The 140538-nt window shown below is 47.9% G+C and overlaps 5 protein-coding genes across 9 annotated transcripts; 4 read left to right on the top strand and 1 right to left on the bottom strand.

Moving 5' to 3' along the window:
- Positions 1 to 2993: 2993 nt before the first annotated feature.
- LOC308591326 (trypsin-like) lies at positions 2994 to 13706 on the top strand. The gene is made up of 6 exons (XM_081202061.1): positions 2994 to 3033; positions 5663 to 5759; positions 6922 to 7075; positions 10451 to 10704; positions 12200 to 12336; positions 13330 to 13706. Exons 2-6 carry the CDS (start codon positions 5711 to 5713, stop codon positions 13480 to 13482), a joined length of 747 nt encoding a protein of 248 aa, XP_081058187.1. The 5' UTR covers positions 2994 to 3033; positions 5663 to 5710; the 3' UTR covers positions 13483 to 13706.
- Positions 13707 to 16929: 3223 nt separating this feature from the next.
- On the bottom strand, positions 16930 to 43661 carry LOC308591341 (synaptophysin-like protein 1). Its single transcript, XM_081202090.1, has 5 exons — positions 43451 to 43661; positions 27820 to 27938; positions 26350 to 26557; positions 23950 to 24135; positions 16930 to 22477 (listed from the first exon to the last, which is right to left on the bottom strand). The coding sequence occupies exons 1-5, from the start codon at positions 43517 to 43519 to the stop codon at positions 22346 to 22348; spliced, it is 714 nt and encodes a 237-aa protein (XP_081058216.1). The 5' UTR covers positions 43520 to 43661; the 3' UTR covers positions 16930 to 22345.
- Positions 43662 to 49914: 6253 nt separating this feature from the next.
- On the top strand, positions 49915 to 112567 carry KMT2B (lysine methyltransferase 2B). Of its 3 annotated transcripts, none has more exons than XM_081201846.1 (37): positions 49915 to 50370; positions 62914 to 62986; positions 64600 to 66854; positions 70851 to 70964; positions 71248 to 71410; positions 73075 to 73330; positions 75733 to 75788; positions 84816 to 85061; positions 85900 to 85994; positions 86886 to 86984; positions 87556 to 87669; positions 88003 to 88149; positions 88909 to 89004; positions 89107 to 89224; positions 90135 to 90248; positions 90616 to 90800; positions 92226 to 92318; positions 92400 to 92489; positions 92688 to 92761; positions 93836 to 93960; positions 94834 to 94937; positions 95657 to 95794; positions 97381 to 97539; positions 97698 to 97818; positions 98675 to 98753; positions 102480 to 102640; positions 103669 to 103884; positions 104808 to 106332; positions 106508 to 106603; positions 106683 to 106789; positions 107807 to 107944; positions 108249 to 108323; positions 108809 to 108986; positions 109753 to 109860; positions 110817 to 110900; positions 111098 to 111227; positions 111665 to 112567. In XM_081201846.1, the coding sequence occupies exons 1-37, from the start codon at positions 50047 to 50049 to the stop codon at positions 111938 to 111940; spliced, it is 8532 nt and encodes a 2843-aa protein (XP_081057972.1). In that variant the 5' UTR covers positions 49915 to 50046; the 3' UTR covers positions 111941 to 112567. The 3 variants fall into 3 exon arrangements, with proteins under 3 accessions (XP_081057972.1, XP_081057971.1, XP_081057973.1); XM_081201845.1 differs by having other exon boundaries at positions 62911 to 62986; XM_081201847.1 differs by having other exon boundaries at positions 49917 to 50370; positions 62911 to 62986; positions 64600 to 65843.
- A 5691-nt stretch (positions 112568 to 118258) lies between these two features.
- On the top strand, positions 118259 to 120624 carry PSENEN (presenilin enhancer, gamma-secretase subunit). Of its 2 annotated transcripts, none has more exons than XM_081202628.1 (4): positions 118259 to 118373; positions 118540 to 118614; positions 119465 to 119569; positions 120262 to 120624. In XM_081202628.1, exons 2-4 carry the CDS (start codon positions 118554 to 118556, stop codon positions 120399 to 120401), a joined length of 306 nt encoding a protein of 101 aa, XP_081058754.1. In that variant the 5' UTR covers positions 118259 to 118373; positions 118540 to 118553; the 3' UTR covers positions 120402 to 120624. The 2 variants fall into 2 exon arrangements, with proteins under 2 accessions (XP_081058754.1, XP_081058755.1); XM_081202629.1 differs by having other exon boundaries at positions 118298 to 118377; positions 118547 to 118614.
- An 11745-nt stretch (positions 120625 to 132369) lies between these two features.
- On the top strand, positions 132370 to 137148 carry HSPB6 (heat shock protein family B (small) member 6). 2 transcript variants are annotated; one of them, XM_081202084.1, is made up of 3 exons: positions 132370 to 132689; positions 135346 to 135468; positions 136534 to 137148. In XM_081202084.1, the coding sequence occupies exons 1-3, from the start codon at positions 132465 to 132467 to the stop codon at positions 136729 to 136731; spliced, it is 546 nt and encodes a 181-aa protein (XP_081058210.1). In that variant the 5' UTR covers positions 132370 to 132464; the 3' UTR covers positions 136732 to 137148. The 2 variants fall into 2 exon arrangements, with proteins under 2 accessions (XP_081058210.1, XP_081058211.1); XM_081202085.1 differs by lacking the exon at positions 132370 to 132689 and adding an exon at positions 134045 to 134693.
- The last annotated feature ends 3390 nt before the right edge of the window (positions 137149 to 140538 follow it).

The following is a 140538-nucleotide window of genomic DNA, read 5'->3' as shown; positions in this document are numbered from 1 at the left end:
AACCAGAGCAGCGCACGGAAACACCGTTTACCTTCCCGCCGGAGCGGTACCTATTTATCTACTTGCACTTTGACGTGCTTTCGAACTGCTAGGTTGGCAGGAGCAGGGACCGAGCAACGGGAGCTCACCCCGTCGCGGGGATTTGAACCGCCAACCTTCTGATCAGCAAGTCCTAGGCTCTGTGGTTTAACCCACAGCGCCACCCGCGTCCCAGATACACTAGATACACTTTGATAAATGTGTAGCACACACATAAGCTCTCCCTTGACAGATTTCCCCTCAAATGGAGACCCCTCTATGTGAATACAATCCTTCCATGTGTCTTGTGGCACATCATGTATCCCTTAACATGTTAAAGGATGGTTCTACATTTGAATGAGTCCCCTATTTGCAGAGCTGCCCAGCCAAAGCCTGATCAAAGTCTCTTTGTTTTTGCTCCTGATCTGTGTGTCACAGTTTTGCTCATGAGGGGGGAGGGGTCCTGATCCATGGATCATATTCTTGCTCTCTCTTTTTTGGAGTCCCAAAGTCCCCAAAATGAGAGAAAACGTGGCCTGTGTGTCAGCGCAAAAAAAGTGAGAGAAATCACAAGAGTGAAATCATTCTTCCTAGTCCAGATCTGTTGTATCAGGCCCATGGCATCCTTTTCTCCCCACACAGTGACCAAGCAGGATCTGACACAAGAACACGCTCCCGTTCTGTGGGTTCCAACAACTGGTATTCAGAAGCATTTGTGCCTCTTACTGACCATGGAGGCAAAAAAATAGTTATCTTGGCTAGCAGCCATTATGTCTGCATTTCTTAGTACAGAAAGTATTGATCTGATGTGTAGAGATCTTTCCTGTTCTGCTTAGTTAAAGAGGGTTCTGGAAAGTTTTCTTTCTATGTGAAAGAAACAGGCAGAAGGTTCTTGTTTGGGTTATTTCTTCCGGGAAGCTAAGTACAGCTGGTTTAAACAGGTTCTGTTATCTTCCTGTCAAGGGCGTGCTGACTATAATATTAAGACCAGGAGGAGCCTGGGTCTCATGCACTTTTCTCTTTCTGTCTCTCTGCTCTAGATTTTCGATGGACTGTGCCAATCCTGAATGTACTGGACTTGTGACCATGATGCTCATTTGCCTTCAGTACCAGCAAAGCTCAGATGAACAACAGATAGCTCTATTGTCCATAAATTTGTCCAATCACCTTATAAGCCACCTGGTTTGGTGACCCTCACTGGCCCCTGGGGGAGAAAATGCCAGAGTTTAAGTTTGTGCTGCATGAATTATTATTATTAAAATAAAATTTAATATTTAATTTAAAATTAAAATTTTAAAATTATTATTAAAATCCACCCATTCATTCATACAATGAAAAACACAAAAATACATAACACAGTACAAACAATAACAATACCCTCTCCCCTACACACTTACAGCTTAAAAGGCCACAGATTGTTTAATTAGCCAAAGTACTTTCTTTCCTCTGTCTTGAATCTTCCAACATTCAGCCTCCTTGGCTGTCTAAGGAAGTTCTAAGTGTTATGAGAGAGGGAGAAAAGCTTCATCTATCTATTTTCTCTATTTTATAAAATTCGATCGTGTCCCCACTTACTCACCTCTCCCCTAAATTAAAAGCTCTCAAACGCTGCAAATGGGATGCCCTTATATTTTGGGTGTTCTCCTGCTCAGAAGTAAGTCCTCCTGAGTTCAGTGGGATTTAGTCCCAGGTAAATGTGCAGGCAAATGTCCTGGCAAATAGAAGGGGAAGAAATGGAGGCAGTGAGAGATTTTACTTTCTTGGGCTCCGTGATCACTGCAGATGGTGACAGCAGTCACAAAATTAAAAGCCGCCTGCTCCTTGGGAGAAAGGCGATGACAAACCTAGACAGCATCTTAAAAAGCAGAGACAGCACCTTGCCAACAAAGGTCCATATAGTTAAAGCTATGGTTTTCCCAGTAGTGATGTATGGAAGTGAGAGCTGGGCCATAAAGAAGGCTGATCACCGAAGAATGGATGCTTTTGAATTATGGTGCTGGAGGAGACTCTTGAGAGTCTCATGGACTGCAAGAAGATCAAACCTATCCATTCTGAAGGAAATCAGCCCTGAGTGCTCACTGGAAGGACAGATCGTGAAGCTGAGGCTCCAATACTTTAGCCACCTCATGAGAAGAGAAGACTCCCTGGAAAAGACCCTGATGTTGGGAAAGATGGAGGGCACAAGGAGAAGGGGACGGCAGAGGACGAGATGGTTGGATAATGTTCTCGAAGCTACTAACATGAGTTTGACCAAACTGTGGGAGGCAGTGGAGGACAGGAGTGCCTGGCGTGCTCTGGTCCATGGGGTCACGAAGAGTCGGACACGACTAAACGACTAAACACAACAACAAATGTGCAAGATTGCAGCTTTATTACCTCTGATTTTGACCCATTGCTTCTGCTGACTTTAAAATTATTTAACGACTTTAAAATTATTTATAGACTGCTCCAATTGCTTGCATCCTTATTAAAGAGCCAAACTGCACGTTTAACGTGGCGTCTGCTGAGTCATGATCAGTCGACTGATGTCTCGAGAATGCAGCTGTTCCATAGGTTCCCTGTAGGCTTAATGGCTGGACCATTCCAATCCTAAATTAGAGCACGCAAAGGGAATTCCGCACAGCGATGATGCACAGGAAAATAAGTGTCAATTATACGGTAGAGTGCTTAGTGAAGCCAGAGGGCCGCGGTGTGCCAAGAATCCTGCCCAGTCCTCTGCTATTGGGTGCATCTGCCCATGAGGCTATTTCATTTCCAACTGGGATGGGAAGGTGCCAGCCTGAGAGATGGCACAAATGATAATGACAGATCAGGAGGCGTCCCCCCAGCCAGTAAATGCCACCTGCCACCTGAGGGCACCTGCTGCGGGGCCCAGGGCGGGTTAAAAGCTTGTGGCATAGGGAAAGGCCAGTCGTGAGTCAGAGGCTACCGGAGCCTGGCCATCGGCAAGGAGACAGGCTGCTGGGAGGTCCTGCCAACAGAGGGTTGCATCCCGGGGATTCTGCTTTTAAGCTGGTAAGCGCAAGGGGAGGTGTTACTAGCGATAGGGGAGAAATTCAGCTTTGTTTGCATTTCGGTGAGAACCTAATTTGAACTTCCAGAAGCAATAGGCAAACCAAAACCTTTGAAATTTGCACTTCTCCAAATTCTGTGACATGGCTCTGCAACCAAAGAGCGTGTGTACAATTGCACGTGCTAATGAAAATAACTTACCAAAATGCATTATATTGGGGGGGGGGGGGATGCTTGCAAAAATGTGCTTTATATGGAGTACAGTGGTGCCCCGCAAGACAAATGCCTCGCAAGACGGAAAACCCGCTAGACGAAAGGGTTTTCCGTTTTGGAGGTGCTTTGCAAAACGAATTTCCTATGGGCTTGCTTCGCAAGACGAAAATGTCTTGCGAGTTCCTGCGGGGTTTTTTTCCTCCCCCCCTTTTTTCCAAGCCGCTAAGCCGCTTATCAGCTGATCCTAAGCCGCTAAGCCGCTTAACAGCTGATCCGCTAAGCCGCTTAACAGCTGATCCGCTAAGCCGCTTAACAGCTGATCCGCTAAGCCGCTAAACCGCTTATCAGCTGATCCGCTGAGCCCGCTAAGCCACTAATAGCGCTAATAGCGCTAATCTGCTAAGCCGCTAATGGTCTTGCTTCGCAAGACGAAAAAACCGCAAGACGAAGAGACTCGCGGAACGGATTCTTTTCGTCTTGCGAGGCACCACTGTAATTCCCACTAAAATGCTGACAATTTTCCTGGCAGATAATAATCCAGTGGTACCTCGGGTTACAGACACTTGAGGTTACAGATGCTTCAGGTTACAGACCCCGCTAACCCAGAAATAGTACCTCGGGTTAAGAACTTTGCTTCAGGTTGAGAACAGAAATCACACAGCCGCGCGGCTAAAGTGGTACCTCAGGTTAAGAACAGTTTCAGGTTAAGTACGGACCTCCGGAACGAATGAAGTATTTAACCCGAGGTACCACTGTATATTGAGGGACGCGGGTGGCGCTGTGGGTAAAACCTCAGTGCCTAGGACGTGCCGATCACATGGTCGGCAGTTCGAATCCCCGCGGCGGGGTGCGCTCCCGTCGTTCGGTCCCAGCGCCTGCCAACCTAGCACTTCGAAAGCACCTCCGGGTGCAAGTAGATAAATAGGGACCGCTTACCAGCGGGAAGGTAAATGGCGTTCTGTGTGCTGCGCTGGCTCACCAGATGCAGCTTGTCACGCTGGCCACGTGACCCGGAAGTGTCTGCGGACAGCGCTGGCTCCCGGCCTATAGAGTGAGATGAGCACACAACCCTAGAGTCTGTCAAGACTGGCCCGTACGGGCAGGGGTACCTTTACCTTTACCTTTTTACCACTGTATATACTATGTCAAGAATGAAACTTGAATGTCTCCCTCACCCCACTTTTTCTGTTCCTGTTTTTCTATTTCTCCATTTCTCTTCTCTCTCTCTCTCCCTCTCTCCCCACCTCTCTTTCCCCGTCAACCCCATATTACCTACAACAAAAAAATTGTTTCAAACTGACTGCAGTTGGCTTCTATGAAGGACTCTACAATTTGAAACAGAGACAATGAATGTACCTTTGTTACTTATGGAAAACCTTTCATTAAAAACATATGGGGGGGAGGGAGATATGACACGGATTGGCAGTGTTTCTCCAGGGATTCAGGCAAGGAATCTCTCTTGGCCCTAACTGGAGATGCTGGGAACTGAACCTGGGACTTTCTGAACGCAAAGTTGGTTCTCTAGCACTGAGCTACAGCTCTCCCCCTGCATATCATTGTGCCAGGAATTTTTTTTTCTCTTGCTCAGCTTCTGCACATCAGGATGCTGTTTCAAGGTGTGCAGGAGCAAGATGGAGAGCAAATTTGGCAACACATCCGCTCTGCCTCTGAGCTTCAGCCCTTCCCGCATGCTTTTCCACTGAGTCACGGCACCTCGTGATCTTAGGAACTGCCGCCTTACAAACTCCCACAAAGCTGCCACAAGCGGCGCTCTCTACAGACAGTTTTCAAAGCCCTCCCTTGACTTGGTGCCCAAGCTATGCCAAAGTTTTTATTGGTGTGGTTTTTTTTGGGGGGGGGGACTCCTAGGAGTGTTTTGGGGGGGAAAGACTCCTAGGAGTGTTTGATTTGTAATAATAATAATAATTTTTATTTATTTATTTATTTATTTATATCCCACCCTCCCCAGCCGAAGCCGGGCTCAGAGCGGCTAACAACAGTAAAATAATACAGCATTCTAAAATCAATTCATTATAAAATCAGTTCAGCTCAACTTGATGGCAACCATTGGGCTAGAGTTCTGTGAAGAATTACCAAAGGAGAGAGTCAGGCACAACACAGAGCACAACTACTTTATAACATGGTCACAGGACATCCAGAAACAATTATTCTGATATGAAACTGTGCCACACTGAAATGTTCAAATGTTTATTTGATTGTCCTTGAATCTTCCTGCCGCACTTGCCGTCCTCCCCGCCACACCCTTTGAGAACCGCTGCCTTAGACCATGCAAAGGATGCAGCTGTGGCTCAAGAAGGGAAAATGTCTGGAGCCTCCTGAGCTATCCAGTCCAATGCAAGTCAAGAAAGTCCTCCTGATGATTCTGGATAACAAATGTTTGGTTCTCCGCCCTCCGCAGGACGGATCCTCGAGAGGTCTCCAGCCACACTCCACTCTGCTTGTGACAATGGCAGGCGTGAGGCAGCTGGCTGTTGCATTGCTCCTTGTCTCTGCTGGTAAGTGCAAAGTGCAGGCACAGCGAGGGGTGGGGTGGAACCAGTGGCCTCGGGGTGGTGCTGGACCACAGCTCCCATCAGCCCCAGGCAGCCTGGCCAGTGATCAGGAATGATGGAAGTTTCTAATCAGAGGTTGGGTGGCCATCTGCCATGGATGCTTTAGCTGAGATTCCTGCATTGCAGGGGGTTGAACTAGATGACCCTTGGGGTCCCTTCCAACTCTACGATTCTGTGATGGGGTTGTGGCCCAGCAACATCTGGAGGGTTACAGGTTCCTCACCCTGGATTGGAGCAGATAAGGAGCCCCCCCCTCCGCAAAGTGTAAGGACTGAGGAGCAAAACCCTGGCTAGATATATATCTATATAAGTTCTGGAAATGCTCTGCAAAAAGCAATTGTAAAGCTCACAATGGAAAAATATCATTGAGTTGCGATTTCAGCTCTGCAGCGCCATCTGGTGTCAAAATGTTATAACACATTTTGACTAATGTACATCTGAGTCCCCTCTTTTCTCCAGCTCTTTCTCTCTCGATCCCCTACAGCAGGGGTGACCAACTCCCAAGAGACTGCAATCTACTCACAGAGTTAAAAACTGGCAGTGATCGACCCCATTTTGTGGGGTTCAGGTCAAAGATCTTGAGCTTTTTTTAGGGAAGCCAAAGTTGTTGAGGTTCTTTGGGGGGAGCCACTGATCTGCCAGTGATCTACCACAAATGTCCACTGATCTACTGGTAGATCACAATCTACCTGTTGGACATGCCTGCCCTACAGCAAAAAGCATCCTGGAACCACCTGATCCAGTAAAGATTCCATAAAAATGGCTAAAAAGAAGGTAGGGCCTGAAGCCTGATTGTTCCCTCCCTGTTCCTCAGAGTCTCCAACCCTACTTTAAATAATTTACTGATTGGAATAGAGGGACAGTGTCACATAGTGGTTAGGGCGTTGGGCCTAGGACATGGGAGATCAGGCTTCAAATCCCCACTCAGCTCAGAAGCTCATTAGGTGAGCTTGGGCAAGACAACTCTCAACCTAACCTACCTCACAGGGTTGTTGTTGTTGTCGTGCAGAGAATACAGAGATGCAGAGAACCATGTATGCCCCTTGGAGCTGCTTGGAGGAAAAGTAGGATATAATGCAATAATAATGTTGATGTGTTTTTGCAGTGTGCACCCAAGATGACGAGGGAAGGATCATTGGAGGCTATCCCTGCCTCCCCCATTCTCAGCCCTGGCAAGCATACCTGACTGGCACATACACTTGCGGGGGGACTTTGATCGCTGACTCCTGGGTAGTCACTGCTGCGCACTGCTATGGTGGGTGAGTCTGACCATGCACCGGAAATAGTCTTCTGCTGAGTCCGATTGGCCCATCTAGACCTGCCCAGATGACTGGGTGCAGACAGGGGCGAATGAAGGCGTTGTGACACCCGGGGCAGGGCATCACTACATAGGGCGCATGTGCGGTGTCGCTACGTACGACGCATGCACTGTACGTAGCGACGCCACACATGCGCTGTACATAGCAGTTTGCCAGCAGCGGCGCTCCAGCGCCATACGGACGGAGCTGGGATCCCTCCATTGCCACTACAGCCACAAACAGAGGGATCCCACCACCATCTGTACGCCGCTTGAGCGGCGCTGGCAGCAAACCGCTATGTACAGCGCATGTGAGCCATTGTTACATACAGCACATATGTGTGACACCGCACATACGCTGTACATAGCGGTTTGCTGCTGGCACCGGGATCCTCTGCTTGCGGTTGCAGCCGCGAACGGAGGATCCACCACATGCAGCTGTGGCGGCGCAATGGCTGCTTGCACCGCCGTGAACCCACGCTGGGTGCCTTCTTGTCACCCTCCCATACATGGCACCTGGGGCGCACCGCATGCCCCCGTGTTGTGACGCCACTGGGTGCAGATCTCCAGGTACTCAGGGCAGATGTCTTACCCTGCCTTGCCACAACCCTGAAATTTCTTTAATGGAAGATGCTGGGGGATTGAACCTAGATCTCCTGTATGACAAGTAGCATGTGCTCTGTCACCAAGCTTTAATCCCAATCAAAGTGAGAAGAGGAAAGGGCAGCCATGTGCCCAGCTTGATAAGAGGACAGCCCTCAATTTGAAGGGCTGTCAGATAAGGGTGGGTGGCTCTGTCCGTTTCGGTTCTTTCTGTTTCTCTCCCCACCCCCACCCTCATCTTAAATTCAGTCCTCCACCTTTATGCAGCAATTTGCAGAAGGAAGGAAGGAAGGAAGGAAGGAAGGAAGGAAGGAAGGAAGGAAGGAAGGAAGGAAATAATGCTGCTGCCCTGGTCAGTGGTCAGGGATGATGGGAGTTGTAGTCCAGCAACATCTGGAAGGCCACAGGTTCCCCATCCCTGCCGCAAGGCTTCTTGCCATTCAAATCCTGCTGAATCAACCATGTGATGAAAAAGACATTGCTGAGAGCAAATGCAAAGCTTTTGCAAATAGGTCAGGCAAAGGGTTGTATTATACACAGATGAGCAATGCCATCTGGTGGAGTGATTTTTACATTGCAAATCGCTACATTATTATCAAAAGGCTTGCAATCCGCTGGGTTTGGAATATTTCATAGAAACATTGTGTACTGCAACTTGCTACGTATTTGAGTGATTTTCAGAAAGAAACCATTTTCCCACAAAGATGTTCAAAAGCAGCAATTTTTAAAAGTTCCTATATTTTATGATTTGGCTTCAGGATTTAGGGTGGTGACTTTTCCTTCCCTCTTTCTGCAATTTTCACTGGGACAGGAAGCAGTTGATGGTGGAAAAGAAGTCTCTCAAAGCCGGTTTTGAACTGGAAATAAAGCCCCAGTTGCTTTGCAGGCACAGATCTAATTTTTGTGGGTGAAGCTGTAGTGAACTATCTCCTGTATCAGTCTGCCTTGGCTTTATGAACAGCCTCAGCGGTTAGGACCAGCCCTACTGTTAGGCAGAGTGAGACGGCTGCCTTAGGCAGCAGATGCTTGGAGCACTGAGCAGTTGTGAGATGTGGGAAAGGCTGCATTTCCTAAGCAAGCATGCTGCCCTCAGGTGCACTCAGTTGCACCATTATGCAGTGGCAGCTCCCCGTCTTACTGCAACTAGGTGCAATGGAAGACACTGTCCTGGCACTAGATTTGAATGGCAGTCCTTCCACTTCTGTAGGTGGACTGGAGTGTGTGGGTGCCCCTTTGTCCTTTGTGTCAGGCAGCAAAGAGTCTTGGGCCCTGCCATCATCCTGAGCCACCTGGAGAGTGAGCATGAAACACGGGGCCTCTTCGGTGGTGGCACCATAATTCTGGAATAACCTGCCAACAGAATTCTTGCCATCATTTAAAATCTTCTTACCAACAGGCTTTTCATGCTCAATTGTAGTGCAATCTGGCTTGCAGTGTTTCAGACTTCTGCTTTTCATTTAATCTTTGCAATTTTATTTTATTTTTAATTGTTACATGCAACCTCCGTCTCTGAACAGTAATAAATCTCTGGGTTTGGTTTCCTTGGAAGGAAGGTCACTGAAGGTGGGTGGCATTAATAAGGGTTATTTACACACATATGAAGGATGGGGGCAAGATGGAAGGTTCCCAGCATTAGCACCCCATCAGATCCTGCTCCCATTTTAGGTATTGGGGGAGAGCACTGGGTTCTCGCAGAAAGCAAATCTGGCTTCTTAGTCTCCTTCTAGCCCAGTTCCAGGACAAGACTGCCAGGTTATTGTTGCTTCACATCCACACACCTTGGTGACCATATGTGGAAACAAAATCCATATCCAGAAATGGCTTTCTCCTTCCAGAAGAGCCCATCCATCTTCTCAGCAGGCCACTCTGCTACAGCCACCAAGGTACACATGCCATATATTTAAAGCACATTTAAAGAACTCCCCCTTCCCACAAATCCTGGGAACTGCAGTTTGTTAAGGGTGTTGGCACTTGTAGCTCTGCAAGGGGTAAACTACAGTTCCCAGAATTCTTTGGGGGGAATTAATGTGCTTTAACAAGAGACGCAGGTGGCGCTGTGGGTTAAACCACAGAGCCTAGGTCTTGCCGATCAGAAGGTCGGCAGTTCGAATCCCCGCGACGGGGTGAGCTCCCGTTGCTCGGTCCCTGCTCCTGCCAACCTAGCAGTTCGAAAGCACGTCAAAGTGCAAGTAGATAAATAGGTACCGCTCCGGCGGGAAGGTAAACGCCGTTTCCATGCGCTGCTCTGGTTCACCAGAAGCGGCTTAGTCATACTGCCCACATGACCCGGAAGCTGTACACCGGCTCCCTTGGCCAATAAAGCGAGATGAGCGCCGCAACCCCAGAGTCAGTCACGACTGGACCTAACGGTCAGGGGTCCCTTTACCTTTACCTAATGTGCTTTAAATGTACGGTTCGTGCACAGCCATAATCTCCAGCAGCCCTGCTGGCTCTGTTAAGTCTATTCAATCTTAAAATCAAGAATTACAGAGCTGTAAGGGATGCTTCAGACATTGCACGGACTGCACCCTATCCCATTCCCCTCCCAACGCACTTTAACACATATTGAGCCTATTGTGAAGCTACTCTGGGAGCTTTATGCTGCGAGCAGAAAAGCAGAGAGATAAATACGTTGAATGATTTACTGATGGCATACTCTGGTTATGAGCCAGGGACAGCATGTGCAGTGGTGCTCTCTGTACAAACCAGCTTCTCTTCTCTCCTTGTTGCCTAGCAATATAATCGTGCGGCTGGGGAAACACAACCTGGCGATCCGGGAAGAAGGGGAGCAGACCCGGAGGGTGGTCAGGTACTTCCGCCACCCACGTTTTGACCCCCGCACCCTCAACAATGACGTCATGATGCTGAAGCTGGAGAGGCCAGTCCCCTTCACGCAGAATCTACATCCTCTGGAGTTACCGAGAGGCTGCTCTGCCCCTGGGACGGAGTGCCTTGTTTCTGGCTGGGGCACCCTCACTACGCCACAAGGTACACGCACAAAAGAACCAACTCTTTTTGCTCACCTTTATTGCACAGCTGGGGAACCTCTGGGCCACCAGATGTAGCTGGACTACAGCTCCCCATCATCCCTAACCATTGGCTATTCTGGGCTAATGTAAGGTTGCCATTTGTCCTCATTTTCTAGGACACGTCCTCTTTTTCAGGTGTAAAATTTCAGTCCAGGTGGATTTTTTAAATTTTCCAAAACACGTCTGGCTATACTTTCTGGATGACACATAAGACACATAGCTGGTGCTTTCCTCTTCTCTTCTCCTGCTCCCCTAGGCAACATATCACAGCTTCTATAGCCTACATATAGTAGGGGTATTTAAAATGAGAGTCGTCATAGTCATCCTCTTTGTTGCTCTTCAGAATATGGCAACCCTAGCTGATGGGAATGGGATCCAGCAACATCTGGAGGGACAAAGGTTCTTCAGCCCTGCCTTAATGCGCAGGTTGCCAATGCGCTGCTCACAGGCCCATATGCAACTGCAGAGGCCTTCCCTGGTGCACAAAGTGGGGTGGGGGGATTAAATGTTGCACTATGCTGATCATTCAATCATTGCAAGCATCTCATGGAACAATCTCCCCTCCCTCTACATCCCGTTCTGTGGGTTCTCCCCCACCCCCAAAAAAACCTAGAGCCAATTTCCAGGGGCACATTGAGCAAGTGGTCTTCCTTGTGGGGGCTTCGACTGGTGGGACTCATTAGCTGAATCTTGCCCAGGGTCCCGACTTCCTGCTGAAATTAATTTTGAAAGAGGCCCCAAGCCTAATTGTTGTGTCTCTGTGTTGGAGGTCCTGGGAAATGCAGCTGGGGAGAGAAGATTCATTTTGCAGGAAGATGGCCCTTCATTAACCACACAAAACTACAAAAAACCACACACACTTTTCTACAGCCTAATTATTGGCAGGAAGAAGAGAAGGGGTGTGATGTGCATGTGTGTAGTATAATGGCAGTTTCTCCCATTTGCAAAAGTTTCCATGGCCCTGTAAAGGTTGGAGACCCCTTAGAGCTCCTCCAGACCATCTGCTTATACATCCCAATTTTCTTGCATAGTGTTTCCCGATTGGTAAGATCTCCTCATTCTTGAGAATTCATTCTGGTTTGTTTACAGGGTGGGTTATGCGTCAACAAGCATTCACCTCAATTTGCTGGCCAAGTGTTTACACATCTTCCCATTAACCATTTGTCCACCCCGTGCTTTTCAGTACATTGCCTGTCACTTTCCTAAATGCGAAAAGCATGGCTTTTTAAAGATAAGCGGATTTGTGTGTGCTAAAGCAACAGAAAGCTTTGATCCACTTTCACCGCGCAGACCTAAATTTTGGGCATGCGCTTGAACTAGTAGTGCAAAATAGTGATGGTCCACAGGCACCCTTTGTGCACAATCAGAAAATCACTCCGCCATTAAGCGTTGCAGATAATTTGGAAATTGAGCAGCTATTAAATGGGGAGCGGGTGGTGTTGTCTTTTCTACAGCCACTTTCCCAAACATCCTGCAATGTGGAAACGTCAGGATTATCAGCTCAGAGAGATGTTCAGCTTCTTATCCTAACAGCATCACGAATGGGATGGTTTGTGCTGGTGTACCAGAAGGTGGAGTGGACTCCTGTCAGGTAGGATGGAGACATGGCATTGCTACCAAAGGCCATCTAAAGAGAATTTTCTCCCACCTTCCATTCTTGCATGTTCTTATCCTCAGTGCCCATTCTTCTGTGTCATGCCTTGTCCTTGCCGATTGGGCTTGCTGATCGGAAGGTTGGCAGTTCGAATCCCCACGACAGGGTGAGCTCCCGTTGCTCTGTCCCAGCTCCTGCCAACCTAGCAGTTCGAAAGCACAACAGTGCAAGTTGATAAATAGGTACCGCTCCGGCGGGAAGGTAAACGGCATTTCCGTGCACTCTGGTTTCCGTCACGATGTTCCGTTGCACCAGAAGTGGTTTAGTCATGCTGGCCACATGACCCAGAAAGCTGTCTGTGGACGAACACTGGCTCCCTCGGTCTGAAAGCAAGATGAGCGCCGCAACCCTATAATCGCCTATGACTGGACTTAACCATCCAGGGGTCCTTTACCTTTTACCTTTTTACATTGTCCCCCCACCCTGGCCCTCCTGCTGATGCCATCCTTTTTTCTCTCTCTCCCATCCATTGTTGTGCAATTATCTATCCGGCTTGCTTTCCCCTGCATTTTATTCGCTGTGCATGCTTTCATGTCTTGTCAATGATGCCAACCAGGGCAGGACTTTGGGGCAGACACCTGGGCTCACATCTGAAGGGCAGCATGCTGGCCACTCATAGACTATGCTTATATTTAGTACCAGTAGTTTGCTGGCGCCCAGTGGGACTTGTGGGGTGGACCAGCAGTAGGTGGAGCCAGAGTCAATAACTGGCAGGACCACCACACACACATACCCCAACTGGATGCAAAGTAAGATGGCAGGCAGATGGGGGCCAGCTGAGGGTACCCTGGTGTTGGTGGGTGATGCTTCATTTGCCAGCCTGCCATAGCAATACCACGTTGTAACCAAGTGCCCTGCTCTGCTGCAATGCTGCCCCCTGTAGGCCAGATGGCTGCAATGCAATGTCAGGAACTGTGCTGCCTTTCACAGGGCGACTCTGGAGGGCCTCTCGTCTGCAATCAGCAGCTGGAGGGGATCGTCTCCTGGGGCTTGGAGAAATGTGCCCAGCCCAACCGGCCAGGGGTTTACAGCAGAGTATGCAAGTATGTCAACTGGATCCAACAAATCATGTGGAACAACTGATCCTGAGGAAAGAGCTCATCTTATCCACATTGGTGTTCCGGCAATAATAAACAATTACCTTTTTTGGTGCGGGGGTTTAAAGTCTCTCCGTGAATTCTGCAAATATATATATTCTGCAAGTATTACAGCCAGTGGTGGGTAGAACAGGATAGCTTCCCCTCTTTGAAATAAATGTATATATTGGCTCTGCTTGTTTCTCTCCTCTCCAGTGCAATGCTTTTAAAGCCCCCCACCAGCAACTTCTGGAACTAATTGCAGAATACTCAAGAGACCGCCATGGCTGGTTGGAAGTGTGTTACAAATGCATGAGAATGTAGGGTGTTCTTTCAGAAGCTATCACCAGTGGGAGGTATCATTTTACTGTGCTGCGAAGAACACACTGGTTAAAGCAAGTGTCTCCAACGTTTCCAAACCCAGGACCCACTTTTAGTCCAAGGATGCATTAGGGAACCCATTTCCCAACCTTTTCCAATACATTTGCATGGTGGTAGGGCTCCTGTGGGGACCCACCTCGGATCAGGCTGTGACCCACAAGTGCAGAGCTTTCCAAACTTTGCATGTTGGTGATGCACCTTTTTAGACAGGAATCATTCCACGACACAGTAATTCACTAGCAAACCGAAGGTTAAACTTAACTTTTTTTCCAAACCACGGGAGGAGCACAGGGAGCGTTTGCGCGACACATCTACACACTGCAGCCGACACACTATTGTGTAAAACACAAAGTTTGGAAAGCTCTGCACAAGTGGCTCCCACCCATCAGCTGAACCAGTGGGTTAAGGGACCAACAGAGAAAAGGTGACTCTTACGTACGGGTGTCAGAGGATTTTGACCCAGGCTAGATTTGCTGTGACTCCCCCAACTCACCATTCATATATTTAAAAAATATTAAATTTGTATTCCGTGATTCATCCAAACAGCTCCGGGTGGTTCACAGCATAAAAATACTAACAAAAGCACAAAATACATAAGAACAAAAACAAAACAAAACAATGCCACTCCCAACTGCCGTCCTCAGAATGAACCAAAAATCTGCCATCTAGTCCATTGAACTTAACAAGGTTAATTGTCCCCCCACCCCACCCCCCGGTGTTTTAAACAGTGCAAAGCTGCTTGGAGCAGCTTCAAAGTGCGGTACCTCTGCAGTGCAGGGTAAAAATACTTTTTAAGATGCTGTGGGAAGAAACTGCACTTCCTGTGTTATTCTATACACAAAGATCTCATAGAATCATAGAGTTGGAAGAGACCACAAGGGCCATCGAGTCCAACCCCCTGCCTCCACTCCTTATTTGCATGTGTGTGTTTATGACTGTTTAGATGTGTGAATTTTTAAAAAAGGATTTCCCTGGAATTCTCTTTTATAAATCCACAGATCTAGGACAAGTCGTAAGTCCACCTGCATTTCCAGGACAAGGAGGAATCATTCATCCCTCAGCTTATGAGGGTGACGTAGACATGTTGGTCCTGTATATTTGCCTAAACACACTCTTGTGTTTAAACCCTCACTTCATGCAATACCAGCAGTTCATTTCCTTTTAATATCTCAATTAATAGCCCTTCCTACACTAGGGCTTAGGTTCACCAAGATTTTAATTTTTGTTTTGTTTTTTAGGCCTGTGGGCATATTTGTATTTTTGTGCAAGTGTTGTGGGTACCACCTTCCCAACAGGGACCAAAAAAAAAAAAAAAAAAGGTGCACCAACTTCATGGGTAAAAGCTGTAATTAATCTGAGCCACGAAAAGCACACAGAGCTGGAAGAGGAAATGAGAAAGAGTGCCACTCTTCCAACTTCCTGCTTTCAGCTCTATGTACTTTTCAAGGGAGGAAAAGGTCGGCACCATCTCATGGACAAGGAGGCAATGAGAGGTGGTAACTCAAGAGGCTTCACAGAGGTGCCAGAAGACCTCAAGGGCACCATTGACGACCCTGGCTTAGAGCACATTTCAGAATATTTTGGAATATTAGACAACTCCTCTTTTAGACAGTTGTCTCCCAGAAATATCTCGTACCAGAAATATCGTGTGGTTGCCTTGGGTGGCTGCCACTAGGAAGAAAAAGCAACCATTATTTAATTCTAACTCCCAAGGGGTCGTTTTTTTCTTGGCGTTCTATCAATTGTCACCAGTAGTAGGCAGATTGTGGTGCACAAAGAAGCTTGTTCAACCTCAGAATTCCTCCCAGTGTGCTACTCCATTTGCTGGGTTCCAGACTTACGTGGGTGGAGCTGTGGTCTAAACCACAGAGCCTAGGGCTTGCTGATCAGGTCGGCAGTTCTAATCCCCGCGACGGGGTGAGCTCCCGTTGCTCGGTCCCTGCTCCTGCCAACCTAGCAGTTCGAAAGCACCTCAGAGTGCAAGTAGATAAATAGGTACCGCTCCGGCGGGAAGGTAAATGGCGTTTCTGTGCGCTGCTCTGGTTCGCCAGAAGCGGCTTAGTCATGCTAGCCACATGACCTGGAAGCTGTACGCCGGCTCCCTTGGCCAGTAAAGCGAGATGAGCGCCACAACCCCAGAGTAGTTCGCGACTGGACCTAACGGTGAGGGGTCCTTTTACCTTTACCTTTTAGACTTACCACACAAAACACACACTGCTAGCCCCATATGATGACAAGGCTTTGGGGCCCACTTTGCAACTGGGAAGACCAGTCAGCCAACTGGTGTTCTCCCTTTCTCCACAACTGTCCTTGAACAGAGAAAGCTGATGCAAACAAATTGCACACTCCTGAGGGGCGGCAACTGCGATTAGTTTTGTTGCGGTGGGTGGGTAAGTGGGAGAAAGAGTGCCCACACGGCTAAGAAGTGTGTATAATATGTAAGTTTGTGTGTGCCAAGTACAGCCTACTTTGTCAGATGCATCTAACAACGTGCATTCTAGTCTACAAAGCTTAATAAATCTGTTAAGTCTTTAGATCACCCCCCAAAAAGACAGACAAAAAGTCACACACACCCAAAGTCACCTCAAATGTAAAGGATGTTGTGTTGGCCCACAAGAAACATTCCTAAATCCATTAGGGCAAAACCCTTATTAAGCACCAAAAACATCACAAACTAGACCCAGGCCAATTCCCCATTACCCCCACCCCCAACACAGAGGATGCACTGCTGCAGCCAGTCAGTGAAATTTACTTCTTTTTAATCAGTGTAAATTCATTTGACTGACTTATGATACTGCCAGTTTACTGGCAATCAGCAGAGCAATCTGCTTTCAAGTTGAACCTGCTCTATACGCCTAAAGATTATGACAGCTGCCTCATTTCCACTTTCAGCTAACTACTGCCCTGATTTCTAAGATTGTGTTTACCAGAATGAGAGCAAGAAACATGCTTCCCGCCCCCCCCTTTAAATAAAACCTGAGATTTATAAGGACATCACAAAAGCTCAGAACAATACACAAACTCAAGCCCAGCCGGACACTTGACACACTGGATGAAAGAGAGCATTTGCAACTTTAATACAGTCACTGAGCAATTTGTTTTATTACATTTGTTGTGTGTGCAGAACACATACAGGGATCTCAAAACAATTCTTGTAAGAGACAGGCAAAAAAAAAATCTATATAAAGTAAAAAGGTGTGTGTTTAAATAATAAATGCATTTAGCCTCCATATTCTGCCATCGCAGGGGGAGGAAACATGCATATAAAAAGCAAATGATGGAATCAACTGCAATTCCACATGAGCTCAATTGATCAGCAATAGTCACACTGCACTTCCATAGTCATGTAACAAACACACACAGCTCACTGCTAGTGGATTTTTTTAAAAGGCACAGCCATATTTCTTTACAAGAGAAAATAATGTGAATTTATTTGTGCTATCTACATCTGGGGTGATTTAGGAAAGATCTAGTATCAAGGGGTAAAAAACTGTGGGGTGTTATGCTATGTAATGTGTCCCCAAGTTAAAGTGTGGGGGGGGGTATTGTTAGCTATATTTCATTCCAGCATTCGTCCCTCCAAATGTGCTTGTTTACAGCATTACTAGAAAGCAGCAAGCATTATTTGCATACATTTGCATATATTTGCATAGTGAAGTACATCCAGTGTTTTAACAGTTTTATAAGCATTCGAGACAGTGTGAGGGGCTATCTAACACAATCACTTTATGAATTTCTCCCCCTTAATACAGCTGTTGTGGGGGGTGCCACCACAGGTTGAGTAGACTAGCGGCAAACTGATTAGAGGAATAATTTTACTGTATCAACCCCACCATTTTCATCACCCTATTTGATGGTAGCAAAAGTGTGTGGGGTGTGTGCGTTTTGGTTATTGGGAAAGGTTCAAGGGGTGCCCAACTCACTGGTGCTCCTTCTGCTTCCCTGTGCTGCCGGCTGCCATTTTGAATTTCCCACAATGGCCCTGAAAGATGCCATGTCAGCGCAATGCCATGGGGGGGGGCAGGGAGCTCACGTTGGCATCCCACAGCACGGGAGCCAGAGAAGCACCAGTGACTTTTGTATAAAGGGCTTCCCAATTTGTTCCTCCCCATGAAAGGGGATGCGGTTTTGTGCACCCTCTTTTGTCGTGCCCTCAACCTCCTGCTCCCAATTCAAGCCCAAAGTTCTCTTTTGAGATCTTGTAGGCCAACGTAGAAAAGGCTTCCATTGATACACCTGAATGGTTCTTAGGCCAGGTGTTTGATGGGAAAATCCACCCGGCTGGTTGGAGGCGAGCGATCTGTGCGGCTGGGGTCAGTTTCAACCAACAGTATTGCCCCACACGGCAGGCCCTGAACCCAGAACCTGGCCAAAGAAAGAAACAGCAAGGTGATAGGCCACAAACAGGGTGTGTGATGAGGCCCAATTCCTATCAAAGTTTGCAGGTCAGGGTTATCTGCTTGTCTGAGCTTGGGGGTGGGAGGAATCTTTGGAAAAACAACTTATTCTAAGACCCTTTGGTTCATCTATCTCTATACTGTCTACACTGACCGGCAGCATCTCTCCGGGAGTCTTTTCCCAGCCCTACCCAGGGGATTGAACCTGGGACCAACCTGCTTGCATAGCTCTGTCACTGAGCTATGGCCCGTCCCTAAGCCCCTACTCCCGATCTAGCAGAAAATAAGGTCTGATACCTGCACATTCATGCCAAGCAATGGCGGATGGAGAGGGCCATAATGAGTAATAATAATAATAATAATAATAATAAAGGCCCCCAAAGGGACACGACTTCAGCCCTGAGAAGTGCAGAGACCCACCATTCAAAACAAGCAGCAGAATATACACACAGCAGCTTCATAAACTTATGAGGCGTCTCCCTGTGGTAACTTGGCAAGGCATTTTATTTCTTCATGCATTTTGCTCACACGCCTGGAGCAAGCAGGAAACAATTGTTAGGGAGGGAGAAGCAGCATAAACAAAGAGACGTAGAAAAATATATAGATATATATATATAGGCACTGAAACTTAGGATTCTGCCTTCGAAGTGACAATTCTCCCCTCTTCAGCACTGAGCACCGTGCAGATTTCCAAACACCCTGAGTGCAGATTAAGGCTTTAGCATATGTATGTGATGAAGGACATTGCATAAGAAGCTAGGTGTTACTGGGTCTTGGTTAGAGCAGCTTGTTTTAGCCATGTGAAACATGTATCCATTGCTATGTGAGAAGCATTCCACTCGCGCAATGCAATTGCTCCTTCCTCTACCCTCAGGAAGAGGGTCACCTGACCCTCTGAAGCAGATTTTGAGGGTAAGGCCTGCAGGAGAGAGGAGGAGATCTGCTTCACAAATGGAAATCTGCTGCGCGAGTCAGACAGATACAGCCCATAAATAATTTGAGTTAGCTTGTTCTCAGGATGGTCAGTTCATTTCAAGATCTGCCAAGCAGGGCTGTGAATCTAACTCACAGTTTTATGGGAGCATCTGATGTAACAATGCGCACAAATCCAGATTCCTGGGAATCTCAGCTTTTCAGTTTTAAACCATGTTCACAAGTTTCTAGCCCTTATGGGTGTGATGATAAGACTTGGAATGCTGCAAGTCACGCCTGTTGGCATGCTGAGCATTTAAGTGAGAGGGGAAGGAATCCAGACTCGTGTGCCATGGCTGCTTCTCCAGATTTCTCCCCACAAGTTCGGATACAAGAATTCTATAGCCAGAGGCACCCATAAGCAGTTTTATTTTGTGTCATCAGTTTGGATAATGATTTCACTGACAAAAAAGGGGGAAGCAATCACCAGTGCAATTCATCAAAAAAAGAAATGCATATAGAATGGTTGGGAGCAAAAAAAGCAAGTTACTAGCTATTTCATTTTAATTTTCAGTTATCTATTCAGGACTGCTGTAGTTTCCCAAAAAACATAGAAGCAGATCACGCTGCTTTGGGAAACACATTTTCTGTTAGCAAAATGAGACAGTTGTTCTTTGCACAGCCTGCCTGTCATATCAAAAAACCACAATCTGCTAACACTTTTTCATTGTTTCAAATCACTGGTTTTCAAACAGCCGAGGGTGGTTGTTGGTTTTTTTGGTTTTTTGGATGCTTGTCACTCAGTGAAAAGTGAACATGAAAAAACTCCCCGAATTTCATAACGCAGTTCTCCAGCCAAGCAATGTGTACAAATATATATATATATATACTGGGGTAAAGTGTATGTTATTATGCACTATATTAGGGGAAATTGCTCTGCAAAACTGTGTTTTAGGGGAAATTGCATGCAATTTTATGCATATTAAGAGAAATTCACACTAAAATGCTGATGATTAAAAAAGAAAAAATCACACACGGAAGTGGAAATGTGGAAAACTGAACCTAAGACTGGAAAAAAGTGAGAGGAACCAGAACTGTCAGATTTCCCCATCCTTACTCTTAGCATCTTGCTGGGACTCAAGTCTCCTACCAGCTCCAGCAGCCACTATGATCACTGATCAAAAATCCTGGGAGCTGTAATCTAATCTAACAATTTCTGGGGGTCCCAGTTTCCCCATCCCTACTCCCAAGACATCTTACGATGAAAATCCTACTGAATCAACAATATGATGGGGGGGGGGACACTGCTGGGAGTTCATGCAAACTTTTGTAAATACATCCATCAGAACAGGGGGGGAAATCATATGCCATGAATAGAGATCATAGAAGAAATTTCCCAAAGTAATTACATTAATTATGACGGTGAATTCTGAGCACCATTAAAATATATGCAGCTATTTTCCATAAATGTGCTCCATATGCATGCTTCCTTCTGCATTCCTGTTAAATTCTGCAACTTTTCCAGAATGTTTTGGCAAACTAGCAGCTTAGAAATGGGAGATCGTCTATGAAGCGGGCAGTGGGGGAACAGTTGGCAATGGGGAGGTTTATCAGAAATCATGAAATACATCCATCCATTCTCCAAGCTCTGCAGCATCATTTTGGCATCTGTAACCATGACAGCTAGAACCTTGCATTTTTAAAGTAATTTGAAGTAATAAAAACTAAGATCCATAGGAATCCAAACTGTGCAGAATTCTACTGGCACAGAAAGACAAACTATTTGCAGCTTTTTAGCTGAGTTTGGCCAGGAGTTCCAGAATGCTACGCTAAATGCATGATAGCTTCTGAGCTCTGTAATCACAAAACCTAAATTGAGGGCGTAGGGGAATTAACCAGATAATGAAAATTTGCAATCTCTACTAGCAGTTGTTATGATTTTACATGCCACTGTGTAATAATTTGCAGCAAGCATGGTTTCTTTGGTTGTTTTTAAAAGAAATCCGAAATTCCGAGTTCAGTTGGTTTGCGAAGCACTAGATGAAGCCTGGATTAAGGCAAAAGAGGTGTGGAGTCAGGGAGAGAGGCTGATTGTTATCTTAAATGAAGCCTCACATTTTCTTGCCACCTGCAAGGGCTAGAAATTCAACATTGATTTGAAGGTTAGAGTTCCGTTCAAGTTTCTGGAGCTTGCTTCAGATGCCATTATTTTGTGCAGAGCTCCTATCAACAACTCTTGCATATTCTGGTCTATATAGACTATGTGCAGAGAAATGCTTTTTGTCTCTCTACGTGTGTGGGAAACCTGTGGCTTTCCAGATTCTGTTGAACGCCAACTTCCAGCAGTCCCAACCAGCATGCTCAATGGTTAAGGTTGAAAGAGGGTTGTGATCAAGCAACAGATCCAAGGTCCACAGGTTCCCCAGCCCTGCTTTCTTCCATTCCTAGAGTTACAGGTCTAAAGTTTGGTGACAGGAGTTTCACATACAGACACTGTCCCAGGCAGTCACCTAGACTCTTCCTGCTACAGAAGGACAGCAGTGTAACCTAAGAACAATGTACATCTCTTGAGTGTTATGTACAATTCCTATCTGCAAGGCAGCCAAAGGCATATATACATATATATATATATGTGAGCCTTGGTCTCACCCAAGCATATATATATGTGTGTGTGTGTGTGTGTGTGTGTGTGTGTGTGTGTGTGTGTGCTTGGGTGAGGCCAAGGCTGCAATCCTAAGCATACTTGCCTAGAAGTAAGCCCCACTGATCTCAACAGGACTGCCTTCTGAGTAAACATAGACAGGATCAGGCTGCAGCTTACACTGAGCAGCACAACTCAGTGCACACAGCGTGTGTTGGCCTGCGCAGCCCTTGGAAAGCTGTACAGCTAAACTCTCCTAGGCTTTAAATCAAGAAACTTGTGTCCTTATTTTCAATGAACAGAATAAGCTTCAGTACAGTAGCATGATCTGTTTGGATGCACACGGGGCTGAGCAGAGATCTCCATTCTTTCCTCTTAGACAGAAATTTTAGAACAACAACAGCAAAAGAAACCCATCCATTTTTCACACATCAATTGCATTATCAGGAGGGGGGGTTTACAAAACAACAACAACCTGCTGCCACGACCATCCTGCCAGCAAGAGGTTGCGCCCCATAGCGGATGGCTCTCCATGCTCCTTACATCCCCGAATGAGGTGGGGGGTTGCCAGGGGTCGGAGGAGCGGCAGCCGGAGGGTTATGCAAGTTGGTTTCCTTGTAGACAAACCAAGCGTTCCCTGCCCAGAGGATCAGGTTGAGGAAACCAATGACCTAGGAGCAAGAAAAGGAGAAAAGAGATGGAGGTTTTGGCCTAAGAAGGAACTTTCAGGCAACTAGTGCACCTCCCTGATCCTACCAGCTGCATCCCACAATTTGCATTTCCGACATGAATTCTGGGGAGAAAATAATGCAGTGTTAGACTCCCAGAACAATCATGGAACGGACCTGCTCCAGTCCCTTCCTCCCCATCACTCCCATGAGGACTACAACTAGCTGGGGATCATGGGAGCTGTAGTCCAACAACCTATGGAGGGCTCCATATTAGCTGTCCCTGTTTTAGCTGTTAACCACTCAAGGTGAGAAGAAAACATTTCCCCCAATGAATGTTGTTTTAACCCCAAAGAGCTGCAGGAAGTTGCTATCCAGACTGGGTGTTTGCCTCAGGGCAGGATGCAATTATCTCTTTCCTTTTGGGCCAGTTTTCTTATTTAAAAAAAAATTAAGTCTCCCTTGAGCTTTTTGTCCTGCAGCGGAAGAGGTAAAGGTACTCTTGATAAGAAAAACTGTACGATTTACAGAAACAAGGGGGGAGCACCTAATCTACCCAGATACTTCCGATTGAAACTGCAGCTTCCTGCAGCTGTTTTCTTTTTCTTTTTTACCTTCAGGGGAAAATATTTCTGTGACTGAGCAGACTATGCCGTTTGAGCCAGAGTGTCCAGGAAAAGCATTTTACTGTATTGTATTAAACAAGAACCTCCTCCAACTTCAAAGCTATTGTCACCAAGACCTCAAAACCCTAAAAAAACAGAGTCACGGAAGTTCAGAATATGAAAATTGACCGGTCCCAATGCATCTTGCTCTGAAGAGCTGTGTATGAATCCAAACTGATGCACTGGGATTAATATTTTTTTATTAGAGGATGTTTGATTCCAAATCAATCTACAGGAAGTACGGCAGCATATATCACCCCTGAGGGATTTGGGTGTGCACAGAAGTGTTTTCAGCAGGGGCAACAGGAAGAAGAATATAATAAGTCATGCAAATCCTTCCAGGATGGACGAGTGGTAGGTCAAGGTCAAAACCCAGTTAGTGAATGTTGAATTCGGAGAATAGCCAGCCTACACTCCTGTCTTAGCCAAAAGGTTGAGATGCCAAGGATTGAACCTGCGACCTTCCGCACCTAAAGCAGATGCTCTACCACTGAGCTATGGTCCTTCTACATGCTCTGAATAAATTATGTGAAGCACAATTGCCTTGCTGGTTCCTCAAGACCAGGGACAGCTTATGTGGTGCCCTAAAGATGCTCGTGGGACCACAACGTTCAGTGGTCCCAGCCAGCATGGCCAACAGTCAAGGGTGATGGAAGCCGTAGCCCAGTAACATCAGGAGGCCACCATGTTAGCTATCCCCAAACTAGACCAGTATTGTGTCTCCTGGGACAACTCTCAAAGAAAGAAAACATGAGGATGGTGGCTATTTCTGGTTGCTTGCAGCCCCAGCATCTAGTAATGCATACATACCACAGAGACATTCAAGGAACCCAAGCTTCTGATGTCATTGAATTGGCATCGATTGGTTTGGCTCACGCAAGGTTGAAGTTCAGTTATGCTGTGTCCGGTGGATGTTTTGATGTCTGTGAGGGCCTTAGCCCAGGCTGATGTGCTCACCAACCACAGGAAAGAGACGACTATTGTGATAACAAAGTCCTGCATCAGGAGAAAAGACAAGCACCCTTAGCTGTCTTTTCTTTTCTTTAAAAGTTTTTATTTATACTTTTCAAGTTTATACATTTCATTAGTTTTACAGTCAATTTAAGATTTCAAAGTTTGACTTCCTTCTCCCTCTTTCTGTGGTTCCTTAAATTTATTTTTTTAAAATATCTTCTGCATATCCAAATTCATTTAATATGGATTCATTTAATCATCTACTTTAAATATATACTCTTATGAAACTGCAGGTTATTACAATAATCCTGCTAATATTTTTATCTGTTTGCAATTTATCTGTAAATACTCAATAAACCATTTCCATTCTTTTATATTAAAAGTTTGTTATCTTGATTTCTTAGTTCTTCCGGTAAGTTTCGCCATTTCTACATATTCCATAAGTTTTTGTATCCATTCTTCCTTTACTGGGACACCTGCTTCTTTCCACTTTGGGGCAAGTAGCATTCCTGCTGCTATAGCAGCATACATAAATTTCTATACAATTTAGGTAGTTCTGTCCCTATAATTCCCAAAAGAAAAGCTTCTGGGTTTTGTTTTGTTTTTTACAAAAGTTGTTAGCTGTCTGTTCTGGAGGGAACGGTGGAAGATGCACACAACTGGTCACCAAACCAGGTCGCTGCTAAGGTCTACCCAGGGCTGATCCACACATACACCTTTATTATTGCTCAGTGACACAGCAGCTGAGCATGTGGGTTGCTTGCAGCCCTATGTGGAGATGCCAAGGATGGAATTGGGGGCCTTCTGCATGCAAAGCTGGTGCTCCACCAATGCACTAAGGCCCTTCCCTATTGCTCCCTTTAACTGGAGAGGTCTTAAGACTGCGCCTCGGACCTTGTACATGTTGAGCACCTGCCCTGCCACTGAGGGATAGGCCTTAATGTTTCTGTGCTTAAGAAACCCCGTAAAGAAAAAGGTTGGTAAGCTGGAGTGGGCCCTGTCTTGGTGTTCAGAATGCAACTCAACATGTGAAAGGAATGCCACACTCACCAGAGCTCCTGCAATCCCAGCGGCAAGGAGAATAGAAAGAAAGAATCATTGCATCATAGTTAGAACATCTGGAGTGCACCACACCTGGGTAAGGGTAACCTCTTGAATACATCCAGAGGTCAGGTATGGGCCCCTGATGCTTCACAACCAGGAAAGGCATATTAAATAGTACAAAATGCCTATATGCTGTGTATTAAGGTAAAGGTAAAGGCACCCCTGACCATTAGGTCCAGTTGTGGCAGACTCTGGGGTTGCGGCGCTCATCTCGCTTGACTAAGCTGCTTCTGGCAAACCAGAGCAGCGCATGGAAACGCCGTTTAGCTTCCCGCCGGAGCGGTACCTATTTATCTACTTGCACTTTGACGTGCTTTCAAACTGCTAGGTTGGCAGGAGCAGGGACCGAGCAACGGGAGCTCACCCCGTCGCAGGGATTCGAACCGCCGACCTTCTGATCGGCAAGTCCTAGGCTCTGTGGTTTAACCCGCAGCGCCACCCGCATCCCATATGTTGTGTATTAAAATAGCTTTCATTTAATCAGAAGTTAACTTTTGAGAGATCTCTAGGGTTTTAAAGAGAACTCCTATCTTCCAAAACAATCCACTTCCTAACACTTTTTAAAATAAGGATTTAAAAGTGTTTCGTTTGGTAAAATATCCACGGTTAGTAACCAAGAAGTACACAGAACAATCTCTAAAGCTGTGCAGAACCAGCTATGTTGACTGGGCTGATGGGAGATGGAGTCCAACAACCTTTGAGGGTCGCCGGTTCCACCACCATCTACTACTAACAAAAATGGTCCATAAACAAGTGACAATCTGAATGTAATGATATTAAGAATAGGAATCACCGATTTAATTATTATTATTTTTTGCGGTGGTTGTATTGTTCCAGACAGTGCTTTTTTCTGGAGGGACGCAGGGGTAACCATACCCCTAAACATTTTGTGAATCTTTGTACTTTTGTCCATTTACTGTATTTATTTTCCCCAATTTGAACAATAAAATTGTGATTTTCTTGAGTCAAAATGGGAGTACCCCTAAACAATTTTTTTAAAAGCACTGGTTCCAGATATAGCAGCCCATTTACAGCTCTCTCTTGGAGCGTGGAACACACAAATCAAGTAGACTCAATGCCCAACTGATTGGCAGCACACATATCCTTATTGAGTCCTATAAATTATGGGGAAGCAAGGCGTTGCCAACTTACAATCATGGGGAGTTTACCAGTGCCCCGATACAAGTGCAAGTAGCCCACGTAGAGCACCAAAGCAGCCATGCAGTACAGGAACACGAAGACTGCAAAAGTGACAAAAAATTGAGCGGGAGAGGCGAAGTCTCCCACCAGGTAGTAAGTACTGTTCCAGATGCTGAGACACTGCTTGCTCGAAGGAATGTCAAACGGAGACTGGTGCAACCTTAAGTTCCGGAGAGAGAGAGAGAGAGAGAGAGAGAGAATGCTGAAGCTCAATTTTCCATTCGCAAGATTCCCAACCAAACGGGGGAAATGCAAAATAAATCCCCATGCAACATTTCAGCCTGCGCTTTGTAGCTGACAATTGTTCTTTCCTTCAACTTTGAAAACCATTGTAACTTTTAAAACTCTTTTAAGTTTAAAACCATCTTGCCCAGAAGCTCTCACTCTGAAGAAGATCCCCCTGGCATTTCTCAGAGGAAGGAGGACGTTGAATAGGTAGCAAAGAGCCTTGCTTCACTTGGTGTGTAGGTGGCCAAACTAATATTAAGGTAAACAGGGGTGGGAGGGAGGCACCAATTCAGCACAGGGCTCTGCCATAGGATTGTAGCCTTAGTTGCAAAAAAAAAGAAAGAAAAAGTATAAGAGCATCTGTAGTAGCTAATGTTGGGTTTTTAAAATTAATTTAATAATGTTAAAACACGTAAAGAGGAAAAGGATTACAGCTGTCAAAACAATAGCATACACTTCAAAGAAACAAACCTAAGGCTGCAGGCCAATAAAGTTCTGAACACCTTTTAACACCACATATTAACCAGAGATGTGGGTGCTCAGGAATGATATTATATGGTCTAAAATGTTATATGGTGGTTACTCGACCTCCCTCGTCCTCAGGGCCCACCTTGCTGCTGGATTGGGACCTCTTCTTTCTGACCCAGGGCTCCAAGCAACATCGGACACCAGAATAATCACTGCCATTTGACTTTCCCAAGATGGCCCTCCATGATGCAACCCCAGGGGATTGTGGGAAACTGAAATGGCAGCCAGACCCAGCTGTCGTTGCTGTGCTGCTGTAAGAACCGCTTTGGTCTCCCATCAAGGTCAGCGAAAGGCATTTTGCTGCCCAAGGCAGAGCAGCAAATGGTGCCACCTTCCCTGCCCCATTGCCCAAAGCCAGTCAAGTTATTTTGGCGCCTGAGGCAGAAAACCCCACAAGCCACCTCATTCTGCTCAGCAACAAGGCTGGCATTGCCTCTCACGGTGAAGTAAGCTCTGAAGGTCTCAACGACAGGCCCCAGCTTCGAAAGGCACCTTGCCCACAGCCTCCTCAAACCTGGAACCAGCCATTCCTGTCCACACACACGACATTCCCCAAGTCTAGGGCAGCTCTTTGGAGAGAGACGTGTTTGTTGCGTGGACAATTAGAAGGGCCTCTCTCTTTGTGCCACAAGTGGCAGCGTTCCTCAAAGGGATAGATGCTCTTACCTGAAAGGATACGCAAAGTTGGCTTGAAGAGAAGCGTTTGTGCCATTGTAGCAGTTGAGGATAAGGGAGGTTTTTCCACTGTAACCTCCACAGGTGGCAAATGCAAAGATGGCAAAAATCTGCGAAGAACCAAGACAAAAGCAAATGTACGCGTTAGTGCAGTTTTCGAGCGCATAGGCATGTACATCATGGAGGAGGGAATGCATGCTTTCTGGGGGCCCTTTTACATCATAAAAAGTTCCTATGCTCTGACAGGGTGAGCAGTAATGTGTGATCTTGAATTGTGGACCTTCTGGGAGCCTGTTTGTTCCCCTCCGTTTGGATCCACTGCCTCTCTGTGATGCCACTGGGCTCAAGAAGCTTTGCCACCTTTCTGCCTGATTATCACTGTAATTATAATTGTTGTGACTGTTAATTTATAAGGCACCTAAAGTTGCACATCATCCTAAATCAGCTGGGGCAGATGGGAGTTGGAGTCCAGCAACATCTGCAGGGCCGCAGATTACCCAACGAAGGTAGATAAGACTCTTGGGGCAATACTGTGTACTCCAAGCAGGGGGAGACAATTCTTAATACTCCTCAGATTTATTTTATCTTAAAAACTACAATAGATTCTTCTGGCTGATTAGAAAGAAAGGCACCAGCCCATTCCAGACTCTAATATTCACGCTATCAACTTGAAGGGAGGGATTTTTTTTTTTTTTTAAAGTTTATTTTTTTAAGAATTGAGAAAGATGATTCCCCACTTGCAGTCTGAAATGGTACAACGCATTCTACCGTTTCAAGAATCTTAACACTTTTATTTGACAAATTTATAGCAAATAAAGTGTTCTCAATTGCTGGTTGAAAGATAAAGTCCAGAAAGGACCAATAAAACAACAGCAATGAAACATTGTTAACGGGCCGATGGAAAAGCAGCTGGCGTTAAGACAATATCTTACTCATAAAAGGGCTTCTGAGAAGAAAAAGGTCTTGACAGCTTGTTTAAAAAAGAAAGAAAAGAGGCTAATCTTCTGGGTCTGCAACACCAGATTCACTGATTTGAGAATCTGATGGCTAACAGTGAAAGAGTTTGGGGTCATACCCGTACCCTACATTCAAAGTACAGTGGTACCCCGCAAGACGAACGCCTCGCAAGACGGAAAACCCGCTAGACGAAAGGGTTTTCCGTTTTGGAGGCGCTTCGCAAAATGAATTTCCCTATGGGCTTGCTTAGCAAGACGAAAGCCCATAGGGAAATCTCTGGGACAGGGTTCCCCACTGTCCTCTGACCTCCTCCGAAGGCTGGCGGTGGGGCGGAAAGACCTCCTCCCGCCGCCAGCCTTCGGAAGCCTGCTCCAAAGCCTGGCGGTGGGGCGGAAAGACCTCCTCCCGCCGCCAGCCTTCGGAGCATCCTTCCGAAGGCTGGCGGCGGGAGGAGGTCTTTCCGCCTCACCGCCAGCCTTCGGAAGCCTGCACCAAAGCCTGGCGGTGGGGCGGAAAGACCTCCTCCCGCCGCCAGCCTTCGGAAGCCTGCTCCAAAGCCTGGCGGTGGGGCGGAAAGACCTCCTCCCGCCGCCAGCCTTCGGAAGCCTGCTCCAAAGCCTGGCGGTGGGGCGGAAAGACCTCCTCCCGCCGCCAGCCTTCGGAAGGATGCTCCGAAGCCTGGTGGCGGGAGGAGGGCTCTCTGCCCCACCACCAGCTTTTGGAAGGCTGCTCCGAAGGCTGGCGGCAGGAGGAGGTCTTTCCGCCCCATCGCCAGCCTTCAGAAGGCTGTCCTGAAGACTTGCGATGGGAGGAGGGTTTTCCTTCCCACCGCCAACATTCAGAATGCTGTTCTGAATGTTGGCAGTGGGGAGGAAAAACCCTCCTCCCACCGCAAGCCCCGGGAACAGAGGAGAAGCGCTGCGCCCATTCCCCTCTGTTCCCGTACCTGTCCTGAAGGCTTGCGATGGGGAGAAAAGCCCTTCTCCGCACCGCCAGCCTGGCAAGCGGTTTCCCTAGGAACGCATTAATTGATTTTCAATGCATTCCTATGGGAAACTGTGCTTCGCAAGACGAAAAACTCGCAAGAAGAAAAAACTTGCGGAACGAATTAATTTCGTCTTGCGAGGCACCACTGTACATGGATACCACTTTAACAATCATGGCTTCTCCCAAAGAATCCTGGGAATTGTAGTTTACACCTTACCATTCACAAACAACAGCTCCCAGGCTTTGGGGAGCGAAAGCGATGTACTTGTATGGTATGAGTGTGGCCTGGTGAATTGGTGGTGCTAGACTGAAAAAGGATGGGACCGCCAGGGAATCTCTCTTTGCCTCTACAACCCACCACTTTGAAAGAAAGGTCTAACCTTGCAGAAATCAAGCTTCCTTTCTCATTCAAGAGGCCCTGAGCCTGCCATGACCCTGCTTGTAGAGAGACATATATATTTTTTGTGCCGCACAAGGTTCACATGAACTGTGCCAACTGGGCTGACCCACAGTCTGTGGCCTGCTAGGTGAAGCAAGCAGAGAATATCCTGGAAAGCAATCCTGGGCAGATGTACCACGGAGGTGTGGTAATTAGCCTCCTAGAAATGCCAGCTCATGTTGCATAAACCGCAAATTTTATAGTCCTAGGTTGTTACACAGGATTAGCCTTCCTGTGCTTCAGCATAATCTCAGCATGAACACTGACTTGCTTTGGTGAAGGTAAACTGTCCTCCATCAGTTTATTTAACACACAACTTACAGTAGCCTAAGACGAGCTTTTCCCAACCTTGGGTCTTCTCCACCTGTTGTTGAACTACAATTCCCATCATCCTTACATAGCAGGACCAGTGGTCAGGGATAATGGGAGTTGTAGTCCAACAACAACTGGGGAACCAAGGTTAAGAAAGGCTGGTTTAGACTACCTTATAGCAACACAATCTGCATGGGACTAACTATGAAGTTCCTTTGGGAACTTCCATTGATCCCAGAATGCAGCAGCAAGTATGTAAGCGGGCACCCACTCATATTACACTGATCTTGCAGTAGCTCCTCTGGCTATCAGCTTCTGGGCACAATTTAAAAATGTTAGGAAATACCTTTTAAGCCCTAAGTGGCTTGGGTCCACACCAAATGGACCACCTTCTCCTGCATCAGTCTACCAACTCCCTAAGTGCTAGTGAAGGGATCTTCTCTGTATCCCATATACACTGAAAGCATGGTCATCAGGGCCTTCTCAGTGGTGGCACCCAAACTGTGGAACATGAGGTTCAAGCGACCCCTCCTGAGTTGTCATTCAGGAAAGATCACTTCATTCCATCTGGCTTTTATCTGAAGATGTTTTATCTAAAGATGGTGGCTTGTATTCAACCGAGTTCTAGTCACAGAACAGACCTAATGAAAATAATGTCCCTGTGTTCGTAGTGCCCATTAATTTCAATAGGTCTGCTCTGAGTTATGACTAATACTGGATATAAAGTTGTGTCTTATCTGCAATGCCCATCTCTACTTGACCTGTCCAATGCCACTTTTATTGGACAGTCCCTGGCATGTCGAGGCAAAGACTCCTTCCTGAAACCCTTGAGATTAAGGCTGGGCTATATCTGGTTTTCAACATCCTGATATATCACCAGCTGTTAACTCTGTAGGCTCAGCTCTCTCCTGCCTCCTGCATGGGGCGACAAATCACAATAGCAAGCAAAGGCAAAAAACACGTTTTCCCATGCATCGTGATTTGTATAAATATTCAGTGTCACTTGGGATAGGAAGTGATGGCCCTAGGTTGGCTGATTGCTATCAGCCACATGCTAGTTTGAAAATAAGCTATTTCCAGTTTAACAAATTGGGGGAGGGGTTTTGTTGAAAAAGGCTGAATTCATTGTATAAATCTTTCGCAAAAAAGGAGGGTTTCTGTTTTGAAATCTTAACTGGCAGTCATCAGAATGCACTTAATGCCCTGGGGAAACTGTGGATTCAACAGACCAGGTCCAACGGAACTGCCTTGCAACCATTTCCGGCCTTGGGGTGATATATTGCCCCATATCTCACTTTTTAGGCAGGCAGCAGTGAAAGAGTCAATTCATTTCCCCATGTCTCCATGTACTTCCTCCTCAACACAATAGATTTATTACCCAATGTCAGTAGTATTACTAGAAGCATGGAAATGGCATTTATGAACACCACCAGCAGCCTAGCCTATATCAAAAACAGCAGACACACAAAAATGATAGCCTATGTTTGCAAAGCCCAGATCCAGCAACGCAGGCAGCAAATTAAATTGGCCAGATCTGTGCTGCCTTGCTTATTTCATATTTGGTGCCCCAAATGTTGCTGCTTACATGTTGCCTTTATGTTCAGCATTCCAATAAGCAGGATATTTTTGGTACTCCCATCACATATACCAGTGGCTGCTCAACCTGTGGCCCTCCAGGAATTAGACTCCAACACCCATTAGCCCCAGTCAGCATGACCTATATGGACAAGGATGATGGGACTTGGGTGTCAAGCAACATCTACAAAGTCACAGATTCCCCAGCCCTGATGTACCCATAGTGAATTCAACTCTCCCACTGCTCATCCTTGCAGCCAAAATGGTACAGTCAAACCTTGGTTCCCGAACGCCTCCATTATCGTATGTTTTGGCTCCTGAAAGCTGAAAACCCGGAAGTAAATGCTCTGTTTTTTGAACGTTTTTCGGAACCCAAAAGTCTGACATGGCTTCTGCTTGAGTGAAAGGAGCTCTTGCAACCGACTGGAAGCCACACCTCGATTGTCCAACATTTCGGAAGTCAAACGGTCTTCCAGAACGGATTACGTTCGACAACCAAGGGTTGACTGTACCATTCATACATACACAAGAGAGAAACATCCAACAGGCATGGGAGAAACCCAAGGTTTGTTGACATAAAAATATTTCCAGGCAGGTTGGAAACCTAACAGGGGAAAGGAAACCCCAAAGCAACATCATGAAGACTGAGCATTTTCAGTGGGCACAGAACACAGGCTAATGTTGGACGAGGATGATGACAGAAGACAAGGGGGGATGAGAATGCAATACAGTATCCTGGACAGGAAGACTTCACAATTTACTGTAGGCCTCACCTGTTAAATTTAGTTCTGATCTTGCAAATGTTACCCTATCCCCCATGTGTACATTTATTCCTATTAGTGCTTTTATCTTGGGACTAAGTGGGTTTTTTGCGTACCTCCACACCATCCGATCAGCTTAAGAATTTGTTTAAATCCTCAAGAATTTTAACGGCTGAGCATTGTCATGAGGAGGCCTAGCAAGGCTTCAAGGGCCAGCAGCTCCTCTCTCACACTCAGGAGGAGCCAGTCATTCAGGCCGTGCCATACTTGGCTCTGCGCTCAGCCTCCTTGCCCTCACAATACTGAGGCAAGAAGGGGCAGCTGCCCCCACATAATCATTAAAAAGCAATAGCTGCCATATTTTTCGCTCCATAAGACGCACCTGACCATAAGACGCACCTAGTTTTTAGAGGGGGAATGCAAGGGAAAAAATATTCTTTAAAGGGAGCGCTGAGCAGAGCTCTGCTCAGAGCTCCCTTTCACGAGCCGCGTGGAGCGCATGTGCGGCGCTTGCAGGCTTTTCCTCAAGGAGGGAGAAGGGCAGCCCGTCAGTGACTTTAAAGGGAGCGTGGCTCTTGAGGGCTTTTCTGGGAGGTGGAGAAAGGGACAGAGCCGCACGCTAAGCCATAAGCCAGGACAGCAAGCAGGATTGCTGCGCAGCGATCCCTCTTGCATTCCTGGCTTATGGGATAGCCATGCGCAGCCTCTTCCAGGCAGCGGGATGAAGGCTCCCCAAAGAACCGCGCACACGCTCCACGTGGCTCTTTAAAGGGAGCACTGAACAGAGCCTCCCGCCTGCATTTGCTCCATAAGACACACACACATTTCCCCTTACTTTTTAGGAGGGGAAAGGTGTGTCTTATAGAGCGAAAAATACGGTAGCAGAGGTTCTGCCCCCACAACAAAAGACCTGCCCCCCACTAACAAAAATCCTGGCTACTTCCATGCACTGAAGGGGTCCAGGCCCCACCCCAAGAGATATTGGGGGAGACAAGACCCCTCGGTCCCAAAGAGCCCACGTCCCTGTTACCAAATGGTACTCCCACCAATGGTGTGACTCTGGTGCCTGAAACCCTTCATTCAGAACTCAAAGCTGATTCAGTCCCTACACCTGATATAATTGGGACTGTTTCCGTTCCTCTTTTTGGTATGCTCGAAATTCTACGTGGAATCCCAAGAATGTCAGCTTTCATTTGCGAGAGAGAAGCCTTGAGGAATCTGTCTGCTCTGTTAACCGTTCTCCAATGACACCTGGAAGGAACTCTTGCAACCGTCTTATTCACTGTGTCTCCGAAGCTGTGTACACACGATATATTTAAAGCATACGCCCCACAAAAATTATGCAAAGTGCAGTTTACCTCTCGTGGAGCTACAATTCCCAGCACGCTTAACAAGCTAGAGTTCCCAGCATTCTTTGGCAATGTGTTTTGAACGCATGGTGTGTACATACCCTTGCAATTCTTACTGTATGGTCAAAGACGCCATGAAACAAATTAAAACACCAAGATCATACAGTTTCCAACACAAAGCATTAAACGGTACATTTCCTATCCTGCAGGAAATTGTTCTTAACGGAGAATATCCAGTTTCCGGTTCCTCTCTCGCGGCCACCTCCTGTTCTAACAAAATAGTTACCTCATCATGAAGCTTAAGCCTCAAAATGGCTACTTGTGGAGAAACAGGAGTCTCAGTCAGAATGGGGGGCAGGGGCAGGAAGCACTTCAGATTCCTATAGTCAAGAATCCCCCTTTTAAAACACCAACATAATTTTTTTTGCCTACACCTTTATAGCTATGGGAAACATGATGAATTTCTCAGAGGTCTACATTATTTTTGATCAGCCTTCATCAACCTGGTGCTCTCCAGATGTTTAGGACTATGGGCACCCCCAGACTGTCAGTTTTTTGCGGGAAAGATTCTAGCATTTACCAGAACTTTAGGCTTCCAAAGTGGATTAACGTGCTGGTGCCTTGTGCAACAAATCAACAACAACAACAACAACAACAACCACCTGTACTTTTTCCAGTTTAGAAAGTAAGGGTGGAATGCACTGAGAAGTGTGGGATAAATGATTAATAGAGAGGCATGTTAGAGCGTGGTGCTGATAATGCCAAGGTTGCAGGTTCAATCCCCGTACAGGACAGCTGCAAATTCAGGTTGGACTATGTCAGGGGTCAGCAAACCTTTTGAGCAGGGAGCCGGTCCACTGTCCCTCAGACCTTGTAGGGGGACGACTATATTTTTTTTTGGGGGGGGGGACGAATTCCTCTTCATGTAAAAACACCAGGGAGGCCCCACAAATAACCCAGAGATGCATTTTAAATAAAAGGACACATTCTACTCATGTAAAAACACGCTGATTCCCGGATCGTCCGCGGGCCGGATTTAGAAGGCAATTGGGCCAGATCCGGCCCCCGGGCCTTAGTTTGCCTACCCATGCTCTATGTAAACAACCTGCAAACAAAATACGAGGAATTCTCACTGCCTGGCAAACAAATCGGAGCAAATACTCAGTCAATACCAGACGTTTTGTAACCGCCATGTAAGCTCTGTGCAAGCAAGATTCGGAAGAACGCTCAATAAGTAAGTTGCAAGGAAGAGCCCTGCCTCCCTCCATCAGCCACAGGCAACACGGCTGTGCTAGCTGAGGCTGATGGGAATTGCATGTCAAATTATCCCAAGGGCACCACGTTGGCGAAGGCTGTTTTAGATGCTTTTGGCAATAGGGAGCTCCCTTGGCTCCAGCTTTTCCAGAAAAGTTGAGCACGAAATGCTACTGTGCTGCAGAAATGAGACTTTTAATTCCCCAGCAGTGTAATTCCTTGGGGAGGGAGAACGTGCAGGTATCCATGCTACCTTCTGTCCTGAAGTTCAGACCACACAAACAGCAAATGAAAGTTGGGAGATGAGATGCCCTGATTCTCTTTACTTTCCTGGGTGTGGCATCTTCAGAACCATCAAGAGGAGAGTCTCAGGAGACGTGTTAAGAGTCCATTTTCCAGCTGTTAAAATTGCTTGCGAAGTTACACCACCAAACGTACAAAGTACACGTCAGGCTTTTTAAAAAAAGACAAGCTGCTTAGACGCAACCATTCCGTTTCTTTCAACACACACAAAAGCTAAAACAAAACAGCAAAACAATAACACACACACCCTTCCCAGACACATTTAAAAGGCTGTAGAATATTAATCAGAATATTACTCAGCCAAAGGCCTGGTCGAAGAGGAATGTTTTATACAATTAATTCTATGGAATTCAAATTGTAATACCACATGAGAAATAAGAGAAAGAATAAAAATACAATTAAAAAGTCATTCAGCATCTAGGCACAGCCCTTTACAATTGTTATAATAGGCAGGAACATTATTAAGCTGTTCAACCAAGGCCTGCAGCAATTTTCAAACGGTCACTGTGGGGCCAGAGGAGCTTGGGAACTCGTAATTTAAACTGAGGGAGTGTTGGCCCTTCCATGCATGCCAATGCTTCAACCAGAAACACCCCGATAGTCCTCTAACCTAGTAACAGTCCTATTCCTTTCTATTTATGCTGTCCTCTTCTTAATAAAGTTCTTGCCGGTTTTACCAGGTGTTGACCTCGAACGCCTCCATCTGCACATCTGGAAGAATTAATTTGTTTGTATGTTACATTTCCAGGCACTTAAAACATCTTGCACGCTCTAATGTTCCAGCATACCCCATAAGTCTTTGAAAAGGAAAGACGAGGATTTTGGAATAAACCTGCCGCCGGAATTGCTCCAGCAACCAGAGAGGGAAAACAGGCTGTGAGGGGGTGACTTTCATCAAAAAGGAAGGAGGGAAAACCCATTAATTCAACATTTCGTTCTGCCTACCTAAGCATGTATCGAAGAATTTGTACTATTAAAACAAACATGTTGCAGCTTGAAAAATGTCGTTGCCTCCCCCTTTCTGATCGCTACTAGCTCTCTTGATCTCTCAGGGTACTTGGTATATTTTTGCACCAGAGCTGGCGCAAGACAATTTGCTGTCTGTGGCAAAGGCTAAGACGGCATGCTCCCTTCATTTCATGAACAGAAACAGACTGGGCTGGCAGCTGAATCTTAGTTCAGCACTTGCAAGGAGACAGGCTAGATTAGGAGGTCTAGGGCAGGCCATGTGGAACGCACAAATGCATGCCCTCCAACATTCCTCAGATGAAAATAGGGTCATTTCTTACTCCCCTCCCAACCCTCCTTGACCTCCTCCTGGCCCGCTCTCCAGCAACTGCTACGAACTGCCCAAGGAAGGAGGGCAGCGGCGGCAGCAGCCATGGAGAGGCCACAGGATGCTCCCTCGCGGCCACCGTCACTCAGGACAAACGCCGCCTCACCCTCCTCCCTCACCTCGGCAGTGGCAGCACTGGCAGGGGAAATAGGGACATTCCAGAATAAATCAGAACCTGGGATGGCTTTCGTAATTCCAGGACTGTTCCTGGAAAATCAGGACTTTTGGAGGGTATGCAGCCGTCTCAAAAACCTGCCAGTGCTCTCCACATCTGTTGCCTGAGGCAACTGCCTCACTCTACCTAACGCTAGGGGTGGCCCTGCCTTCTGGACTGGGAGGGCATCCTTGCCTACTCCAGACAGGCTGTCACAGCTGATAGGCCATTGGGCCACATTGGTGCCAGAAATAAATGTCCAGACTTCATCAATCGGCTGCACAATGCATACCCGTAAAGAGTTTCAAACACCCTCTGGCTTCTCCCCGTCCCCTGCCTCGCAACCCTCTGTTAAGGGCTCACAAGAGGAGTAAGGTGTCCGCAGTCAAACCAAATTAAAAGCAACTGGATTGCAGCATATAATGCACTTCACTTCCCAGCATCTGACTTCAGCTCCAATTATCCACAAGATGGGTGGGCGGGCTTTAGGCTCACGGGAGCTATGTTGTTTTTGTCCTAGATCCCTCAGGTCTGCCAGCTGGAGTCAGGTGCAAAATACTACCAAGGGTGGGTGGAGGAAGAAGCAAAATGGTGGCTCAGGGCAAAGCCAACTGCCTGCTTGCATATGCAAGCTTGAATATGCAAGGACAAATCTATATCCAGTTTGCAACTAGGGATGGATGAATCTGTCAATTTCAGGTTCTCCCAGTTTCTTTTTTTCCCCAGTCTTCAACTCTTCGCATTTCCAGCTTGTGCTTTTTTAGAAAAAAAAAGTCATGAAAATGCAGCAGCATTTTTAGTGTAAATTTCTCCTAATATACACGCATTTTTATGAAATTATGCTTAACATGTGCATTTTCGCAAAGGAATTTCCACTAATGTGATGCGTTTTTGCATGTTAAATTTGCTAATATATGCATTTCCATGTACACTTTATCCCAGTTTATACATTTTTGAACACATTATTTGGCTAGAGAACTGCCAACGCTTGGAAAATTTCAGTTCTCGTACTGTTTCATAAAGGTGTGATTTAGGTATGTTTGCCTTTAAATGCAAACTGAATCAAATTTATCTGCCATCCCTATCTATAAAAAGATCAGAGTTTCTAACAGGCCGCTAACTGGTAAGAGGGAAAATCTTCCGTGTTGCTGTCCTTAAACAACTGGGAGTCAGCAATCTAGACTAAACTATTGCAAAATCACTCAGCTCTATGAGTTAGATCCAGATCTGCCTCCCCCACCACCTCACTATGCAAACACTCTTGTGCGTTTCCATAGGACATGAAAAATTCAACCTCATTGCACAAGAGACTGAAACTGAAAGCACTTTCTAGCAAAGGTATACTATACTTCATACTCTCATTATAGCCCTATTTGAAACTCAAACTTTCTTCCCTTTTTAATATTTTTCCCCGGGTCATATATTTTTTTCCAAAGTATTTTTTAAATCAATTTTAATGAATTGATACATAAACATACATTTGAGAGTTAAGCTTACACTGTTGCAGAGCACATCAATAATGTACACTCATATTAGGAACCATGACTCAATATATTAGAAATGGTTGGAATGAAGTTATATGGTTTTAGCAGAAATGTAATAAAGAATTAAGTAAAAGTTGATTGAGAATGGGCAAAAATGGAAAAATTGAAGGATAGACTGTTAAGATAAATTATAGAAAATAAATTGAGAAAGAAGGAAAGAATTTACTGAAATAGTTAACTGAACTAGAATACAAAAAGGGAGGTGTGAGGAGGTCGAGGAAACAAGTAAATGAAAAGTAAAGATATGGAATATTGGATGTGTTTTTAAATATTTTTGTTTTTAAACATTTTTGCTTTTTTGTTTCGATGTACTGGTTTTTTCTTTTTTCCCCTTTCTTACTCTGGTTTTCATTTTCTTTTGATGTATTGTATTGTAACTTTTTACTGTCTTCCTTTTTTTCCTTTTTCTGTAATTGTTAAACTTTTAATAAATATCATTTAAAAAAACCAAAACAATATATTAGAAATGAATGGGGTATAGAATGGATGCTGCATCCAAGTAAAATTTAAAGAGATAATGTGATTTATTTATTTTTTTTAAGTGGATTTACTAGATCAAATAATAAGTGAAGGTAGGAGAATATTTATGAATTTTGTAAGCTTAACTACACGTCTTACAATACAATCCTATACATATTTACTTAGAAGAATATCCCATTGAGTTCACTTGAGTTCACTCCCAGGCTGAGCATATCACTGCAGCCCTAATGCCTTAAGGTTTGTATTTTCGTGTGTTTGCCGCACTTTGCAGGCAACACTCAACCCAAACCATGGCTGAGAATGAATGAGCGAGCCAAGAGAAAAATCACAACCACTCTTCTCCTCCTCCAATCCTGTTGGCTGCTGCAGCTGCGCTTACTCAGAGCTAAGCCATGGTTTGGCATAGTGTTACATCCAAACCCTGGCTTGTGACTTGTCTGTCCCAGACAAACCATGAGCAGTAACCCAAGAACGAACCTTGGCTACAGATCATACAGTCATACCTCATGTTGTGTCCGCTTCAGGTTGCGTGTGTCAATCTTGCGTCCCACGGCAACCAGGAAGTACCGGAACGGGTTACTTCCGGGTTTCACCACTCGTGCAGAAGCGCTAAATCGCGCCACGCGCAGGCACAGAACTTCAGCTTACATCAGTTCCGTGTTACGAACAGGCCTCCGGAATGAATCCCGTCCGTAACACGAGGTTCCACTGTACTTTGTTTGGAGTGAGACAAACCATGAGTCACGACGCTCAGATGGACTGGGGAAGGAGCAAAGTGGCTGTCATTTTTCCTCTCGACCTGTCCACTCACTCATTCATGCTTAAGCCATGGTTTGGCTTAAGACCACATGTAAACAAGGCATGCATGTTTAAGCACCTACTAATTTAAACCTCAGATATAAAAATGCCCGCTGTTGCCAGGCTTAAGCAACTGCCCGCAGTAGCTAGAGACTCATAACCTTTCTCTCCTCCTTTGTACTGCAACCCCAAAGTGACCACAATCTATCTAACAACTTTGGGAATCCCTGGAAATGCCTATACAGTGGTACATCGGGTTAAGAACTTAATTTGTTCCAGAGGTCTGTTCTTAACTTGAAACTGTTCTTAACCTAAAACACCACTTTAGCTAATGGGGCTTCCTGCTGCCACCGCGCCACCGCTGTACGATTTCCGTTCTCATCTTGAAGCAAAGTTCTTAACCCAAGGTAATATTTCTGGGTTAGCGAAGTCTGTAACCTGAAGTGCCTGTAACCTGAAGCGTATGTAACCTGAGGGACCACTGTAATCAATGCCATGAAAAATCAGTACTATTTTTCTAGAAAAAGAGGTGCCGGAGCTCACCATGAACGCCTCCCTTGTTGTCTTTTAATGGCAATGGCGCCCACCTGAGAGGTGCCAGAACTGAGTTCCTGTGAGTTCCTGCTGAAAAAACTCCTATGAAAAACTATTTAACCCCCTCCTCCCCATTAGTGTCCAAAGTTATTCCAACTCCCGCATCTCCAAATAAAAAGCAAAGGATAGAGCCATTGTGCAAATTCCAGATGTAGGGTTTGCCAAGGACCTACAAGATGGCTAAGAGGTCTGGGGGCTGCTTTGTGATTTGGGGGTTTCTCTCTCTCTCTTAATTTACTTTAATGGATATTTATGCACACTTTCATGTGCCCAACCAGGAGTGCTTTTCATATTTTGAAAATAAATTCTCAAAATAGCCAGCGGCACCATTTATGCAAGCCTGCACCACTCAAAATGCAAGGAGGAGAAATTGAACGATTGCATACTGCCTTGGGTCTAAAAACAAAATAAAACCTCAACCGTGAAAAACCATGGTGTGTCAGGAAGACGAGTTGCAGACCAGCCTTGTTACTGACACGATTGTTTCCTATGCACAAATGAGAATTGGTTTTCACATGGAGAAGCATTCAAGCATGCCCTCCACACCTACATTCTGCAAGTCTGTACCTGTCAGAATACAGGTGAAATAACTGTGGTGGAGTGCTTCTCGTGATCCAAGAACCCTATGTAGATACAGTATCGTGTGCACTTTCCTTAATGTGTAGATGCTTTCTCTCCCAGTCTTGGTGAGAGGGAGGTACAGTGGTAACCTTGGTTCTCAAACGGCTTGGCTCCCGAACAAGTCAGCTCCCAAACACTGCAAATCCAGAAGTGGGTGTTCCAGTTTGCGAACGTTTTTTGGAAGCCGAACGTCCAACACGACTTCCGATTGAGTGCAGTAAGCTCCTGCAGCCAACTGGAAGCCACGCCTTGGTTTTCGAACTGTTTTGGGAGTCAAACAGAATCCCAGAACAGATTAAATTCAACAACCAAGGTAACACTGTATTCCAGAAACCCTTGTGGAGTTTGCCCCCCATCCCCGCTCATAAGGGGAAGCAGTGCTTGACGCTCCTGTTGTTCTTTTTTAAAAAAATAATATTTTTTATTAATTTTAACATATAAATTATAATACATACCACAAAGCTTCACCCCTTATACGATCTTTTTTTTTTTTTGGACTTCCATCAGCACCTCTGATGATCCACCGTTTTAACCACTTCTTATGCATTTCTTAAATTCATATTGCCTTTAATTATCTTAACTAACCATCCTCCCCTTTATCCATTTTTGCAATAGTTCCTATAATTCACCACAAAACTTCTTGCAAACCTACAAACGTAGTCTGATCATCACAATTACTTTTCAAATAGTCTGTTAATTTACACCAGTCTTCTGTGAATTTCTGGTCCCGCAGATTTCGAATCCTTCCTGTTAATTTATCTAGATCTGCATAGCTCCAGCTATTCTAGGTGCATTTCGCAACATGGAATTTCATTAGTGCGAACCGTTTCTGAGCTCTGGGCGCAGTACTGCGCCTAAATTTTCATATTAAAATTGCAGAGTGGAAGGAAGAGAGGACCTTTTTCTGCCTCCCCACTTCCAGCTACTCAGTGAAGACTGGAGAAGAGACCCTCTTAAGAATATTAGAAGGGTGGGCAGGGGAAGGACTAGACCATGTGAAAAATTATTTTAGGTGCAGTTCATTCATTTTCAGCTTTGTATTCTTCGTTATTTAAAAAGCGCACCTAGACGTTCCGTTGTCGCGCCCATAACCTAGGTTTAAGGTGCCATTTAGCTCCTAGCTTTCATATCTTAGTTTCTAACACTGCTTACAGAGTTCCACATGCTGCAGCTCCCCAGCGTGGGGAGCCTCAGGCGCCAAAACATCTCAGGCCACAACCTGTTCCTTCCTACTTATAGGAACATAGAAAACTGCCTTTTAACTGGTAGTTCAGGGTGGTCTCCTCTGATTGACAGCGGCTCTCCAGGATTCCCAACAATGATATGCTAAGGTCCTGCATGGAATTCCCTTGAAGTGACTTGACAGAGACCGGCCTCAAGTACAGTCATTGGGTTCCCTTTTGCCCCCAGAGTAAAAACTCCTTTGAGCAAGAATAATCCTCAGCCTGCATTATGCCAGTTTCTACTCCACGGTCCACTGACCTAAAGAGACTGGATCTCCTCCACACCATGAAGTTCACCCGCTGCAATCCCGCTAAAAGTTTATTACCTTGCAGGGCATAAAACTACAGGTCACTTTTGGCACACGTGCTGCTCCTTCCAACGTGACGCACGGAAGGACAAGTCCAGGTTTTGCACAAGCGGCTGGGAGCCGGAAGGCGACATATCCATTAACCTGCCTGCGTGATCTCTCGTTCCCAACTCCCTCCAGCCCTCCCATGACCAGATCCCCACTCTGAAGCACATGGTTTGTTTGGAAATAGAACACAACAGACGTCCCCGCCCTGCACCAACTATGCAAGGATGTGTGTGTGTGTGTGTGTGTGTGTGTGTGTTTAGAAGCGGCCCAGAATAGATCCCTGGAGCGGGGTGGGCTGGAAATACACGAGTCCCCTGCAAATCTAAGCGAGCTTCGAAAAGTACAGGCCGGAGGCCACGCCTGTGTTTATGAAGGGAGGAAGGCAGGAAGAAATTCCAGCGGGAGAGCCAAACAGGGCTCGCAGCCAATACCTGTCCGGGGGGGGGGGTTAGGGGTGGGTAGGGTAGATCCTGCCAGGAAACGCGGTGATCAACCCCCCCCCCCAAAAAAAAAACCCGTTACCCCTCTGTGGCCACTGGCCCAGCCCCGCTCTCCGATCCCCTGCCGTCGAGGACTCACCCACTCGAGGACTTTGATGAAGCCCAGCGGCTCCTTCACGGGTCCCAAGTTGATCTGCAGCCCGGACATTTTCTGTGCGGGAAAAGAGAGGCGGCGGAGAGGTGGCTCAGTCTCTCTCTCTCTCTCCCTCTCTCTCTCTCTCCCACCGAGAGGGGAGGAGCGGAGCAAGAAGGGGCGTTCACAGCCCGCTAGCCTCCTACCTGACTCACTCGCTCCAGGCTGGGCTCGGCCCGACGCTGCGCGTGCCCCGCCCCGAGACCGCCCCGCGGCCAGAGCGCAGCAGTCCCGGCCGCCCCAGGGGAGGGGCGCGGCTGCCCCAGCCCGCCTCCTCGCGGCGAGCCCCGCGCGCGCGCCCGCCCCAGGTTGCCATCTTAATCTCTGCTGGAGAGCTGCTTTTGCGCTCGACGTGGAGCGCAGCCGCCGGACGGGAGAAGCTGTTCTATGGCCGGCTTGACTTCCTGGTGCTGCGGCGGCGGTTCTCTATGGCTGGCTCGCCTTCCGCGCTTCCTTCCTCGTATTGGTTTTGGTTTAGTTTTGTTTTTTTTTTTGCAACCGCGCGGTAGAAATCCAACAGGTACTGCTGCTTGCCCAAAGTTGGAAAGACGACAAGGTCCCTGCCAGAATGAACTGGCAGACTAAATGAAAGGTTTGTGCAGAGATGACAAGAATGACTGGGGAAATCAGAAACTAGGAGGATCAAAACTTCAGCAAAGAATGGGAGAAATTTATACAGTATTATATTTGACAGAGCACTGTAAACACTTGAATCCTTTGGCAGGTCTTAAATAACTCTTGTTATGGTACATAGACTTTGGATATAATGGAGGACTGAAAAATTAGGAGGACTTATAGTATGCAGTTGAAAAGGTTAACTGAAGAACCCACGAAGGGCAGGAGGGAAGTCTGAAGATTCGAAAGAATCTTGTGTAATTTTTATTTTTTTTGATTTTGAGTGTGAACGAATTTGTAAAATCAAATAAAAATCATTCTCCAAAAAAAGGAGAAAGAAATCCAACAGGTGCAGCAAGCTTTGCTACCTGTGGGATTTCTGCCTTTCTGAAAGCACAGCCCTGCCCAAAGATGGAAGAGGCAATTCCTTGATGGTCTACAATTCAGGACCAGGGGTAGGGGATAGCTGCGAACCTCCGCATGTTGCTGGACTCAAACTTTCATCAGCCCCAGCCATTGTGGCCAATGGTCAGGCATGATGGGGGCTGTATTCCAATGGCGTCCATCACTGCCACAGGAACATAGGAAGGTGCCTTGGCTCCAGTCAGGCTATTTATCCACCAAGCCCAGCATCCTGACTTCAAGATTTCCTCTGAAGTCTTTCCTATGAATTCCTTCCTTCTGGAGATCCCCGAGATCGAACTTGGCATCTTCTGTATGGAAATCACGTGCCCCTTGTCACTGAGCAATTGATATAGGATCTCCTTTCTAAGCTGAGGCAAGGGTGTAAACTTGAATAAATTATTGGGGGGGGGGGAGAGAGAAAGCACTACCCCGCATAATCCATCACATGACACTGTGCATGGACACCATTTGAACGGCAATGCCCCTCAACTTTGTGGTGGGGGTTGCCTTCTCAAATATTTTAGGGGGGGCAAAGGGACTTTGGCCCCTTGGAGTTGGCTCCTATGCACTGAGGCCTACTGTGTTCACCCAAAGGTGAACTGTTCCAGAAGCTCTGCTTCTGCCATATTGATAGTCAAAATGACCCCATCCTTAATTGGTAGTGGCTGTAGCACTTAGCTCATACACAACTTGCTTTGATATCCACTAATTGGCCTGTTGGGATGGTACCCTTATCTGTGGGCCAGGGAAGTTGGGCGCAGAGCCCAGAAAAGAGAAACATTGGTAATGTTTGAGGTATCGGACACCTGTTTTCCCATGTGAAGTATATGCTGTTCTACTGGACAAAGAACGGGAGTATCTTTGTTTGGATCCGAACAGTCCATCATCAGACAAGTCATCTCCTTGCTGTGGAGTCCATCCCCCAGGTGCTGTTTATAAGCGGAGCGGAGCTGGCAGATTGCTGTTGCTGTAAGCCTTTTCCTTTCTCTTTAATAAAGCACTAGAGCAGATCGCTCTGGTCTTTTAGACTTCTTCCTGGGTTCTTCTGCAAAATCTGAACTCCTGTGAACTCTCCAGCTCTGCAGGGTGCAACACCTACCAGGTCCTAAATATGGTTCTTCTCCCACACTCGGGCCCAATATTTGGCCTCGTCGACACCACCCATTTAAAACAGTATCATACAACTGTAAACAGTCATGGCTCCCTCCGCAAAGAATCCTGAGAACTGTAGATTGTTAAGGGTGCTGAAAGTTGTTACTAGACCCCTGTTGTTGTTGATGATCAACTCCTCAGAGATCTACAATGCTCAGAGTATTCCTCTTCCAAGGGAATTATGCTAAGTGTAGCTCTGGGGGGACAGGGGTCTCCTAACAACTCTCATCACCCCTTACATTTCCCAGGAATATTTGGGGGAAGCCACAACCACTTAAAACTGGTCTGATACCACTTTCGCTGTACAGTGCAGATAGGGGCCTATATCTGAGCTCAGCCCTGAACTTTCTTCTTAATCCAGGGGTCTTCCTCAAAACATGTGGAGTGATTTCAAAGTGTCCATGGGCATGTGCAGAGTGGTCTTCCCTCGCAGAAGAGTGACCACAGCTAGTCTGCCCCCTCCCACATATGCACACGCTCACATTGGTTTGATGGTGGTTTGCAGACACATAATAAGCCCTGACACCTCTCCTTTAGAGATCCACACTTATTTTTCTTCAGTTACTACATTTATGTACTGTTCTACAATAAAGCTCTTTGAACAGTTTACAATAAGGCGTCTTTTAACAACAAGAAAGGGGAAGGAAAACAAATATGAAGAATGGCCTTACACAATCAGAGTGGCTCCCATTGAACTCAGTGGCATTGACTTCCAAGGAAATACATTTTGCCAATATTTAGATTAGATTGTATAAGGTGACTTATACCACAATCTCTGTCTTTCCTCTCTGTCCTCTGACTCACATAGTGCTGGGATTCCCCCCCCCCAGCCCAAGGTCCACATTGCCTCATAGGTAACCCTCTGGGGGCCACATGCCAGTGGAGGATGTGGCCAGATGCAAGAGTGGGCGGGGCAATGGATGTCACTGTCACCCAGTAGGCTACATCCAGGTGAACGTAACAGTTCAAGAACACCATTCATCTCTGACATTCCCCTCCTTGATGCCTGTTAATAAACCCCAACCATCCTTTTGTAGGCAATTAAATACATTTATTTCATTGCACCATTTCCAGACACACTTAGGGCTTTGTTTTCTTTTTACTTGCTGGTTTCATGCCTATCAAAGCTTTATATTGTTTCAGTAGTTACAATATTTCATTTTCCTTCTTGCAAACTACTTTGAGAACCATGATGGTCGAGAAGCAGTATACAGTGTTACAAACTGCCTTCTCCTGTGTGAACTTCTCCAGTTAATTGAGAGAGCCTCCTCAACAATTTATAGTGCTTTTACTGTCTGTTGTTTTTAGTGTGTGCAACTCCCACAAAGTCTCATGCTAAAGGGTAGTCTAGATGTTTACTAAGCTGGGGCAACTGATGTAGTTTCCTTCAGATGTTTTAGACTGCAACTCCCATCAAGGAGTTGCCTTGAGATGAAAAAGCAGAATATCAGTATTTTAAAGGAATGTCTTTCTTCCCCCTGGTGGGAAAAGATTTGTGGGTTTTTATCTCTAGGGCTGCAATCTTATGCACTCTTACTTCCAAATTGTTGCATCTGTTTATTACTTGTAGTGTTTTGCTTTAGTGATGTATGGAAGTGAGAGCTGGACCATAAAGAAGGCTGATGGCTGAAGAATTGATGCTTTTGAATTATGGTGCTGGAGGAGACTCTTGAGAGTCCCATGGACTGCAACAAGATCAAACCTATCCATTCTGAAGGAAATCAGCCCTGAGTGCTCACTGGAAGGACAGATCCTGAAGTTGAGGCTCCAATACTTTGGCCACCTCATGAGAAGAGAAGACTCCATGGAAAAGACCCTGATGTTGGGAAAGATTGAGGGCACAAGGAGAAGGGGACGACAGAGGACGAGATGGCTGGACAGTGTTCTCGAAGCTACCAGCATGAGTTTGACCAAACTGTGGGAGGCAGTGAAAGACAGGAGTGCCTGGTGTGCTCTGGTCCATGGGGTCACGAAGAGTTGGACACGACTAAACAACAACAACAAGTGTTTTGCTTAGCGGCATTGTAATGGACCGATAGCTGCTCTGATCCCATTTAGAAAAGAACTGAAGACTGATTAGTATTTTAAATAAAAAACAAAATAAGGTGTTTTGGAGGGCAAGTTCAAAGAGTAATTCTATGTGTCTATTAAGACTTAGGAGTAACAATGTGATTTCCAAGAGGAGGATTAAAATGTAACTGGCACATTATGTAGCAACCTTGGGTCTATCAGAAAAAGCCAGGTTAAAAAAAGAAAGAAAGATGACACAAAGGAAGCCAAACAAATTCTGGCAAACATGTCCTTAAACACTGTGGGAGACTTTCTGCTCAGGTAGAAAAATTAACAAAACACTTAAACGCTACCTGCCCTCCTTCAGTTTGACAGTGTGTTGGACTGGTAACTGTGCAGTCTGATTCTGTGATTCTGCTGAAACCGTAAACTAGCTAGTCTGCATCTGCATCATATACTTAAAGCACATGCCTTCCACCAAAATATCCTAGGAACTGTAGTTTATTAAGGGTGCTGGGAATGGTAGCTCTGTGAGGGGAAATCTAGAGTTCTCAGGATTATTAATTTTTTTTTGGGGGGGGGGAGTCGTGTTTTAAATGTATGTTAGGCACGCAACCCTAGTTGGGGCTGCAATCCCATATACAAGCTTGCCTGGGAGTAATCCTCTAGGGTTGTGCCACTGGATCTGGTTTACGCAGACAGCTGGTGGAGATGGAGAATATGTGTTAGCATCCTAGGGTGTCAGAAAGAAATGTATGACTTCAGACGGCTGGTGGTGGTTGGCTTTTGTTTTGTAATGCTTCCTTGGGTTTTGTCTTTTTAAGCACCCTATACCTGGTATCATAGCATATCGGGGAGCAAGGTGTGCTAGAAGCTTTCGCCATGGTTCCCCCCCCCCTTAAAGAGACACTTGTACGTCATGTTTTGTTTTTAAACAAAATAGCAATTTTTAAAGAGCAGCCTGACTTGCAGCCCAAGTAGTGTAGTGCATTCTGGCATCTTAGTTGGCTTAGAGAGAGAGAGAGACGTTTCAACATGAGGGAAGACCGGTTTGGGAGTTGGCTGATCCTTTGAAACATAAATGCACTTGTAAATGTTTCATTCGGCCTGAACACGAAAGTGGCCAAAAACGTGCGTTTCCCCGAGGGAATTGGGAGGGATGAATAGACTGAAAGTCTCTCTCCCTCAGCCTCCACTCCGCACCTTCGTAAACATTCCTGTTCCTGCTTCGTGAAATCTTTTGTATATACAACAACGTGATAAAGATCCTGCTTTTTCAGGTTTATCTGCCTTTTCGGGGCGGGAAAGCTGTTGTACCATTTCCTCCCCAAATTCTCACTCTATCCCGCACGCGTTCCTTGTCTCACTCGCACAGACCCCAAATCTCGCATACAGAGGCATTCAGAGTTTGGTTTTGTCTGTCCCGTCGCTGCAGCTTCTTTACTTCGTCGCGTTCAGGGTGCGCGCGCGCGATCTTCATTCATTCATTCTCCCCAAACTTCGGCAACTTTTAAGTTCAGAGCGGGAGGGGACTTGTCGGCTTAACGTGGCTTGTCCACTGTCAAATGGAGGGAGACTGTCTGTGTTTCTTCTCTCCCCACCGCGTTAAATGGTCGCGGCGATGCTCTGTGTGCTGCAGGACGCTATTCCTCAGGGCTGCTCGCTGGGGCAGTGGCGCCCTTCATTCATCGTCCCTTCGGGGATTTCTCTCTGTGACAGCATTCTACGGGCCGCGCCGTCCAGCCCCACCCCGACTACAACTCCCAGGGTGCATTCCAGACGAGACCGGGCCTCGCGCTGCATGCTGGGAGCTGTAGTCTTGTCGCCGCCGCCGCGCCTTCCCTCTCGCCCCGAACGCGAAATGGACTCGTTCCTCATTCGCTCTTTCAAGCCTCCCACGGCTCCTGCCTTCATTGCCCGGGCTGAACCCGACTCTTTATCCCTCAGGCACACGAGCGGACCCGCGCCCCGCTCTTCACCCCTTGCGCGAGGAGCCATTTACAGCCGCCTCAGTCGCCCACCACGCCGGAGGGCAGCTTAGCTCGGGTGTCGGCCGCGGTGCTTGACGGGAGACGTAGTCCCTCCCCTCCGCCCTCTTCGCTTCACGCGGCGGGGCTCCCTCCCAGCGGCGGACTTCCCTTCCCATAGTGCGCGGCGGCGACAGAGGGCCACTTCCGGGGCGCAGCGGCCGACGGGAAGCGCGGTCCCTTCCCTTCGCGCCCTCCCTCCCGTCGCATTGCACAGCCCCCCTCGGCGGGACTCGGGCTCCCAGGCTGCCCCGCGCTCGGCGCTTGAAGGCTCCTGCGGAGGATTGTTATTGTGGCGGCCCGGCCCCCCTGGGCTCCTCTCAGTGTTTAAAGATGGCGGCGGCGGCGGCTTCGGCGGGAGGCGGCGGCAGCAGCAGCGGCGGCTCGTCCGGGGCCTCGCAGGCGCGGGGCCGCTTCCCTGGCCGGCCCGGCGGGTGCCGCGCGCGGGGCGCAGGGGCCGGCAGCCGCGCGAGGGTCTCGCTGCTGGCGCCGCGCCTGCTGGTCTGGGCCGCTCCTGGGGACGGGGAGCGGGCCGCGACGGACACCACCCTGGGGATCCTCCTGGGCCTCAGCCGGAGCTGGCGCCGCCTGCAGGGCCTGCTGGGGGACAGCAGCAGCAGCAGCGGAGGCGGCAGCAGCGGGGGCGAAGAGGAGCCGGTGAGAATCCCTGCAGCTGGTGGGGCTGGGAGGCTGCGGGCCCCGTCTTGACAGGGGGCGCGGGAGGCGCTGCGGAAGCTCACGCACCCCGGTGGGGTGGGGTCGCGCCGAGTGCACCCGCGCGATGGTGCTCAGCTGTTAAAGGGGGGTGGGGTGCAGAAGCACCGTAGTCCTCTTCTCCGGCAAGACCTGGGCTGGAACCGCATTGCTTTTTCACTCCCTTCATCGATGCATTTCTCCAACAGGAGCGTGTGTTCTTGGTTGGTTTAGTTTCTTAATTGCAGTGGGGGTGGGGAGGCTTGTTGAGGATGATGCGAACCCTGCCACAGAGCTCACCTGCAAAGTAGGGCAGGATCCCTGGAGTTTGCGCCCCCCCTCCTCTCTTTTCTCCTGCTTCCTGGGCTGGAGGCTGGAAGCTGGCCTTAAATCCCATGCTTGTGCTTCCTGGGCTGAGCTTAGATGCTCTCCCCCCCCCCACAGGAAATTGGCTTTGGGGGTGTGTGCGTGAGGGTAGCGCTGGTGGTGGGGGTCTATCTGGCTTGTGAGGATGAGCTGGGCCTCCTTGCAGGGGAGATAAGTTCGTCTGCTGGCACATGGTGACCTGCACTGGTGATGTGGGATTTGAGGCTGCAGGCATGTCCAGGAGCAAGTCCTGTTGAGCACAGAAGGGATGCTTCTGTGTCAACAGACCTGGACTATAAGGAGGTGCGGGGGAATCAGCTTTGTTCAGCTGTCAGGATCAGCTTCTCCTTTATGCAGGCTGTGCCTCCCACTTTGGATTGCTGCATGCAACACTTTTATCAGGTAGCCATGGTGAACAGATGCTGCCCTCCTTGGGGGGAGAGACAGGGGAGGGATTGCCTTTGAGCTTCCCTGTTGTTTGCACTTAGCTTCTTCTTCAATAGGTGCTTTCAAACTTAAGGCGGTTTGGGCAGAATGGCCCTGTCTCTGGCTAGGCAGGGGTGTGGTGCGATCAGACATATGGGGCTTTTGTTCCTACCTTGGTCCTTGGAAGAAGAAATCTGACAGCGCTTAGTCACCTGCTCTGCTGTCTCCTCCCTGCTCCTGTAGCATTAGACACATGGGAGAAACTAGCCTAACCAGGGATGGCCTTCACCATACAGAGATTCTTCCAGCAATTTGGGAAAATAACTTCACTCTTCGAAGGTTTCAAGCTGCATAGAGGTAAATTGTTGCTGTTCACCAGGGAACAAGGGGAATCAATATGCCGGTGATGGAAGGCTTGTGTTGGAAGAATGGATCTTGGGGTTTTCTAAGGTGGGGAGGATGGGTGTTTGGGTGACTTTCGAGTCCCCGGAGAAATATGCTAGAAAGGATTGTAAAGAAATGTCAAGAAAGGAAGCAGTTATGACTGAGCTGGGCTACTGCTTGTCTTTCACTATTGTACACCTATCTCGGCTGATTGCAAATGAGAGTTAAAAGTTAATCTCCTGAAATCTTGCTGCAGTGCAACATGGGACACAAACATTTAGCAGAGTCTGAGAGTGAAACTGAGGTAAGGGACAAGTTATCGGCTGACTGACTAGCTGGTATCTGGGCTTTATTTAAGAAACTATTAAGTTTTGTTCTTCTCTTAGTAGCTAACTGAATTTCAGATGCTGGTTTTCTCTTGAAGGATTTCAGTTTCTGCTTTGGAAGATTTGCATCCTATAGGTCTGACTACCTCTGCCACCAATGGGAAAAGCCTAGCTTCCAGAATTCAGTGTCTTTGGCCTGGATGAAGTTGCCAATCACTACCTGTTGTTTCATAATTGTGAAAGTGATGCCGTTTATGTATATTGCTAGCACAGGGGGTGGTGCCTTCAAGAAAAGCACTGGCATTGCAATGGGGTGATCTTTTCTGTGCTCCCAGGCGTGTATCCATACTCGTTTATGTTGTGTGTCCTTGACAGCTGTTTAGGTGTGCCTCATTTCAGGTACAGTACAAACAAATTTCCAGTGCTTGGTCTGAGAGTCTGTGCAGTCTGTGATTTGTGGAATAACATAATAAAGCAGAAAGATTCATTTGTGGTAGTTGCAAGTTGCTTCTTTGCCCTCAGCTGGTAAATCTGCTGGGTGGTGGTAGGGAGCTTGATCAAATCTCTATATTAAAACAAAATACAAATATATTTCCACATAGAGAACTTGGGTATTTGGCAGCGGGGGTGGGGGCGGTTTCAAGCCTTGCCTATACCCTGGCATGTGAGTCTTGTACATGGTCGGACTCTCTTTTTTTTTGGTGTATGAAGAAGCAATCTGGCATGTGAACCTGCATCTGCCCTATGAAGTGTCCATTGTAGATGGAAGTGTATTTACAGTGTGATCACATCTTACATCAGGGTTTGGTTCCAAGGGTTCTGTGTATACATAAAAATTACACATACCCAAACCCTTGGAGCCACCTTGCGACTACTGGGTGATAGGAAAAGAGAAATAACTCTCCCCGCCCCAGTACTCCCATAGCTCACACACCAAACAGGCCTTGCCTCGCAAGCATGGCAGAGGTCTTAAAAGCTATTTTTTCACACTGGGTTGCCCCCAGCGGACCCAGTTCGAAAGAGCTTTTAACTTTCCACCTTGCTTGGATTTAACTTGTGCGATTTCAGCTATCTATCTTCAACCATGTATGCTTGAAATTGTGCAAGTTAAATGCATGTAATATGTGATTGTACTGTGCTTTATTCAGTTTATAGTCTGTCCTTCTGAAGGAGCCCACCACTTTTGTTTTGTAAGCATCTCGTCTGACTAGACCTTTGCAGATTGTCTCCTTTCTGTTGTTGTTCAAGGGAAAGCCCAGGATGGGTATTTTTAGATGGCAGATTTTGGTCCCCTAGCAAATTAAAAAAGTATGCAGGTGCCTAGCAGTTAGCTTTCCAGAAGATGCAAAAGGGACCAGTTTTGAAAGCGCCCTAAGCTAAGAGGTTTGAGAACTATTTGGCACAAATTGGGCTTCTTAGGGTGAGATGGCCTATTTTCTAGGAAGACTTGAAATGTTTGTAGGAGAAAGGAAGAGGGCTACTCAAGGTAAGAAAAGCTTCTGCTTGACCTGCCCTTAGCACTAGAAACTTGGCTGAAAGCACACAAGGACAACTAGTGACCAGAGATGCATGATTTGACACCTTGATAGATTTTGACTGGGTGGGCAGAATATACTGGAAGGCCATCGCCTTGGCAGGGAGTGACTTCAGCCTTTGGAAGAGGGCTTGGTGAAATCACTTGGGTAATCAGCTTTCCTTGTGATTAAATCCATCTCTTGCTAGTGGCTGTTGCTGTCTTCGGTCAACATGGGGAACCTGCAGCACTCCAGATGTTGCTGCATTTGCACTTCAGTCAACCACAGCCAGCATGCCCAGTGGCTAGGTTAGGGTGGGAGTTGTAGCACAGCAACCTGTGGAGGGCCACAGGTTCCCACCCCTGACATAGGCACTGGAAACTGATATGTGGTTCTCAGCACTTGTTGGGCTACACAGTTTGGGTTCATCCATAGAAAAAGCATTGATGGCATTTTAAGGTTTCCTTGGTAAGAGGTTTCTGTCAACCACAGATTGTCTTGTAAAGCATGCAGCCACAAAGGGAGTGTTGGATGCATCCTAGAGTACAGTTCCAGTCTGCATGTCTTGGTGTGTGCACTTGGTTCATTTAGGGCAGGGGTGGGGAACCTTAGGCCCAGGAGTCAAATGTGACCCTCCAAGCCCCTCTGTCTCTTGAGACTGTCCCCAGGGTGCACACCCCCACTGACTCTGCCTGGCATCCTCCTTGAGTGTGGTGTTTTTTGTTTTTTTTTGCAAATTTGGAATGTGTCCCTGAACACAAGACCCTTGCTTGCCTGGGTGGAGAATAGAGAGGGAAGTGTGAGAGGGAAAGAAACAAGCATACTGTACTGTACAAAGGGGGAAATGTGTATTCATTGTTCTGCCCCCTAGGCAGCTTGTCTAGAAGAGAATGTAGGCCTCTGGCTAAAAAAAATGGTTCCCCAGCTCAGATTTAGAGCAACAGGCACCTTGTGTAAATGCAGTGTGCCATAGAATGCACCCCAGAATCCTATGCAATGTGCAGGGGATCCTGAGCAGACAAATTACTGTAAAAAGAAACGTTGGAAGCTTATGGCAATAAGAATTGGTCACAATATTTAGCGTACAGTGGAACCTCGGTTTTAAAACTTAATCCGTTCCAGAAGACCGTTCAGTTTCCGAAAAGTTTGAAAACCAAGGATCAATGGGCTGGCTGCAAAGTCAATGGAAAGAAATGAAAAATGTATCTTGGAAGCCATTCAGCTTCCAAAAATCATTCAAAACCGGAAGCATTCACTTCCGGGTTGTCGCCGTTCGGGTTCCGAATTGTTTGGCTTCCGAAGCGTTCAACAACCGAGGTTCCACTGTACAGGGGGCTTGCATGCTTCCTGATGACAAAGGAGATGTGAACTGGGAATAACAGCTGAGGTTGCTTTTAAAACACCCTCTAATTTACAGGCAGTGCAGAGAAGAGCAGATCCCTCCATCGTGTCTACAGCTGGGCATAAAATCACCGGCTTCTCCTGCAAGTTTAGGTAATCCCTACCATATGAGTACTAAGAATTCCACCTTCACCCAAGGGGGAAAAAACCCAACCAAATACTAACCATAAAAGAACTGGTGGTGTGTGTACCCACATATTTCTCCCTTGTCGAGTATGGAAGCACATGAAGTGCAGTTATTTTCTGTTTCTTTGGTTGGTTAAATAGCTAATATCTCAGCTCTTTCAAGGAGAAAACACCACCAGTGGTAACTGAGCCTACATTTCTTTATGCAGGTTACCCCTTTGCCATGAGTGAAATGCAGTCATCTTTGTATCTCTGGTTCATGCAACAGCTATTGCACGACCCCTGGCCAGATCCAGTTGTGTTTTGCGTTTCCACAAGATGGCTGTACACGTGTGGAAAGTTCTTACTCGCCACAGACGATGTGGCTGCAGGTGTTTTTCAAACCTGTTCCATCGGGTTGCCCTTGGAACAGAGTTTGGGTCACAGCCGTGCATGTGTCTACTGCAGTCTTCCCCAACATGGTGTCTTTCCTTCCAAATATTTTGGAATGAAAAATTCCGTCACCCCTGAGTGTGGGCCAAACTGGCTGGAGTTGACAGGAGCTGTAGTCCACAGTATCAGTAGGGCACCAGGCTGTGGAAAGCTGATGTGCAGATAACAGCTACTCTGGTGCTTTTCAGTAGTGGCTCCCCATTTGTGGAATGCTCTCCCCAGGGAGACCCGCCTGGCACATCACTAGATACCTTTAGGTAACAACATTCCATTTTAACCAGGCTTTTGGTTTTTAACTTATCTATGACCACCTGGAGTGGAAGGGATGTTTTTAATGTATCTTTCTCCCCCCCCCCTTTGGTTTTGATGTATGTATTGAGGGAAGGGGTTGTTAGTCACTTTGAGCTGTTGTGGAATAATAATAATAGTGTTCCAGTAAGCTGTTAATGATGTTTGGTATACCAGTCCATAATGTGATCAGTGTCAGAAATGGCCATGTGAGGTTGAATGGCGTTCTTCCTCGCAGCCAGGTAAGAGCTAGCTCCAGTTACTGCTGCTTTGATAACCATTGTAACAGACACATGGGAACTGTCAGGAAACACTTTCCCTACTTGCTATTGTGTTGAAATAAAATATTCTTTAAAAAACACACACACCTCGGAAGCCCTTCAGTAACCTTTACCAAAAGTGTAATACTGGCACACCTAGACAGGGCCCTTGTTTGCCTCTGTTTCATCAATTCCCGTTTCCTCCACTTTCTGTGTCTGCAATGGACAATTACCCACAACAGGTCAGGGAGGGCATGGGTGGATTAAGACACTCTAGAGCAGGGGTAGGCAACCTAAGGCCCATGTGCCACAAGCGAACTGCCCACGAACTGAGCCGCCCACTCAGTGAGTCCCCGCGCGCTGTGATAAACCGGCGCGGTGCAGGGATTCACTTCCGCAGTGCCAGAAATCGCGACTGCGCATACACAGACACTGGAAATCGCATCTGTGCAGGCACTGGAAAGCACTTCTGTACAGACGCCGGAAATTGCATCTGCACAGATGCAGACGCCAGAAATCGCGGCTGCACATGCAGTCCAGCCCACGAAGGGCTCTCCACTGGAGTGAACAGGCCCAGGCAAGGTAAACCTTGCTGACCCCTGCTCTAGAGCAGTGTTTCCCAACCACTGTGTGCCGCGAGATGTTGCCTGGTGTGCCGCGAGATGTTGCCTGGAGGGAGGCGGGCGAGTCGGGTGGCGAGAGGCGGGGCGGCGGCGGCGAGAAGAGGCCGCCCAGCGCGGGGCTCTCGCCGTCTGCCTGCCTGGCTGCCTGCGAGCTCGGCGGGCAGTGCCTCCGTCCGCAGCGCCCGCCTCGCGGCTCTCATTCCCTGCCCCTGCCAAAGCTCACCCAGCCAAGCCGCGCTCTCCTTCCTGCCTCGCTTTGCTGCCTCCTCCCCCCCCCACCCCCAAAGCTTGGAGGTTCCCCGGCAAGGGGGAGGGAAAAAATACACTTTCGTGCGTCCCTCCCGGCGTGACGCTGCGCGCTGACGTCACGGGGCTGTAATGGTGGTGTGCCTCGAAATTTTTTTCATCAAACAAGTGTGCCTTTGCCCAAAAAAGGTTGGGAAACACTGCTCTAGAGATCAGTAGTTGGTTTGATACATGTTTGTTGAATTTTTTTTCCTTCAGAATCACAAATCAGTGATAGAGAGGGGAAAATACACCCTAGGATTGCTCCTCAAAATATAAGGAGCAATATCATCTTGCTGTTCTTGAGTCTGGGTTCAAGCGTTCAGCAGGAGGCGTTATGCAGTGTTTCTCAGCTTGAGCATGCATATGAGCGATAGCCTATATGGAAGCATCTTTGCATAATCTCCCTATTGTTCCATCAGGGAAGGAGTTTTGACAGGCTGCCTGCCCTTGGAGTGCCAGTTGCATGCGTGCAAGAAGATTTCGACACTGCATTTAAGTGTGCAATATCCCTGTGCCTTCCGTGACATCAGAGCCTTTGTGAACCCAGTCCTGCGTGTCCTCTGTGATCTGTGAACAATGTGACCTTCACACCATGAACTATGGAGTTAGCTGTTTCCCCCCAGTAAAGCTGTCCACCCGTTCAAATAAATGTTGGCTGATTAATTGGATGAGTTTTGGTTGGTTAATGGATTAAGATCCATCACAGGGTACATGTCTGATGGGGGTACATGATGATACAGCCACCTTGCTGAAGCTAAACTGGACGATGGCCAGGGAACCCCACAAACATTGCTTTGAGTTCCACGAAGGAAGGAAGGCAAGATACAGGTGTGCTAAAATAAAAATAAAAAAATCTGCAGAAACAGGCATGCAAGAGGCCAAGCGATCGTTTGTAACAATAAGCAGATTTCTTCTGTTTCTAGATGATGTGTGAGCATACATTGCATCAGGTGTTCCAAAATGCGTTTTTCTTTCTCCCACTAGGAAGAATCTCATGGCACCTTGAAGGCTGGAAAATTTATTATGGCATATGCTTTTGTGGACTAGCGTCCTCTTCACCAGATGCCTGAAATATCATTGGGATTGTGTGTGTTTTAAGGTCCCAGCCACACCATACATTTAAAGCACATTTATGCCACTTTTAACAATGCTAGGAATCATAGGAACTGTCGTTGGCCCCCCAGCTTACTAGGGCCAGGAGCTTTGCATTATTGCCAACCTTGTCTTGTAATGGTCACTCACTTAGGTTTTTTCATAATTTCTCTGTCTGTTATTTATGCATTTTGTTTCCTTCCGGCTTCACTGCTCCCTACCACTGCTCTCAAAAAATGTACATACGTCTCTACCAATTATTAAAAAAATGCTTCATACATCTGACAAAGTGGATTCTAGTCCATGAAGGCTTATGTCTACCTTAGAATAGTCTAAGGTACTATAGCGCTCTTTGCTGTGTTTGCTGCCCTTCTGGAACTGCCCTATTGTGATGGTCATCTGCAATTTTTATGAACACTTGTGTTAAAGTAGTATTAAAACAATTCACTCGCTTAATCAGGGGCACCCTTTTAAGGCGATTGTTCAGTTCCATTTCCAAAGTTTTAATCAAACGTTGCCTCCCTAGTGTTTTATATTGATAAATGACACATGTGTGTGGGGGGGTGCCTATTAGGATGTGTGGGGTTTCTTGTCTGGAAGGAGGGCTTGCCAACCTTGCCAGTGGGTGCTTGGCCACCCAGGTCTGGAGGTGCTCTTATTGCGAGGATAGGGAACCTTGGGGCCGATGTGCCCCCTACAGCCTTCTCTGTGTGACCTTCAAGAGTCTCACTAGGCCACACCTTTCAGTCCTCCCTCATTCCTTCCTAAAGTACCTGATGGCGGATCTTGCCTGCCTGGGTGGAGGTAACTATAGGTGTATAGACACCACTCGCTTTCATGTGTCTGGAACGTAGCCTACTGTCACATCCATTAACATGCCTATTTGGGTTGCTGCTCCCACCCACCCCAAGCATTCAGCCCCAGAAGATTGTCCATTAGGAAATGACTCCCTTACCTTCCCGTAGGATTTAATGGCAACCACTTGCTTACATAGGAGAAAGCCAAAAGGTGCCCTTGGAGACATCTTTGTGGAGGGGCCTTGGTCTGATCCCTGCCCCTGCTCCCCTGCCTTCCATCGCTGAGGCTTTCTTCTACTAGAGGATTACTAGGACCCAAACCTTGGTATTTTCTAACTATATAGTGAGAGGGAGAAAACACAGTTCTTGAGAGAGGAAAGGCACCTCCCTCTTTCTTTCTCCCCCACCCCCAAATTCTCCAGGATACTTGCTGTAAGCTGTCAGGCCTTTGGCAGGTCAGTTGTCTTCCCTCTCCATCCTCAGTTTGTTATCAACGGACGCATGAACATTTCGCATACCAAGCTTCTCTCAGCCCTGGACTTCCTGGATAGACTTGCACAAGCTCTAGTCCTTCGTAGTTATGTGTAGGGTATACTGGTGTTGACGCTGGAGTGGGGCAGGTCTAAAAGGAGAAGAAGTCACCTGCAAGTGCCTATTTGCATGCAGAGACTCTGTATGATTGGGAAGCCTAGTTGCATGAAGCCCTTCTCTATGAGTTGGTGTCTGCACACAGCATGTTGTTGCAGAAGGACAACTCAGCCGGGGGTGAGGGGAGACCTGTGGGCATGAGTAACACCTGAAGAGGGCGTTTCTGGCTGAATTCTGGTTCCTTAGACCAGGGCTTGGAAGCTTACACCCAGGGGCCAAATGTGGCCCTCGAGCTTGCCCTCTGAACTCTCCCCGGACCACAATCCTCACTGGCCATGCTGTGCCCCCCAAGTGCTTTTGCCTGGCTAGAATGTTGTTGCTGTGACCACTTTGCCTCTGGTTCTGCCCACCAATTATATTTCTTCCTTAAACGGTGGCCCTCAGGCTGAAAAGGTCTCCCCATCTCTGCTTTAGGGGTGTGGGTGTAGGTGTAGAGTAGTGTTTCCCAAACCTAGGCTGTCCAACTGTTTTTGAACTACAGTTCCCATGATCCCTGGCCACTGGTCCTGCTAACTAGAGATGATGGGAGTTGTAGTCCAAAAACAGCTGGAGAACCAAGTTTGGGAAACACTGATGTAGAGGCTCAACTGCCATAATGATCCTCTTAAGCTCACAGGTTCATGTTAGGTGGTTTGGGTTCTTTTCTTTTCCTTCCCCTAAAATGTCGTTTTGATCACAAACTTGCGTCTTCCTTTATCTATGATTTTCCCCAAGTATGTGGACGCTGATGCCTTCTTTGTTGGTAGCCCTGTTTCTTTCCTAAACTGAGACTCTCAGCCACCTGATTTTACTATGAGATTGAGAGAGCAATGATACTACCTGAAAGCCCACCAGGTCTGGGGCGGAGGAGAGGGTTGCAAGATCCAGTTCTTCTCCTGCCAACCCTGTTTGCTACCTCCAGTTCCCAGAAGTTGAAACCACCACTTGCTCCTACTGTTGCAGTTTGCACAAAAAACAAGGCATGCACTTATAGACTAAAGCACAACAAAGTGTTTGGTCCATCCCCCCATTGCTGCAGTAGCAGTGCCAACACTGAAGTATGTACGGATGTGGAACTGGGAGCACCTTTTCTACCTCATCACAACCCTGCTTCTAATTTTCTGCTGATGGACGTTAAAATATATTGTTTTCCCTCTTCCTGCAGTCCAGAAGTGAGACCAGTCTGAGCTGTATGGATGAAGGGAAAGTTTTGCCCCCACTGTAATTCATTTCCCACGTATAGCTGTTTCCCCACAGGAATGTATAGCTGCCATTCATTTCCATGACATAAAGTATAGGGGTGAACTGGTACTACACCTGCTCTGCTGATCTCTCAATTAAGAAGCAAGTTTGCATCTAACTGCATAGTCCTATCCTAGTTTCTGCTTCTGGGCCAAATCACACCAGGTGCTATCACTGACATTTGTAAGCTGCTCTGGGGCCCTCTTTTTGACTGAAGAATGGGATAAAATAACAGTTACCCCACCTGCCCTGCTGCCTTAGCTGAACACAGGTTTGGTCTCACCTGTCGGCTCAAACATACCGAGAATTTCCCAATGGAACCCAGAGTTCTGTCTCACACCATCCATTGCATTGAACAGAGAGCAACAGTTAGAAAATGAAGAACTCACAAGAATTATAAGGAACTTTCATTTCCTGGCTGGTTGCTCTCTACTGCAGTAGTAGACCACATGTTCTGTGGTGCATTTTGAGATGATCCTGCTGACCTCTCTTGATGCAAAAGTGCCGAAAACACTTTCTGGAACAATGAGCAAATTCTGAATAGCAGGCCTTCCTTTGACAGTCTATTACAGCTATACTATATGCACACAGTGGAGAGAAAGGAGGAAGCATTGGCTAGGTAGGTGTTACTAGGTTTGCACATATGCCATACCCAAATCAGCGCTGAATAGCAGCATCTAGCCTAGGGTTGAGGAACCTTTGACTCTCCAGAGATTGCTGGTTCAACAGAGCCCATCATCTCCAACCATCCGCCAGGTGGGGTGGTGCTGATGGGAGTTGGAGTCCAGCAACGTCTAGAGGACCACAGGTTCCACAGCTCTGATATAGACTAAAGCATGTGCTGTGCTTATCCACAGCTTACAGCAGCTGTCTACTACCAGTAATGCTTCCCCTTTGCAGCACAGTTCCAAGAACAGCTGCATGGGGATGCAGAAGGACTTGAATTCGAATTTAGAAGCTGTTGAAGCAACCACCCACTAAGAGAATGTGAGAATCCACGAAAAATAGGTAAAGAGGAATAATGGCTCTCATGCTTCCCTGTTGACCTTCTCCAGGAGTTGCTCCACCCATAATCTGTTGTACATTTTGCATGCCTTCTGTCACCCAGCGGCCATTACCTCCAGCCTTGCATGCAGTGCCTGAGAGTTCCCTAAATTTCTTTGGGACCTTCAGAATCAGACCCCCAACATGGATAAATTTCTGGCTATGTCTGGGGTTTTTGTGTTTGCTGAGACCCAGACTCTCACCTTTCAGAAGAGAGGGACAGCAGGCCCAGGAACTTTCTCTGCACATCCAAAGATGAGTCCACTATGTGCTCAGATGTGGGTCTGAGGTTACTTTGTATAGATGTGGGGAAACTAGTACATAGCTCTTGGGTTTCCATGTAAAGTTACCCATGTGTTGGGCCAATTCTCTTATACACAGTGTGTCAGTTGTGCATGGATCAGTCATCTCAGACCCTTCTTTGTGTGCCTCCTCCACACGAGGTCTGGAGGGTGTCAACATGAGAACAGGCCTTTTTTGAGGTAGCTCCCTCTTTGTGGAGTTCTCTCTCCAGGGAGGCTCCCCTGGCACCTTTGTAAGATACCTTTAGGCGCTAGGCAAAAACATCCCTCTTCCCCAGGCCTTTGGCTAATTAAACCATCTATGGCCTTTTACAATGGGAGTATTGTTTTTGGTTGTTACTGTGGTGTGTATTTTTGTGTCTTCATATTGTAAACTGCTCAGGGATTCTTGGATGAAGGGCGGTATAGAATTTTCAAAAATAATAATAAATAATAAAGAATGACTGACTTGCCCTGTCCGTAGTAATCACAGCAGCCACATACGGAAAAAGCTTTGATTGCTGCTCCTCTGAGAAGTGCAAACTGGCCATTTTGCACAGAATTCCCAGTAGATGTACACAGGATTTGGTGTCTTTATGTCCATACATTTGAATAAGCTCTGTGATACAAATCTGAATGATGCCAAGTAACTCTGCAGGCGTATTTTTGAACACGTGTCTTGCTGCTCTGCCATTAACACTTTGTACACAGCCCTGCCCAGGTGTTTTGTCTATTGTACACTACCCTGGAATCTGATTGAATAAAGTGTGACTTAGAAATGTAAATAAATCCTCCCCCTTTATTTTCAAAGGATTGTGTGGGCAGTGGTGGTGATGGGGAGGCGCCCCAGAGTTGTGCAGCGGTGTTGGAAGAAAGGGGTTTAACCTTGGCTACATGGGTGATCTGCTGTAAGGAAAGGGCCGGGTGGTTTCTTCCTTGAACGTGACCCTCACTTGTGACTCCAGTTCCTTCTCTCTTGCCTGGCAGAAGGAGTTCCTGGGCTTCCATTCAGAGGATGACGCCTCTCAGAGCTCGCTGCGTGCTGCTCTACGTTTTAAAAGAGGTAAGGGTGCCATTGCGGGTGCCTCTTGGTGGTTTTCTGGCTAATCTGACAGTGGTCTGGAACATCTGCACACACATTTAAGTCCCAGCAATAGCAACATGGAAAAACAACATGTAAAAAACTGATTAAGAAATTCTGTTGAACAGAAACAAGCATAGCCAGACTAAACTAATAATAATAGTAATAAAGCACAGCATTCTGTCAGAGGGCCAGACTACATGTCACATGTTAATAGCATGTTTAGATAATGTGTGACTCTCTTACAAAAAAAAAGCAGGCACGGGGAGTCTAGATGTGGTGTTTTTTGTTACAAGAAAGCTGTCCGAAGCAAGCGATTCATTATATTAATTAGTTGCCCTGCTTGTGTGTCTTGATCTTCAGCTCATGGAATACTGAGATCAACTTTATGTAGTGAAAATAGACAGCTACATCTACCAGTGCCATAGTACAAGTGAGAAAATGAAACAGTTACAGTATAAAAGCAGCTTCCAAAATTTGAACTAAAACAACAGCAAAGGTAGCCTTTGGCTAATTAAGCCAACTATGGTCTTTTAAACTGGGTGGGTAATTTTTTTTTGTTACTATGTTATGCATTTTTGTGTTTTGATGACGTACACAGCCACCCTGTGATCCTTGGATGAAGGGTGGCATAGAAATTTAATATGCAATGAGAAGCCCGGCTCTTTTACCATCTTTTTGTCATGCCGTTTGCCTTAGCTCAATTGCATGCTACCAGATACGGAGTTTCACCTTCGTTCCTAGCAAATTGTGTCTTCTTCCTTTCTGTTGTTACAAGGGCTGCCAACCGATGGAAGAACGTTTAACTGGTTCATCAGCTGACTTACAAAGAGCTGATTGAGATTTTTAAAAAATGTGTATTATCCCAGCTTCCCTATAGGTGCATTCTGGGGAATACTGAAGAGAATCTGAGAGAACTGTTAGCTTCATTTATTTAACAAAATGTATTGACCACTTGATTTTAAAAGAAAGAACTCTAAGCAATTTATATAAAATAGCATTTTCTTATTAATTGTTTATGTATATTGATCAATTCAACAAACTTTAAAAGCAAGTCAAAATGTGGATAAAATCAGCAGCTTAAGGGACAAGTAGACATAAAAAAAACAAATAAAAATTATGTATCTGGGTAGGCTTGCCTAAACAAAAGGGAGTTTTTAGTAGGCGCCATAAACAAGACAGTGACTGTCATATCAACAGGCAGGGAGCTCTGGAGCGTAGGTGCTGAAAAGCCTTGACTCCTCAAAAGTGGGGAATACATGTCGAAGAAATCATTGGTCGAAGAAAATGCCTTCTTCAGTGTCCTGCTATGTTTTCCTGCTAGTAAGGAATTATGGGTGCTGCCTGTCTCGGTGCACATGCTGTCAGTGGTGCCACATGTGCTCACCTGGAAGCAGTTGTTTGCTTACTGTAAGTGACCACTTCAACTGTTTCGACAAAACTGTCTGCAAGTTGAAGTATTGAGAATCCTTCTGCTCTCTGGAGGTGTGCTTCCCAGCATGTTATATCCAGGGCCTGGTGCTGTACACACTGCCCTTGTAGGTTGGAAACTCCAGAGGCATTTTGACAGCCAAGGTTTCCTTCTCTCCTTACAGGCGCAGGGCTGCCAGCACGTGGTCGGAAAAAAAGGGGGCTTGCTGAGGACACCCTTTCCAAGCGGCTGTCGAAGCAGAGAGCTGTGGAATCCCAGAGGGAGCGGATGGTGAAGGCTTTGGCTGAGCTGCTTCAGAGCAACAAGGGGTCTCCAGCAAGGACAAATCGGCTGTCGGCTTCCAGCCCCCAAGCTGGCGGCATGCTTCCTGAGCAGCCTGAAGCAGACCCAGAGCCTGGCGACCCCACTAAACCCTCCGTCTCCCCTGCCCTCCCGTCACAAATGGAGAAGGACCTCAACTCTGTTGTGTCGCCCAGGCCGCGAGGCCGGCCACGGGGCTCTTTCACAAAGAGGCTCGTTGCGAGACCCAAGCCTCCTTGTCAAAGCACCAAAGCTCTAGATTCCACCCTGGAACCCAGCAGCAGCAGCAGCCCTCGGTCACCCTCACCGTGCCAAGCGGCCAGCCCCTCCCCTCCGCCCCAGGAGCCCCCGAAGAAGCCGCCACTCATCCTGAAGTTCTTCTCAAAGGCCAAGCGGCACAAGTCTGGCCAGCTGGTGGTGACCCACGTCCGGCTAAAAACTCCTGGGCACAGGAGGGGCCGCAAGAGGAAGTGGAGCGTTGTACCGAGGAAGGGAATCTCCCCACTTCCTTCCCGGTCTGTATCGGAGTCAGAGGCACCTTTGTCAGAGTCAGACGGGTCTGCCCCAGAGCCGGAACAGAAACAGGAGTCTTCTACTCCAGAATCTCAGGCAGAAGTCCTTTTCCCAGAGCCAGAGCCCCAGCCAGAACTTGCTGCCCCAGAGCCAGAGCCAGAGCCACAACTGGAGGTGATTGCCCAAGAATCTGAGCAACTGTCAGAGGCTCCTGTCCTGGAGCTGGAGGCTTCTGAGCCAGAACCAGAAGCTCCAGCACCAGGAGGTGGCGTTCCTGCTTCACCCAGTGAGATAGCTGGCCAACAAGAGCACCAGCAGCCCTGCCCGCAGAGTGACGGGTCAGGAGTTGTTTCCGAGGAGGGGACTTCCAGCATTGCCCTTTCCACGCGGGCGCAGTGTTTGAAAAGGGGTCGCGGGCGTCCTCCCCTGACCGCTACGCAGCGGGCCCAGCGTTTGGCTTCTCAGCACCTGCCGGCCAAAGCCAGAGAGGAGGCTCTAGCAGCTGCACAGCAGCCTGGCGGGCCTGGCTTCGAAGAGGCGCCAGGTCACAAGGCCAACTTCCTGAAGAATATCCGCCAGTTCATCATGCCCGTGGTGAGCGCCCGCTCGTCGCGCCTCATCCGGACCCCCCGCCGCTTTATGGACGAGGTTCCGCAGAAGGCAGCCAAGCCCGTGGAAAGCGCTGCAGCAGACGGGCCTTGTGCAGACAAGCAGGAGACTCCCATGCTGCCGTTGCTGGAGACTCCCCTTCAGCTGACTCCCCCAGCCCCTAGCTCCCCTGATAAAGATACCTCTCGGGCCCTGTCGCCCCCGCCTTCCCCCAGTGTGCCCCTCCTAACTTCCTCCATTCCCGCCCTACCTGAGAAGCGCCGTTCCATCCTTCGGGAGCCCACCTTCAGGTGGACCTCGCTGAGCCCCCCGTCGCCCCCCAAGGATACGGGCAAGGCGCTCTTCCATCTTCCTTGCGAAGATACGTCTCCTTTGCTCAGCACTCCAGCGCCAACCCCATCTCCCCCGGCCAAGCGGACCCCGCTGCTGCGAGCCCCCCAGTTCACACCCAGCGAGGCACACCTGAAGATCTACGAATCTCTGACGGTGTCTCCTGAGGAATCTGATCTAGTGCCTGCGTCCCCCGAGCTCAGGAGGGACCTCCCTGCGCTCCAGCAAGAGGGTCTCCTGCTCCCTTACGAGCCAGTGGTGACCCGCAGTGGCAAGAAGCTGTTGGGAAGGACGAACCACCTTGCCCTGCCCCTCTTCCCAGAGGTTTCTAGGCCTCTTGGGGCTCAGGGCAAAGAGCTGATCACCATGGAGGATGTCAATTCTCCTGGCGTAGTTCACAAGGTGGCCATCCGGAGGATTCTGCCTCCGTCGGCCCAAGTGGAAGAGGAGGAGGAGGATGAGGATGAGGAGGAGGTGGCAGCTGAGAGTTCAGAGAGTGAGGGAGAGCCAGCTAGCCTGCGCTCGGAGGCACTGAAGCCCCCTCCAGAGGAGCCCAAGCCCCTTATTACCCAGCTGTCAAGCATGGATAAGGTATACAGCTTGCTCACTCGTGCCAAGGTGCAGCTGTACAAGATCGATCAGCAGAAGCACTTCAAAATGACGCCGGTAAGAGAAGCCTCAGGGGTGGGAGTGGCAAGGCTTTGGCGCGATAGGCAAGGCTGTGCATTTGTAGAAGGAAAGGCCGGTGGTCTTTGGGGCCTCGGTTAATGATTTTGCTTCATCTGTTTTGTTTTTAAGCTCCATGCCCCCCCCCCACTGTGGTACTGTGTACTGTTCATCAAGAGACGTTGTAGGTAAAGTTAACGTTAACCCTGTATAAGGGTCCACATAGGTCATTTTTTCCATTAAAACAGAGATGGGGTACTTAGAATCATAGAATTGGAAGGGACCCTGAGGATCCTCAAGTCCAACCCCCTGAAATGCAGGAATATGCAGCTGTCCCTTACTGGGATTGAGCCTTCAACCTAAGCATTATCAGCACCATGCTCTAACCAACTGCGTTATTGAATTCCCATCAGCTGCATGCAGCATGGCCAGCGGTCACGACATTGGAAGGACCACAGGTTCTCCATCCCTGCATTAAAAGAAGTTGTGATAATTGGGCCAGCCAAATAAGGCTGTGACCTAAGAATCTTTCTGGATGAGACCAAAGGGTCATCCAGTCCAACAACCTGTTCTCACAATGGCCAAGCGGGACCTGAGAGCAACACCAGGTCCCACTTACGCTTTCCAGGAACAGGTAGGTTCAGAGAGGAATACAGCCTCTGATCCTGGAGATAGGGCACAACCATTGTAGTTGGTAGCCATTGGTAGACCTGTCCTCCACCAAGTTGTCATCCAAACTGGTGGGCCATGACCAGTGTTAGAAACTGAGATATGAAAGCTAGGAGCTACGTGGCACCTTAAACCTAGGTTATGGTGCGCTTTTTAAACAACGAAGAATACAAAGCTGAAAATGAATGAACTGCGGCTAAAATGTTATGTTCATTTTTCACATGGCCTAGTCCTTCCCCTGCCCACCCTCCTAATATTCTTAAGAGGGTCTCTTCTCCAGTCTTCAGAGAGTAGCTGGAAGCGGGGAAGTCTTCAGAGAGTAGCAGGAAAAAAGGTCTTCCTTTCCTTCCACTCTGCAGCTTTAATCTGAAATCTTAGGCGCAGTACTGCGCCCAGAGCTCAGAAACTGCTTGCACTGATGAAATTCCCTGTTGCAAAATGCGCCTAGAACAATGGGTGTTTCGAGCACTGGCTATGACTACATCTTGGGGCAGGAGATTCCATAATTTAAATATGCTCTGTGTGAAGAAGCATGTCCTTTTTTCCTATCTGGATTCTTCCAACATTCTGCATCCTTGAATGACGCTGGATTCCAGTATTATGAGGGAAGGAGAAAAACTTGCCTTTTCTAAACTAAAAGTCCCAAATATTGTAACCTTTCCTCATAGGTATAGTTGATACATCGCCCAGCACTGGTTTGAGGGCCAGAGTGTGATGGTGCCTTCACCTGGGGGTGTATCGTGGGTGAAACTGCCATCGCTCCTGAGTTACACTGCCACCAGCACCCGGAAGGAGAAACAAGCTGCATTGGCCAGGGGCCCACAAGACCCTGGGGTGAAACTGCTGGCATTCCTGCTGAGGCGGCTTCACCCCAGTGCATCGTGGGGCCACCACCCAATGCAACTTGTTCCTTCCTCTGCTTTTCAACATCGTGATGTATCACGATATCATGGTGTTCAATTGGTGATAAATTGCAACATTGAAAAGCTGATATCACCCAGCCCTTCTCATAGGTGAGTTGCCCCAGCCCCGGGATCATTTTGATTTAACTTTTCCGTGCCCTATGATATCCTTTTTGAGGTGTGGTAACTGGAACCGTACGCAGTAATTGTGAATGCAGGCACACTATATAGATTTGTATGACGGCATTAATACATTGGCAGTTTTATTTACAATCCCTTTCCCTAACATGGAATTTGCCTTTTCCACACTGCTGCTTGTTGGGACTGCAATTGCATCGAGCTATTCCCCATGGCTCCAGTAACCCTTTTCCTGTTACTCACTGCTGGTTCAGAACCCCTTAACCATATATGTGATTTTTTTTTTTTACCCAAGTGTGTGCCACTTTGCCCTTGTTTCATCAAATCGCATTTGCCATCTTAATGCCCATTCGCCTAGCTTGGGTGCATCCTTTGGGAGCTCCTCGCAGTCCCTCACCATGCTGCACACTAGGGTGTCATCAGAGAACTTGGCCACCTCATTGCTCATCCCTAAATGCAGGTGATTTATAAACAAGCAAAAATACTGATCCTTGGGGGAATCCGCTTCTTACATTCCTCTGTCACGAGAACTTCCCTTTTATTTCTACTCTCTGCTCTGCCACCAAGCTTTGGCCCTTCCCCCAGACAAAAAAAGACGTGCACAGCAGTTCTAAGAAAGACCAACACATGGCATGGCCACATCCAGGGCAATGTGCTAAAGTAATCAAAAGTCCTTTGCAAGGAAAATGGTGACCTGTTTAGATTATGCAGATTAAGCATAATCTGTTTTGCATAACTTCACGTTCGCTTGTCAGGGCTGGAAGCCAGGCAGGGTACTGAAAGTCCAGCCCCCGGCCACGGCAAAATCTACATCTCTTTCCCACCATCAATTGATCGTTTTATGTGTATGTCGCTTTCCCAAAGTTAAAACAGTGCTCGAGGCGGCTTGCAACATGAAAACATTTCATAATTACAAATATAACAGAAGTCATAAACAATTAATGGAACATCAAAAGGTACACATTGAACAATTTCCATGTAAATCATAAGATCTAAAATAAAGAAATGGAAAATTAATATAGATAACGGCAGCAAACCTCCCTTCCCTGCTAAATAATACTCCAGCCAAAGAGTCTGTTCAACAGCCTCAGCTTTTGTAACTGGAGTCAGTCAAGGCCCCGGCTTCCCAGAGCAGGTGGAAAAAGGCCTGTAAGGTAGGGAGCATGTCTTCCAAACTCGCAGCTGAAATGGTCTCCACAAAACACATACACCTGAGATCTGATCAGTTGACCACACACCTTCAAGCCTCTGATTGTAATCTTAGGAATGTAACACTAGCTTTTAAAAGTCTGAAAGCGGAGAGTTTCTGGATACTGAATTCTGCATTGTAGATTATGTTCTGTGCTTGACTCTTACTTGGGAATACCTTTTCTACTTCAATCTGTGTCTAAAGAGTCTGGAGTTGTGTTTAAATAAGCTAAACCTTATATTATTTGAACCACCAGAATTTCTAGGTAAGTGAAATTCTCCATTTTGCATTCAGAAAGCACTCTTTGATTTTATTACATTAACATAAAGAGCAATTGTGCATAAATGCATGTGCTTCCATTTTGAAAGCTTTGTTTCTGGTTGTATAATTAATGTTTGGGGTCCCCCCCCCCCCATAGCTTTTGATTTTTGTGTGTGTGTTGGGGAAGAAAAGCCAAGAACCCTGAAATAGACCAGTAATGCATTGCAGGGGGTTGGACTAGATGACCCTCAGGGGAAGAAGGAGGGAGAGAGAGAGGCTGAGGCTGAAGGTGGTGATTGAGATACAATAGCTATACTGAGAGTAGAAGTCACACAGCTCCCACTGAAGCACCTCTTGTTTTCACGAGTCCCACGCAAATGGCCTTCACTTTTAGGGAGCCATGACTGTGGGTTTCCAGTGTCATCTTTGTTTTGCTTTTTAAAGAGAGTCTGAATTTTTAGTACCAGCCATTGGACTGTTCAGAGGGTGTGTCCAGTGCTTTGCAATGCAGTTGTGTCTCCATAAGTTAGCCAACATGGTGCCCTCCAGAAGTTGTGGACTATGTCTCCCAGCATCCCTGACCATTGACCATGCTGGCTGGGGCTGATGGGAGTTGGAGTCTCAGCAATATCTGGACAGCACCATACATATAGGCATGTTCTGTGTTTGTGCAACTGGCATTACAGATCAGTTTCTACAAACACATTTGCAGGCTGAGAGCTGCCATTATGATGGGGAGCGGCCAGTGTTGCTTGGGACATTTGGTATACGCAAAAAGAGTCTCAAATGCTAACTAACCAACTAACTACCTTTCATCTGTGTGTCTCTTCTCTATAGGGGTGTCAAACAGTCAATACTGAGCTCTTTGAGACTCCAAAGGTTCCCGTTAAGCAGGAGGTGACTACTGAACTCAAAGTGGCAGAAGAGGACAGGAAAGAGGACAGGAAGCAGGTAACTCTTTGCATGTATATACAGTGGTGTAGCTGAACTCCGGTTAGTGACGATGATTCTGGTTTCCAGAGCAATGGATCCTATGTAGACACAGGCATCCTCTGTGCAGATTGCCTTTCTTGGCCTGGCCTGCCAGTGGCTTTTAGCAGTGCAGTCCTTCTCTGTACTCCTGGCAAGCGCCGGGCGGTACAGGTTCACTGAGAACTGGGGGGTGGTTTTTCAGGGCCGGCCCTGCTGTTTACCATTCATGCCCATGGCCGATCCTAATTCTCTTCCCTTGCAGGGCCAAGAGTCCCCCCTGCAGGGCCCTCGGATCAAGCACGTGTGTCGGCATGCCTCAGTGGCCCTGGGGCAGTCTCGTGCCATGGTGCCAGAGGATGTGCCGCGCCTCAGTGCCCTGCCGCTGCGGGAGAGGGAGGAGATCGCTGCATCGCCCACAGTAGAGGGTGAGTGGTTGTGTGGGGATGCCAGCTTGAAGCTTCCTTTCCTTTACACTCTGTGGCCTCTTTTTAAAGGGTGAGCATGATAACGTGAGGAGTGCTGAGCTGCAAGATCACAGGGCTAATAATGGGCGCACTAATATGTGGCATCTCCTTCTGTAGCTATGTGGCAAAGATGTTTATTGATCCTCGGCGGGATAATCAGGGGAGCGATAAGGAAGACTGGAAAACCAGTGTTAGCTCTGCACATATCCTGGAGAGCACTGCCACCATGCCATATTCAGGGGACACCGGTTTTGGCTAGGACTGATGGTAGAGCTGGGCAATATATCAGTATATCATCCAAAACCGGTTTGAATTCTGTATCGTTCTATCGCTTTCATAATTTTTCACCTGGCAATATATTGCAAATCATGATGTGTGTTAGGGTTGGGCAATATAGCATCCAAAACCAGTTCGAAGTCCGTATTGTGATACCAGTTTCATAATTTTTGACCTGGCAATATATCACAACTTATTATGTATATGTGTCTGTGCTATGCAAACACCACTATGTGGAAAAAAAACCCGGGAAGCCAGCCATTGCTTCTACATAGCCCCATCCTTATTTCAGACATTGTGGTATATCAGTATATCACGTTGTTTAGCTGGTGATATACCGCAGTGTTGAAAACCAGATACAGTTGTAGCTTGGATCCCAAACTCGGAACATTTTGGCTCCCAAATGCCACAAACCCGGAAGTGAGTGTTCTGGTTTGCGAACATTCTTTGGAAGCCGAACGTCTGGTGTGGCTTCCGCAGCTTCCAATTGGGTGTATGAAGCTCCTGCAGCCAATTGGAAGTCGTGGTTGCCGAACGTTTTTGGAAGTTGAACAGACTTCCGGAATGGATTCCATTCGACAACCAAGGTACGACTGTATTGCCCAGGCCCAGTTGATGGAGGTGAGGGGCAGGGCCTCCTCCGACAGAAGCCCCATGGGTGGGGACTTCCGTGTGAACAGTTCCTCATTGCTCAAATTCGAACTTTCTTCAGGCCTCAGAGGTTGGCGCAAAGGCTCCTGGGATTGCTGGGTGCTGTTTCCGTGCCTTTTTTGCCCCTTCTGGGCTCTTCTAGGCCTGTTTTGTCATTTTAAAATTCACTTCCGCGCATTTGTGCAGTTAGGCATCAATCAGAGGCACGTAAACGAGGAGTTGCCTGTACTTTCTTTGGGAGGAGCAATTCCATACTTAAGCCTTTAGTGTCAAAGTGAAAATTCAGGAGCCTTTACACGGGCTGAGTTCCCTTCTTGCCAATAGCACACAGTCTTACCTAATTAAAAGTCCAACTCTTTGGAAAGCTGTTCGCCAGTGGAACAGTCTCCTTTGGGAGATCGTGGACTCTCCTTCCTTGGAGGTTTCTAAGCAGAGGTTGGATGCCCACCTGTCATGGATGCTTTAGCTGAGTTGGGGTTGGACTAGATGACCCCAGAGGTCCCTGCCAACTCGACAATCCTATGATTCTCTGACCTAATAAGTGAATGAGATCCTTTTGTGGCCTGGTCCTTTTTACATTGTCTGCACCGAGCTTTTCTTGCGCCCATAGAAATATTTGGGTGACATACAGAGATGTTCTCTGGGGCCTCGAGATGGAGCTGCATTCCGGTCATCTTTTTGAACTTTCCATTCCGCAGAGACCTCCTCAGCCTCAGAGAGCGAAAGCGGCCACCAGAAGCAAGTGAAGGCAGATACGGCCGTCAAGGCTGCGCCACCCCCTGTGCGCCGCCACGTCTCCCACCATCATCACCACCACCACCACGGCAAGAAGAACAGAATGACGCGCTGTGGGAAGTGCAAAGGCTGCCTGAAGCTGCAGGACTGTGGGGAGTGCATCAACTGCCTAGACAAGCCGAAGTTTGGCGGGCCAAACACCAAGAAGCAGTGCTGCGTGTGAGTATGTCCAGGGGGGTTCCCAGTTCGTTGCTGAATTTTGCCCTCCGGCTTCTCTCTTCTGTGCTGCTTGGGAACTGGGAGCTATGCCCGAAGAGTTCTCTGCCCAGCCAAGAAAATAGGTGATGTCCAGTGGTTTTGTGGCTGAGGTTAGGTAGATGCTGGAGTTGCGCAGCTCCCATGCAGAGCTCAGTTTTGGCTGCAGAATCTTGCCTGCTAAATGCCTTGGCAGCCACTACCTGCAAAACAAGTTCCCGGGCCTTAAGGTGGGGAAGATAGGCCTGTAAGTGTGTAGACGTTTGCCCCATTTCGACAATGGAGATTTGCATACTACAGCAGCTTGTCTCTTGTTGGATTGGGGAGCACAGGTGCATATTTGCCCAACCACGTGCCAATTCCAGTGAAGTCTGGAAGTGGTTGGGTGGTTTGTTTATTTAGCATACTTACGTCCCACTTTATAGGAGTTGTAAAAGCAGCTTACGCAGGATTCTTAAAATAAAATGGTGCCCAAATCGAGTGGAAGAACAGAAATAAAATGGTGGTGCCCACCCGGAATCAGGATTATTTAGGCAGTGTTTTCTGCCCTCATCCTTATTCTTCCCTTGCACTATATTTGGTAGCGGCTCCCATTCATTTCTCTTGAAATTCCATTAGGGAACGCAGTCCTCAGCCTGAAAAAGGTTCCTCACACCTCACCTGCTTTTCATGGTGAACTCAACAGCTTCACCTTCTTGCATGCAGGTAGTTCTGGCAAAGGTGAGCTGTTTTGTTTAATCTCAAGTTGAGGTATCTAAACAGCAGTGGTAGAAAGCAGGGACTAGCAACTTTTTTGGGAGGTGGGGAACCTGGAGATGTGCCACATAGCCTTGGGAAGCTGCATCCCCCCCTCCCTTAGCTTCAGTCATCCTCAGAAGGGTGGACAGGTGTCAAGGAGGATGGGACTCCTGTGTTTTTAATAGCTATGCAGAAGAGGTTTCTGAGCTGAGGCAATTCTGTCATGCAAGAAGGTGAGAGGATGGCTATCTGTTATACGGGCAGTAGGCTCCCCCAGGAACCTATTTATAGAGCACGCGTCCTGATTTGCTTGTGGGGAGGTTATATGACAATGAGCAACCATCCTGATCTGCTTGTGGAGTGGTTCGTGCATCTTATTCCATGATGCATTTTCCCATCACATTCCTAACTCCAAAAAGTCTGATTTTTTAAAAGAAAAAAAGTGAATTAGTTGCCCCTAGGGCTGCAGAGCACTTTAATCCACTTGTAAATTGTGCACACCAGTCCCTCCCACAAAATATTAGTAAATCTGGAGGCGCCTACTGTTTCCCATAGCTGTGGAGATTAGAAGCACGTTGTTTTAAAACAAGGACCTGAGTTACTGTCAGGGACGCGGGTGGCGCTGTGGGTAAAACCTCAGTGCCTAGGACTTGCTGATTGTATGGTTGGTGGTTCGAATCCCCGCGGCGGGGTGAGCTCCCGTCGTTCGGTCCCAGCTCCTGCCCACCTAGCAGTTCGAAAGCACCCCTAAGTGCAAGTAGATAAATAGGTACCGCTTTATAGCGGGAAGGTAAACGGTGTTTCCGTTTCCGCCACGTGACCCAGAAGTGTCTTCGGACGGCGCCGGCTCCCGGCCTCTTGAGTGAGATGAGCGCACAACCCTAGAGTCGGTCACGACTGGCCCGTACGGGCAGGGGTACCTTTACCTTTACACTGTGCATTTGTACATGTTATTGCTTTGTTGTTTTGTTTTACTTGTTTGTATCCTGCATTTTATTCTGGGAACTGCCCTGAGATCTTATGATGAAGGGTGGAATAATAATAATAATAATAATAATAATAATAATAATAATAATAATAATAATAATAATACAACCCCAGTCCCATGGAAAGCTCTTCCAGCAGAGATTCAGCAGGCAGGCGCCTTCTGTTTTAACTTTCAGGCATTAGCTTAAACTTCTCCTTGCTACTAGGCTTATGCAGACAATTAAGAATACATCTTCTGTAATTGATAGCTGTGTGCGTTGGGGGGGGTTAATTTAAAAAACCACATGTATTTTATTATATATGCTGTAAACTGCTTTGATATTTTCAATGAAATTGCAGCATACAAATCTTACAAACAAATGAATGCCACTGGCAAGAAAAGAGCCTTTCCTTTCTCAGATGGGGCTTTCTTCCCCACTGAGGAGTATTTGGCCAGCTGTCCATCACTGCTGGTGTCTAGCTCCACAGTATTCTGTCTGCTTTGAGCAAGACCACGTACTGTGGGCCCTGACCCTTTGCTGCCTTGGTGGGAGGGTGTGGGCCAGAGCTCCTTCAGCTCCTCCTGCGCTGGTGGACCAGATAAGAGTTTCTTTGCGGCTGATTTCTTTGCTCTGACCATGTCATGTCTGGCTAACTGGCAGGTATCGGAAGTGCGACAAGATCGAGGCGCGGCGGGTGGAGCGGCTCTCTAAGAAAGGTAACGATTGAGTGGCTGTACATGGGTGGACTGATCATGTGCTGCTGTGAGTTGGCTGAGTGATTATGTGTGGCCTCTTCCTTGGCGTCGTTACGATATGATACGATATCTTTATTGTCATTGTCCCATACAGAACAATGAAATTGAAAAATCTACATAAGACATTCAAAAGCCCCCAAAAACTCTGAAACCCCATTTTAAAATACAATATACTATAGAGACTCCTTATGCTGCGTTTAGAACCAGAATTGCATTTTCGTAGAACTGTTTCTCAGGCGGCTAGTCCTGGTCTTTATAACCCTATACCTTCTTCCAGAAGGCAGAAGCTGAAAGAGATCATTTCCGGGGTGCGTACTATCCTGCGTACTGCAACTGAACATATTTCTACCTGCGTGTAAACCTTTTGGGTCCAGTCCCACATGTACAGTGGAGTAGGGGTTGGGTGCAGGAGTTCTGTACTGGATACCCAGCCGTGAATTGCAATAAGCACTGGTTTCTACATCGTGATAGAATGGATGATGACATTCAGCACTTAAAAGACATATTCTTGTTCTAACAGGCTTTTGATGTTTAGTGGTCCGTCACTTATAAAGTTTTGTGTTAGTCTGGGGCTGCTGTTTTCATTGTCGTTATCTGTGCATTTTGAAACTGTGTGTTTTGATATATCTTTAACTGTTTTTATCGATATGACCAGCTATGTTTGTTTTATCTTCCTGTAAGCCGCTTTGGGCAAAACCTTTCTGTGGGAAAGTGGGGTGTGTGTGCAAATGGACTTAATTCTTCTGCTACTACTTACTTATTGTCCTTCGCATTGTGTATTGGTGGGTTATATTTTGCAAATTCACGTATTAAATTGTTACACGTTGTTAAACAAGCTCTGTTTTGTGGAGAAGTTGAAATTTGGTGTCTAAGCCTCTTTCAGATACTGGGAAGAAAGGTTGAAGCTTGTGGATATTGGGTGGGGAGAGAGAGAAAAAGAACGGGGTGTTTAGTGCCAGTCTTGCGTTTAATGACTCTCCTGGTAGCTCCAGACTGCCAGAGAAGGGGCAGATCTCCCTGTCCCTCCACCATCAGGGCACTTGGCGGAAGGAAATATTTTTAGTAGCCTGCTAAGAGTCTAGTGGGCTGCATTTATTTCTGTGCTGGCTGCAGAGAGGAAGCTTTCCCCTCTTCTCCACAGCTAGCATACAACTAAAGGTTGGTAGTAAAAAGAAATCGTAGGCTAGTGACATCTGTAGGCTTCTTTACAAGTCCAATTCACAAGCCATGGTAACTGCGCTGAAGGGAAGAGTCCTTCTCCCACAGATGTAAGATACTCTGCCTGCTTCCAGGGGATTTGGGGCATTCCCTTTAAAACATGGTTTTCATGCATCATTTACCAGTATACTTTTAAAACTGCGAAGTCAGGAACACATCTTGTGTATACAGAAAATAAATAGAATATTAATCAGAATGAACCCACTGGAATTTAATGGGCATGTCTAACTTTGGTCTGTTAATTTCAGCAGGTGTGCTCTGAGTAGAACTGACTTGAATGTAACCATCTGTGTACAGGATTTGTTCTAGCAGGTCCATCCTATATCCCGTGGCTTCATTGCACTTGTGCAGAACTCGAGGTGCTCTGTTCAGGTGGCTCCAACCTCACTTGGTGCCAGTGGATACTTCTTCCATAGCGCTGTAGCAGGTCCATCCTATATCCCGTGGCTTCATTGCACTTGTGCAGAACTCGAGGTGCTCTGTTCAGGTGGCTCCAACCTCACTTGGTGCCAGTGGATACTTCTTCCATAGCGCTGTATGTTTGATCTCTCTCCCTGGGACGTGCCCCATGCGGTTTGGAACAGAGGTAGCGTCCTTGTTTTGACCTTCAGCATATAGGAGGTTCCAAAGCATCCTTCAATAAGCCTCTAGTGCTACTTGTTCGGGAGTATCAGAGTTGTGTGTATGTGTGTGTGGAAGAAAGAGAGAGCTCATGTGGCCACAGTGATATATTGGGGCTCCTTTTGCCGCTTAGCTGCCTTCTGTGCCCTGTGGAAACTTGTGCAGATGGCATCCAAGCATGCTAGCAACCAGGCTCTTGGTGATTTGCTCCTTAGACACTCTGATTGTTCATTTTAGGAACTGGCTTTTCATTTGGCTGATTTAGATTTGTAGCCTGTCCAGTCCCAAGAGCTCAGGGCATATGAGAGAGAGAGAGAGAGAGAGAGAGAGAGAGAGGGAGAGAGGGAGAGAGACCTGCATTCTTTGCTACATTTTTTAAAATAGGATACAGTGGTACCTCGAGTTAAGTACTTAATTCGTTCTGGAGGTCTGTTCTTAACCTGAAACTGTTCTTAACCTGAAGCACCACTTTAGCTAATGGGGTCTCCTGCTGCCACCGCACGATTTCTGTTCTCATCCGGAAGCAAAGTGCTTAACCCGAGGTACTATTTCTGAGTTAGCGGAGTCTGTAACCTGAAGCGTCTGTAACCCGAGGTACCACTGTACAACACTTCCATAACAGTGACTCTCTCCGCAAATTCATATTTGAGTTCCCGTTTGGAATCTGCCTTCACCTTGCAATGAAGGAGGGGACCCTGGGATGGGTTGCCTCTTCCATTCACACCACCAGGAAGGAATATGTAAACTGAGACACAGTGCCCTCCTAGTGGGATGGGCAACCCACTTCCTTGGCTCCTCTCCTGCTGAGCTCCACCGCAGGACTGGGGCATGTCCCATTGGGAGAGATCGAAAGCTCTGCAGGCTGGTAACCTCTTTTCTTTTTCCCTGATCATTCCTGTGGGTATTGTCAGATCTATTTAAAAAAAACCCTCTCTACTACTGAGATAGGGGTCTTCTTGCAAAGTAAGGCACCTCTAATCATATGGAACATAGGAAGCAGCCTTATACAAGGGCAAACATACTTGTTTACTCTGGCTTTCTCCAACCTGGTGCTCTTTAGATATTGCTGGTCTACAGCATCCCTGACCATTGGTCATCCCTAGTGGGACTGGTAGGAGTTGTGGTCCAAAGGATCTGAAGGGCACCACGTGGTCTACTCCAGGGTCTCAGGAATAGGTCTTTCTGATCAGTGGCGTAGCGTGGGGGGTGCAGGGGGGCCAGCCGCACTGGGCGCAACATCTGGGGGTTAGGGTTAGGGGGTGCAAATCCACGGGTTAAGGGGCGCAAATCCACGGGTTAGGGGGCACAAATTACTTGCCTTGCCCCGGGTGCTGACAACCCATGCTACGCCACTGTTTCTGATCCCTCTAACTGGTGACACCAAGGGTAGACCCAGTGACCTTCTGTAAAGTAGGTGATCTACTTCTGAGCTATCATCCTCCATTGAGTAGTCAACAGCTTAACTTACTCATGACTTTGGTTGTATGCACACTGTAACTGTAAAGCACATTCTTTCCCTCAAAGGATTCTGGGCACTGCAATTTACCCCTCACCAAGTTGCAATTCCCAGCAGCCCTTAATAAACTACAGTGCCCAGAATTCTTTGAGAGGAATGTGCTTTAAAGGTTAGTGTGTGTGCTGCCCCCAAGTCTCAATTGACTCGTGTGTGTATTGTCTGCAGGTGTCATTCCACTGAAATTGAGTGGGGGCTGTTTTTCCTAGATCAGGGGTGGGGAATCTCAGTCCCACGAGCCAAAAGTGGCCATTCCTCCGGACCCACAAGTTTCTCCCACTACCTCTGCTGGCTCCAGCCTTTACTGGCTCTGCTCCAAGCCCTGCTTGAGTGCTTTTACCTGGCTGGAACTGATATTTTATTTATTTATTTATTTATTGCATTTATATCCCGCCTTTCCTCCAAGAAGCCTCAAGGTGGCATACGTGCATGGTTCTCCCCATCCTCATTAAATCCCCACAACAACCCTGAGAGGTAGGCTGAGGCAGCCCAAGGTCACCCAGCGATCTTTATGACTGGGTAGGGAATTGAACTCTGGTTCTCCCAGGTCCTAGTCCAACACTTTGACCACAACACCACACTGGCCATCTTTTCCACAGTGAGCTGTGTCCCCAAAGTGGCTTACAGCAAACATTCAGAATGCAAAGCATAAAGGGAAGTCACCAGTAAATCCAAACAGGACAAAACCCGACAATTTTAGCAAACAGAATAAATTCAGTATGACAGAAGGAATGATCTGGACTTAAATGTATAAGTTCAGAGCAGAAAGACAGTAAAGTTGTAGGGGCTGATCTTGCTTCACTCCACAGAGTCGTCATAATAATAATAATAATAATAATAATAATAATAATAATAATAATAATAATATAATTTTTATGTATATCCCGCCCTCCCCAGCCAAAGTTGGGCTCAGAGCTGGGCTCAGAGCGGCTAACAACAGTAAAAATAGCACAATTTACATAAAAGCACAGTCAATTAATTGAAATATATTCTAAAATCAATTACAGAAGGAGGAGGTTAGACTGTGCCTTGGTCAAAGGCCTGGTGGAACGGCTCTGTTTTTCAGGCCTTGCGGAAAGATGTCAAGTCCTGCAGGCCCTAGTCTCTTGTGTCTCTTGTGACAGAGCGTTCCACCAGATCAAGGCCATGGCTGAAAGAGCCCTGGCTCTGGTTAAGGCTTGAATGCGTTCAGAGAGGGAGGGAGTGGTCTTCTTGCCAGGCTAGATGACTTGCAGCTGGATCCTTCATCTGACTTCCAGGGAGTGGCTTCCTTTGATGAAAAGGAAATGTTGGGGAGGGCAATGATGGTGGAAGTTCCACTGCTAGTCTTACTGCATTCCAAAAAGCCCCAGCAGCCCATCTTAAATGAGGGGAGGGTCTAGATTGCTTACAGCTAACTCCCTCATCTCTCCTCCAGAGGAGGCTGACAGCAGCAAATGGGAAATTCTGGGGAGGACAATGATGTTGAGTCCTCTTCCACTGGAAGTTGCAGGTGCTGGTCTTGGAATGTGTCCTTGAACAGTGATTATTATTATTTCATTTCATCATCTGGTTGCCTTTTAGAGTAAGAAATAAAATGCAGCAGCCTCCCCGTCCACAGTGTTAGGACGTGCAGGTTTATGTGCCTTTTCTCTTCGCCCTGTCCTCCTTCTGGATGCTTTTGAGTTCTTGGCTCTCATAAAATGTAGTAATTTCTAATGTGGCTATTGTAATAAAGTGATTTTTTTTTCCACCTGGGGGATGGGCACCAATACAGCTCCTTGCCAACAGTGCAAGGAACCCCAAGAGAAAGACAGTATCACCTCCCCTGACCTTTTGTTTTCTCAAATGAGGGATTTGAGAGGCAGGGCAGAAAGGGGGGGACAACTTTGCAACCTTGAGGCTGCTATACTGCTCTGTGCTATCAATGTGGGGGCATTGGAACCTGACCTGCAGTGACTCTTAGCCTTCGCTTGTGAGGAAAACCACAGCTATCAAATCTCCAAAAGGGGGGCGGACCTTCCTTCTTCCACCATGTCTAGCCACAAGCTCTTCCTGACCCTTCTTGTACTCTGTCTCAGGGCAGATTTCTGTGGGACCCTCTGCCAATGTGGAAATTTTTAACTCTCTGAAAATGACTATTAAAATGCTGTTCTCCTTTATCTAGCGTTTGTATACTGCTTTCCAAGTGCTTTGCATCCGTTACCTTGTGATCGTTCTTTAACAACAACCTTGTGAGGTAGGGTAGCACAATCAGCCTCATATTGCAGATGGCAGGAGGGGCCCAAGGCCCAAGGGTCATCTAGCCCAATGCAGTACCTTGGAAGTGGAACAGAATTCATTCCAGAAGTCCATTCGACTCCTGAAACGTTCGACCTCCAAAGCGCGGCTTCTGATTGGCTGCAGGAAGGTCCTGCAGCCAATCAGAAGCTGCGGAAACCCTGTCGGACGTTTGGCTTCTAAAATAACGTTCGCAAACCGGAACACTCGCTTCTGGTTTCCGATCATTCGGGAGCCGGAACGTTCGACTCCCAAAGCATTTGGGAGCCGAGGTACGACTGTAATCTCAACTAAAGCGTTATAAGAAATATGTAAAGCATCCATAACAGATGGCCATCCAACCTCTGTTTAAAAACCACCTTCTGAGGGAGTCCGTTCCATGATAAAGACTTTGTTTGAATGGCTTTATTTTTGTGTATATAAAAAGGAAGGAAGCTGTGATGTCAACTGCTCCTTTAGCAGCAATCCCCCTCCCTAACCCGAGTTCCTATTCCCTACTATAACTAAGCCTTCTCTAAGATAATTTCTTAATTCAGATTATCACATTTTCTCCTTCCCCTCCGCCTCCCCTTCCTTCTCTTGCCCACCCTGTTTCTGAATAATAGAGTGTAAGCTTCTCAGGGCAGGGACCTGTCCTCTTAAAAGGCTTCATGTACACCATATATTTAAAGCATGTTATGTCCCCCCCCAAAAAAAGAATCTTGGGAACTGTAGTTCACCCCTTCCAATGCCAGCACCCTTAACAAACTGCAGTCCCTAAGATTCCTTTTCTTTTGAGGGGTTGGCTTTAAATGTATGGAGTAAACACAGCCATGAAATGAGATGGCTGTAAGGAGAGCAATCCCATCATTCAAACAGGTTGAGAACCATTGTGCTATAATGTAGAGGGTAATCTGCCCCCTTCCTCCTTCTCTCCCTTCTACTTTTTGCTGGGGGCAATGGAGGCTGCTAGGTTTTGAAAGTGCGTAGAGGAAGCACAGACAGACTGGGTGGAATTTGCTGGTCAAGGACAAAGATAGGTGGAGCCCTGCAAACCACAACAGATAGTTCCGGGACAATGGATTTGAGGATTGGGGGAATGTGATCTCTTCCCTGCTTGGGGATGGGGAGGGGGAAGTGGGCTTGCCTCAGGAAGAGGTGGGGCCTGGTTCTCCCAGGGAAGCCATTCCAGGTTGAACCAAGCACGAGCCCTGCCTGGTGTATGTGTGGGACATGGCATTTCTTGCCTGCAGACTGAAGAAGCACTGATTATGTGAGCAGATGATCTTGGGAAGAAGGCTGCGATTTGGGGGTGGGGTGGGGGGCAGGGAGGGAGGGAGGGAAAAGCAAGGAGGTGGGCCGGGTTTTATTGGAACAGCTCTGGGCAGAAAGATGGCTGTAGCAGCAGAAGCCAAGACTCCTGACCTCTCTATACTCAGTGGGGGGGGGGGGGGGGAGGGAAGGCAACTATAAATTTCAGCCTCAACATTGAAGCCCTGCAAGGGGGATTCCGCCTTTCCCTGACCTGTGTCTGTTCCCTCCCTGCCCCATCACTGCATCTAATATGGAAACTGAGGCAGGGGTCTTTACTAACCCCCCCACCCCCAAGAAAAAGGGTTGATCTCTGGAGTTTGTAATTAATTTCACATGCAATGTAAGGGAAGGGGTGCAATGCAAAAAAAAGAAGGGATTTGGGGGTGATGACTTAGAATCATAGAATCATAGAGTTGGAAGAGACCACAAGGGCCATCGAGTCCAACCCCCTGCCAAGCAGGAAACTTAATATAGCAAAGACACCCAGAAAGAGTTTTGTAAGACTAAGAAGACAGATTCCCTGCAGCTAAAGTTTCATGACTGTCTGCTTTGAGTACTGTGGTCTTTCAGGCTGTTAGATTTTAAGATGCAATTCAATTTTAATTTTTTTTTAAAAATGGTTGCTGCTACCAACCTGGGCTGCAATCCCCTCGTGCATTTAAATGGGTGTAAGCTCAGAACTTACTTCTGAGTAGGCCTGAAGAGTCTTGTGCTGCATCACAGCTCCCCTTTTGGAGTTTGTAGGGAGGTTTTGCTGGGAACACTCAAGCTGCCTTGATATCCTTGTGATGGGAACAATGGCCCAGACCCAGTCCTGGCCAGGTGAATGCTTAACTAGCCTTTGTATTGGAAATGAGGTAGTTGAAGAGACTGCCAGATTCTCCCTGGGGGAAAAGAATCAGTTTTGCCTGCCTATTGAGAAAGGTAGGGTGGAGCCACAGCAAAATCATTATATCAGGAGGGACAGAGAGATACTCTCAGAACCAGATTGTTGGGAGGGAGGGGAGAAATAAATGAGCAGTTGAAGAAGAGGGAAAGATAAGACTTCTGTAAGGTAAGTAAGCTTATTAAAAAGGTTTTGCTACAAGTGAAATCCTGGATGGTATTGCTGTTTTGCACCCCAAGCAGTGTTCGAAACTCCCATTGTTCTAGGAGCATTTTGCGACAGGGAATTTCTTCAGCATGAGCAGTTTCGGAGCTCTGGGCGCAGTACTGCGCCTAAGATTTCAGATTAAAGCTGCAGAGTGGAAGGAAAGGAAGACCTTTTTCTGTCTCCCTACTTCCAACTACTCTCTTGAAGACTGGAGAAGAGACCCTCTTAAGAATATTAGGGGGAGTGGGCAGGGGAAGGACTAGGCCATGTGAAAAATGAACATAACATTTTAGCTGCAGTTCATTCATTTTCAGCACTGTATTCTTGTTATAAAAAAGCACACCTAGACATTCTGTTGTTGCGCCCATAACCTACATTTAAGGTGCTATTTAGCCCCTATCTTTCATATCTCAGTTTCTAACACTAACCGCCAGGGAGCTCAGCAAATTAAGAGCTGTTACGAGGTGTGTTATTTCTTTTGTTAAATTTGTATCCTGCCTTTCCTCCAGGGAGCTCAAAGTTATTATTATTGCTATTAATATTAATAATTACCCACCATTCACCCTAAGGTCCTAGGACGGGTAGCAACCATTTAAAATACAGCTTGAAACAAATTTCAGTCACAATAATTGAGTGGATCTTGAAAATATTTATCTCAAGTGCCAAAGGCTAGGGTAAAGGGTATACGTGGTTGTTCCTCACAACAACCTGGCGAGGTTGAGAGATGGTGACTAGCCCAAGGTCATGTAAGGAGCCTCATGACTGAGTGCAGACTTGAACTTCCTAATCCAGCATTCTAACTCCCTACACCACACTACACCAGCCTTGCCCTGCTCTGATGTGCACAATACTAGTGGTTATCCCTCCCACATCCCTTGCAATGATGGCAACCTTCTGTAGAGTGTGTCAGGGTGGAGGTGAATGGGAGAATCTGGTCCTCCCAGACAGCACCCGCCTCGTGAGACTGCTCACTCCATGCCTTTGTCTCCAGGCCGTACGGTAGTGAAGCCCATCGTCCCCTGGGATTCGGAGGATTCTCAAGAGGAGTTCCCAGCCCCCTGGGAAGTCATGCTGGGGGCCACGGAGACAGCGGAGCAAGACTCCCTGCTGCAGCGCAAGTCAGCCCGGCGCTGCGTCAAGCAGAGGCCTTCCTATGACATCTTTGAATCCTCTGACTCGGAAAAAGAGACGGTGTCCGGCTCGGCCACGCATCGCCGGAAATCCTCCCGGGACTCAGGTGAGAGAGAGGGGGAGAATTCAAGGCTGCTTTGCATTAATCCTGCGTGTAGATAGCCCCGTGCACCAATCCTACAAAGGAATAATGTTGCTGCATGCTCATTGCAACTTCCCATGACTTTTGTGTGGCGGGGTCAGTGTGCCTTGGGGGTCTGCATGCTGGACTTGCGCCACATCCAGTTAACTTTTCTGGATGATTTTGGCTGTGTGCGAAGCAGCCTTTGTTGTTCTGTAACTCTGTGGCTGTGTGAGCCACCCTACCCCATTTAATGGGCTTAGCTGAATGCTGCCCACCTCTTCCGTCTCAGTGGGGAACGAATGCTCCGGGGGGGGGGTGTCATTGTCTGAGGCCTGCAAATGGAGTCAGGCAGGAGTTCTTGCCTGCCCCTACTCATGGTACTCATGGTAATTCCCAAGCATGCTGTAAAGCAGGATGGGGGAACCTTTGACCCTCTATATCAGTGTTTCTCAAACTTGGATCCCCTCCTGTTGTTGCACTACAACTCCCATCATTCCTAGCTATCAGCACCAGTGGTCAGAGATGATGGGAGTTATAGCCCAACAATAACTGGGGACCCAGGGTTGAGAAACACTGTTCTAGATTATCTTGGACTACACCTTTCCCCATCCCTGGCCATTGGTCTTGCTGACCAGGGTGGATGGGAGCTGCAGTCCAAGCAGCTTGCAGAGAGCCAAAGGTTCCTCAGCCTTGTGGTAAAGGCTAGCTGAGTTTCTGTGCTTTCGAGGACAGGAATAGGACCTTATCCAGTTTGGGACTGATCAAAACTGACAGTGAAGAAAAGAGCTGGTTGACCGGCAGTTCCTGCTTTCATTTCCAGATCTGCTTCCCATGGATTCGGAGGAGCAGAGTCGGCCCCGCAGGACCCCCCTCCAGCCTGTGGTGCAGCTGAAGGCCAGAAAAAGGCCAGAGAAGGTGAGGCTTGGGCAAGGATTAAGTCAGAGCGGGTAGGGACTAGCCCACATTTATTTTTTTTTAATGCAGCAGTTTTATTGTGATCCACATTTTATTCCACCATTATAGCCCTTTGTGGGCAGCGGAGGACAACTCAGCCCAAAGATTTAGTGTAAAAAAGTGCCTTTTGACTGAGTGTGTGTATGTGTTTGTTCCCAATATCAAGTTGTTGTCTTTGGGAAGAGGCCGTGACTTCAGGGGCCAAAACCGAATCTCCAAAGCAGGTCTTTAAAAACCTGCATCTTTCAGAAGTCTCTAGGCTGCTGAGGTAACCCATAGACAGTCCAGACTTTATTTTATGACTGCTGAGGTTTGATGAGAGGTTTTTCAGTTTTGTTATTTCCTTGCTGTTTTTTTTTTTTTAAAATATATTCTTCTTCTTTTGGTATATCACTAGCTTTGAGCATGAGGAAAGCAGCCTATAAATGCAAATTGGACCTGTAGAAAAACACCCAGAATTGTGGAGTGTTTCTATTCAGGGTTCAGCCAGCTAGCCAACCATGCCTTCCTTCAGAATAACCTCTTCCAGGGCTAGAAGCCCTCCATCTGTCTCACCATCCTTACCATTGGCTGTGCTGGAGTTAGAGTCCAGCAACAACTAGAGGAACATAGAAATCCTGGTTTGTATCCAGCTAAGATTTGCTTGCAATTGACCCATTAAAATTGATAGACCTCAATTGGTCATGCCCATTAATCTCAGCAGATCTACTCTTGTGTAGAACTAGCCTGGGATACAACCTCCTGTTTCCTTTTCCTCTTGGTCTGAGCTTTCACCCTGTTTAGTGAAATGACCACACATTGCATTTCCTGCTGGACTCTGTTCACTTGCCTCTCTGTCCCTTCCTTCTGTAGGATGTCCCATCGGCTGGCACACTCCCATCTGTCTCCAATGGCTGGAACGGGAAGCAGAAATCCACGGATGGCATCCACAGGCTCAGAGTTGATTTCAAGGTGTGGGGTGGGGACTATCTTGTTTGAGAGATGCATCTTTGAAATGATGATATTGAAACACGAGACAAATTATGGGCCACAAAATGCTCTTTGGGACACCCCTGCAAATCTCTCTGCTGGTGCAATTCAAGCTCAGCCAACTGCACATGAGCCAGAATGCCCTAAAATCTGCCCCCTACCTACCCCTCATTCACAAATCACACATACCAATTGTACTTTGAAGAGCACAGCTATGTCTAACTTGATGGCATTGCCAGAAATAATCTGGCTTTCCTAGCTGCTTGGGAGCACTGCTTTCATACCAGCAGGGTAGAGTTGGGTGGGAAGAGAGAGGAGAGGAGGCTGCAGTGAGCTTACAGCGATGCAGTGGCCACAGGTTTTGGCAACCCCAGCCATTTGTGGCCAAAGGCCAAGAATGATGGGAGTTTCAATCCAGTAACGCTTAAAAGAGGCACAGGTTCCCCACCTCTGGGCTTGGTGATCTCCAATCCCTTTCAATTCAGAGATTTGCTCCATCTAGCTCTTTTCACAGCTATCCCTCTGCCCCCACCCAAACTTGTGTCTCTTGTAGGAGGACTGTGACCTGGAGAACGTCTGGCTGATGGGTGGCCTCAGCATCCTCACCTCGGTGCCGGTCACCACGCAGGTGGTGTGCCTGCTGTGTGCTAGCAAGGGGTTCCATCAGGTAGGTCTTGAGGAATGGGGTGAGGATACCTGGATTCTAGGATTTCCAGCATCTCAGTTGTGTGGGGTGGAGGGAACGGATTGCGAGCCCCATTCAGAAGGTTGGGGAGGGGGGCACTTGAGGTCTTCTATCCAAACATAGATATAAACCTGCTCCTTGATCTCAGGAACCATCATGCCTAATTGGGATACAAATGCATAGCAAATAGACCAGGCCTTGTTTTGTACCTGGAACAGGGTAGGGGACATTGGGGTTGCTTCTAACTTGCAGAGAGTTTCTGGCATCCGTGTATCAAAGCACATCTAATGCATCTGCCCACCATGTGCTTTGCAGCTTGTGTTCTGCCAGGTGTGCTGTGACCCCTTCCACACCTTCTGCCTGGAGGAGGATGAACAGCCGTTGCCCGAGCAAGAGGAAAGCTGGTGTTGTCGCCGCTGCAAATTCTGCCATGTCTGCGGTCGCAAAAACAAGGCATCCAAGGTAAGGCGGAGTTTTTCCCCCCAGTGTGGGATCTGTGCAAGGGGGGAGGGTCTGTGGAAGTAAACATGGCTGCTTACAGGGGCTGCACACCCCTCCCATGCTCTCGTGATCCCTACACAAAACACAGCTGGAGATGGAAGGGGTGGCCTCACCACTTCAGGAATGCAGGTCCCAAGAGATTACCCACAAAGCAATGTAACCCTAGGCATTTAAAAAAAGAAGAAAAAGACACCCCCGTCGCCCCTCAACTAGAGTGTGAGCAAAGTTTTTTAGCAGCATGCAAGGAAAGGGGATATCTAAGTGTTTTAAAGAGGAACAAGGAGGGTTTGGCAGTGTCTTGGCTGTCTGAAGAATAGGAATGCGAGGAATGCATGACCCCAAGATTTTATGCATTAAAGGCAGGTGAAGTTATATCCATAACATCATGGGGAGAAGTTTGGACAGGGATGGTAAGGAGAAGCATCTTTGTCATGATATCTGATGCCATGACCCTTTGGTTTGAAAGGATCCCAAGAACCTGATTTCCCGGGTAGGTTCCTACATGTGAAACCAAGAGCCATGGCCTGCTCTCTGCATTTTGATCACCTCTGTAAAAGCAGAGGCATATGCACCCGCTTTGCGTTGTTCTCTCCTGCCTGTCTTCTTTGCATTTCTCATTGGGATTTCTGTCGTACCTGTGATTAGTTGCAATGAATTCCTGCCCCCCAAAACATGCGTAATGGCCTACTTTCCCTCTCCTTGTTCCTCAACCTGCCACAGCAACTGCTGGAGTGTGAGCGCTGCAGGAACTGCTATCACCTGGCTTGCCTTGGGCCCAACTACCCCACTAAACCTTTCCGTAAGAGGAAGGGCTGGGTAAGTGTCTTGCAGATTCCCGGCACCCCTCTAGTTCGGCAGAGCCTTCCCTCGCTTGTGTTTTAGCTGCTAACCTGTCTCCTTCATCCTCTCCCTATTCAGATCTGTTCGGCCTGCATCCGCTGTAAGAGTTGCGGGACAGCTCCAGGGAAGAACTGGGACACGGAGTGGTCTAGTGACTACAGCTTGTGCTCTGCCTGCTCTGTGCTCTACGATAAAGGTGAGCATAGCGGAATTGCCTGGGAAATGCCATGGGTTTCAGTTTGAGCTGTGCCAGGTAAGGCATTGCGAGGGGCTGACATTCCACAAACAAGTTCACATATTTTGCTCACACAATGCATGTCTTCCTTAGCCCTAGACAGCAAAGCCTTACACAGCACTGCGACCCAAATAGTTGTACTCTTTCTTTCCAACTAGTTCACCCATTCATTTACATTGTCCTCTGAAACTTCTCTTCCAGGGGCCTCTCCTCTTCTGGGATTTAATGGGCAGCTACTGGGGGGGGGGGAGAGAAAGCTTTTTTGGGGGGTTGGCCTCTCACCTTGCCATGGCTTCCCCAAAGAGGCTTGACAGATGTGTGTTCTGGTGATGTTCAGATGGCAGGCAAATCCTGGACTTTTAGAAATCCTACATTTTTATTTTGTTTTTAAAAAATTATGCAGTTGATGTAGAGGCTGTCCTGTTTGAGTTTTTTTATGTTTTACAAGCAGCCTTGTACCTGGATTCTAAGAAACCAGAACATCAGTGAAGTTTTGAAATTGGTGTTTAAGATCTTAATTCTTAAGTCTTAATTCAAAATTGTATCCAATCATAGACAGAAGCCTACTCCTTGATCTCAGGAACCATCATGTCAAATTTGGATGCGGTATCTGAAGAGGTGTCCTGATGCATAGCGAACAGGCAAACAACTTTCCAAAGCGTAGATTGATGATGCTGTTTATACTGCAATTCATTGTTTTATATTGATTAGCTTACCTGATTTTGGACTCAGAAGGTGTCGGATATATACGGAGCAAATAAATAAAGGGGGAACGAATACACAGCTTATTTTGGGAGGGCTTTGAATCTCACCTGACCTGCAGAAGAAGATTCCATTAGCTTGTTCTCTGCCTCCCTCTTTTCTCATCCAGGTAACTACTGCCCAATCTGCTTGCACTGCTATGAAGACAATGACTACGAGAGCAAGATGATGCAGTGTGCCAAGTGTGACCACTGGGTTCATGCCAAGTGCGAGGGACTCTCAGGTTTGTTCTGAACCCAGAGTAACATGACCTTAAATGCTGCTGCATCACAGATCCCTTTCCCTCCTTCACATCTGCTTACCTGCTTACATCTCAAATGGCCAGGAGGAGAAATAATGTGGGGGAGAGTTGTGGCAGAGTCAGGAGAAGACAACAGAGGCAATTGAGAAGCGAATGCAAGTCACAGCCTCTGTTAAATTGCCTATGATATGCTCCCCTTTTTGACCTTCTGGCTCGGTCTTTCCCTTGACAGCATATGCCTGCCCATCTTGCTAGCGTTGGTGTGTGCAGCAGGGTGGCCTGAGAACAGCATGACAGTCTTTGGGCTAAGATTGGGCATCTCTGATGTGTTCCCACCCCCCTCTTACAGATGAAGGCTATGAGATCTTGTCCAACTTACCCGAGAGCGTCATATACGCTTGCCGGCCCTGCTGCGGCAGTGACAAGGCCAAGTGGCGGGAAGTCCTCACCTTGGAGTTGCGCAAAGGTCTCCGGCAGGTGCTCCAGGGGCTGATGAGTTCCAAGTGTGTCACCCCGCTGCTTCAGTGCACACAGGTATGTTCTCTCCAGGACATGCGTAACAGCAGGGAGTTGTGCTTTTAAAATCACCGTTCTTGATCTGGCTGCCCTACTGAAGGAGATTTTTCTTGGCCCCATTCGCAGGCACACTTTGGGCATGGCTGGGCTGGACGCATCCGTGTCCAGCACTCTTCAAACACAATTTCACTCCTTCCTTTGTCCTTTGATCTGGATGCCCATTCCTTGGCTAGGTGGGAAGATGCTGGGATAGCTCAGTCGGCAGAGCATAAGACTCTTAATCTCAGATGCTCAGAGTCGTGAGTTTGAGCCTCGTGTTGGGTGAAAAGATTCCTGCGTTGCAGGAGGTGGAATTAGATTACCCTCGTGGTCCCTTCCAACTCTATGGTTCTATGACTTCAGCTTTCCTTGATATTTGAGTCTGTAGGTTGCTTACATCAGTGTTCCCCAACCTTGGGCCTCCAGCTGTTTTTGGACTACAACTCCCATCATCCCTCGCTAGCAAGACCAGTGGTCAAGGATAATGGGAATTGTAGTCCAAAAACAGCTGGAGGCCCAAGGTTGGGGAACACTGGTTTACATGATGGGGGGGGGGGATGTAGTATCGAGTGACATCCCTAAGGATAAAAGGAATGTATTCCTTTACGCAACCGCGGCAGCCAGAATCATAGTGGCAAAAAAATGGAAAACTGATAAAATACTAGAATTAGAATGGAGAACCAAATTTCTTGAATTCGTGGAGATGGCAAAATTAACAGCATCAATTAGAGGCTACTCTAATCAAAAAATTAATAAGGAGTGGGAATGCATTAAGGAATACATGAAAAAAGTCGGTGCTGGAGTTTAAAAATTAATATGCAAAAGTTCAAAAGGCGCAAGGAGATAGGATAATAATATATTAAGGATGGAATAACAAATAAAGTGGATAACTCAACAATAACAAAAATAATAAGAGGTGAAGAAGATTGCACACAGGTGAAGGGAAGTACTAGGCTGTGGGGGAGGGAGGTGAAGGGATTAATTGAAATTGTTAAAGATTGGTATAGGATTTAAGAGATTTAAATTTTTATAAAGATCTATAAGGAAAGCAGAAAGAAATATCAAGTAAAGGTGTTGGAGATCAGAAGTAAAGGAGATCAATGTAAATGAAAACATGAAATTTACGGTTTTGTTACATATTATTTTATTTTGGAGTTGTCTGCTTATTTTGGAGTTGTTTGTTGTAAAGAATGTATATTATGTGAATAAAATAATATAGGATATGAAATTGGGGGGGAAAGATAAAGGGGTGTGTGTGTGGAATCTTCGAGATTATGGGAACTGTTTTGATTTATTGCAACACAGGACCTTTATGTCACAGAGTTCTTTGCATGCTGTAGGCAGGGGTGGGGTGGAGGCTGCAGAACAGGTGGCAGTGCTCCATTTTTCTCTGTCCTTTGCCAGTGCTGCCCGGATGATGGCGTGAAGGTTCACCTGCGGCCCTGTGATCTGCGCACTGTCAACAAGCTGTTTGAACAGGGTCACTACTCGTCCGTGGTGAGTGTTGGGAGCAGGGATTCCAGGCTGGAACGGGAGCAAGGCCTCTGACCTCGGCTGAGCTGCTTTCTCTCTTTGCAGCATAGCTTCAATGAGGACATGGTGGGGGTCCTGCTGGGGCACATGGAAGAAGACCAGACCGGCCTTATGGCAAAGGCACTCTACATCGAGGTAACTCTGTGCGATCTGGGTTTGGTGGGGAGGAGGGATGTGTGGTCTGGATTAAACTAACTTGAGTGGGAATTGGGGGGGGTGCGGGGGTGTTTGTGCACATGCTCCACGCTGGCTTCGGAGCACTTCCTCCCCTGCAGTTCGGCACAGCCTCTCTCCCTGAGCAGCCTTGTGATTGCCTGCTTTTTATCTTTCCAGCTGATGGAAAAGTTCTTCAGCTGGTTTGATGCTCAGGATGTAAAGCACTGGACCCGCAGCAGCTCCCTTCCCAAGTGAGTGCTCAGTAGCTGAAAGCACCAAAGTCATGCCTCCCCCTCACCAAAGGTGTCCATGCACCTGGTGCTCTTTTTTGGGGGGTGGGTGGGGGGGAATTGGAGGATTCAGACGCACCACGGACCGTTGTGTGCAATTCAGTATGGAAGTTCCAATGGCATTTTGGGAATCTGTAGAGGGGCTCAAAATAGGAGCTGTGTACAAACTACAAATGGGACACGGGTGGCGCTGTGGGTTAAACCACAGAGCCTAGGACTTGCCGATCAGACGGTCGGCGGTTCAAATCCCCGCAACAGGGTGAGCTCCCGTTGCTCAGTCCCTGCTCCTGCCAACCTAGCAGTTCGAAAGCACGCCAGAGTGCAAGTAGATAAATAGGTACCTCTCCGGCGGGAAGCTAAACGGCATTTCCGTGCGCTGCTCTGGTTCGCCAGAAGTGGGTTAGCCATGCTGGCCACATGACCCGGAAGCTGTACGCCGGTTCCCTCGGCCAATAAAGCGAGATGAGCGCCGCAACCCCAGAGTCGGTCACGACTAGACCTAATGGTCAGGGATCCCTTTACCTTTACTAACTACAAAAACCATCCAGGCCCAACATAATCTGTTTTCCTTGAAATTTGCTGCTACTCCAAGTGAATAGAGTGGGAATTTGAATTGGTTAAGGGCGTGGAATATACACAGCCAGGTCTCCTCTTCCTTTTTGTCTCACTTTTTGTTTGGTAAGGTGACACTGGAAATCTGTATTCTCACCACAGTCTAATCGTGAGTCTAATCCATCATAGGTGCAGATGAGAGATAAGAGGGTGAGATCACAGTAAATTCATGGGGATGGGGCAGACTTGGCCCTGTGTCTCCCAGTGGCAAGACGTTTTATCTGTTCACAGATCCCACAATTGGCTTTAGATCCTGTTCTTTTCTTACCACCTCCCCTTTTTATTTTTATTTTTGCATTTCAGTCGCTGGCTTCAAGCCTGTTCTATATCTATTCCTGTGGTCTGTTTCAAACTCTGAACTGGGGTTTCCTTAGAACCAGAGCTTCTGCAGCCCCTCACAACTTCTTCTTTTCTCCCCAACAGTGGCATGCTTCCTAACGCTGTTCTGCCTCCCTCCTCTGACCACATCTATGCTCAGTGGAGGCAGCCTGAGGAGGTCATCTCGGCTGCCAACAGCCACCTGACTTCTACTGGGTCTGAAAAGACAGGTGAGATTTTGGTTTTCATCAGGCATAGGCAAACTCAGCCCTCAGGATGTTTTTGGGACTACAACTCCCATCATCCCTGACCACTGGTCCTGTTAGCTAGGGATGATGGGAGTTGTAGTCCCAAAACATCTGGAGGGCCAAGTTTGCCTATGCCTGGTTTTCATGGAGTAGAAGCTGCCTCTCTACATGCAGACTCCCTTGGTTTTTACAATTGCCCAGGAGAACTTTGGCTGCTGCCGTTCTCTTGCTAGAAGGGAACATAAGAAGCTGCCTTATACCAAGTCAGGGCATTGGACCAACTAGCTCTGTATTGTCTACACTGACTGATAGTGAACCTCCAGGTATAAAATGGGTCTCTCTTAGCTGTACCTGGAGATGCTGGGGACTCAACCTGGGATGTTATGCATGCAAAGTCATGTGCACTATGCTTGAGGCTTGTCACTCTGTATTTCCTTCTTTCTCTCCTGGTTCCCTCTACATCAGAGTTTCCCAAACTTGGGCCTCCAGCTGCTTTTGGACTACAATTCCCATCATCCCTAGCTAGCAGGACCAGCTGTCAGGGATGATGGGAATTGTAGCCACGCTGTTTTTGGAGACCCAAGTTTGGACAACTGCTCTACGTCAAAGGTTGGAAACCCATGGCCCTCCAGTTGTTGTTGGGACTCCTAATCTCCAGCATGGCCACTGGGGATGTGTGATGGGAGTTGGAGTCCAGCGACATCCAGAGGGCCAGAGATTCCCCACTCATGCTCTGCACAGAAGATCTCTGTGTTCTTTCTGGAAGATACTCTCTGAAGGGATGTTGGGGGTGGGGCTTCTTGCCCTCCAGCGGCTGAAGCTCAATGCCTAACCGCTTTCCTTCTCTCCCTGTAGCTGGGAAAGACTTGGAACATGCCGTGCTGCAGCAGCCGTTGGATGACCCTGAGGACAAGAGACAGTGTGCCTTGTGCCTCCAGTATGGAGATGCTCCTTCCAAGGTGAGACTACACCCTTCTGCTTTGATAAGAACATAAGAAGGACCATTTTGGATCAGACCCAATGGCTTGTGCATCCTGGCATCCCTGTTCCCCACAGTGGCCAGTTGGGAAGCCCAAAAGCAGGATATGTGCACGATAGAGCCCTCCTGCTGCTGTTGTTCCTCTAGTGCAGGAGTTGTCAACCTGGTCCCTACCGCCCACTAGTGGGCATTTCAGGATTCTAGGTGGGTGGTAGGGGGTTCTGTGGCACAAGCCGAATCCTCCTTCCATTGAACACTGGTGGGTGGTGAGGAAATTTTACCATCAAGAAAGATGCATTAGTGGGCAGTAGGTATAAAAAGGTTGACTACCCGTGCTCTAGTGACTGGCATTCTCGGGCACACTGTCTCTCAGCCTGGAACTATGTAGCCATTGGGGCTAGTATCTTACCGATGGAAAGTGTCCTAGCTGCACCTTTTTGAGGCTATATTGAGAGAATAAAGGGAGAAGTGTGGGAGAACCAAATCCACTGGCTTTGTAGGGTGGTTTTGTTTGTTGTTGTGGAGGAGGCAGCTTAAGTGGAGGATTGGACAGGGCCAGGAAATCTATAACCCCTGGATCCTGTCTCGTGTCCGGGAGGTGACCATCTGAACCCCTTGCAAATCCCTTCCTCATGGCTAGACCTTGAGGTGTTGCCTTCCCCCTCCCTCTTCAACATGAGCTCTCTTCCTGCCCTCCAGGACGCAGGGAGGCTGCTGTACATCGGCCAGAACGAGTGGACGCACGTCAACTGTGCCATCTGGTCAGCCGAGGTCTTTGAGGAGAACGATGGCTCCCTGAAGAACGTGCATGCTGCCGTAGCCCGGGGCCGGCAAATGGTGAGTTGGGCTTCTCTCCATTCAGCTCTGTAGAAGAGGGGATAGGACCAGACCCTCCTTGTGGCCAGAGCTGGATTTATGTACAGTGGTACCTCGGGTTAAATACTTAATTCGTTCTGGAGGTCCGTTCTTAACCCGAAACTGTTCTTAACCTGAAGCACCACTTTAGCTAATGGGGCCTCCTGCTGCCGTGCCGCTGGAGCACAATTTCTGTTCTCATCCTGAAGTAAAGTTCTTAACCCGAGGTACTATTTCTGGGTTAGCAGAGTCTGTAACCTGAAGCGTATGTAACCCGAGGTACAACTGTATAAGCTAAACAAGCTATAGCTTAGGGCCCCACTCTCGGGGGGGGGGGGCAGAAAAATTTAAAGGGAAAAAAACCTGGATGTATATTTCCAAAATATAAGATAAAAAACAAATAAAGTAAAACCTACATACAGCAACCGTGTTTTGTGTTGTGTATGGACCTATAGCATATATGTAACACAAAAAACAGTGACAATTTGTTGTTGACAAAGGACAGCTGGGCATATAAAGGGCCTCATTAACTTCAGTAGCTTAGGGCCTCATCAAACACAAGTCCGGTCCTTCTTGTGGCCTCAGTAGAATTCCCACTATAAGCGAGGGTCCTGAAAACTTCATTGCTGAATAGGAGCAAGGAAACTTTTATCGGTCCACATTGCCACAATTCAAAGACACGTTCCAACCAGGCAAAAGTATTCAAGGAAGAGGGCATGGGAAGGGAGCCTTGTGATAGTTGGAGTCAGGGGAGATGGGGGCGGAGCCTAAGGAGGGTTCTGTGGGCCAGATAGAGAGGCCTGGGGGCATTTGCTCTTGAACCCGAGGCTCCCCACCCCTGCTGTAGAGGACCGAACTAGCCTGCTCCTGAAGCGACCCACTGATGCTGCCCATATTTCAGCCTTAGTTTTGCAGTCACTGCTGCTCAAAACCTTTCTTTAAAAGTCAATCTCTGAGATTCTTGGTATGCTGAATTTTGCTCCAGTAATTGAATTTCCACAATTGGACACAGCATATGAATAGCGATGTGGACATGATGGTTTAACAGCTGTCCAGTCTTTTTCGTCAGTCGGATCTTATGTCCCCTGGACCCGCTTCATACTTAGAGCCTCCACTTAAATTAAGAATCAAAGCTCCTCTCCTTCCCACCCACCCCCCGGCCAGGGTGGAGCTGAAAACTCCTTCCAAGTGTTCACTGCTGTGAGAACAGTGCTTGGATATTACTACAGATCTTATCAATCAACTAGAAAGTCCTAGCAAGACTGCATCGTCAACATGGCTGCTTTCTGCATCTCATTGCATTGATGTGTAGGGTGATCTTGATGATGAGGAAAAGAGAGGAAGGAATGGGGTGTTCGGAGTGCATGTTTGTCTCTATAATGTGTGTATAAATGCCCTCCCCAAATTACATCTTGGTCAGAAATGAATGCAGACTGATGATTTTGCTCCTTGGGGACATTTTGGCCCTCTGCGTCTTTGCTTAGTGCCACACACGTTATCCCTTGCCCTGCTGCAGTGGCGTTCCTTCCACACCTTTGACATACCTCTCTCTCCCCCCCACCCCTTAGCGCTGCGAACACTGTCAACGTACGGGGGCCACGGTTGGCTGCTGCCTCTCCGCGTGCATCAGCAACTACCACTTCATGTGTGCTCGCCTCTGCCAGTGCACCTTCCAGGATGACAAGAAAGTCTTCTGCCAGAAGCACGTTGACCTCCTGGATGGGACAGTAAGTGGGGAGGGCACCATCAGGCTTCCTGTCGCCTCTGGGATGAGTGGGTCGTGGGTGGGACAGTTCTGTTAGGCCTGGCAGTTTTGTCTTCTGAAGCTTGGTCACTGCAAATAGAATTTAAGAGGGTCCCTTGGCCATGTTGTCTGCCTTTTTAGGAGATAGTTGCTGAAGATGGGTTTGATGTCTTGCGCCGCGTCTACGTTGACTTCGAGGGCATCAGCTTTAAGAGGAAGTTCATGGTGGGCCTGGAGCCAGACACCATCAACATGATGATAGGTAATTATATGGGGAGAGGGCAGGAGAGCAGCACTTTGCTGTGCAAACACTGTGGTCCAGAGTAGATGGGATTTTCTTCTCTAGCAAGTGGGTGGTTCTGCAGTTGAACATGCAGGGAATAGGAGGGACCAGCTTGCTTCAGAATGGAGCGGAAGGATCTGCAACTGGAAATGGATTCATCACCGCTCTTTGCTCCTTGTATCCATCACGCCTCTGTTCTGGCAGTGTCTGCGCTGGTTATCTCAAACGCCAGCAAATAAGCTTGTTGTTAATACTTAATGGGAGCAGGGAGAGGGAGGGAGGGAGGGCGTCGCCTACAAGAGAAAAAGTAAACTCTGAAACCATTGGGGTGGAGGGGACATTTGTCCCCTCTGAACTATATCTTAGATTGCATCTTGTCCCATAGTGCCAATGCCAGCTAAGCCAGCCCCTGTCTGCGTGCCTACACCTTGAGTTCCTGCATCTTGGCTAGGCCCATTCTGGGAACCCAGAAACTAACTTTCTTGGTTCCCTTGTAGACGGAGTGTAGGATACCCTAATTTAGCCTCTCCAGAGGTGCCTGAAAGGCAGAAAATCTTAGCAACTATTCTTTATCCTTTCCCTTTGCTCATGCGCTAATTACCATGGGACGCCGTCCATTGGGACACCCTCAGGTACAAACTCCGTTGAAACAGAAGCTTCTGCAGCAGAACTCTCCACAGTGGATTGTATCCATTAGGTCTGATAGGTTTTTCTCTCTCTCATGCTCTGCCATCCGTAATAGCCCCCCTAACCCACATCCTGGGGCAACTGCCTTTCTGTTAGCTTCATTTTCGCTCTGTTTCTGGCTCTCTGCTCAATGTATTTCTGCTTCCAGGCTCCATGAAGATCGACAGCTTGGGGATGCTGACAGATCTGTCCGAGTGCGAGGGACGCCTCTTTCCCGTAGGCTACCAGTGAGTATCCGCATTAAAGTTGGTAGCAGCCTCACACCCACCTTAAGTGACAAAGAAAGAACAATCCCATGCTAGCTGTCCTGAGGATCATCACCAGGGGAGCCGTTATTGCGGGGGCGTGTATGGATACGAGATGGCTTTTGGCAGGGGATACCCAGAAGAAAAGGACTGGGCAGCTGCTTCTGTGCCACGCTGCTTCAAAATTCTCTGCCAGCTTTAGGAGTCCTCACAGCATTTGGGGCCGTTCTTTCAGCTCTGATTTGGTCAGGCATGAAGAGCAAGACCCAGTTTCCAAAATCGCATTGAGACCACGTTTTCCTCTGAAATCATGCTAAAATCACATTTACTGAGCAAGCAATGCTTGCCTCTTGCATTTGATTATGAGGTCGAAAGACCCCGAGCTCCTTTTTAGGCAGTCAAAATCCAAGAGCACTCAACACGTGGAAGTTGATCAGGCTGCCTTCACTGTGTGCCCAGGATTCCTGGATTTCACCCATGTGAAAAAGGGTTTGGGTGTCCTGGGTGGCTGTTCACACCGTTGAAGCTAATTGCACTCTTTCCAGGGAGCTGCACTCAGTCCTGGCTCCTGGATCTTACCTGTGTGGTGCCTGCTTTTGCAAGCACTGGTTTGTTGCATTCACACTCCCCATATTTGGGTATGGGTGGATCTTGAGAGAGACACTCAAGAATTGAAAATGCAATTTGTGTCTGAAGCATCCCTTGGTGGTTTATGTACTGAACATTTTGAGTATTTAATAGGAAGGGAGGTGTGTGTTAATGTCGCTCTTCTCTTAATACAGTATTAAATTAATGGTATCAGAAAACTTTCCCACTGTGGTTGCTGCTGTGCGGATGTTTGCAGCACTCTGCATCCCTCAAGTAACCTCTCCAGATGAAAAATTGCCCACTGTTTGCCTTCCTTAAAAGGATTGTCATACAGTTTCCCATTTATAATAATCACAGGCTAGTGAAATAATAGAAATACAGGTTTTTAAAAAATCATTTCGCTCCTTATTTTAGTCTAAACCCATTCATTTTATCTGGCATGAAGGGTTCTACTGAATAGATGCTGAAGCAGATACTGTCTTAGCATGGATTAGCTTACCCTTTACGCCATCCTCTTGGCAGGGTGGCTCAAGAGAAGGGAGGGACTTTATCCTCCTCCACATCTCCTTGGGAGCTTTCGGCACGTTTCTTATGGTTGAAGAGATTAGGTGATGGCGGGTGTGAAACCAAAGTGTGGTCATTATTCCAGGTGGATTAATGCACAGTGTGGTGTGTTTAGGTACCTGCACACATGGCATGGGGGATTATTTGCAACCACTCTTTTCCTTCCCTCCCATTTTTTTAATTTTACCAATTGGAAAATGCTTGTAACCGATCTCTCTTTCCCCCTCTTTTAGTGTGAATGAGGGCTGTGTAGGATGCAGTTCAGGATGCTCTGCATCTCACAGCGGCCAATCAGATATTGCGTCGTCACCTGTAACGACATACGAGATTTGTAGCATAATGTGGCTACATGGGTCACAGCAGCCTTTGCCAACCTGGTGCCCTCCAGATGTTTCTAACTACAACTCCCAGCCAGATGCTGGGAGTTGGTGAAGGCTGGCTTTCAGGTCCCTACCCAGTAAGCTTCTAAATAGCTAACATCTTTTAAGTTTGCTGCTACAACATTTATTCCCCAACTTTTCTCCAGAGAGCTCAAGTTGGAGGACATAGTTCTCCTTGTTATCCTCACGACAACTCTCTGAAGTAGATTAGAGTGGGGGTTGGAGACACCCAGTGAGCTTCAGGGCCTAGTGGGGATTGGCACTCTGGTCGGCAAGGTCCTAGACCCCAAACCCTAGTCATCATACCACATTGGCACTCAACATATTCCCCAGCTGTCAGAATCCACTCTTGCAGCTGTGCAGAAAGATGGGCCTTGATTTGACTAGCTGCCATGTAGATTCTTTAAAAGCTCCATAACAACCAGAACCAGAAAGCCGCCTTTCTCCTTTGCCCTCTCCGCAGTCTTCTCTCGTTTGCTTCTTGCTGTGTTCTGTCTAGCAAGAGCCATGGAAGTGTCTCCCATTTAATTCTGCAGGGTTTTGCCAGACTTGGGAAGAGTTTCCCTGCCTTTGAAAAAGGACAAAAGATCCTAGCGATCCTCTGCAGTAGCGCACACAGCCTGGGAAACTTGTTTTTCAGCAGGTATCCTTTCCCCTTTCTTTAAAAGGGCAAGGCATGTCTCTACCTGAGGCCTGGGTGCCAACATGTCTGCTTCCAGGTGTTCATAGGAAGGTTGACAGCCATTCTCGGTATGCCAGTGCCCTGCAATTATGGACTGTGATACACAAAGATAGCTACTCTTTACACAGCCTCTGAAAATGTTTTCCTGGTTGTGTGCCTTTTCTTCCCTCTGGCTCTTTAAACGTTTGCTTTCTGGAACTGCCCACTTGGCTTTCATCTGGCAAAAGCAAATCAAACGTCACATGAAAATCTCTGATGCTTGCTTCCTCAATGCTAGTCAGGGATGCAGAGACGAGAGAAGTTCTTTTTCTTCTTCTCTGAAGTTGTGTGAATTGCTCTCTCTCTTCCCCAACCTGGTGGGCGCCGGATGTTTTGGACCAACTCCCATCAGTCCCTGACCAGCACAGCTGGAGGGATATGCCATCTGAAACATCTGGAACCCACCAGGTTATGCCAATATGCCGGCCAAGTGTGCCAAGAGAGACCAAACATGGAGCCTGGCACGCTTCCCTTGTGCAGCTTTGCTCACTGTCCGTGCCGATCCAAAAGTCCTCCTGCCTCTCTGCTTGGCCGGTAGCAGAGTGATCACAGCGGTTAGAAAGCAATTGCAGCGTGTGGGTAATAATTCAGAACAAACACAAAGGCGTTCCTTATCTTCTTAGCCTTTAATCATGAAGTTTAACAGCATAAATTCAGACCTGGCGAAAGCTCGCCCATCCTCCCTCTCGCATAGTGTACCAGAGGCAGACTGAGACACTCAGAGTCAAACCACTCCCGTAAGTGTTTGTGACCACGCCTCAGGAAAAAGACGTCACCCAGAACTCCTTAACCCTGTGAGTTCTGAAGTATCTGCTGGAATGTGCCAACAAACATTCACAAATCGGTTTTGCAAAACCTTGGAGCAGGGCTTTTTATCTGTTTATGGATAACCTGCTCCACCCATGGTGAACCATCTAAAGGCCCTATCCGAAGGATGGAGAACCTGTGGCCTCATCTGTGAGGTCAGGCTCCAACTCCTATCATCCCCAGCCAGCGTGACCAGTAGTCAAGGATGATGGGTGTTATAGTTCAATAACTTCTGGAGGGCCACAGGTTCCCCATCCTTAATTCCAATCCCCTAACCGCTAGGGATTTGCCACCAAGGATAGGAGGCCACTTGGTTGCAATGGGGGCTGGTCCATTGGGGCAAATGGGGCACTGCCTCACCAACCTTCACCTTGAGGTCTCCTAGCCCACCTGTGGTCTTACTTGCAACCATTCCAAAGGGTGGCTCTGGCTGTCTTGCTTCTTGCACCTTTGCCTCGGCGTTACCCATGTACAACTAAGTAGGGGCGGGTGCAAAACTTAGTTGACTCTGCCAGTCATTGGTTCCACTTACTGTTAGACACCTTGCTTTCCTCCCAGCAATCCTGCGCCACTGCTTTGAGCAAGCAGCCCCATGGCAGCCAGAAGGCGATTCTGATGGGACTGCCTTTGTATTCCTTCCACCCCCAGGTGTTCCCGTATTTATTGGAGCACGGTGGACGCCCGCAAGCAGTGCTGGTACAAGTGTCGCGTCTTGGAGTACCGGCCGAAGCTGAGTCAAGAGGAGCCTGATGCCTCGGGAGTGCAGGAGGAGAACCACACGATAGTGCACAGCCCAGCGGCCCCTGCAGGTAAGGGGATCTGGGATGTGCAGCTGGGCTGGCTTTTGGATACCGTCATCCTCTCCATCTGCAGTAGGAAGTCTGGGTGGTGATACGTTTTCCTGCCCACTTGCATGCTGTGGGGGGACGCTCTTCATCCAGTTTTACCTGACAAAGAGGTTAAAAGTCAAATCCTTTAAGCCAGTTTAGTGGTGAAGCTACTTCTCTGGGGCAAGTAAAGGTAAAGGGACCCCTGACCATTAGGTCCAGTCGTGGCTGACTCTGGGGTTGTGGCGCTCATCTCGCTTTATTGGCCAAGGGAGCCGGCGTACAGCTTCCGAGTCATGTGGCCAGCATGACTAAGCCGCTTCTGGCGAAGCAGAGCAGCGCACGGAAATGCCGTTTACGTTCCCGCTGGAGCGGTACCTATTTGTCTACTTGCACTTTGGTGTGCTTTCGAACTGCTAGGTTGGCAGGAGCTGGGACAGCAATGGGAGCTCACCCCATTGCGGGGATTCGAACCGCTGACCTTCTGATCAGCAAGTCCTAGGCTCTGTGGTTTAACCCACAGCGCCACCCGCATCCCTATCCTTTCTGCTCAAAACCAGAATACAGTTTTACCTTGGTTGCTGAACTCCTTGGAACTCATACATTTCGGCTCCCGAACAATCGAAAACCAGAAGTGATTGTTCCAGTTTTCAAATGATTTTTGGAAGCCACCTTTGAACGGTTCCGGGAGTCGAACGGACTCTTGGAACGCATTCTGTTTGAGAACCAAGATTTGGGTTGGGGCCTGTCGCCCTTCAAAGTTTTTGGACTCCAACTCCCATAAATGGGGAGGGGGGGCTGGGAGAGAAAAATAAAAGCAAATGTATATAAGAGTACAAGTCTTCAGCCCATGTAGACCAAATGGGCAAATAATCTGTTCTGGAATAAGGCAGTTTTCTTGGTTCTGTGCTGTCTTTTCTCAGAACAAAGCCCACAGTAAGGGTTGCCGGCTTCTGGGCGCTGCCATTGCCATGCTTGGTCTCTTGTCATGTGCCTTTTCTTGTTTTCAGATCCTAAACTTGGGAATGAGCACCTTCAGGATGTGCCCCCTCCACTGCCGCCGCTGGAGCGCCACTCCCCCGCGCAGAACCCAGGGCCTCTGCCACCTCCGGAGTCTGCGGCCTCCAAACACAGGTCTCTCACTGGAGCTCGCATCAAAGTGCCCAACTACTCCCCTACTCGGCGACCCATAAGTGGGGTGTCATCCCGCCCGCTGCCTTCTCCTGGTGAGTAGCTTCAAGGCCACGTAGGCAGAGTAGGCAGCACAGAGGCAAGAGGGTCTGAAACAGAGGCCAGCAGCTGGATACTCCAAGGCCAATTCTTGCTTTGAAACAAGGCTAATGGAGCAGGAGAAGCAGGAGAGGAGCATTAGCGAGTGCAGGGAGTATGGGGCATGGGGCATGAGCCCATTGGTGCTTCAGAGATGGGGAGAGGTTCTGACATGCCTGTGCTCCGCTGCCGTCCTTTGCATGTGGGTTGTGATATTGTTGTGTCTGAGTGGCTGGCTGATAGAGAGGGTGTTTGAGGTAGACCCTGGGAAGTCATGGCCAGTCAGCGTAGACCAGGGGTGAGGAACTGCAATGGCTGCATTCCTTTCTGGGCAACTTTCCAAAAACCACACAACGGGGGGGGGGGGCGGGCAGAGGCAAAAATGGGCGGAGCAATTTTGCCTTTGTTCAGTAGGCCGGTTTCTACATACACAAACACCTCTTTCTATCCAGAGGCCTTACCAGAGTCTAAGGGCGCATTCCAGCTGGGCAAAAGCACTCTGGGTGTGGAATGGGGCCAGTGATAGAATCGTAGAGTTGAAAGGGGACCCCGAGGGTCATCAAGTCCAACCCGCTGCATCCATGACGAATGGCCATCCATGTGTTGTCTGAGAAGTGTTCCCAGAGCCAGAGAGAGAGGCCTGGAAGGTGGCATTCAGACCCCCAGCCTGAGCTTTCCCATCCCTAATACTGAGCTAGACAGACACAGTGCTCTGACTCCAAACATAGGAAGCCGCTGTCTACTAGGTTCCTCAAAAGTTGCAAGTTGTCACATGGGGGAGGGAGGCGAGTTGTTCCCTGTTCGGCTAGTGCATTTGTGCATCTGCCTGTTTTGCTTCCCACCCCCTGTTGACATGCTCTTCCTGTTCCCTCCACCACAGGGAGCGCATCATCCATGTCCCACCACATCTTGACGGTGGGCGACCCCGACTTCCCCCCTCCACGCCGCACGCAGCGCCTCAGCCCCCTGTCTCCCAGCAGCGTCCCCCATGCCCACCACTCCCCCCTCCCGCCGCAGGCCGCTGCTAGCAACAGGACTAGTCCCCCCAGCACCTCTCTCAGGGCCATGCCGCCTCTCCTGGACAACCCCCTGGCGGGGAGCGGCTTCAGGCATACTTCTACCTCTGACGGGCAGCGCCCCCTACCTACCTCACCCCCTCCCTCGCCCCCGCCCGTCCCGCCAGAGCTGGCTTTCGAGCTCAACGTCTCCGACCTGGAGTTTGACGACAGCCTCCTGGACGAGCCTTTCCAGGAGGAGGAGCTGGGAGTGCCGCGAGCCTGCCCCTCGCCCAGCCTGGAGCTGCCCCAGCTGGACGGCCTGGGCGACGGCGAGAGCGAGGAGGAAGGGGAGGCCAGCCGCTACTTCCGCTTCCCCCGCACGGTGGTAACCCGGGAGCCGCCCCTGCCGCCCTACCCACTGGACCTCCCTCTGCCCCACATCCACCAGCTCGACGGCATCGACGACGGGACCGACAGCGAGGCGGACGGGGCAGGGGGCCACCCTCCGGCCAAGGGCAAGCAAGCGGAGCCGAGAGTCGAACGGGAGCTGGCTGGCCCTGCTCCTGCGCCGGAGGACCTGCCCTCGGACATTGTGGACTTCGTCCTGAAGAATATGGACACGCCGGAGAGCAAGGCGCCGCTCTCCTCCTGCCTCAACCAGGCGGCCTCGCCGCCACCAGCACCCCCTACCTCTGCCAGCCTCAACGGCACCGAGGCAGCCCACCCCAGCCCCGCTCCAGACCTGGCCCCGACCCTGGGTGGTGCCCAGGTGGCAGGCACCCCTGAGGTCAAGCTGCTGGGACCCGAGGGGCAGCTGCCCGGCTCCAGAATCATCCTCGTGAACAAGCTGGGACAAGTGTGCATGAAAGTGCAGGGGGAGGAAGGCACCTTGAGCACCCCGGACGGGGAGCAGGCCTCTGGCTGCAAGGCCGTGCCAAGCCCAGCACCGCCACCTCCTGCGCCCGTGCCCAACCTTGGCACGGTCATATTGCGAGCGCCCCTGGGCCTCACTTCCAGCCCTTTGCCCACGTGGACCATCCGGGGCCCGGTGCTCAGCATGGTGCCCATGATGAACGTCGTAGGCGCCGCCCCTCAGGCCGTTGGCGGGGGCCAGCTGGCCCTGGGCACTCCAGCTCTGGTGACGCCCTCACTGGGGATCCCACAGACGTGTCTGCTTCAGCCGGTGGCTGTGAATTCCGGCGTGCTCAGCATCCCCGGCTTGGTGTCCTTGCCGGGCCCCCGGCCGGCCATCCGGGTCAAGAGGGTCTCCACCTTCGTTGGAAGCATGCCTGTCAAGAAGGCCAAGGTGGACGGCGCCAACGAAGAGGAGCCGCTGCCTGTGTTGCCCACCGTCACGCCAGATCACTTGGTGAATAACTGCATTTCTGGCAGCACAGCGGGCTCAGGGTAAGTGCAAGCATGTGATCTCCACACTCTTAAGCATGGGAGGGCTAAGGAGAAGAGGTGGTCCTTTGTGGGTTTTTACTTCAGGCCAAGCATGGCTTCTCTGGATTCTTCTGGGTAGCCCCCAAGCTGTGTGTTTTGTTTGTGCCCGTGTTCACAAGGACTTCTTCCCCTGCAGCTTGGGAAGGGTGCGGATGAAGACCCCCACAGCCAGGGGCGTCCTTGACCTGGATGCGCTCAAAGAGGAGGCAGGCGCTGTCGGCGAGAGTGAGCTGTGAGTGTGAGGTTGGAGGCTGCGGGATCCTGTTCCTTGCCTGCCGCAGGGTTTTTAAAACAGCCCTTCTTTCTTTCAGGTCTCCAATGGACCATTCGCCCTCCTTCGCAGCGTTACATTCCCATCCTGGAACGCCCGAACCAAACCAAGAGGCTCTGCTGGAGCCAGTCTGGCATAGATATGCAGGTACTGGGATCTCTTGCCTGCCCCGCTCTACCTTCGAAATAAGGGTGGTCGGTACTGAGCTGGGAGGCTGTGGGCTGGCACACAGAACCAGGGATTAAATGTCCACATTTGCCGTATCGGGCAAATCGCTGTGCAGATGGTACTAAGAGCCAGGGTGGTGTGGCGGTTGAGTGTGTTGGAGAAGACCAGGGAGACTTGAGTTCAAATCCTCACTCACCCCTGTAACTTGCTGCAAGTCATTCTCTCTCACCCTAACCTACCTCACAAGGTAGTTGTGGAGACTGAGGGTGGGATGAACTTGAAGGAAGAGACAGGATAGAAATATAATAAAGCATTAAGCAGCTATGTATCTCTTGTTCATTTGTTTTTAATGGCGTGGGCAGCTACCCCTTTCAAGTTCCTTTTAAAGATCTCTAATCCCTACATTGCACATCAGATTTTATTCACACCAGCTTTCTCTGGTGTGAAATCCCTCCCTAGCTGTCTGTGCCATATTTATTTATTCTCAATTTTATATTTGTTATGTGGTACGTGGCTCTGGTGCATTTTATGTTAAGCAGTATATAAATTTGTGCAATAAGTAAAAATAAAATAAATGGTGTTATATATACAGTTGCTTTTTGTAAGCTGCTCTGGGAGGCTGCAACAAAGGCACGGAATATGAATGCTGTAAATCAGTTTCTATACAGAAAGTGGGTTGTACCCAAGCGCTGCTCAATGTAGACCCATCACAATGAACGGATCTGTCTAGTCATGTACATTAATTTCAATGGGGCTACTCTTAAATGTGACTAAGGATATGGACTGCAGTGTTCCAGCCTGCATACCAGAGTTCAGAAAGTGAATCCTGGACCTGATAGGTCTCTGCTTTGTGAGCTTGGGTTTTTATTTTAACCCTGCTGTAAGTCTATTCCTTCCTGTGAATTAAGCCCTTTCCCACAGATGATGACTCGACAACAGCAGAGCTAATACGCCTGGGCCTCCTGCTCTTCCCCCCCCCTTTTTCTCCCCTCCCAGGGGATCTCTCCAGCTCAGACGAGGACAATCTGAAGCAGGAGGACAAAGAGAATGAGATGCCCCGCAAAACGCAGCCCCACCTGTGCTTCGAGATCACCAGCGAGGACGGCTTCAATGTGCAGGCTGACAGCATAGATGGTGAGGAGGAGAGAATCACATTGGTGGTAACGTTCCTTTGGACCTCTCAGCTGGCTGGTTGTAGTTGTGCTGCTGATGCTGCTGGAAAGAGGGACACACTCCACAGACAACTGGGGGATTGTTTTTATCCCGGATACAAGCAGGAATTGTGTTATGCGTTGCTCAGGGAAGCCATAAGAGACTCTGGGGAACAGCAACACCTTGGACCTCCTTTACCCAGTGATACCCTTCTGATAATTATTTTGCTTTGGGTCAGATGCCTGCCTCTTACAGAGTAAATCACGGTTGCCTTCTCCATGTTTAGGTGCCTGGAAAGCGGTGATTGAGAAGATTCAGGAGGCCCGCACCAATGCCCGGCTCAAGCACCTCTCCTTTGCAGGTAATAAGGTCCTGTTTGAAGGCTTCCAATGGGCATCTGGCTGGCTGCTGTGGATGTTGGACTAGAGGGCCTTAGGCCAGATCCGGCAGAACTCTTACTTGGTTCATAGGTTGTTCTGTTCTGGTTGGAAATTACTTTGCAGCTCCCAAGCTAGCCTACCAGTCTTTTGGCTTTTTCAGTTCAAGGCCCAGAGACAATAGAAAGAGGAACAATCTCTGGGAGCAGAAAACTGCCCAGAATAGCTGCTCCAAAAGAGGGAAGACTATAAGCATAGGAGCAGTACAGAGGTTGTACGTTCCAAATAAATAAGAGAGCAGATGATGTAGAAAAGCAGAAGCAGGAAAAGCACATCAAGAAAGCAAAATTTGCATTGGGGAGGAAGTTTCTGGGGCTCTGTTCAGAGGCTTTGGGATAGGACTGGCTCTCTTGTACTGTGAAAGGGTGACTGGGTGCTGAATCTTAGGTATTACTGACTTTCCTGGCAGGGATGAACGGGGTGCGGCTGTTGGGGATGCACCACGATGCTGTCATCTTTCTGGTGGAACAGCTGTATGGTGCCAAGGCCTGCCACAAATACAAGTTCCGGTACCACCAGCATGAAGGCGAGGAGGAGGAGCTTCCGCTCAACCCTCATGGCTGCGCCCGAGCTGAAGTCTACGTCAGGTGAGGAATGGCCTTGCTTTCTCTCTGGGGAGGGGGAGTGGACTGCAAATTTCTCCCGCCCTTCATCCGTGGATCACAGGGCGGTTTACAATATGCCAGTTGGATCACACACCTCTCTGGATTTTGCACAGGGCAGCTGCAGTGTGCAAAAGGTGTGTGCAATTATATATATCTTACATAAAAGAAGAGTTCAAAATGCATATTTTACAGATGAATGCATTGAAAAGATTGATACAGATGCATTAATTTGTATAATTTGTTGTGAACTGCCCTGAGATCGATGGGTATAGGGCGGTATACAAATTGAATAAATAATAAAGTAATCAACATATTTATTTTGTGTTCTTTTAGATAAAATGTGAATTTCTGTGCATTTTTACACACTGAAACGACTGCAAAAGTGCATACAAAATGCATGCAATTTAAATCCAGACAAATAATAATAATAATAATGATAATGATAATATCTGCACAAAACAGGAATGACCTATAATTGAGCACCAGCTGGGCCAGAATTTGGCTTCCCAGTCCATCCCTTACAGTTCCCATCATCCCATGTTATTTGCAGCTGATGCGAAACATATGATGGGTCAGAGATTCACCCCTTATTCCTAAATTGCATCCTTGCCTGGGTTGTATTGCAGCAAAAGGAGTTCTTTCTTGAGTAGGTGGAAATACAGATAGTGTTACAGACAGTGTTTAAAAGAGAGAAGAGCAGGGAATCCAGAGGCCTTCTGAGATGGGCAACCTTCCACTTCTTTTGCAGGAAATGCACTTTTGATATGTTCAACTTCCTGGCATCGCAACACCGTGTGCTTCCTGAGGGAGGCCCTTATGACGAAGAGGAGGATGAAGTGCAACTCAAGTCCACCAGGTAAGAAGACGCCTGGCTTCTGCTGTCCTGAAGTTGGTCAATCTTGACTTTGTCCCTTCATATGGTAGGCTGTGAAAACTCAGCATTTGGTAATATGAATCTGATTAGATAATGCCCATGCTGCGTGTACTGCCAGGGAAGCTTTTAAAAACCAACGCTTCTCCTCTTCAGCCTGTGAAGCTTATGAGTTACAAAATTTCCAAGAGGATCGTTTTTCTCCAAAGCACTTAGAAGTAGGGGCCCATGTTTCCTTGCCCAGATCTCATTTCTACTTGATTAAAATGCATTGCTTGCTTGTAGTCAGTTGTCTTTTGGCCTTCTAGCCAGGTTTAGGTAATAAAGGTGATTACCTGCTTTCCAGCACCAGCCTTTTTGCTGCCAAGGAAGCCCAGTGAGCCCAGTCCTCTTCTGTGCACCAGAGAGCACACTCAGGAAGGCAGCAAATAGCCCAAATTAGCATTGACCCAAAAAAGAGAGAGCTCACATACCACTTCTGCTCCCCGCAGAGAATATCCTGGCTAGGGCCATAGCTCAGTGATAGAGCATCGGTTTTGCATGCAGGTCCCCAGTTCAATCTCAAGGCATCTCCAGCTAGGGTGGGAAGAGACCCTTTTCTGAAATCCTGGAGAGCTGCTGCCAATCAGTGTGAGCAATATTGAGCTAAATAAGATGCATAAGACAGTTTCCTACGTTTCAGGAATTCCTCCCCCCAGAAGGGAAACTTTACTGTCCATTCCCACAATTTGTGCCATGATCTGCTACTGCTGCTGCCGCCACTCAAGTTTCCTTCTCCATCACTTTTTAAACTGTTGTGCTGCACCCTAAACTTCTGATTTTCATCCTTGTGATTCTTGCTGGGAATCTGTCCATCTTGAATCCATTTTTACTGTAAAGGCAGCCACACTCTCTTTTGGCATAAGCTTTTAAGTCTAGCCTGGCCTCTGCTTCTTCCTTAGGCGAGCCACCAGTCTGGAGCTGCCCATGGCCATGCGGTTTCGGCATCTGAAGAAAACCTCCAAGGAAGCTGTGGGCGTGTACAGGTAACAAGGGCAGCTGCTGCTGCTGCTTGCTTGAATCCTTCCTAAAGAGGCCACTTTGTGCAGAGAAGCAGCCCTGCTCCACGCTCGCCTCCAGGATGAGCCTGAAAAAGAAACAGAGAGTACCCAGTGGCTGGCCCATCTTTGGCCTGCCTTGTTAACTCTCTTAATGCTGATGTGTACCTTTCTCCCCACTCCAGGTCAGCCATCCACGGCCGGGGCCTGTTCTGCAAGCGGAATATCGATGCAGGCGAGATGGTGATCGAGTACTCTGGCATTGTGATCCGCTCGGTGCTGACAGACAAGCGCGAAAAGTACTATGACAGCAAGGTACAGAATCAAGAGAATTGTAGAGTTGGAAGGGACCTCGAGGGTCTTCTGGTCCAATCCCCTGCAATCCAGGAATCTTTTGCCCAACATGGGGCTCAAACCCACGACCCTAAGATTGAGAGTCGCATGCTCTACCGAGCTGATGGTCAAGGGACAGGGGAGCCCATGATTGAGTTGAGGACAGGGTATAAATCAGGCATAGGCAAACTCGGCCCTCCAGTTGTTTTGGGACTACAACTCCCATCATCCCTAGCTAACAGGACCAGTGGCCAGGGATGATGGGAGTTGTAGTCCCAAAACATCTGGAGGGCCGAGTTTGCCTATGCTTGGTATAAACAACAACAACAATTATTTTTAACAGGACCAGTGGAGGAGGGAGGAGCTGGGCTCCCCAAATTGTCTCACTAATCTGAGCTCTCTTTTTCTCATCCCGGCAGGGCATAGGCTGCTACATGTTCCGCATTGACGACTTCGACGTGGTGGACGCCACGATGCACGGCAACGCCGCCCGCTTCATCAACCACTCCTGCGAGCCCAACTGCTACTCGCGGGTCATCCACGTGGAGGGCCAGAAGCACATTGTCATCTTTGCCCTGCGACGCATCTTCCGGGGCGAAGAGCTCACCTACGACTACAAATTCCCCATTGAGGACGCTGGCAGCAAGCTCCCTTGCAACTGCGGGGCCAAGCGCTGCCGCCGTTTTCTCAACTGAAAGGCATTTTTTTTGACCCGTGACCTGATTCCTCAGCTCTCTACCTTTCTCCCAGCCTGGCGTCAGTGAGGGGGGACACCAAGAGGCATGCAGGGAGTTTAACCACCTCACTGTAGCTTTCCAAGTGGGTTGCTACAGGACTGACTCATCCCCTTAGTTCCCTGAGGCACGGAGATGGCTCATCTCCCAGGAGCATCAGTGATGCCCGTTTTGTCTGGGAAGAGGGGATGCTCTTGGCAGTGGACCTGTCTGTGGCTTGAAATTATAGCAAGCAGAGATATGGGGCAAGTGTGGGAAGGGTAGTCCCCCCGGTCCCTTATCTGTGCCCATCTGCTTCGTAGACCTGATTTTCTTTCCCTCTCCCTTGTGGGGTGAGAACAACTTTTTCTTTAATTTTGTACTTCTAACTTTTGTGATTCTCTTTCCTTTCCTGCTAAGGCTTTCTGTTTTAAAGTTAAAAAACAAAACAAAACAAAAAAAAACCCAGGAGGATGTAAATATTTGTACAAATTTCTAAACCTGTTTATTTTCTATGCACTTTTTTATTTAAGATGCTCAGTCAACTCAGACGGTAAAGGGTTGGATTCTTGTTGGTATAATTTTAAATAAAACGCAATTTTGACACAAGACTGTCACATGGCTTCCATTGTAGCCTGAAGGAATGGGGGGGAGTGTGTTTGCGTGTAAACAACAAAGCCCATCCATCTGGAAACGGAGACAGCAACCATCTAGGGATTTCATATCAAAACTCTTTGATTCCAAAATGCAAAGGCACAGGCTGCCTTACATGTTCCAGAGCTTTACATATGAGCTCCTCAAAAATACAGTAGTCCACCACCCATGTTGGTTATGCGTTTGTACTGCACACATTAATGGTGGAGCCCACGTGGATCCATATCTAATGGCCTACTCCTTTCCAGAAGAGTGGCGAAGAAAATAAAAATAGAACCATTTATAGAGCCCCTTATGTTATTCGTTTGCTGAGTTCCTGTAGAAAGCACTTTGAACAGTCAGGTGGGGTACCTCCAGCTCATTGGCTACCTCCCCATTTGGCCTGAGAGGCTCTTTTGTGCAGGCCACACACGAACACCCAACACCTGACATATCTGACTTCAGGTGTGAGGGCAGGTAAGAGCAGGGTTTCAAATGAAGTCCTTAGACTTAGAGAAGTCCTTGCAACGTGGACTTCAAAGCGCAGCATCACCTGCCTGGACTGCCAGGGTTGAAGAGGGAAAGATCTGGCCCAGCAGCCAAAAAAGTGCCCTACAGAGATTGGGGTGGGGGATACAAAGGCAGCTTTTCTAAGTATTGGGTGTGGGAGAGAGTTAAGTAGTCAAGGAACAGGCCCTGCCAATGTCTGATGCCTGGCGTGGCTGTGGGGTGGGGAATGAGGGTTATGCCCTAAAGAGGTCCCTCATAAGGAACTTAACTACGAGACTTTAGAAAATGATGTGTTACCTTAACCATACTTTGCTTGTAGTATAATTCATTCTCAAAATTATGATGCACCTCGCATCTAACGTGCATCAGTAAGGAGCAGGTGGCAAGTCTATGGGGAAGTGCACTTTACACATGCTCAGGAACATACTTCCTATCTGAAATCTGATTGTGAGGCAGAAGCTGAAGAAAAGGCAATGGGTGTTCAGGTTTTGCCTCCTCTTTGTTGGCAAAAACATGGCATAGCAAGAAGCAGCTGTGGTCCTGCAACAGCGTTTTACCTTTAAAATCACAAAATAAAGAAAGGAAGAGCTGCTCATGTCGCTACTTCGCCATCTGGAGGGTTGAGGTGGTAGGGCTTTGTTGTTGTTTAGTCCAACTCTTCGTGACCCCATGGACCAGAGCACACCAGGCACTCCTGTCTTCCACTGCCTCCCGCAGTTTGGTCAAACTCATGCTGGTAGCTTCGAGAACACTGTCCAACCATCATGCCCTCTGTCGTCCCCTTCTCCTTGTGCTTTCTTTCCCAACATCAGGGTCTTTTCCAAGGAGTCTTCTCTTCTCATGAGGTGGCCAAAGTATTGGAGTCTCAGCTTCACGATCTGTCCTTCCAGTGAGCACTCAGGGCTTATTTCCTTAAGAATGGAGACGTTTGATCTTCTTGCAGTCCATGGGACTCTCAAGAGTCTCCTCCAGCACCATAATTCAAAAGCATCAATTCTTTGGCGATCAGCCTTCTTTATGGTCCAGCTCTCACTTCCATATATCACTACTGAGAAAACCAGAGCTTTAGCTATACGGACCTTTGTTGGCAAGGTTGGTAGGGCATTAAGGAACTACAACTCCCAGCAAGCTCTTGGCCCCTGCTCCCTATTATCCGCCGCAAATAAGTATATCCCAGCATGCGCTGCGACAGGGCGTTGTTTTGAACCATAGACTTAAATATAGACCAGCGCGTCGTGTCTGAATCTGCGAACTCGTCTTCGGAGGTCGGAATGCTGCAGCTTGCAAACTAGGGAAATTTAGGAATTGAGCAGGCTGCTGTCCCTCAAGCAAAAATAAGCAGCAGAGATGAGAGTTCGCGCTCTAATTAACTCAGGTCTTATTGTGTGTAGGGGGTATATATATATATATATATATATATATATATATATATATATATATATGCTTTCGTAGATTTTCACGGGTACAGGAATGTAGGTTTTGGTGTCTTCGGGTGTCTTCCCGTGTAAGAGTTGGGGTGTCTAGGCGACGTTTCGACGAGGTCTCACTCGTCATCTTCAGGCTGGTGCTTTCGGCTTCTTGTTACTAGAACAGAGCAGGATCTCAGTGTTTGAGTTCCTATAAATACTGTTGAGGGGGTGTGGTGTATAGCCTCCAACGTTCTGGGCAGAGAGGAAGTTCCTAGGTTAATGTGCCTTTTCTTCTTTTGTTCATTAATTACTTGAGGGATATCTTGAGTGATTACTTGAGTGATATTCTGAGTACCACTTAGGAGGGTCATTAGGTGTGGATTAGTTGCTAAAGCTTTCGTGTCTTGACCTCTTGACCTTGTGAAGAGTTTTTCTGAGAAGATGGCTGTACTGCACTTAGTTGTGCTCTGGCTTGGCTTCGTGTATAGGGGCGAGCTGTGGTTTTGTGCCCTGTGCCAGCCAGATCTGTGTAGGGATTGCAGGGGGGTGCAGCATCCGGAGGTGCCACTATGGTTTGGCTACTGGATGGTGTCTGTAATTTATCTGTGGAGAGGGTCTGGGTTTGGGTCTGGTGTGGTATATATATGCAGGTTTTGGTGTCTTCGGGTGTCTTCCCGTGTAAGAGTTGGGGTGTCTAGGCGACGTTTCGACGAGGTCTCACTCGTCATCTTCAGGCTGGTGCTTTCGGCTTCTTGTTACTAGAACAGAGCAGGATCTCAGTGTTTGAGTTCCTATAAATACTGTTGAGGGGGTGTGGTGTATAGCCTCCAACGTTCTGGGCAGAGAGGGAGTTCCCAGGTTAGTGTGCCTTTTCTTCTTTTGTTCCTTAATTACTTGAGGGATATCTTGAGTGATTTCTTGAGTGATATTCTGAGTACCACTTAGGAGGGTCATTAGGTGTGGATTAGTTGCTAAAGCTTTCGTGTCTTGACCTCTTGAGCTTGTGAAAAGTTTTTCTGAGAAGATGGCTGTACTGCACTTAGTTGTGCTCTGGCTTGGCTTCGTGTATAGGGGCGAGCTGTGGTTTTGTGCCCTGTGCCAGCCAGATCTGTGTAGGGATTGCAGGGGGGTGCAGCATCCGGAGGTGCCACTATGGTTTGGCTACTGGATGGTATCTGTACTTTATCTGTGGAGAGGGTCTGGGTTTGGGTCTGGTGTGGTTGATTGGAGATGGCGTTCTGTGTGTCTCTGGTTCTGGTGTCGGTTTTTGTGGGGAGGGCTAATTTCCAGATGTCTGGCAGGCGGGACGTGTCGTCACGCTTGTTCATGTTGTGAGGGTGTTTCTCTATCTCGATGGCTTCCATGATTATTCTCTTGTGGTGATGTTCCATGTTAAAGAGCAATTTGGAATCTGCAAAATTAATTTCGTGTCCTGTTTCTTTCATGTGTTGGTAAAGAGAGGAAGTTTTTTCTTCTTTTTTGACGGCATTCTTGTGTTCTGCGATACGTGCATTTATTCGTCTGTTTGTTTGTCCAATGTACGTGGCTGGGCAGACTTTGCAGGGTATTTCATAGACCCCTTGGTTTTCTAACTGGATTTTATCTTTTGGGTTTCTGAGGATATTGGCTATTTTTTGGTTGGTGCAAAAGGCTGTTTTGATATTGTGTTTATGGAGGATTTTGCTAATTTTATCTGTAGTGCCCTTGATATAAGGCAGGAGGGCCATGCCATTGTTTTCTTCTGTGTCTTGGTTTTTGGGGGGTGTTTCTTTTTGGATTAGCTTCGTAACCCTGTTTTGTTGGTATCCGTTGGATACCAAGACACAGAAGAAAACAATGGCATGGCCCTCCTGCCTTATATCAAGGGCACTACAGATAAAATTAGCAAAATCCTCCATAAACACAATATCAAAACAGCCTTTTGCACCAACCAAAAAATAGCCAATATCCTCAGAAACCCAAAAGATAAAATCCAGTTAGAAAACCAAGGGGTCTATGAAATACCCTGCAAAGTCTGCCCAGCCACGTACATTGGACAAACAAACAGACGAATAAATGCACGTATCGCAGAACACAAGAATGCCGTCAAAAAAGAAGAAAAAACTTCCTCTCTTTACCAACACATGAAAGAAACAGGACACGAAATTAATTTTGCAGATTCCAAATTGCTCTTTAACATGGAACATCACCACAAGAGAATAATCATGGAAGCCATCGAGATAGAGAAACACCCTCACAACATGAACAAGCGTGACGACACGTCCCGCCTGCCAGACATCTGGAAATTAGCCCTCCCCACAAAAACCGACACCAGAACCAGAGACACACAGAACGCCATCTCCAATCAACCACACCAGACCCAAACCCAGACCCTCTCCACAGATAAAGTACAGATACCATCCAGTAGCCAAACCATAGTGGCACCTCCGGATGCTGCACCCCCCTGCAATCCCTACACAGATCTGGCTGGCACAGGGCACAAAACCACAGCTCGCCCCTATACACGAAGCCAAGCCAGAGCACAACTAAGTGCAGTACAGCCATCTTCTCAGAAAAACTTTTCACAAGCTCAAGAGGTCAAGACACGAAAGCTTTAGCAACTAATCCACACCTAATGACCCTCCTAAGTGGTACTCAGAATATCACTCAAGAAATCACTCAAGATATCCCTCAAGTAATTAAGGAACAAAAGAAGAAAAGGCACACTAACCTGGGAACTCCCTCTCTGCCCAGAACGTTGGAGGCTATACACCACACCCCCTCAACAGTATTTATAGGAACTCAAACACTGAGATCCTGCTCTGTTCTAGTAACAAGAAGCCGAAAGCACCAGCCTGAAGATGACGAGTGAGACCTCGTCGAAACGTCGCCTAGACACCCCAACTCTTACACGGGAAGACACCCGAAGACACCAAAACCTGCATTCCTGTACCCGTGAAAATCTACGAAAGCATATATATATATATATATATATATATATATATATATATATATATATATATATATATATATGTGAGCCTTAGGAAATGCGCAATGTATCTGCATGCAGGTCCCTGAAGTTAAAAGTCCTGCTTGCAACGGAGCGCTGGATTCAATAGATTTCACCGTGGAGGGCCCCTGAAGGGGATCCTTGATACTGGATTCAGGGGGCTCTGCCTGCTCCTCGAGGTCCTTGTCTTTTTATTCATCCCCGGAGGTTTCAGCGTTTGGCACCACCTCAGGGCTAGGAATGGCTGCCCCCGCTTCCAATCACAATTATTTTGGAGAAGGGTTAAAAACTGTTTGATTCCCACAAGGGTTTGTGCCTTTCCCTATGCAAGTCAATGGAGAGCTCTCCATTGTATTTCCCCTTTTAAAAATTTATGGGAGAAGCTTACTCCCACCCACCACCAAAGACCTTGGGGAAATAGGAACATTGCAATAGGTGCAACCCGCGGGGTGCTTCTCGTTGACGAAGACTTCGCGCTGGGGGGGGGGGGGATCCAAGCCGTTCCTGGCAAAGCTGTCACGACGTAACACTTCTTGCAAGCCCGCCCCTGCTCTTACCTTCCCACCCACCTACCTACCTACTTGCAAGCTTGCCAACGGCATTCTGCATTACTATTTTTTCGGGGGGGGGGGGCAATAAAAAAATCAAAAGGACCCTTGCTCTCTCGAGTGCGGCGGGGACCAAACGAAAGAGCCAGCGAGGGATACCCGCCACCGACTACTCGTCGCGCTGCTCTAGACGTTTCCTATCTCCGCGCTTGGTGAGAGCGCGGACGTTTTCCCAGCAGCCCGCGGGGCGAGCTGGTGACCCGGAACCGCGCAAGTTCCGCGTTGGGGAAGCAGAAGCTGCTCTGCAGGAGGAGGAGGAGGAAGGGGTGAGTCGTTGGGGGAGGGGAGGGGAGGGGAGGGGAGGCTCACCCACTCCACAATTTGGGGGTGGGGTGGGGGATGGGCCCTGCCCTCCAAGCCAGAGGAGGGTTTGGGGGGGGGGCTTAACCCCGAGCTCCGCCCTGACTGCGAGGGTCCCTCTCTTCCTCCTAGACCCCAGTCGCACCATGAACTTGGAGCGCGTTTCCAACGAGGAGAAGCTCAACCTCTGTAGGAAGTACTACTTGGGTGAGTGGCTGGTTCCAGCGAGAGGCATCGGTGGTGGTTAGATCTTTATTGACACCCGGGTTTTCCTCCTGACGATCATTGGGGGGGGGGGGGGGACGGACGACGACGACACACAATTAAACGTTAATAAAATAGAAGGCACGCGGCTTATTTCTCTCTGCGTCCAGAATAGTATACGCCAGGTGTTGGAAAAGAAAGTGAAATCCCCACTATCAATTGACAGAATTGACAGCCGAAATAAGAAATTTGGGTGGAAAAAAACGGATAAAGGGGCGAGTGGGAAAGCTTTGGGGGTTACCTCAAGAAGAAGAAGAAGAAGATACGAAATTTAATGTACAAGTAGGAGTGATCACATGAGCAGCCAGTCAAGGAGTAAAAGGGATAAAAAGAAAGATGGATCATTAAATGGAGATGCAGCACACCTTGGGTTTATTATGAATGCTGTGGAGTGCGAGGTTGGGAAGTCTGTACGTAAATATTCAGCGTGGAGGGAATGCGATGTGCAAAGGGAAAAATGGAAGATATATATACACACACACACACAGAATGATTGCTTAAAGTTGTTGGTTTTTTTATTTTAAAAAGCACTATTTCGCCCAGGTGCATAGAACTTTTGAATTTCTACTGTGGTAAGAGCTGGTGTGTGTACATTTTGGTGCCTTATTAGAAATGTTATGTTTTTGCCAACTTGCTTAGACGGTAGGCAGAGGTTTTTTCAGTACGCAAAGTGAACCTTTTGGAAAAATAAAGACCTTTTTTCATTTTTGCAGCCCCTTTTAAAATAGGAAAGGTGAAGGGGTTTAAAAACACACACATATAAATGAGTCTTTTCTTTCCTTTGTTTCTCCAGGTGGCTTTGCTCTGCTGCCTTTCCTGTGGCTGGTGAACGTTTTCTGGTTTTTCCGAGAGGCCTTTCTGGTGCCGGCGTACACTGAGCAACTACAGATAAAGCGCTGTGAGTTGTGGTGCAAATCCTAGGAAGTGGGGGGGCAGGGGGCAGGGCAGGTGTGGGGTCCCTCCACATGTTGCTGAACTACAACTTCCATCAGTTCCAGCAAGTATGACCAGAGACCGAGAATGATGGGAGTTATAGTTCAGCAACGTTTCCGAGCACAATTCAAAGTGTTGGTGTTGACCTTTAAAGCCCTAAACGGCCTCGGCCCAGTATACCTGAAGGAATGTCTCCACATTCCTTCTGGACACTGAGGTCCAGCTCCGAGGGCCTTCTGGCGGTTCCCTCATTGCGAGAAGCAAAGCTACAGGGAACCAGGCAGAGGGCCTTCTCGGTAGTGGCGCCCGCCCTGTGGAACGCCCTCCCATCAGATGTCAAAGTGATAAACAACTACCTGACATTCAGAAGACATCTTAAGGCAGCCCTGTTTAGGGAAGTTTTTAATGTATGACATATTAGTGTATTTTTGGTCTTTGTGGAAGCCGCCCAAAGTGGCTGGGGAAACCCAGCCAGATGGGCGGAGTACAAATAATAAATTATTATTATTATTATTACTTGTGGAAGGCCAAAGATTTCCCACTTCTGCGCTAGGAGGAGAGCCCAGGCCACCTATTTGGGCAGTGCCAGATAGCATAAGGATCTATGCTTAAATGGAGGTGACTGTGGTCATGGTTTTCTATGTGTTTCCATCCCAGATGTCCAGCGTTCAGCTATGGGGCTTCTTTTCTGGGTGATCGTGCTCACCACGTGGATCAGCATCTTCCAGGCACGCCGGGCAGAGTGGGGCGAGCTTGGCGACTACCTCTCCTTCACCATCCCCCTGGGCACTCCATGACCAATCCCTCCTCCTTTGATGTCACCAGCGTGGAGCTTTTAGGGTTGTATTTTTTTCAATGGACTCCCTGGGTGGCATGCTGCTCTCCCCTTTTATGGAACCAGAGTGGGATTGTGCCACGGTGAACTCCGGGGAGGCTGCCTCTCCTTGCAGAATCCTCTGTTCAGTATGCCCTGATCACAACCTGGGGCAGAGGTGATTAATAAACCTGGGGTTGCCTACATCTGCTTGCCCACAGTGTGGTGGTATTGGGAAGAAGTGAGAATGGAGATAAGCCCATTAGAAGAGCCTGCAAGATCAGGCCAGCGGCCCATCTAGTCTCCCTTAGGCATTGCATTAGGACCAGTGGCAGTCCTTGCCCGCAATTTTAAACATCTTCCTCGGCTGCATAAAGCAGAGAGGCAGGGGTACAGTAGAAGGGCAAAATGAATTATTTCTCTGTGGACCTTTGGGCTTTTAAAAAAACTATACATATCTAAACATATAGCAAAATAAAAAAATTCATTCCAGTAGCACCTTAGAGACCAGCTAAGTTTGTTATTGGTATTAGCTTTCGTGTGCATGCACATTTCTTCAGACACCTCTTTAGTTACCTACCTGTAACTAAACATATAGCAGGATATTCTTAGACTCAAGTGGTTGGCCATCAGGGATTTATTCTTCCCAGAAAAATCTTCACTTTTCTGCCTCTTGTGCAATACTAACAATTTCCCACTAGAAGACACCCTTTTGTGTGTGTGTGTGTGTGTGTTTGGTTTCTAAGTAAAATTACTGTGTTTAATTCAAAAGTAGTGATTTCTGACTTAGCAAATCTATCTAGTTAGATGATAATATACTATGGGTCTTTTCCCCTACCTCAGACAAATCTCTCCAGCACACCCTTGTATATCTAGGGACATCCCTTCAGTCGTAGTGGGGGCTGGTAGGTGAGACCCAAGTCAAATCACAATGTATCTCCCCCGTCCCACTTCCATTTAGCAGTGGTGGTCTTTCCCCCCCCCCCCCATTTTTTTTTATATGAATGCTGCTTCAGCAGTACCTCCTCCCTCCCTGCCTTGTCCCAGGAAAAAATCGGGCGGAGAACCTGGCCAGGTTGACAAGAAGCAGTGGGGCTGGGGCTGCCAGTGCCAGGCAGGGGCCCTCCAAGCATGGAACACAGGGCAGTCATCATTATTCGCCTTCCCCAGGGACCGCCCTGTTTCCAGACTCTTCAGTTCCCATCATTCCTGTTGTTTGCCATGCTGGCTAGGCCAGTGGAAACTGAAACCTTATCAATGTCTGGAGGGTCACATGTTCTTCATCCCTGTTGTAAAGCATCACGCACCTAGGCAATCCAACCGTTTGATTCAAACCCAAAAGAGATGGAGGCTTGACGAGGTAGGTGTCACACTTTCTAAAGCCTGTTGCTCCCACGTTACATCTTCCTGTGTATTCAGAAACCTAAGAAATGCAGCCAGAAAATTGCCAGAGAATCATCTTGGAAAAGATGGTGGTGACCAGGGTCGCACACAGTATTTGCATGAAGGGGATCGCTGATAGATCTATATCAGGGTTTTTAAAAAACTGTGTTCCTATGCGCTCTCCATTATGTGTGACCTACTCTGCTACTTCTTGCATTAGGAACCCGGGAGGCGCTGTGGTCTAAACAACAGCCTCTTGGGCTTGCTGATCGGAAGGTTGGCAGTTCAGATCGGTGTGACAAGCTCCCGTTGCTCTGTTCCAGCTTCTGCCAGCCTAGCAGTTTGAAAGCATACCAACACAAGTAGATAAATAGGTACTGCTGTGGCGGGAAGGTAAATGGCGCTTCCATGCGTTCTGGCTTCTGTCATCATGACCTGTTGTGCCAGAAGCGGTTTAGTCATGCTGGCCACATGACCTGGAAAGCTGTCTGTGGACAAACACCACCTCTCTTGGCCTGAAAGTGAGATGAGCGCCACAACCCCACAGTTGCCTTTGGCTGGACTTAACCATCCAGGGGTCCTTTATCTTACCCTTCTTGTATTGTTTCAATCCAGCAACATTGGGAGGGCCATAGCTCCCACATTCCTGTTATGCTCTGTTGATTTCCATGAAACTAGAGGTGTGTATATGTGTGTGTTTACTACAATGATGGGCTTTTTACATATATACATATTTAGATTTCTTGATGGGCCTAGTTCTGCTCTCCTTTGCAATTGTTGCTGAACAGCAACATGTTTAAAAGGTAAAGGGACCCCTGACCATTAGGTCCAGTCGTGACCAACTCTGGGGTTGCGGCGCTCATCTCGCTTTATTGGCTGAGGGAGCCGGCGTACAGCTTCCAGGTCATGTGGCCAGCATGACTAAGCCGCTTCTGGCGAACCAGAGCAGTGCATGGAAATGCCGTTTACCTTCCCACCAGAGCGGTACCTATTTATCTACTTGCACTTAGACGTGCTTTCGAACTGCTAGGTTGGCAGGAGCTGGAACTGAGCAACGGGAGCTCACCCCGTCGCGGGGATTCGAACCGCCGACCTTCAGGTCAGCAAGTCCTGGGCTCTGGTTTAACCCACAGCGCCACCAGCATCCCAGCAAAATAGGAAGTAAATCCTATTGCGTTCAATGGGGCTTACTCCCCGAGTAAAAATGTGTATAACTGGATGGGCAACTGGATGAACTCCACCTTCCATCAGTCCTAGCCAGCATGCAGCAAAGGGAGATGTAGTCCAACAGCACATAACGTGCCACAGTTTCTCCCTCCCTGCTCTTTTAGGATGGCGACTTCAAGGGCCTCGTTCTTCCTTTAATGAGCAGCCCCCAACTGCCACAGTTTAAGCCTGTGCCGTGTTCCCCCAGTGCAATATACGGTAGACACTGGAATAGATCAAGGTCTCCTGGCACGGAAGAAAAGTTGCATAGAGAGAAAAAGCTTCACTTGGAATCTGCATTCTGAGTTGCTGTTTTCAAGGGACAGGCGTGGGGCGATGAAAGGAGGGGGAAAGTTGGCTGCTGTCCTAGGAGAGCCTTTCTCCTACACCTCCGTCAGCTGATTGGGATGTAGGATGGTGTGATAAACAGTGGAGGAAACAATGAGCCCAATGTTTCCCTGAGCCGCTGCAGCTTGCTCTGCAATTTAAATTGTGTTATTCCAGCAGGCCGGTTACAGTCTAGTGTCTCAGAAAGGGATGGGGGATCCTCCCTGCTGGTTAGGCAGCAGTGCCCTGCGCAGGCTGGGTGGGGAAGGGGGCGTGAGCTGAAGGGCGGTGATGTCAGCGGAGCAATGAAGTAGCCTACAGCAGGTGTTGGCCTGCCTTGCATGAGGTCACTATCTGGCCTTTTCCATTGTGCTCAGCGGAATGGGGAGGCGCAGGCTTCCTTCCAGCCATGAACTCATTGCAGGTGTCCCCAACCTTTTTTGGGGGGCGGGACATTTAAAAATCTGAGCGGAAACTTGTGGGCATCACAAAAGAACCATTTCTCAAAAGGAAAATAGGCGAAATTTTGTACCCGCTGCCTCACATCAAGGACAACACAGACATGAAAAGCAGGCGACTTTCCCCAGCAAAACAAAACTAAAAAGCCTCTCCAACCTCAATTTTACAAGCCAAGGAGAGAAAAGAAGGTTATGGGATGCCAGCGGAGATTTCAGAAGGCCCGTATGTACAACGTTGGGGACCTAAAGCTCACTGAATGTTAATTACAACCAGTCTCCCAGAATGGTTTCTGCCTTGTTATTTTTTTAAGTACTTGTTTTTCTAGGTGGAGATAAACCTCTGGAAGCAATTATGCAGAAGCTCTGGAGGACATGTGGTTGTGCCTAGGACAGAGGTGGGGAACCTTTGTCCCTCCAGAGGTTGCTGAACTGCAGCTCCCATCGTCCATGGCTGCTGTCCGTGCTGCCTGGGGTTGATGGGAGTCGTAGGTCAGCAATATCTGGAGGGCCAAAAGTTTGATTTTGTTGGTTTCTGATATTTCTATACCACCTGATGACAAAAGTCCTATGGGCAGACAAGTTAAAACCTTAAAACGTAAATTGAAATAGGAAACAAAAATCTAACTGAATAAAAGCAGCAATAGAGAATGGCATCCAGTGCAACAAAAATAAAAAGCAGTAAAAAATATATTTACAACTGAAAATGCTTTCACCTAAGTAGACCTCTCTGGGGGTGCCAACACTTGCAGCCAACATAATTTGTTTCCTTTTGTCCTGCATTCATACCTGACACAACTGGCAGCAGAGAAGTTCACAAAAGTTCCCCAGACCTGATCTAGGAGCAAGAAAGTCTGAAGAGCAGCAGCTGAGCCAAGTGATTTGTGAGCTAGGAGGCCCAGCTGTTGGAAAAAGTCTTTCATCCTCACCCTGCAATGCTAGGGTTGGGCTCTGAGGTGCTACAGATGTTGCCACTTTTCATTTCTCTTTCCATGACTGGTGAACATCGGCGGGCGAAGCTTTTCCAGGTATTCGAGATGAAGTGATTGTGTTAAAAAATAAGAAGTATTCTAGATATTACCTGTCAAATGTCATTTGGCTGATAAGGCCTTTGGGGTGGAACCAGGCTAAGTTATCTGAACAAGTCCCATTGAAAATCCAACCCATTGACTACAAAATATAAACCAGCAGCAAGCTGCAGTATGTCCATCTTGTTTGCTTCTTTCTCTTCTTTCCATTTTTTTGTTTTGTTTTTATCATTGCTACTCTTTTTATTTTTCTTGGTTCCACCTGCTTTGTTATCTCTGGAGCTGTTGACACAAATATACCAACTATCAGGTGTGGCTAATGCACACCTACTGAGGCTGCACATCGCCCTCTACCAGAGAAGTTTGTTGTTAAAAGGAGTGGAGATGCCACCCAAGGTGGGTGCAAGTGAATGGAGGTTTCTCATCTGACCTGAACTGGCAGCCTCTCTAGCTTTTCACCTCCTTTGCCTTCTTCACCTGATTGCTTGAGCTCCTCACCCCGTCTCCTTTTTTCCATTCCTTCCTTGAAACCTGCTCAGGGTTGCTTTGGCGCTGAAGGCTGTACATGCACAAAAGCACATTTCATTTTGGATTTAATTTACCTCCCTTTGACAAACCAATAGCTAATTCAGATTGAAACCAGCGCTTCACAGACAAATCTGTACTTCTAAAATGGGAGGGATGGAGCAAACATTCTGTTCTTGCATCTGTATGTGAAACAGTAATGTACCACTTGGCCATGAAGTTTGTGTCCCAGGTATTTGAATCCTGGTCTCCTGGGTCCTAGACCCATCACATGTGGGATGGAAGTAGGGGGAGTTTGTCTGTGTTTGCCTCTCTTTATTGGGAAGCAGTTCCTGCTGTTTGAGGATCTGGGATTTGGAAGTCATTTCAGTTCATCTCATTACCATTACATATCAACAGCTATCTGTCTGTCTGCTACATATACAACATACATTTAAAGCACGTGACATTTTTAAAATTTCATTTATAGTCCACCTTTCTATCCGAAGATCCTTACTTAATTTCCACAACAGCCCTGTGAGGTAGGTTAGGCTGAGAGCCCCAAGGTCACCCACAAGCTACATGGCCGAATGGGGATTCAAACCCTGGTCTCCCAGGTCCTGGTTCAGCACTTGAACCACTGCACCACTTTGGCTCTGCCTCAGTTCATCTTGCCAAATGCAAGGTGGTTCTTTAGGAAAAAAGATTCAGAGGCAATACAAAACACCAGTGAGAAGATTTAAGAATGAGCCAACAGTGAGCCAACAGTGTGACGCGGCAGCTAAAAAAGCCAATGCAATTCTGGGCTGCATCAATAGGAGTATAGCATCTAGATCAAGGGAAGTAATAGTGCCACTGTATTCTGCTCTGGTCAGACCTCACCTGGAGTACTGTGTCCAGTTCTGGGCACCGCAGTTCAAGAAAGACACTGACAAACTGGAACGTGTCCAGAGGAGGGCAACCAAAATTGTCAAAGGCCTGGAAACGATGCCTTATGAGGAACGGCTAAGGGAGCTGGGCATGTTTAGCCTGGAGAAGAGGAGGTTAAGGGGTGATATGATAGCCATGTTCAAATATATAAAAGGATGTCACATAGAGGAGGGAGAAAGGTTGTTTTCTGCTGCTCCAGAGAAGCGGACACGGAGCAATGGATCCAAACTACAAGAAAGAAGATTCCACCTAAACATTAGGAAGAACTTCCTGACAGTAAGAGCTGTTTGACAGTGGAATTTGCTGCCAAGGCGTGTGGTGGAGTCTCCTACTTTGGAGGTCTTTAAGCAGAGGCTTGACATCCATATGTCAGGAGTGCTCTGATGGTGTTTCCTGCTTGGCAGGGGGTTGGACTCGATGGCCCTTGTGGTCTCTTCCAACTCTATGATTCTATGATTCTATGAATGTATTCTAAACAGCAAGCAATATATACATACCAAGCAAGAACTTCAGTCTACCACTTGGAAGCCCTCCAGAAGTGGCAAAGTGACTCTCTCAGGTAGCCTGAGGTTGCACGGCCCCATGGCCATCAGTCCATGCAAGAGCTTCTCTGAACTCGGCCCAAAATAATCTGATTTATAGATGGCAAACCTGTTAGCCTATGGCTTGCCTGACTGACCACATGCTACTAGCCACCTGCAGATTATTCATTAGCCGCTTCTGCCAATGCCTCACTTTCTTCAAACTATGTCCAACTTCAAAAGAAGGTACCCAGCAATATCACTTCCTCCCAACAGATTAGGACTAGGAAATTAAAGGCTGCTCTCAGTCATCATAGAGCTTAACAAAAGATAGGGAAAAGGAACAGGGGCAGGAAGAGGGAAACCGAGTTAGATCACTGGAAATACAAATATATTCCGAAGAGATTGCCCATACAGTCCTTTACCTACATAACGTAAGACAAATCAACCTGGATCAGACCAAGAATTCATCAAGAACCCTGGTTGGGGACCTCAGACCCAGGGCCATGTGTAGCACTCCAGACCTCTCTATATCTGGTCCTTGGGACTCTCACCAGGCCTTGCATCAGCCCACCAGCCCTGCTTTTCATCCTCCTAGCTTGTTTTTGTCTAGGGTGGAATGGGCTTTTAAAGCCGAATAATGCCTCTTGCTTGTTTGGATACAGGTTAGAGTAGCACATGAGCATGTGGAAACTAGTCTGCTGAACAAAGGTAGAAATTACATTCCTTGCTCTGCCCATTTGGGTTTCTGGCTCCACCTACCCCTGGCACCTAACCTTCCATCCCCGAAGGTGTCCTAGAAGGAAAAACAGACCTTGGAACAAAAAAGGATTCCCAACCCCTGATCTAGGATCTACAGCAGCGGGGAATGAAGCCGACAGCCTTCCCTTGTCTCTTCTCCTTCATGCCTGGTATTTGGGGCTAAACTGCCTCTGCATCTGGAGGCTCCATTTGCACGTTACGTCTAATACTGCTCCCCACCCCCCAGTATAGCTGCCCACGCTCCATAAATTCGCCTGATCCCATCTGAAAGCTGCAGCCATCACTGCATCTTGCAGCAGCAATTTGCATCAATTAATGACATTACGTTTCAACGTTTAGGGGACTCTCTCTGCCAAACGAGAAAACCTAGAGAGGTTTGTCTGGCGTCTGTCTTCCGAGCAGCGCCAGGCGAAGGACTCCCCACCCACCCCCTCCACTGCCACCAAGCTTTCTGGGTGCAGTTTTAACCCCCTTGGCTGGTCTGTGCTGCTTTCATGATTATCTGGCTTTTAGCTCATTTTACTGCTTTGCTTTGATGCTTTTAAGTATTCTGCTCTTTCTGCTAACTGCCATGGGAACAGGATACAAGAGTAGCATAAAAACCGTGTTTTATTTTTTAAAAAAGCAACAACTGAGAAATGGGCTAGCAGTTGAGAGAAAATCCTGCTTGTTTTTTCTTCAGGGAAGGGAGAAGTCTTGTCGAGGTTATACCTGGAACGGCAACACACCTGTTATCCAAAAGAGTTGAGAGCAGCATTCCAGCCTTTTGATGTAATCCAGAAGACGCTTTGGAACAGTCCACACCCATTCCCAAGCTCAATAGTCTGACTGTGAGCTACCCTGTTCTTCTGAATGCTTAGATCCCACTGCAGCACCACTGATCTCATGGGGTAACTGCCCCACCTAGCCCCAGAGGCAAGCAGTCGGACTCCTTGCGGAAAATTGTGCTGCAGCTCTTTTAAAATCCTTTGAGAATATGTGCGTGCCAAGGTTCTGACTGATGGAAACAGCACGCGAGCTTTGCGAGCAAGGAGGTTGCAATATGGCATTATCTAAAAGCGTGTGGCCTAGTGGTTAGAGCATTGGACTAGGGAGACCAGGGTTTGACTCTCCACTCATCCACAAGGTCCCTGGATGTCTCTCCACCTAACCTGCCTCACAGGGTTGCTGTGAGGATAACGTGGAGAAGGAGGGGAACCCTGTGTCACCCTTAGTTCCTTGGAGGAGAGATGGGATATTCGTATGATAATAAGCTGCTTCTAAGCTATTTGTTTTATAAATAAATCATTTTAATGCATTTTTCTTAAATCAAAATGGAACATTTCCTACAAACCGGAAACAACTCTGCACATTTTAAAAATATTATTTTTATGGTCAGGCCATGCCCCACTACTCCAATATTCTGGGTTTCAAAATGCATTATATAGCCTCGTAAAGTTGGGTGGGGGAAGAGTCTCTGTCCTCAAGTAGAACCAATTAAGTTACCCAGCTACCAAGATCAGTAAGTGTTAGCATATAATGCCCTAAATGGCTTGAAACCCCAGTCCTGAAAGGAGTAACTCCCCAGCCATCTTAGGCCCTACAATGGACAGAAGAGGACCTCTGGCTGCTGCCCACTTAGTATTGACCCATGACAGGGCCTTCTCGGTGGTGGTTCCCCATTTGTGGAATGGTCTCCCTGGAGCAGCGAATCTGTCTCCCTTGGTATTGGCTTTCAGGAGAAACTCAAGGACATTCCTGTTTACTCAGATCTTTGATTATCAGGTATTGCTACATCTATCCACTACTGCAATTGGTTTTAGATGTTTTTAAAATAGTTTTTAAAATGCTTTAAATATGTGCACAACATTATGTTTATAATGTGTTGTATTACTATTCTGAGATTGATTTCCTTTGGGAGGAAGGGTGGGATACCAGTTGAGTAATAAAGTAGTGATGTTTGTCCCCCTCCCAAACATATGCAGACAGAACATAGTTCATAGAACACGCTTTTATCATCTCCTTGGGCTAGGGAAAAAATATCCCCTCCCCTTTAACATATTTCCTGCCCCTGCTGCTTCTCAACTCTAAATTATCCTCTCCCCAGGCTGCTTTTTCACTTTAAAAAATTGTGTTGGGGCTTCACAGCTGCATTCATTTGCAGGTAATGTATAATTAGCCCCTTCTAAATAAATATACTTAAGGTCAGGGGCACATCCTAAGGATTTCAATAAGAACGTTTTAAGTATACACTGACAATTCTCCCAGTTGAAACTGAGAGCAGCTAACAGTGCCAAAAGATTGGAACTTTTGTGCTCATTATACCACAGATGTTAATTTTGTAAATTACTTTTCAGGGAAACAAAACAGCTTTACTAGTCTCACAACAATTAGCCTAATAAAGGCCTTGAGCAGGAAGCTGGGCTGCTATCCCTTCTGCTTCAAAGGTGATTTGGCATTTGAAAGGTGTGTCTCCCTAACCCAATCCCACGGCTTGCTATAGAGGCGACATTGTATGCTCAGCAAGAAAAGTGTGCTTGTGGTAGGGAGAGATGACTGCTGTATGTAAACTGTGCATTAGAATGCCATTTAGTATATCTTTCAGCTGGTTCCTACACTTGTGGACCAAACACCATGGAGAGAAGTTCAAGCAAGTCAAAGGCATGATCCTGCAGGCTTGTTTTATATTACAGTACTTTCCAACCAAGGTTATTATTGCATTCACCTGTGAGCCAGGTGTTGACCAGTTGTGTGGTCTACATGTCAAGATCCCAGGCTGCATATTGAAAAAGCTGAACCACAAGACTGTTTGTGAAAGCCTCCAAATCTTGTTCCTCTATAATATAGAGTCCCTTCTTTCCAACTACCTTTGCTTATAAAGGAGCGAAATTTGCCGTGTGTGTTCTCCCCCAGAGATTTGGATTAGAGGTGCGAAATATTTCCCAAAATGGTGACTTGAGGGAAATACCTGTACTGTCGAGAAACTACAGGACTTGTGCAGTAGGTGGAGGTGTGAATCAGTCCCTTTAGCATGCTATGTCCCATTAAATCAAAGTGGGGTGATTTGTGACCCTCCAGCTACTGCTGGACTCCAACTCCCATCAGCCCAGCCAGCTTGGCCAATGAGACAGGGATTATGGGGTTGTAGTCAGATAACATCCGGAGGGGGACAGGTCCTGCAGTAAATGAATGAGTTAAGCATGTTTACATCTTTTGGAGCAGACCTCCTGGGCTTCCTGTATCCCTTCCCCAGTTGGCATTCTGGATTGTCCTGCTTTGTGAAGGAAACCCCCCAGGTCCTTTGCAAGCAGTGCTACATAAAGGGAGAAGCTGCTGAAGCAGCTAAGCATGCTGGGTATGTGCTGTCTCTTCCATCAATCCATCACCTGGTCCTTGCAGGGTTGGTCCAGTGAGCTCAGGGTTCTGCCTTGGGCTGAGGAAGGGCAAGCAAGTATCTACATGTTGCCAGGCGCAACAGGGATGCTTCCACTTGCGCTGAAAGGCAGCATAAGCATTTTAAATAAATTAAAATAATGCTTTGTGAACATTTCCAAACTCCTTTATTAGGTCATGTCACTGACACACACCATATATTTAAAGTGCATGGCTTCTGCCTCCCCAAGGCTCCCGGGAGCCATAGAGCTACGATTCCCACCAACACCCTTCACAAATTACAGTTCCCAGGATTATATCAGTCTAGAAGGCAAAGCCAGCAGGAAGGGAAGGAAACAAGCGAATGTGGGTTGCAGGAAACGGTATTAGGGACATAAAAGTGGCGAGTGGTTGTTTTTTGTAATGAGATTTTATTGCATTTTAGAATATATACAAAAACCAGAAGAACTGATGACAACTGACGGAAAAAGCATCAGCACATAGAATATGTACATTTACTTCTGCAGCTTAAGTAACAAAGTCCAATTCATGAAAGAAAAAAGAAAAGTTGTCTTCACAGTTAAAAAAACAACAAAACGCAGAGAGATTTAGTGTTATTTGACTGTCAAGTGAAGTTCAGATTTGGCAGGCTTGTGTCCAGGTTTGTCTTCAAAATGAAGGCTCTCCTGCCTATGTGACAAAGGAATGAATGCCAAATGATACAAAAAATGTCTGGATTTGTGGAAATCTCAAATTATAGCGTACTTTCCCCTATGCTAGTTTTATTCCACTGCGAGTGGTTGAAAGCGGAGACCGACAACCCTACGCCATTTCTTTTCTCTGAATTGTTGGTGGGGAGGGTCTCTAATTATCATCCGATGTAAACACCACAAGCCTCAAGAGTGCTCACTTTACATTCCGAAACAAATGTTTAAAAGATCTGCTAACGCGCGCTCTCTTTCAAAGGACTCACATTTCTTCCCTCGGTGTATTTTCGGCTCATCATCGTTTTGCTTCTCACGTGTATAAAGGTAACGTCTGAAATGGGGCCGGGGGGCCGGGGCAGCACTGACCGACGGGAAGAGAAACGATGAGCTTTCCCCCCTCCCCCATCTAACCACCTGTCCCCAATTCAGACGTTACCGTTACACCGCCCTCCCACTTTGCAGGGTCTTCGTTCAACGTGGGAGCGGGCTGGATCGGAGCTCAAAGCCGGGGAAACGCCGAGAGAACCTTCCCGGCTCTCTCCTTTCCAGAACAGAATCCTGATGACACGGATGATCCAGGCACGCCTTTCCCCGCTGAGCCGCGCCTCCGCCTATCGGTTCCCACGTGAGCCTCGAGGCTAGGCGAGAGCCAGGCCCCGCCCCTTTTCAGTGGCCCCGCCCACCCGGGCGCTTCGTGGGGCTTCCCGCTCCGTCCCGAAGGCTCTTCGGCGTTCCAGCGGCTTCCAGGGGGCGGAGCCGGCCGGGTATAAAAGGCGCCGCGGCGGGCCGGGCTCGGCGTGCGCTCCCCTGGCCGCGGTCTGTGTTCTGCGCGTCTCCGGCTACTCGCCCTCCCGCCTTCGCCTCTCCGCGCCATGGACATCGCCATCCACCACCCCTGGATGCGGCGGCCCCTGGGCTTCCCTTCGGCCTTCCCGTCGCTCTTCCCGCCGCGTCTTTTCGACCAGAGGTTCGGCGAAGGGCTCTTCGAGAGCGACCTGTTCCCGGCCACGCTCAGCCCCTATTACATGCGCACGCCCAGCCTGCAGATGCCTGCGATGCCTGCGATGCCGCAGATGCCAGACACGGGGCTTTCGGAGGTAGGTGCGCCTTGCGTTAAGTTTTGAACCCGTCTGGGGCTTTTGTGCGGAATTGCACCAGAAAAGAAAAGAAAAATCACGGGAAAAGTTAGTTTTCTAATCCCCCCATGTATGTCGTGGTGCCTCTGACCATGTGCAGAGTGCTTTTCTGGCCGAGCAACAGCGCAGCAGGTCCCCCGCCTAACTGGAGGCTGCTGAGGGGGGTTGCTTAGGATTAAAAGGGAGCAGAAATGCCCGAAGATGGGTAGCGCTCGGTGTCTGGACCTGCGTCGTGGGAATGGGTGTGCCTGCGTGTCGGGAATGTGACGCTTCCTGCGGGGAAGCGGTCTGCGGACTCTAAAGCAGTGGTGCTGCTGTTGCCAGTTGGTGAAGGTGCGCGCTTGAAAGAGGAAAGGGTGCCAAGGGGCTGGCAGGCTGTGCTTACCTATTATGGTAACATTCTTCAGCCTCCCCAGCTGGCCCTATGGGGGAGCAGGGTGGGGAGACAATGCCAGCTGGGTTGTCTTGCCCTGCGGGGAAGGGGCTGGCATGCAGGATGCAACCCGCCCCCCCCTCTGGACTCTTGCTATACAGAAGACACACTGTCTTGCTGGCTCCCTGCCCACAGCTGCCTGGAGTTACTTACCAGCATGGGGGCATAAGTGGTGGCCTTGCCCCAGATCAGATTATTTGTCTGTCTAGGCCAGCACCACCTGCTCTGACTGGCAGTGGCTCTCCAGGGTCCCCAGGGAGATCATTTCCCCATGTTGCCGCCAGATAGCTGATCCCGAACGGGAGGAGTTGGGAACCGAACCTTGGACCTCCTCCATCACCCCAGATAGTTGTTGCCTATATTAGAGATTCTTCCTCGCTCAGTCGGACATTGGTTGTTGTTCCTGCTGTCCACACTGGTGGGGAATCCAAAGAATTTCCCCCACCCCCAGGTCCCTTCTGCTTGCGGTTAGAACGGGACGTGCGGGGGGGGGGGGATGTTGAACCAGGGTCCTTCTCTGCATGCAAAGGAGCTGTAGTCATCGGCTCCATAAATAATAATGACTAAATAATATGTAATCGGACCTGGGAAACGAGGGGTGCTTTTAAGGACTGTGGCATTAAAACTCAACTGTTAGAATTCATCCTTGGGGAGATTTCAGCACAGCCTTGTGCTGCTGCTGCTGCTGCCGCCACTTAACTCCCCATGCATGACTGGCATACTTTGGCTTTTTCTGTCTTGCTTTTTCCAATGTGCTTCATCACACCCCTTGGCAGGGAGATTGCTCCTGTGTTCTTGGCACACTGGCTCTAAATATACAGTGATCCAATCTAGAAGACCCTGAGGGATAGCTCAGTCGGTAGTGCCTGAAACTCTTTGATCTTGGGTTCGAATCCCACACTGGGCGAAAGATTCTTGCATTGCAGGGAGTTGGACTGGATAACCCTCGTGGCCCAACTCTACAATTCTATGATATTCTTAGCTAGCTACAAAAGGGTGTAAAATACAGAGCATTCTCGCCCATATCGTAAAGGGTTGTGTTTAGCCTGGAGGGATTTTTGCTGTGTTGGTTTCTGTAACTGCTGCCCAGTGCTCATAAAGCAGCTTCATGGTGGCTCTAACTTATTATTTAACAGTTATTAAAGTGGCTAATTTCTTTCCTAAACACTGTGCATATATTAAAAGATAATATCAGAGGCAGGGAACTTTTGTCAGCCCAACGACGCTGTTCCCTTCTGGACAACCTTTTGTGTTGGCCAGAGCCGAGAATGAGCAGAGCAGCGAATGTGAATTCTGCCTTATGCAGTCAGCTAGTCTCTGCACACCCTGGCATACCTGTTTGGGCCTCCATCCAGACAAACAAGAAGCCTTAGCAGAATTCAATGACGTATTCCACCCACGCACAAACTCTCAAAGAGGGTGTGGTCTTGGAAGAAGCGTGTGAGTCTTGGGGCCAGATACAGACCTGGAGGGCAGCATTTGGCCCCTGGGCCTGGGCATCCGACCCCTGGATTAAGACAGTTGCTGCTCTGGTAAGGCGTGATATAAAAGGAAGAAGGAATGGTGAGGGAAGAGGAAAGCAAGTGCTGCGCTTTGGCTGCGTATGTTACTAGAGCACTTATTTTCTTCCCCAGGTTTTTGATGGACTGCGGTGGTGTTTGCTATTAGTTGTGCTTCTGTTACTGGGGATGCCCATACCCCCCCATAAGACATGTTTTTATTATAATGTACAGTGGTACTTCAGGTTACAGACGCTTCAGGTTACAGACCCGCTAACCCAGAAATAGTATGTCGGGTTAAGAACTTTGCTTCAGGATGAGAACAGAAATTGCGCGGCAGTGGCAGCGGGAGGCCCCATTAGCTAAAGTGGTACCTCTGGTTAAGAATGGACCTCCAGAACGAATTAAGTTCTTAACCCAGGGTACCACTGTACTTGTGTTTATTGTGCTCTCATTATCTATTTTTTGGGAGACTTTGTTCAGCGGTCAACTAACAAGTTCAATTAGTTATAATTGCTAAATATGCCCAGTGGTGTTAGTGCCTACCCTGTGGTTTGTTGAAGAAAGCAGTAAAAGGGTGTTGACTTGTCCACAACAGCACCCCTGGGCGCAGGGGCAGCTGGCCTGTAGAAGATGCTGTCTGTTGAATCCAGTTTTAACTTTGTTTCCCCCCTCTTCCACCCAGGTGAAGATGGACAAAGACAAGTTCTCTGTGTTGTTGGACGTGAAGCATTTTTCACCTGAAGAGATGAGCGTGAAGGTGATTGGGGACTACATCGAAGTTCATGCCAAGCATGAGGAACGGCCGGTATGTGGCTTCATGGGTTCTTTGTGGGGTGGCCCTGACCTAAAAGATCCCTGTGGTGCTTGTAGGGCAGTGTTCTGGGGACCTGCTATCCTTGAGCTGCCATCAGCTAAGCTGCCTGGGAATGATGGGTTTTGTGGTTCAGCAACTTCCAAGGACCCGAGGTTGAAGAACACTGGCATATCCAAAAGCAGGAAGTTAAAGCTGCCATCCTAAGTCAACCCCGAAAGCAAATCATATTGCTCTGGAGTCCTCTTAGTCTGTACGCAGGGATTTGGAAACCTCAGTAGCTAGAACGGCCTGGAAAAACATTTGCTGCTGCACCACCAGTGTCCAGAGCAGAATCTGTAGCCCTCCAGAGGTTGTTGGAATCGCAACTTGCATTGGTCCCAACCAACAGGGTTTATGGCCAGGGTGCAGGGAATTGTAGTTCAGCAACATCTGGAGGGGCCACAGATCCTGCCCTGCTCCCCCACAAGCTGTGCCTGAAATGTGCGAAAACTACATGCATCAGTAAATGGAAGACATCTGAAGGCAGCCCTGTTTAGGGAAGCTTTAAATGTTTAACAGACTATTGTATTTTAATATTCTGTTGGAAGCCGCCCAGAGCGGCTGGGGAAACCCAGCCAGATGAGCGGGGTATCAATAATAAATTATTATTATTATAAATAAGGCATGTGTTGCCGCCTGAACTTCCTGTTTGAGTTGCTTTGGGCAGGCAAGATAAAGCGACTAACCAATTTAATAAATAAAATAATTAAGAAGTAACTTTGGAACTCCCTGCCTGTTGACTCAAGCAGGTGCCTTCACTACACTCTTTTTCAGTGCCTGCTAAAAATATTCCTGTTGAAACAAGCTTACCTAGATACTTAGAAAGCTGAGGCGATTTCATTGTTTTAGTATTTTATCTCTAGAAGTAGGGTTCTAAAATTTTACTTGGGGTTACTGGTTTAGCTTTCCGTAAACTGCTTTGACCTTTTTTAAACAATCAAACGGCGTATAAATTTTGTGCTGGTTTCTGGAGCCCCTTTAGTCACTTGCCTGTTTTTGCATCTCCGTTCTTTATAGGATGAGCACGGCTACATCTCCCGGGAGTTCCACCGCCGCTACATGATCCCCAAAGGTGTTGACCCCGCAGCCATCACCTCGGCCCTGTCTCCTGACGGGGTGCTATCCATCACGGCACCAACCACCCAGGCTCTTCCCGGAGTGGAGCGCAGCATCCCCATCAGCCGCCAGGAAAAGCCTGCCGTCACCGGAAAGTAATAGGGTAGCAGCCTAGCTTGGCTTTTTGCTCTCCGTTTTTACCGGAAGCCAGCAAGCACCTCAGGCCTGCTCTCCCCTCGCTAGTAGCTGCAAGGGCTGCTCACTCTTCACAGAAGTGACATTCCCCTCTGCCCGCTCCCTGCTGAGGTTCTGGCAGCAGAGACTATATATTGCCTCTAGGGTGGTGATCCTTTAGTGCAATTTCCCTACACTCCAATAGGACCTTCCTGGAGTAGAGATTGGGCCCTTTCTTCCTCTGGCTAGGAGTACCCTTCTGTTGCAGGCTTACTCTGTGCACCACTGTTTATGCCAGACTCCTTGCTTTGTATAAATACAGATGCCTCTTGGGTACATGTACTTGCTTAAAAAGCAGATGTCACATTGATACTTGCTAATAAACGTGGTGTTTCTGCCTTCTGAGTGTGTGATTGCATCTGGACGTGGGAGGGCAATGAACCTTAAGGCGGCACCAGCCGGGAAGGTGGGTGGAAGCAAATTTCCACATCACTGACCATGGCATTGACTGCTGTATTCCAGATTAGAGCATAAGAGCATGGCAGGATCAGGCCTATCCAGCAGCATATTCCTTCAAGTGGACATGAAGGAGCAAGGCATGGGCATAAGCGCCCTCTCCCTAGCAAATCCATAAAACACTCTAAAAGGGATAGTTATTTTGCAGAAGCCATGCTGATTCTTCTCTAGCAAAGCTTGTTCTTCTATTTTCTCAGTGCTTTCCACCAGTTTTCCCAGGACAGATGTCTGGCTAACTAGTCTGCAACAACCCAAATCCCAATATATTTCCCAAATACTTAATCTTACACTAGCCACTTTCCACTCTTCGGGTACAAAGGCTGATTAGAGACAAGATGCATGTTCTTGTTAGAGCAGCAGTTTTGCATTTGATTTCTCTTAAGAATGCTCTGAGGGCTGCCATCTGGACCCGATGACTTCTTCTGAATTGGTTGAGGACGCCTAGAGCAGTGTTTCCCAAACTTTTTTGGGCAACGGCACACCTGTTTACTGAAAAAAAATCTCGCGGCACACCACCATTAAAGCCCCGCCCCGTGACGTCAGCGCGCAGCGTCACGCCAGGAGGGACGCACGAAAGTGAAAGTTTTTTCCCTCCCCCCTCAGTCCCTCGCTCGGAATTCAGCTCGTTTGGGGCATCGCTCCGGCTGCTCCCTCTCCCGCCGCGCAGGAGCGATGCCTCTCTCTGGCTCTTCCTCCGCGCAGGCTGAGGGAGGGAGGGAGGTGCACGTGTGACCCGTCTCTGCTGGGAGACCAAACCCAGCGAGACAGAGTCGCGCGGAGGCGCCCAGGCAGCGCTGCCGGCTGCGAGGAGGAGCGCCAGGCAGCAGCAGGAGGCGCGGCCTCTCCTCGCTGCCGCCGCCCCGCCTCACGCCGCCCGACTCGCCCGCCTCCCTCCAGGCATCTCGCGGCACACCAGCCGATGTCTCACGGCACACTCGTGTGCCGCGGAACACCGGTTGGGAAACACTGGCCTAGAGCATCATTGTGTGACGCCAATATTTGCAGTAGAACCTGGCAAGAGGGTTTGGTTGTTAGACCCCTGGGAATTGTAGCTATGTGAGGGGAATAGGAGTCTCCTATAACAACTCTTGGCACCCTTAGCAAACTGCCCTTCCTAGAATTCTTTGGGAGAAGCTTTCATGATTCAAAGTTCAAAGTGCAGATGGGACCTAACATAGACCCATTAATTTGAGTGGGTTGCGGGTGGTGCTGTGGGTTAAACCACAGAGCCTAGGACTTGCCGATCAGAAGGTTGGCAGTTCGAATCCCCGCAACAGGGTGAGCTCCCGTTGCTCAGTCCCTGCTCCTGCCAACCTAGCAGCTCGAAAGCCCGTCAAAGTGCAAGCAGATAAATAGGTACCACTCTGGTGGGAAGGTAAGCGGTGTTTCTGTGCGCTGCTCTGGTTCGCCAGAAACGGCTTAGTCATGCTGGCCACATGACCCGGAAGCTGTCTGCAGACAAACACCAGCTCCCTCGGCCAATAAAGCGAGACGAGTGCCGCAACCCAGAGTCATCCGCGACTGGACCTAATGGTCAGGGGTCCCTTTACCCTTTACCTTTACTCTCAGCAGAGCTTATCTCACACTCTGCCTTATGTAGCACCATGAAGCTCTGTTTTGTGCAGCTGCAGCCATGTGAACCTGAAGCTTAACAGACTCACTTTAATTACCCTCAATGCCCAGAACAAAGGTCTATTGCCTCCGTCCTAATTGCCATTCAAGCTTCTGATTTTGAAACTGTAATTACAAAACAGCTTTGCATGCAGTGTTTAAGACGCGTGAATCCTTCCACATTTCCAGATGTCTCCTCATGTATAGGCAAGTAGCAAGCGTGCTTAAAATGTACTGTGTCTTAACATCTGTGGGCACTGTAGTCCCGGCGGGGACATGCAATACACATTCCACAAAGGACAGAAACTTGGCGGGCTGCCTAATCCGTTGTGCCGATGGATTAAATATATTTATTTTTGCAGAGGAGTTTTGTGGTGTTAGGCTTTCGCAGCTAAACAATCATGTCAGTTTGCAAGTCTTAACAAATTGGTTATGGCGGAAGTTTTTTGCGGGCTACAGTTCTAACTTTATTGGGTGCATCTGATACTGGAACATTCTGCTTGGGGAGCTACCTGGTTCTGCCTGGGTGGCTATTACAGGCACTGGGTATGACAGGATTTTGGTGTGATTCAGCAGGGATCTCCTAGGTGTGGCCTTATTTCAGCCATGGAAATAAGTGTTGGAAACATGCCCCAGGAAGGCTACCAACTTCCCAAGTCTTCAGAGCATCTCTCCGGTGGTCCTCCCTGGCTTTAAATCACCCTGAGTCCAGAGAGAGTGGTGATAAGTGACCTTTCTCTTCTGAGAAGAGCACACTAGTCTTCTGGTACAGTGGTACCTCGGGTTAAGTACTTAATTCATTCTGGAGGTCCGTTCTTAACCTGAAACTGTTCTTAACCTGAAGCACCACTTTAGCTAATGGGGCCTCCTGCTGCCGCCGCGCCGCTGGAGCCCGATTTCTGTTCTCATCCTGAAGCAAAGTTCTTAACCTGAGGTACTATTTCTGGGTTAGCGAAGTCTGTAACCTGAAGCGTCCGTAACCTGAAGCGCATGTAACCTGCGGTACCACTGTATTTCATGGCAGAATAAAGATTCGTAGTTCTAAAATTACTTTATTTACAGTCTATGTACAAAGACTCCATCAGCACGTCTGTGCTCTTTGAACACCAGTACAGAAAACTGACACACATACAGAAGTGAAACTAACTTCCAACAGTACAGGAAGAGATAATACAGACTTCCTTTCTCACGCTCTCTCAGACACTCACATCATGTCCACAAAACATAGTACAATAGTACCACTTGCTGGAGCAGCTCGGATAAATAAAAATAAATCCTAACAGTAAGTTCCCCAGATTTACCAGGTTGCAAAATTTTACTACTCTCTTTGCCCTTGTAGATGGGGGACAGAATCGGCTTCAATGGCTGCCTGCTACATTTCCATGCCCTGGTACTGAGGAGTGGGCTTTCTTGTCAGTCCACTCACTTTCTGTAGCAAGCATAGAGGAGAAAGTGTTCCACCTCTTTGGCCTGCCTGCCTCTAACTCCTTGCCTCCCTGTGGCAAGTAGTCTAGTATTTAAACAGCCTAGCATGGCACCCTTAGACTCATTGTTGTTGTTTAGTCGTGTCCAACTCTTCGTGACCCCATGGACCAGAGCACGCCAGGCACTCCTGTCTTCCACTGCCTCCCGCAGTTTGGTCAAACTCATGCTGGTAGCTTCGAG

Source organism: Podarcis bocagei (assembly GCF_964188305.1).
Source record: "Podarcis bocagei genome assembly, chromosome: 7".
NCBI lineage: Eukaryota > Metazoa > Chordata > Lepidosauria > Squamata > Lacertidae > Podarcis > Podarcis bocagei.
This window is presented reverse-complemented; position numbering and strand designations above follow the sequence as displayed.

Bases quoted from the DNA above. Each gene is read 5' to 3' on its own strand.
- HSPB6 (XM_081202084.1), top strand. From the start codon at position 132,465: ATGGACATCGCCATCCACCACCCCTGGATGCGGCGGCCCCTGGGCTTC. The intron at 132,690-135,345 runs GTAGGTGCGCCT...TCTTCCACCCAG, and splicing joins CAGACACGGGGCTTTCGGAG to GTGAAGATGGACAAAGACAA. The intron at 135,469-136,533 runs GTATGTGGCTTC...CGTTCTTTATAG, and splicing joins CCAAGCATGAGGAACGGCCG to GATGAGCACGGCTACATCTC.
- LOC308591341 (XM_081202090.1), bottom strand. From the start codon at position 43,519: ATGTCCGGGCTGCAGATCAACTTGGGACCCGTGAAGGAGCCGCTGGGC. The intron at 27,939-43,450 runs GTGAGTCCTCGA...GGTTCTTCGCAG, and splicing joins TCATCAAAGTCCTCGAGTGG to ATTTTTGCCATCTTTGCATT. The intron at 22,478-23,949 runs GTATGTATGCAT...TCTTGCTCCTAG, and splicing joins GTTCCTTGAATGTCTCTGTG to GTCATTGGTTTCCTCAACCT.
- LOC308591326 (XM_081202061.1), top strand. From the start codon at position 5,711: ATGGCAGGCGTGAGGCAGCTGGCTGTTGCATTGCTCCTTGTCTCTGCT. The intron at 5,760-6,921 runs GTAAGTGCAAAG...GTGTTTTTGCAG, and splicing joins ATTGCTCCTTGTCTCTGCTG to TGTGCACCCAAGATGACGAG. The intron at 7,076-10,450 runs GTGAGTCTGACC...CTTGTTGCCTAG, and splicing joins GCTGCGCACTGCTATGGTGG to CAATATAATCGTGCGGCTGG.
- KMT2B (XM_081201845.1), top strand. From the start codon at position 50,047: ATGGCGGCGGCGGCGGCTTCGGCGGGAGGCGGCGGCAGCAGCAGCGGC. The intron at 62,987-64,599 runs GTAAGGGTGCCA...CTCTCCTTACAG, and splicing joins TGCTCTACGTTTTAAAAGAG to GCGCAGGGCTGCCAGCACGT. The intron at 92,490-92,687 runs GTAACTCTGTGC...TTATCTTTCCAG, and splicing joins CAAAGGCACTCTACATCGAG to CTGATGGAAAAGTTCTTCAG.
- PSENEN (XM_081202628.1), top strand. From the start codon at position 118,554: ATGAACTTGGAGCGCGTTTCCAACGAGGAGAAGCTCAACCTCTGTAGG. The intron at 118,615-119,464 runs GTGAGTGGCTGG...TTGTTTCTCCAG, and splicing joins CTGTAGGAAGTACTACTTGG to GTGGCTTTGCTCTGCTGCCT. The intron at 119,570-120,261 runs GTGAGTTGTGGT...TTTCCATCCCAG, and splicing joins GCAACTACAGATAAAGCGCT to ATGTCCAGCGTTCAGCTATG.